The 143,688-nt window shown below is 41.9% G+C and overlaps 7 protein-coding genes across 17 annotated transcripts; 5 read left to right on the top strand and 2 right to left on the bottom strand.

The window, feature by feature from the left end:
- Positions 1 to 84: 84 nt before the first annotated feature.
- On the top strand, positions 85 to 22,301 carry LOC146973364 (gamma-adducin-like). 4 transcript variants are annotated; one of them, XM_085799837.1, is made up of 16 exons: positions 354 to 554; positions 1,374 to 1,528; positions 7,878 to 8,121; positions 9,390 to 9,534; positions 10,246 to 10,397; positions 11,037 to 11,117; positions 12,191 to 12,340; positions 12,641 to 12,784; positions 14,446 to 14,544; positions 15,175 to 15,348; positions 16,954 to 17,214; positions 17,425 to 17,541; positions 17,932 to 18,021; positions 18,782 to 18,905; positions 20,326 to 20,421; positions 20,624 to 22,301. In XM_085799837.1, exons 3-16 carry the CDS (start codon positions 7,921 to 7,923, stop codon positions 20,872 to 20,874), a joined length of 2,085 nt encoding a protein of 694 aa, XP_085655963.1. In that variant the 5' UTR covers positions 354 to 554; positions 1,374 to 1,528; positions 7,878 to 7,920; the 3' UTR covers positions 20,875 to 22,301. The 4 variants fall into 4 exon arrangements, with proteins under 4 accessions (XP_085655962.1, XP_085655963.1, XP_085655961.1 ...); XM_085799836.1 differs by lacking the exon at positions 1,374 to 1,528 and having other exon boundaries at positions 85 to 554; XM_085799835.1 differs by lacking the exon at positions 1,374 to 1,528 and having other exon boundaries at positions 451 to 561; positions 7,891 to 8,121.
- Positions 22,302 to 25,069: 2,768 nt separating this feature from the next.
- LOC146973363 (max-interacting protein 1-like) lies at positions 25,070 to 33,467 on the top strand. Its single transcript, XM_085799830.1, has 6 exons — positions 25,070 to 25,469; positions 26,670 to 26,772; positions 26,915 to 26,944; positions 28,336 to 28,450; positions 31,030 to 31,201; positions 31,381 to 33,467. Exons 1-6 carry the CDS (start codon positions 25,241 to 25,243, stop codon positions 31,542 to 31,544), a joined length of 813 nt encoding a protein of 270 aa, XP_085655956.1. The 5' UTR covers positions 25,070 to 25,240; the 3' UTR covers positions 31,545 to 33,467.
- Positions 33,468 to 33,636: 169 nt separating this feature from the next.
- Positions 33,637 to 37,161, bottom strand: smndc1 (survival motor neuron domain containing 1). Its single transcript, XM_085799831.1, has 6 exons — positions 37,036 to 37,161; positions 36,555 to 36,674; positions 35,766 to 35,908; positions 35,215 to 35,373; positions 34,584 to 34,737; positions 33,637 to 34,406 (listed from the first exon to the last, which is right to left on the bottom strand). Exons 2-6 carry the CDS (start codon positions 36,672 to 36,674, stop codon positions 34,269 to 34,271), a joined length of 714 nt encoding a protein of 237 aa, XP_085655957.1. The 5' UTR covers positions 37,036 to 37,161; the 3' UTR covers positions 33,637 to 34,268.
- Positions 37,162 to 38,365: 1,204 nt separating this feature from the next.
- Positions 38,366 to 40,254, top strand: LOC146973361 (alpha-2A adrenergic receptor-like). Its single transcript, XM_085799827.1, has 2 exons — positions 38,366 to 38,448; positions 38,631 to 40,254. Exon 2 carries the CDS (start codon positions 38,772 to 38,774, stop codon positions 39,981 to 39,983), a length of 1,212 nt encoding a protein of 403 aa, XP_085655953.1. The 5' UTR covers positions 38,366 to 38,448; positions 38,631 to 38,771; the 3' UTR covers positions 39,984 to 40,254.
- Positions 40,255 to 49,760: 9,506 nt separating this feature from the next.
- Positions 49,761 to 52,904, top strand: LOC146973360 (BCL2/adenovirus E1B 19 kDa protein-interacting protein 3-like). Its single transcript, XM_085799829.1, has 6 exons — positions 49,761 to 49,932; positions 50,335 to 50,506; positions 50,606 to 50,666; positions 50,814 to 50,920; positions 51,188 to 51,337; positions 51,969 to 52,904. Exons 1-6 carry the CDS (start codon positions 49,890 to 49,892, stop codon positions 52,009 to 52,011), a joined length of 576 nt encoding a protein of 191 aa, XP_085655955.1. The 5' UTR covers positions 49,761 to 49,889; the 3' UTR covers positions 52,012 to 52,904.
- Positions 52,905 to 53,430: 526 nt separating this feature from the next.
- Positions 53,431 to 57,605, bottom strand: LOC146973359 (serine/threonine-protein phosphatase 2A 55 kDa regulatory subunit B delta isoform). Its single transcript, XM_085799828.1, has 10 exons — positions 57,438 to 57,605; positions 57,150 to 57,224; positions 56,558 to 56,655; positions 56,274 to 56,439; positions 56,040 to 56,152; positions 55,773 to 55,950; positions 55,489 to 55,653; positions 55,102 to 55,271; positions 54,514 to 54,605; positions 53,431 to 54,351 (listed from the first exon to the last, which is right to left on the bottom strand). The coding sequence occupies exons 1-10, from the start codon at positions 57,442 to 57,444 to the stop codon at positions 54,072 to 54,074; spliced, it is 1,344 nt and encodes a 447-aa protein (XP_085655954.1). The 5' UTR covers positions 57,445 to 57,605; the 3' UTR covers positions 53,431 to 54,071.
- Positions 57,606 to 69,972: 12,367 nt separating this feature from the next.
- LOC146973358 (transcription factor COE3) lies at positions 69,973 to 139,112 on the top strand. Of its 8 annotated transcripts, none has more exons than XM_085799843.1 (16): positions 69,973 to 70,703; positions 70,992 to 71,148; positions 71,464 to 71,527; positions 71,832 to 71,887; positions 73,847 to 73,920; positions 75,754 to 75,822; positions 110,319 to 110,400; positions 112,564 to 112,705; positions 117,492 to 117,625; positions 117,769 to 117,895; positions 128,806 to 128,894; positions 133,973 to 134,038; positions 134,276 to 134,447; positions 134,903 to 135,088; positions 135,520 to 135,687; positions 137,008 to 138,896. In XM_085799843.1, exons 1-16 carry the CDS (start codon positions 70,573 to 70,575, stop codon positions 137,037 to 137,039), a joined length of 1,749 nt encoding a protein of 582 aa, XP_085655969.1. In that variant the 5' UTR covers positions 69,973 to 70,572; the 3' UTR covers positions 137,040 to 138,896. The 8 variants fall into 8 exon arrangements, with proteins under 8 accessions (XP_085655969.1, XP_085655973.1, XP_085655971.1 ...); XM_085799847.1 differs by having other exon boundaries at positions 69,974 to 70,703; positions 112,564 to 112,681; positions 117,495 to 117,625; positions 135,520 to 135,609; positions 137,008 to 139,112; XM_085799845.1 differs by having other exon boundaries at positions 69,974 to 70,703; positions 112,564 to 112,681; positions 135,520 to 135,609; positions 137,008 to 139,112.
- The last annotated feature ends 4,576 nt before the right edge of the window (positions 139,113 to 143,688 follow it).

The raw sequence follows: 143,688 nt of genomic DNA, 5'->3' as shown, positions 1-143,688 counted from the left end.
GTGGGAGGAGGTGATAGCAGGCGAGCATTCACTGTGTGCAATGTCCTCCTCAACAGCAAAATTTAGAACATGAAGCACGCTCAATATGCAGAGGAAAAATATGCTGTCGGCGTTTTCCTCCATTTATGATTAGATACTGATTCGCCGGTAATTCGCGCTTAATAAAAGATTAAGTATTGCCTTCACAACGTTTAGTTTAGAGGCACTTTAAATCATATCTATGATATATTTAGTATATATGTGAGGGGTGGAAGCTTGTCCCTCCCATTTTTTTTTTCAGTCCGGTCCAGTCCCATCTGAAAGCTTGGTCTCCAGAACCTCCTCTAACAAGTTTCCCTTGCTTTCCTGTGAGAATAGGCAGCCGCTGTCACAGAGGAGCCGAGGGAGTTCAGGAGATCAGAGGCAAAGCAGCACTTGCCTCTCTTCTGGGAAACCAGATGACCCTCTTCAAAGTGATAATGTAAACAGCTCTCTAGCAACTGGTGGAACCGTGGGGGTTTGAAGTAAAACTGGAAGAATTCTCCTGCAGGATAAGTGTAAAGACGACCAACACTGTAAGTTGTATTCTTTTTACCTCTTTATCCATTGAAGCAGGCTTTTTTGCTAGACCTAAGATCAAAGCAGATAAGTTTTATGGCATGGTGCGATTTCTGATCGGTAGGCTTTGAAGCTTTTGGGTAGTTTGAGTTTATTTTCAATACTCTGATAGCAGATAAAGAATGCGGTCAATGGGAGAGGAACGCTTAGCCATAAGTTTGTGATAGACTTTTGTACATATTATATACTGTGATAAAAATATACAATCCTGAGTGCATTCATCTTAAGAGTTGATTGCATCTTTTTTTTCCCAGTGCTTTCTAGATTTAACAGTGCAGCATTAACATCTTCATTGCAACACCGGCCTGTCTGCAGCTGCACCGTCAACTCCAACTGCAGAGGCTTCAAACAGCTGCTTTCAATTAATGTCACCCTCTAGAAGCATTACTCTGAACAAGCATTTGTTGACTTTAGATGTTGGGCTGGGGGAGCACAGGATTTCATAATATGTGCGCCTGGTGATGTGAGTTATAGACAGCCATAAAAGCAAAAAGGCAGGTCATGACCCAAACCCTTTCACCCGTGCAATAGATTGTTCCTGTTCCAGTTTGCTCTTTTACACAGTTTTCCTTTTATGAATTTTACGTTAGATTGAGTTTTACGATGTCATCGCCTTCTCACTGAATGAGTTTAATAATAAATGGTATTCTTTTACGGTGCTAAACGTGAATATTTCCCAGATAGCTGTAAATGTCAGGTTTTAGCATAAATGTGTGTGGTTTACAGGAAATTTGCAGCTTTACTAAACTGAAAATCACCACCTAATTTTCCCACAGTCTCGGTTTGAACGTGACAACGTATAAGGGATCTGTTAGCCAGACCGCAACCTCAGCCTCGGTTAGAGAGAACCACACACTAACCACTAGATCTCCAACATGGAGGCCATCCAAAGACAACCACAGTAGGGACTACAGCCAGCTTCTCCACTTAGGTAAATAAAGTCTGTCTCCTTCCACACTACTGCAACGTTGGTGCATGTGTGTATGTGTGATTACATGATTATGTGGGTGCCGATGTGATTCTGCACCCAAATGCTGTGAAGGCACCGTTCCAACTGTAACAATGTAAATTGTTTCAGGTTCAAAGTGTGCTGTGTTGTTGCCACCCACCCTGCTGTGGGAGTGCAGCAAGACCATTTTTAGCACGTTGTGGAGTGAAATATTCTGTGTGAAGCCAGAAAAACACTGCCATTGTTTGGTAGCAAAAGTAAAAAGAAAAAAAAGAAAAGAAAAACTCTGCTGTATACGTTCTCTCTCCAGCCTTCCCTGCTAAATTAATGCAAAAGCTTTGTGTGCAAGTTTTGCTTCATGCAAATTTCCTACTTAAATGTACAGTATTCCTGGAAAACTATGGTAGGGAAGTACACTTTCACTACTCTGTGTAATAGATCATTCCCAGTGGGTTGACATTGTGGAGGTTCACATAATGTACTGATCAGTCATTTCAATTGTCCATGCGTCCATCAATTGAGACATTAGGACAGCACTCTAAAGAGAATTGCTGTAACTTATTTATACTGTCTACATGACAGAATGACTGGAGAATATCACAGATAAATAATGGTCCCAAGATAAATGGGTGAACAACATTTACTCTCCGTGTGTTTAGGGTTTCAAATGTAAAACATGGTCTAAAACTCTCCTTAGTCCACGATGACATGCAGATCTTTGAGGGCAGAGAATGTGCAGATGCGTTGATGTGACACTGAGGAAATTATTATAAAATATTCAAATATTTAGATCTGGAAATAAGAATGAAGCTTCCTAGATTATGGCCCTGTCATATTGCTCTCTAAACAGCCGCAATCACTTAGCCTGCACTCAGGGGTAAGGGTCATTGAGTTAATAAATAAGGTGCCCCCAGTGGCCAAAGAATAATTATCAGAAATGGATATCTGGAAGGGGCGTAGGGGGGCTGGCACAACTCTGACATAACTCAAAGATGTCCGCAGTTAGAAGGGAAACATTGGCAATTTCAATCTTCCAGGGAATCAACACAGAGCAGCTCTGGTTTATGAGGAAATACAATGACCCCATACCTTGTGCTGTAATTACAAGAAAGAACAATCACTCAAAGAGGCAGAACCACCCGTGTTATATCTGCTAATGAGGTAATAACTTTCCCTCATTGTGTTTCCATTTCTGCTGGAGTTCTAATTTTACTTTTTCATGGCATGTGCAGATAGCACCCTCTTGTCTGTAATAGTGGACGGTATCTGGCACCCATTCACTCTTCTCCTCCTCATTTTGCTTCACACAAGAGACAGCATAAGCATTGGTTTCCACGGCAACCGCGCTGGTAGAGATCTCACAAGATAAAGTTATCCTCTTTTTTTTTCTCGCCCTTTCAAATTAATCATCATTATAATGAGAATCTTTAGCTCTGGATGTTAAAATTAACATGGATCTAGTTTCTGATAAGAAACAATAGATCTCTGGTGATGATTTTATAGCATGTAGAACAATTCACTGAAAGCTCCATCACAGTCTGCATAATTTTTGTCTTGCAGCATTTTCTGGTGACATTTGTGGTCTCTGAAAATGCAGGCTGAATTTAGACCACGTTGTTCCTCCTGACAGCTTGAAGAGCAGACGGGAGATTCAGAGAAAGAAGCAAACTATTTCTATTCATTCCACAGGCTTTTACAGCTGTAAGAAAGGAATCCATCTGATTTAACAAGGAGATATGAAGCACAATAACATCCACTCACAAAGAACAGTCTGGTTTGATGTAGTATCATCTGTTAGGCTGTGCTGAAATTACTTGTAATAATCTACAAAGAATCTTCAAAGAATTATGGGGGGGGAAATGCTGATTGATGTTTGCATTGAGTTTTCCAAAGCAGCATTTGTTATGTGCTGTAACTGGCTGTGTAAACAGCAATACGATTTAATTTTCTGTAATTTCCCACCAATTAGAACGGACAGATTAAGAAATTACGGAAACAGTAAATACAATTGAATCTAACCATTTTGACACAGGATGATAGGGTCACTATAATGGAGAGTAATGCTGTTGCCACATTTGTGAAAACAGCCATGGCGTCCTTGTGATGACATCAGTTTATCTCTCTACATTTAAAGTTGGGGGTCCAAGTTGAGTTTGAGCTACATTAGGTAAATGAAAAGGAGGATTTTACACCCTCAATTATTTTTTTCTTCATATGTGTATCTCAGAAGTCCCCCGGCTTTATGAAACTGCACAATGTATATTTAATAACATAACTAATGATTCTTTTTAAATAATTAATGAGATGTCGTTAAAAGGGTAAATTATCAAGTGTACATCATGATCTTCCACTGATGCATAATTTCAATATTTATAAATTACAGATTTCTTAAAAAGGGGGTGGATGTTAATTCATTTGCATTTCCCATTCAGAACAGACATTCAGCTGTGTGTGATTTCGGATGAGGTTGAGAATGAAAGGCATTTTTATTCTTCTGTGCTGAACCTGAAATTAAAGCTTTTCCTGAAAATGTCTTCTGGGTATCTCGGCATGTTTGATATCACAGAGGAAGGTAGATGACAGTACATAGACTACAAGACACCTGCCAGAGCTCTATCTTATACCAGTCATGTATGAGTATGAGAGTGTTGTAATATGTCAAAAGTCTGACATAATCTATATGGCACATCTATTGGCTGCTTTCTTTTTGTTTTCTCTTGCCTCTGCAGCTAAGTTTAGAGCCTTTTTAGCACATATATTCAATTTTCATTATTTTTCTACTTAGGCTATATTTCAATTTACAATGAATGTGGGCTTAATCACTATTATTACCACTATACTTACTGCCAGTTTGTAATTTTAATAATAAGACTGCAGCACAATGGATGACCATTCTCTCTAGGTGTTCACTGCTCAGTCTGCTATGTCAAGACCTGACAAAGCTTTTTGCTGTTCAGAGAAACCAGATAAAGCAGCAGCCTCACTGATGTTATAAACCTCTTCAAACCCATCAGCAGCAGAGACAAGACTGGTCAAAGAGTGGCTTCAGGCATTCACATTTTTTCATTATAACATGCTCTAGCTGCCGTAGAGTGCCAGACTTCTTTCTCAGGAGCTCAACCAAAGTTCAGCCACAACATGGTACTGCTCATCATTCTTTCTGCTAATGTCGCTCTCTGCGGGTTTCACACAATGTTTCCTCATTTACCGTGACACATTTACAGCTTTCACCTCTCCTCTGGGCCTTTCTAATGAATGGAAAGTCAGAACTGAATTTGTCTCACTTTGGTTGGCAGTTTTTCTTGAGTTTTGCTTTCTGGGTTGTCTTTTGTATTTCGTTCTTTTATCAGCCTTCATTGTTGATATCAAATGAGAATCTACTTTTTGCTGATGCACTATGGCTGTAGAAATCAGGGACTCGCCACAAGGGGGATTTCAGGAGAGCTGATAAAATAAATGAGAGCTGCCATGTTCTATGCAGGCAGGTCTTCATTATCACCTGACTCTGACTATAAAAAAGCGTTATTTATAATGTCATTATTTTGGCTTTCTGTAACCATAGCACAAAGTTTTCAGTTATTTCATCAACATCAAGGGTTTTTTTTTTAGTTGGTATCCCCCCCACATTCCATTTTTCTATCCTGTATGTTCTTTGATTTATCTAGGGAGCATTTGCGTGTCTGCATTTGAAGATGATTTCCAGTGGAGTAGCTAGTTTGTGACAAGACAAAGGTGTGCTTTTATCTGTGGACATCAATATCCTTAGCAGTAATCTGTATGAATGAAACATCGACTAATAACATCTGACATTTGCTCAATGCTTCCAAGGTAGACTGCCCTCACTGAAAAGTTCAAATAGTCAGCAAGAATGCGGAGGCTGGCGGGTGGGAGGACGTTGTGAATGTGTGTGTGTGTGTGTGTGTGTGTGTGTGGGTGTCCAGACATTTAAGCTTGTTTCGGTGGGAACTCAGCCAAATACAGGGAGTCAGGGTTTGAGGGTTTGAGGGGTCACACTGCTCAGGAGTGAGAAAGTTCTGCTTTTCATTACATCAACCCGCATGTCCACATATCTGCTCTGCCTCCCAGACTCCACTCTGTTTCCTGGAATTGTTATATCATCCAATCGTTCTCTCTCGCACTCCTAAAAATCTCAATATTTGTGTGTGATCAAAGGCGGTAATAACTCCTGGGCTGGCAAAGGGGGGTGCTGAGAAAATTAGAGATTCAAGAGTCGCATTCACTTAATATGGAGTGCATTTGAATATTGCTACAATACTCTCTGGAGAGACTGACCAGCAAGGCAGAAAAGAGTGGAGAGGTGGGCAGAGGGATCCCTTCTCCCTTTAGCGGGATAAATCTGCACAGCTTCGTATTCACTTTAATCTTGATCTTATTTCCCTTTTACTGTAAGAGAACCAATTTAATTCACTTGAAGAAGAGCAGTGTGCAAGTGTGTTTGAAAAAAACCCAGCGTGAGGCTCCATTAGTTGGTGTTATTACTACCACTATCTTATCATTACATGGACACATGTGCAAAATGTTTTCAGAGGGAGCAGAAGCAGCATATTCAGTGATGGTCATTTTACTTTTAAAGTGCAAACCCAAAGGGACAGTGTATATGTTTGGCACATGAAAGTGATCACAGTATGGTAGATTCTGCCCGACACAACATCTGTGTTTCATTGCTTTTCGTGTGCAAACATCCTATGTTATGGAAAACTTTTTTCTTTTTCTTTTTTTTTTGTTGGCGAAGCTCATTTAAATTTTTTTTTTTGAGGGAAGCACTTGCTCTCTGCTTTGAAGAACTCTGTTTTGGTATGACTGGGCCTTATAGCTTTGATAAAAACCTCTACTGAGCCGCTGTGAGAACACAGGAGCCTCAGTTATTCATGAAATGAAGTGGCAGAAGTTAATGAATCACACACACAGAGGGGGAAAGGAAGAGGGGAAGATTAATCAAAAAAAAAAAAATTACAAACTCTGCTTCAAATCCCTATCGAGAACTGCAGAGATCCTTAAACAAGTTCCTTCAGGGGTATTGGGGATGCCACCAGAGATGAAACAATAGCACAGAATAATGGTCGCTGTGACGCATATGGCAAGGCTGCAGTGTGGTTGTAGATGTAGAGAGGAACCTAAAAAAGCTGGACCGGTCCTGAGTGGCCGTTCCTTTGTCCCGCTGAATACATAAGGCCTAGTGGGTGGATAAGTAAAGTCACATGGTCACTTTTCCCTTTTCCCACACAAACACACCCACATCCTCCTCCATGCAGGCTCTCTCCACTCTTCTACTCACTACTCACCCGCAGCGGGCAGTCTGCTGCGTCTGGATACTGTAGCAGCACCAAGCAGCACCAAGCAGCGCCCTGCAAGCTTTTCTTGTTGTGGGTTTTTTTTTATCCTCACAATGTATCCGACTCGGGAATAACAGCGGTCTCCTTAACATTTTCGGACAAATTCGACATCACAACGACCGGAGGCAGTTGATTCCCGAGCTGAACACTTTGTTTCAGGTAATTTACAACTTACAGTAACAGTTTCCCTCGTGGGTTCATTTGTTCGCTTTGTTTTTTCACCCAGCATGCAGAAAGTCTCAAAGTAGCTGTGTCGTCCTCTCGCAGTACTTTTCGCAGTATAAACGGTTTTTAAAGTTGTAATTGGACACCAAGCCTCGAGTGCTCTGGATAATAGACTGCTGCTAAACCAGCAATGAAAGAGTTAGTTCGGTTTGTTGGGTTCAAACTATTTCATTCTGAGGCCTAATGCTCTGTGTCTCATGTATCCCTCCACCCCCACATGCAGGTAACACTGCAGCACCCAAGGTGCTAACTGCTATTCAAACAGGTTCATTTACATGTGGCCTAACATTGTGTACTGTTGACAATGTTTTCTAGCCTCTGGCTGAGTGGCAGAGGAGGAACTGTTGCTGCTCTCACCTCTTCACTTAATAAGCTGGCCTCTGTCCAAATAGAGGAGAAAGAGGCGTGAACTTCTGTGTTAAAACACACACAGGTGAGGGGAAGTAAATGTGAGAGTGGGCGTTTGGTGAGGGGAGATGCTCACATGCATTGTTGTGGTGTAAAGCTGTACTTACTTGTGTGAATTGCATTAAGTCTGTAGCAGCTGTGACTGAATCATTCTTTCTGCATATCAACAGCTCTGCACAAAGCAGCATCAATCACATAACAATGTTCTCCTCTCTTTTGTCTCCATCCCTGTAATTACATGAGTCACCACTGCATCCATACAGTATCTTTTCTGTTTAAACAACACCCGTTGCCTTGACAGCCCAAATGTGAAGTCAGCAGTGACGTTTTGCGCTCCCTTGCAGGTTCCAGAGGAAGAGCGACGAGGGGTGGCCGTGCAGTGTGGACATGAGTCTGGTGGAGGTGAGGCAGACGGCGGGGTCTCTGACCCTGTCCCTGTCCAGCAACGACTCCAAGGAGCGATACTTTGACCGCGTGGATGAGAACGACCCCGAGTACCTACGCAGCAAGAACATGTCGCCGGACTTGAGGCAGGACTTCAATATGATGGAGCAGAAGAAGAGGGTCACCCAGATCTTACAGAGTCCAGTATGTAGCCTGCAGCGCCATATAAGCACCCGCCTACATACAAGCTTTCACAGTGTATGAGTAAGAGGAGCCAGAGAGATATGAAGTACCTTCACTCAGGTTTTTTCCTGTGTATCTATATGCTCAACTGTAGAGATGTGGCTTTAGCTGTGAGTTTACCGTTGCTATTGACTTAGTTTATAAACATCTTCCGCGAGTGCCATGTTAAAGTGCAGCTATGATCAAATGCTTCAGTCATAGATAACCCTCCAAAGTCTGTTACTAATGTTATTACAGATGCAATGTGTTAACCATCTGTTTTTTAAAAAGCTTCTGAGCTCTTGCTTAATCACACTTAATATACTGAGCACAATACATTGATTCAAAGCCCAGCCTTGAAGAATGAATGTCTGTTAATCTAATAAAAGGACATTGACAGAAAATTAACTGGCAACAATTTTGAAAATCAAGTAAAATGTTCTTCTTTATGCAAAGAGGTGTTATGGTCATTTAGACTTCCCTCACTGACGTAACTGGACTTAACAAAATGATGCAGTTGCATCAACACCTCACTCAAAGTTTCAACAAAATCTGAGCATCATGAAGGTAGAGTTTACTGCAGGATCTTTTTTGTTAGATTACATCAGCTTTACCTAAGTGTACCTAATAAACTCACAACTGGTATAGAGCCGACAGATATTACCTCAATATGATATAGACCATAAGGGTGATAAACAGAGCGGGGCAGCCTGGTTAGATCAAGTACAAGGCAGTGCAATAAACACATGCCACAGAAGCGCACGGAAATAAGACGAGCCCACACTCATCTGCGATTGCATAACAGGCCCAACAAGTAGACCTCATCTCATCACCATGGGAACTGTGGTGGGATGAGGCAGAATGCTGGAGCTTAGCTGCAGCGCACAGGAAAATAGCGCTGTTTCAAGATTCACAGGCTACTCTAAATGGCAAAAAATTGATAGTCAGGTTTAAAGCGATCCCCCTGCTTCTAGTGAAAACCCTTTTCACAGACTCACAAAGAGGTCTCTAGTGGTCTGTCGTGATTTGTGTACAGTTGTAATAAAGAGGACCTGAAAGCGCGCTGTGCCCCCTGACACATCCTGACGAGGTATTGGAATGAGGTCAAGGTTAGGTTGTGTATGTGCGAGTTGCTAGGTTAATGGAGCTGTACAAAAGGTGTTTGTTTCCCTCTCACTGCCCTCGTCTTAACTCGGCTCACCTCACGTTACCCTACCACAAAGACTTTCTCTGTTTTTCTTTGTTTACAGGTGTTTAAAGATGAGCTGGAAGGCCTGATCCAGGACCAGATGACGAAAGGCAACACCCCTACAGGTCTCCTGGCTCTGAGACAGATTGCTGACCTGGTGATGGCCAGCACCTTGGGAGGGGCTGGCCCCTTGACTTCACCCATCAGTGCGTTGCGTGTGTGTCAATGTTTGTGTGTGTGAATGTCTCTATCTGTCTCCCTTTGGGCCTGATTGTCATTCAGTGTGTATACTCTGTCTGTGTGCATTATGCAGGCTGAATATCTTCATTGTTAGAGGATTAATTCTCAGATTCTTGTGACACTAAACAACCCTGAAACAGCGGAAAAGGCAAAAAAAAATGTTGTTGACAGCATTCTTCATTGTCAGTGTTTCCATTACGCTGCCCTCATGACCAGTTTTACTAATGAATTACAGCAGATTGCAATGCTAATTATGTTAGCATAACCTCTATGCCTTATTTTTTCTGGGGAGGTCACAGAGCACCCTGAAGCTGAACAGATCAATTTTTAAAAGTCTTGACTATCGGAACTGTAAATGTTTGAGAAATCCCATGGTAGGAAATGGATGTTAAGACTCCAAGACAGCCCCGCTCTTCTTAAAAGCTTAAGTGGCTATAAAAGACAGGGTCCTCCTGTCATTAAATGTCCTTATATGGCATTTTAGTCCAAAATATCCTTCAGTTTCTCATTGGGAGTTCTGAGAAAGGCCTTTTTTTAAGCTTCGGCTGTGGAGACTAGAGTTTCCTGGTATCTTTGGCTTGATATGCTCTGCCAAAAACCATTGTGAACCTCCCTGTAAACATTGAAAAAATGACAAATTTAAAATTTTTGACACACCTATGTATGTCTTGCGGCAGGCTATGGGATGGTGAGCCCAGTCAACGACTTGTACGGCATTGAGACACCGTCCTTTGCTAAAGGGGAGAAGCAAAGTCGCTGCAGGCTGGCCAGCCTCTACAGGCTTGTTGACCTCTTCAGCTGGGCTCGTTTTACAAGCTCCTACATTACTGTGAGTACAACTTCACCATCACGCTCCAGTGCACACCTGCTTATGTATGCAGCACAAGGTTTGTGTATCTTTATGTGAGCCTCGTGCTCTCTGGCACCTGGATGGCTTAAAGGGGAAAACCTCTTTATTTTCAGAAACCATATATTATTTATGGTTTGGAAAAGTAAGATGTGTGAATACGAACATCCCCGCAATAGCAGGAATTCACAGAGAGATATGTGACGAACACCTGGGATGTCAAGATTTAAAGCACAGATTTTCCCCAAAGACAAAGTCTAGAAAGTCAGCTTTATCAACCAGGTGCTGATTTGTTGAGAAGACGCCGTTCCTGTGTAGTTTCAAAGTTTCCTGTACCCTTGGATAGGTGAAATGGGTCTCTCCATACTGACGAGCTTCTAACCCAACTTAAATAACTTTTTTAAGTGTAGAGATTTGGTCTCCTGTGGCGTCAGTGCCCTGACAAGAATTAATGTAGAGGGGAGACACTCTCACTACAAGTATCATATGACTCAAAGATGCTCCTGTACAAGCCTATCAAACATCGACAAGACACTATAGTAACACTGCAGATGTTTTAGGACTGTACTTACTGTAGTATTTGAATGTTTAGACTCTAATAACGTGTTCATTTTTTCTCAGGTTCGTGTCAGTAAAGAGCAGGACCATGTTCTCATTAGTCCACGAGGTCTGTCCTTTGCCGAGGTGACGGCAGCAAATTTGGTAAGTACAATGGCTGTGTGTGTGTGTGTGTGTGTGTGTGTGTGTAGGCGTGTGTGTTGTCTTCTTCCAATTATGCGTCATGAATCATGTCATGAGAGTTTTACTACCTGCAGTTAGCAAAATTTAATTATGTCTTATGCCCCGACAATGTCATTGGAATAAATGAATGAGCTGTAAGTGTTATCCATGAAGAGGTTGTGGAAGTGCAGGAAGACATTTTTCAAATGTAAGCACTACTGAGAGGTAACACAACTAATGTGAAACATTTTTCACAGGTGTTTGGGGTATCAGTGTTATCAAATAAACTCCACCAGTTTTACAGAAGGTACACAATGAAGTCATTGTACCTTCAAGGTACACTGTGGAGTTTTTGGCTTCTAGTTGTGCAACAGAGCAATACTTTTATGTGTGGGTCTCTATTTTGTTTGTGTGACTTACAGTTTAGTTTAGTTTATTCGTTTGCTTGTTTGTTTGTTAGTTGTTGTCTTATGTCTTATTGTAAGTTTGTTTGTTTTTGATATTGTAAGAATGCTGGGTAGCTTAATTTGGTATGTAGGACAGGCATTAATATAAGCATTATGCTTCTGCCTGTGCCTTTTCAGTCACTATTTTGTCGATAACGTTTGCTATTGTGTGATGTGACTGAATAAAGAATTTAAAATCAATCAAACAAAAGACTGTGCACACGCACCCACCCACCACACTCACAAATCATGAAGGTGACATGATACACATCACTGCCAATGGTTTCACAAGAATCCACCAATTGACAGGGGGCAGTAAGAAGAGTTACAGTATATTAAAAAAGATTGAGCAGGGAAACACATTCAACACACACACACAATGTGTTGTTGTAAGAAATTAATGATTGTAAACATCAGTAAACTTTGTTTACTGAGGGACTTCACAGGGTTTAATGAGTCAGTCATTCTATATTAATTACCTAACCAGGTATGAAATTACAATGAGTAGGTCAGTCTACTAAAATGTTTTACTACACAAATGATTACTAGACCGCCAATGGGCATTCATCACGTCTCTAAATCTGCTTTTTGCGTCTCTACTGTCTGCAGGTGAAAGTGAACATAGTCGGTGAGGTGGTGGACCAGGGTTCTACTGATCTGGGTATAGATCATTTTGGATTTGATCCTCATGCTGCCATTTACTCCATGCGCCCAGATGTGAGATGCATCATCCACATACATACCCCCGCTACAGCTGCTGTAAGTACACTCCAGGCAAATATTAAATGAGCTTCAACTTGAGCAAAGGATAAAAGCTGCTGCTAAATGCTTATTTCGCACCACAGGAAGAAAGCTGAATTAAAAGCAGCCCCCTTAGATGCAGACACCCCGTAACGCGCTTTTACCATTTCCTTTGAAGCTTGGCTGTAAAACGCACAGCACATGACGAACATCGCTGTGTTAAGTTTCATTTGTGCCTGACAGCAAAAAATTAAAAAAGTGCCTCTTTTTACACCTCGGTGCGTCACAGTCTCAGTTGCCTTTATCCCCTGTTAACAGGTGTCCTCGATGAAATATGGAATCCTGCCCATATCCCAGGAGGCATTGCTTCTGGGAGACGTGAGCTGCTTTGGTTACCATGGCAGCTTGGATAATAAAGAGGAGAAGGTGGAGTTTCAGAAAGCTCTGGGCCCTACTGCCAAGGTACTGTCAAACCAAGAGACTCCATTAATGACCGGCTTACTTTTAAATGGGATAGAGTGGCTTTCAACAGCTGGATGGAAAAAGGAATCAATTATTATTAGGACTGTACAGTATGGGGGAAAAAACTGTGATTATGAGGACAGATATTGAGATTGTGGTATATTAGTTTAACTTTTCATGATTTTCATTTTCACTTAAAAATAAAATTGATGTTGTGATTTTTGTTGGGTTTTGTACTAAACAAACGTGTCCCTCCCTGTATGTCCTGAGGATATGTTTTGTAGGCCAGGGCGTCTATAGTAACGTAACACTTATGGTGCCAACAATGCACATTATCTATTATCAAAGTAAATTGCAGCTCCTGCCACTGGAGTATTGCACTTGGACATGTTGCTATTTAATTGTGCGGTTCTGCAATGGTAATTATTATATAACGCTGCATGCACTGTTTGCATATGAGGCAATTTGTACCTGTTAGCTCATAGATGTAAATAAATTAATACATGTGCGTACATAAACGCGCTAATGCTTAAACTTCAACTAGCATTTTATCTAAAATTATGATTTTTATTTTCCTCTTTTACCTGTTGATTATTTAACCGCATACAGAAAGTGAAATATTAGTTCTATTGCTGAAATTTAGATGAGATTGATAATTGAGATGAGATTGATAGTCTCTGTCTGCTAAATGTGAAGCCAAACCCAGGAGATGATAAGCTCAGCATTAACAGAGCAGAGACAATTTCATAAGACAGAATGAGACATAATATGTTGGCTAGTGGACTTTCTCGTTTTTATGCTAAGCTTCTCATCTAACTCCCCCAGAATGAGTATTTCCCAAAAATAAGAAGTAAAACTTTATCTTTCTCTCTACATTCATATCAGAAACACCTCTTGATATAACCCAATACAAAAGCACCATTTAATAACCTCAAGAACTACCATAGAGTTGAATCAACACCTCTCTGACAAACAATCAGCAAAAAAAATCCCCATTATCAGCGCCATAAAGAGGATTTATAGATCGAGCCAAAATGCTGTCACCTGTCAACACCATCAAATTTAGCTCTCGATGCTCATATTTTCACCTCAAACCTCAGTTTTTGCGAAATCCCACAGAGGAAGAAGAGCTAAATGAAGAGTACATTTTGTTTCATGTCTTAGATAAAGCACAATTCAAGGTGCAGAGATTGAATTAATGCTACACCTGTACCAAGTGAAGACAAATGTGTTGATAAGGGAACATTTGCTAATTAATGCAGACATGAATAATAAATTCACATTTGCATATACGGATGTGCTGATACCGTGGATTAGATGGATGTGCTCAGTGTGTTGTAGCTGCTTTCACACATGCACTATGAACTTTTCTTGACATCACCTGCAGGAGCTGCATGTGTGAAATCACATGTCCAAATCAGTTGAAGCGGACATTAAATAGGTGTTACCTTGCAACCTCCCTGGTATCAAGTCCATGTAATGTCTAATTGAGCCTATGTCTGACTAGAGCTGCTCACTGTCCGCAGAATTCCCAGCAAGAGCGAACGTGTGCTGAAAGTGTGACAGGTCCAGATATTGTCTGGAGCTCTTCTGAGAAAATGGCTCATGATAGTGATTATGGTGGGCCATAAAGCATTTTAAGTGTTTCTTGTATTTTTCAGGTGATGATCCTGAGGAACCATGGGCTGCTCGCTTTGGGCGAAACAGTAGAAGAGGCTTTTCACTATGTGTACCACTCACAACAAGCCTGTGAAATCCAGGTACAAAAATATTGATTTTTACTTTTGATACCACTTCTGCCTGGTAATGAAAAGTAGCGGCATCATTCAGGTCAAAGCAAATTGTAAACATGCCGACGGCCTTGAAAACACTTTCATACACAATAAGCAAAGTTAATATTTATAAATCACTGCTGTAATTCATCGGGAGAAATGTTTTCCCTTCTTTTTTTTTTTTTTTTTCACAAATGTTTCAGACTTCGCCGCAGTGTCTAAAAAATCAAAGCAAAACTGAGTGGAGCATACAGTATGTTTGAACAAAGCTAAGTCAAATATGTGCTACAGAGGGCCATTCACAGTCGGTGCCAGGTGGAGCCCTGCAGTGTTTGAGACTCTCCTGTTGCTTTATGTCTGGGAGGCAGTCGGGGTGCTTTCTCCATCATCCTCATGTGTCTGGACTGTGTTTGTTTTTGACTCGTATTGACAGCTCAGTTCACATTTACTTGCAGCTCTTTAGAGATTGTATTGTATGATAGAGGAGAGAATATTTAACCCTCTGATGCTTTCAAGAACACGAGGAGAAAATCGTCTCTAGCTTTGAACTGAATAATAATTTGGTTTGTAAGAATTATAGTAGAGTTATTTTGTTGTTGCATGTCTTTTTTTTTATAGGTGAACGCTTTGAGGGGCTCAGGTGGTATGGACAACCTGGTGCTGCTGGACAGGGAGAAGTTTAAACCCCTGACCCAGGGAGTGGCCGCTGCCGGGGTGGTGATGGACAATGAGGTCAAGTGGAAAGTGGGCGAGGCCGAGTACGAGTCCCTCATGAGGATGCTGGACAACCTGGTGAGTGAACCCTGACCTGTGCCTTTTACCCCCGATGCTCTGGGTTTCCCGTTTCAGGCGCTTCCTCAGGAAGCGTCTGATTAGAAAACACAATGAAACTGGATATGTTTTGGGTAATCTAATCTAAAAAATGATTTGTGTAATTGAATCGTACTGTTTCATCATCGCTGTTGCTGTGTGAACATTTTTCACTTTAATTACAGAAACTCTTGTAATTACTGTGAGGACATGTTAAGCTTGTGGATATGTTTTGTGGGTAACAGGCTGTCTGCTGGTCTTGTAACACCCTGACAGTTTCTATGCTGCGCTGCAGTTTAAAACCTGCTATTCTAACCACACTACTAATGACCAGCGCCTGACATGTTCTGTGGAAACAGAGGATGTCAGACTGTGTCTGTTTCAGTGAGCTACTCACTAACAACTGTGGCTGGAGTGGGCTGCAGCTGTGTTAGCTCTGTGATCATAGCCCAGCCACCCTCTCAATCATAGCTTCCAGATGGCGAGGCATGCTGTGGGCAGTTAGAGCGGCATAGACCACACAGTCACTTAGTGTAAGGACTCTAGTGGACTCAATTTGGAAATAGGATTTGGCCTTATCTCAAAGACTGTTGAATACGGTGCTGGATGTGGACAGGAGGCCTGTCCTTCCAAGCCAGAGGGAGGAGTTCAGGTTTTAGTGAATGAAATGACGTCAGAAAGCAAAGCAAAGACGACAAGAGCCCCGGCTGTACAAAAGGTCATAGCTAATAACACTGGATGGAAAAGATGAGGAAAAACATGGGGGATACTTTCTCAGCAGACCTATTAATCAAAAACAGGAGGTGTGTGGATGAGGAAGTGTCCCCTTCTGTCAAAATCTGTCTGTCATCACCACATATTAAACTGAGTGTCTCAAGCTAAAATAAATCTGAATGCTACAGTTACTGTATGAGCCATTCAAGCCGAAATACAAGAGTTTAAGTTTCCTACACGCTCAACACTGACCTGAAAGTTGGAAATAGGGGCCACTCCTTTTACAAATGATAATCCGGTATATAATTATAAATGGACAGCTATGGGCCAGTTAACAAACTGTTGTGATCAAAATTTTGATTTCTTTCGATGGCTTGGTTACATTGTGGCGAGTCAAATCCCAGAGCCGGATTTTTATTTTTTTTCCTGTTTCAAACTTGTCATACTGCCTGCGAGAAAACGCCAATTTTCATTTGATTGTAGTGGTGCACTGCCAGCTTTAAACTACACTCTGCACATACTGCGAGTTCCCATCAGTAGTTTTCTACTTGTCTCTCCCGGCCTTTGATGTATTGTTAACAACACACAACACACTCCTTCAAACCAAAGTTTTATCTTTTTCCCTCTGAAACTGGGCATGTCTGCAAAAATGCTGTTTGTATATACAGCAGTAGTTAAATATTTAAAAGCATTGTGTAAGCGGATCTTGAGTGGCCAGTGCATCTTTTGAATTTTGTATCTTTTATACTTCATATTTCCTATTTAATTGTATACTGGAAGACTGGAGTGAAAGACTAAAAAATCAATTTCTCCTGTAACTGATAACGTGTTCAGTAAGTTTGAATAACGCTCCCTCTCTGTGTGACCTTCTAGGGATACAGAACAGGCTACTCTTACAGAAACCCCATTGTCCGTGAAAAACCCCGTTCCAAGAATGATGTGGAGATCCCTGCCACCGTTTCTGCTCTGCCACCAGAGGACAGCGAGCTGGGCCTGCGTAGCCCCTTCAAGTTTATGGCGCAGAAACAGCAGAGAGAAAGGACCCGATGGCTCAACTCGCCCAACAGCTACTTAAGGGTCAATGTTCCTGAACAGTCACCCAGCGGGGATGTCAGCCCCAGGACGAAAACCATGGTGCGCTAATTTTCATGTCAAGAGAGAATCGACTAATCCAACCTTCTCTGTTTTGGTCTCTATAGGAAATGATGAGCTTGAGAGCTGCCATTCCTTTATATTAGCTTGCCCTCTTGTGGCAGTCTTGATAAATGCATTTATTACATTTTGTCTGAGCTTTTCTACCCAGGTTTGGCCCTTATGAATTACTCTCTTTCTTTTTTTTCTCAGTGGATGAAATCTTCACAGCAAGGCAATTGCATTGGTACCCCAATAAAGATTGAGGACCCCAACCAGTTTGTCCCACTCAACACTGATCCCACAGAGGTTTTGGATAAGAGAAACCGGGTCAGTTGAAAACATCATCATGCTTTTCACACAACAAAAAAAACTTAAGTCACTGCATCTACATTATTGTGATTAGAAATAATCTTTGAACATTGCATTCTGTGATGTATGGCATAGAAACTGGTTCAGAGTCTATAAATTGATGCAGAAAAGAGCAACTGCTGTGCTCCGACAAGAAGGGCAGCAGCTAATGTCTATTTATTACAGTAATCTGTCAGTTTATAGTCAATCAGTTGATGACTTTGCTGAAAGAAAGACTAAAATAGGAAGAAGTGGACATTATAATTTCCCTGAATCTGAGCTGATGTTACCAAATCATGTGTATTATTTAACCATTATAATGTGTGTGTTTCTTCAACTAAATGATGTTTTTTGGATTCATTTGTTCAGATAAAGGAACAGCACAGAGGTGAGCAGATGACATCAGGGCCAAAGTCACAGTTACTAGCAGGCATCGTTGTGGACACCATCCCAGGACCAGTGAGTAAAATAATCATCTGTGTAAAAAAGAAAAAGCCATGGAGACACCAGTGCAGTTTGTGTCACAGATTGTACCACTGTATTCTTTACAGTTTTTTTCAGTTGCCTAAGTGCATTTTCACACTGACAGCTGAAAGAGCACCATTACTGCACCATTTCATGCTGAACAGCGTAATTTGTCCTACAAGAGGACACAGGCACTCAAAACTCTGAAGTCATGTTCATCGACTACAACAAGTCCCATTATTCTTGCTTAAAACAAGATAGTAGAAGGCTCCTTGTTTCAGTGAATGTTGTTCCGACATTTCCTCCAGGCAGGAGCCAAGGACTCTGGCTGGACTACAGCCTAGTGACACAGTTTTCTTTTTATGTTGTAATTATTGAAGCACAATTATTGAATAATATAAAACTACAAAAAGTGAAATAGTGCAACATATGTACAGTATAAGCATCAGACTCAAGAATTAAGTATCAGTTTGTGTGAAATATCCTGAATCCTGCTGCAGTTGGGCGAATTTTGATCACAGCAGCTAAAGAAACTGGATCAATGAATCAACTGAAGATATCTGTACTAGAAGATTTGAGTTCTGTGTGAAAACAGCCAGAGGTACACGTACTGTTGGTGAAAGCAGCCGAGAAAGAGAAGAACTGTTCATGAGATGAATGTATAACCACTCTTCACTGTTATGTCTGAGAAATCACTTGTTTACCGCAAGATACACCACATCGAGTAATATCTCTCTGCTCTCTTCTGTGTCAGGCTTTCATCATTGAGGATGAGGAACACACTCGCTCTCTTCCCCCCAACCCCTTCAATGAACTCACTGAGAAAGAGCTGGAGGAATACAAGAACATGGTGGAGAGAAAGCAGCAGGTCCAAGAAGGTACTGATTGATATTCTCTCTACATTTTCTTCAGGGGTCAAACCATTTCTTCACCATTACAAAGCCTTACAGTGCACCCTTTCTCTTTAGAGGCAGAGAAAACCTCTGCTTTATTTAATCCTTAGTGGGTTTACATGGGCTCAAATCAGACACCATCCCATGTATATTATGAGCGTATGATGTTTTGAAGTTAATCCTTTAGGGTTTCAGAGGTTGTGAAAGAAATGGAGATGGGGAGACAAAGGTAATCTCAGAGGCTAACGGCGATCTTTGACTTCACCAAACAAGGCCGACAAGGGAACAGTGCAGAGCTCATTAAATGCAGATTTCTGGATAATCATTATATCATATTTAACTTGTTCAACTTTTTCACGCGTGGATGCACACATTAGACATTAATGAGTGCAAATATGAGGAGTTGTACTTATTCTCATTATTATTAATTGTCGGTTTTGATGTTAATATTTCAAGGTCGCTATCTTACATGGTGAAGTTTTATATATTCAGCAAGGCTGCTGCAATAACATGAAAACTCAAACTGTCATTAGCCTGTAGTCCAGGCAGGGTCCTTGGTTCCTGCCTGGAGGAAATGTTGGAACTACATTCACAGAAATGAGGAGCTTCCTGCAAAAAAATGCCATCAGGACAAAAATGTCACTCCATGGTTTCACTCTTCTCTGAGTTGTGAAGTCAGCTCACAAGGATGGAGAGAGATGAGCTGCAAAGACATCAGTCTTGTCAAACTACTCATGTCTTGGTTATGACTGTAGACAAGGAGAAATGTGTGTGCGCGATATGCGTGTGTGTAGGAGGAAAACATTTCCTCAGCTGTGATCAGAGTAACACCTTTATTTTTACTGTGACAATAATATGTCACTTTTGGAACACAGCAGGAAAGACAGATTAGTAAAATACAGCAACATTGTTAAACCAGTGTTACCTTTGATTTGATTTGTCACACTGGCAGCATGAGTCGACTGATGGCATGAAAACTCTCAGCCACTATGGGATGACTTGTCATTGTAAAATTTTGTACAGGCCTCCATGTTGACCAAAGGATGAGTTAAGTCCACTGACCTGATCTACTCCCTTTTTGTCCAGCGCCACCATAAGGTGTCTTGTCAACTATTTGATGGATTCCTATGAAATTAGATCCAGACATTCATATCACTTTCTGGGTGAAGTGTAATCACTTTAGTGATCCATTAAACTAGCCCCATCATTAGCTCAAAATGAGCCCAGTACTTTTTTTTGTCTGTCCAAAAATCTGCAAAAATAATTACGTTCTTATCCATCTTTGTGTTTAGTGCTGATTAGATAGGTCATTTTCTTCACCATCTGAGTTTTCTGTTTCCATTATTTGTTGAGAGCACATTACATTAGAATGACTGACCTCTCGTGACTTTTAATTCTTTTACAGAAGATGATGATGCCACTGATGCAGATGAGATGACCACATTTGATGGATCTACCATCTCGCTCTCCCTCTCTCCTTTAATGACGCCAGCTAAGCAAGGTAATTAGTTGTTAGCGCGTACTGAAATCATTGGGCGTTGGAGCTAGTGACTTGTTTGTGTCTGTATTTTACATCCCTTTGGTATCCTCTGTGAAAAACAAGAAATGCCTTTTAATATAACTGAATTTATTATTACAGCCTTGTCTGTGAGATGGCACTTAGCCACATCCCTCATCACTAACTTGGTTTCTACTGTTGACAGACACAATACCCAATGGGAAGGACCACTTGGCAGAGACAGAGGAGGATCTGAGCATTGAGGTATCCAAGCTGAGCGTGAGCACTTCGGAAACAGTGGAAATCTCCATAACAACGAAGGAGAAGACGGGGGATGCTCAGACCCCGGAGAGCCAGACCAAGTCCCCCAAGAAAAAGAAGAAGAAGTTCCGTACACCGTCATTCTTGAAAAAGAGCAAGAAAAAGAAGGATGAGAAGGAAAAAACAGAAGCTTGAGAGCCTTTACTGTTTTGTTGGGAAAACATCTGAATTGCCTTGTTAATTTTCAGCTCGATGAAGGGAACTAAAATAAGAGAAATGACTATTATTTAGTCAGAGAGTCTCCCAGGACAGTGTTGTTTTTCACATCCTGCACATCTTCTATCATTCACAGCTATTATTTCATGTGAGTGCTTTCCCAAGATGTGCCAGCAGAGGGTAATATCTGTGATTTTTTTCCCTGTGAGAATTTGTGACTGACCACTCCTGAGGGTTCTTGGTGAAATGAAATCAAATGAAAAGTGAATGCGACAGTGCATATCTGTGGTTGTTATTGCCCATATTTTTATTGGGTTTAAAAATAGACATCATAGGACGGAAGTTCATAAATACATCAGATTGGGCCTGTTACATATTTCTGTTTTCTTTTTGCACAAGTTCATCAAGAACAATTCTGAAATGTAATAATCACACGAGGAGTGAAACAGTGGCCGGACATATTGAGATTATACAATGTTTAGCCGTATAAGAAGTACGATTTGTATTTGAACATATTCATAGCTATACTATCTTGTAATAATATATGTTGGTTTATATTACAGGTATTACAATATAGTGTTTGATAGGTAAATAAATGATCTTATATTCTTAAACTATCTACTTTACACACTAACTCATACTAAACATGCTGTGATTGATAATACAGTAATAATTCATGTTTTTACATTCATGTCAGTGGTATTGTTCCCATGGTTGCTGCTTTATTGTACTTGTGAGAAGGAATTGACTGTGACTAACAGGAAGAGCTCAGCAGTGTGATGATTCCTGCATATTGATGTTTATGAGTGTCAAAGTTGAACCTTCACAGAACAGACAGGAAGTTGCCACTGGGTTGGATGTTGACGGAGAAAGTGCAGAGCCTGAATCATGAAAAGCCGAATGCGATGTGTGTTTTAACTAATTTTGTTCAGATAGTTGATGGCAATATGCTGTGAAAAGCTTTTCTCTGTAGCCACTGTTAAAAGTTTGAGCTAATGTTTATTAGAGGACCATGTATTTACGTACATCCCAGTCAATAATGTGAACTCTTTGCCTTTGTAAATAGTTTTTGTTATGCTAAACCAAATGTAAACAATGAAATATAGAAATGTGACAGTACAATCTAATAACAAAACTTAACACTTCTTTTATCATGTTTTATCCACCTTAATTAAGCTCCTTATTAACTGAACATGCACAGCGCGTTGTGTTTACAAACAATCTGTGTTACTCATGTAATTTGTGTGCCTAGTGCTTGTGTTTTCTCTGTTGTTTACATTGCTCTTTGTGTCGCCTGGGTTTTTCCACTGTGCTTTACATTACGAGTCACCATGTTTCTAAGTCAGACCTTTAAAATTGCATTCCACCTGATGTAATAAAAGCTGGGATATGTTTCCATAACTGTATCATTGCTCTCTTGCTTATTGAAAGGATATTTGATGTTATCGCCTCTTATATTTACTCAAACGTACCTTTAAATACGAAAGGTTTCTGATGTTGTTGGTGTGTTTGCATTTATTTCACATGCTACGTTTCATTCCGGCATGGTGTGAAACTCTAGCTGATTAGATCTATTTCTAACAGACAAAATAAGATGAAATAAAGCTTTCTAGAAAACTACCCACAGCCTCCCCTTTCTTTACACAAGAAAAGGCAGCGTCTCCTAAAACAATGCACCCTGTTCACTGATAATTGACCATGTGAAGCTGTATAATCAGTCTTCAGCCATGTTATGCATGGGCGTTGTCATGGTAATCCACTGTGAGAGGGGTCTGTGGAGACAAAGAGGGGATTTGGTGTCTCCAACAGGTGTTCATGTTGGGGGAGTGACAGGATCAATACCTTCACCAACCCCATCCTACATCCTACACACACCTCTCCTGTGAGATGACATAAGGCCAGAAGGATGAGGTCAAAGGTAGGGCATCAGATCACATAGACATTTTGAACATATATAACAACATTATATTTTAAAGTAAGACTTCCTGATGGAGATTCAGTTTAAACAATTCATCGTGAAACGCTCAAAATTCTCGAGAATAAATTATTTGTATAATTTGGGAATTGCTTTTCTCCAGTCAGGGGAACAATAAGAGAACTGTATTTTTCTTTATCTCAATTTCTCCTTTGAATGTTTTTCAGTCGTTAACTGAAAAATGAACTGGGCCAGCCGGGATCCAAACTTATTATCTGAACAATCCCTTACGATGTGTGAATGATGAAGCTTAGCGCTGAGCTCTTCTGTGCCCTGACAGTACTAAGGAGAGGACAAAGCAGGTGACACACGTCTGGCCTGCTGGGGTGTCCTTCTGCTGTGACCTCAGGGCAAAGTGCAGCTATTGTTTTAAAACAACAGGGGACGGCTGCTGCATTATGCTTTATCTGAGAGCGCTGTCTTAACAGACCACCTGCATGTGCCAGACGGATAGATAAAAAGAGAGGTAGAGGTAGATAAATGGGTAGATTTTGTATCTGCTGCGTGCGACCACCAGATGGGATGTTTGGTGCATTCTTTTAGAAACACACACACCAGCAATGTGTGACTTTGCCTCCTCTGTGACAGCCGAGCCACTGATGTAATCCTCAGGCTTTTCAGATTACTCCAGTTGGGGTCACATTCTACACCAACCTACAGCGGGTCAGCTTTCTACGCTGTCGCTATCAGTGTGCAGTACACACAGTCACAGTCTGTGCACGAGCTTCACAGCACCACTGAGCCCTTTCCTGGCGAAATACTGTCAGTTTCCATCCCCCACGGATCTATCTGTCCATGTCTGACTTTATTCATTGGACCTTTTTGAGCACAAGAGGTAGCAGTAGATGATGTCTGTGCATTAGCAATGCCCTAGTTACACAAGCTTTAATTAAATGGAAACGGCTACAAACTAAGAGAAAAGCATCCATATTTAAAAAACAGACCTTTATTTGTTCAGATTTTCTAAAGCACATTTGCATCGGTTCATGAATGTAGCCTGTTTTTGCCCCTAAAGTATGCGTCTCTGTTTCAGCGTCCAGATCAGGACTGTCTGTGTGTGTCAGGCCTTGCCAGGCGGCTGAAATAGACTCCATGGGAGGGTGTACTCTCTCACAGGCGTCCGTTACAGGCTTGGCCACATCTGCAGCGGGCCAGCCATCTGCACCCATTGTCTCAGAGGCACAACACAGCCCTGCACGCATGGCTGGCCTCGTAAAGGCAGGCCCTTTCCCCTCTGTCCTCCTTCATCCCTCACAGTGTGGGGGAAAATGACTTCTTAATCCGTCAAAAGGACAACAGAAGTTGACCATCAAGCTAGAAGTAAATTCAATTTCAAGGTTAGTTTTTTTTTTTTTCTCCCCCCAGCGGGACGATGACTTTAAAAGCTAGTAAAGTGTGGTCACTTTCACTATCATGTAAATTATGTTGCCCACTGATATAAAACAACCCCCAAGGGATGGGTGCTGCTCATTTTAAAATGAGTCAGAATATTACCAAATTATCACTTTCATGTGATCTCCATGCACATTTAAGGAAAAAGCAAAAGCGCACAGCATAAAAACAAAGATGAAGCCTTCAAGAAACACAGCAGGGGAAAGACAACATGACTACTTAGACAAATAAGCTTAAACCGCCTCTAAAATCATATGAATGTATTGCAGTCATGCCCAGAGAAAGACTCCTGAAAACTAACTCATTGTTGCATAGAATAGGAAAATTACCTCAAAGTATCACAGACACCCAAATGCAAAGGCAAATTAATTACAGATTATATTAGTGTGATTCTAATATTAGAGCATTACTGCCCGGGAGCCCTTTAATAACACAGAAGCTTCAAGTGATTACATATTTATAACTGAGACCAACCCTGGCAGCTGTCCCTGATATCCAGGTTGCACCATTGATTAGACCTGATGCTGTATATTTACCATGTGCTCCTAATGCTTTTTCACTTTTAAAGTCTATTCACATTCATATTCAGCCAGAACTGTGTGCACATGAAAGGCAGCTCTTATTTTTGTCATAGGTAATTATTCATTTTATGTCAACTCAAATAAAGCAGCATTGTTTCAAAAGAAAGCGGGTGTTATTTCAGAATGTCACTGAACATAAGTGTGTTATTTGTTACTCTCCTGCAGTATTGATAATGAGGATTTATTATGGCACAGTTGACAATGAATGCAATGTGCATGCGTTAGTGGGAGGGATTATCCACCAAGTAGGGCAAGTGGCTGAGGCTAAGGACTGCAATTCCATCCAGCCTGGTTCATTTCAGTCATCCGCTCAGTGCACAGACGGGACAAGGAGTGCAATTTCAGCGCTGCTTCTTTGTCAAAGCCCCCCACAAAAAATACAAAGCCTCAAGTGAAAATGGTAAAGTACGTGCGACAGCACAGCGAGCTGAAACCCGAGGAGGTCCTGTCGGAGTCCGATGCGTCCATGGACCAGCAGGATTTCGGAGAGATGTCCGACTATTCTTTCAGCGACGTTTTATACTCCAAATGTTCCGCAATGGACCAAATCGGCACTTTTATGAAGAACGTACAAGTGCTGCTCGATGCAGCAAATTACATAGAAAATATCGAGAAGAACAACGGAAGTAAGTAAACACGGGCTGTAGGGGATATTACCATGTAATGCGCCGAGCAGACAACAATAGAGGCGAAGGCGACAAAAGACGCGCAGCGGACAGATGAACTGGCCCGTCAGCAGCCAATGATATTTCACCTGCTACTGAAAAACTATTGTCCGATCAAACATAACACTTTCAAATTTCCATCAGTTCATAACAAGTCAGAATTTTTTCCTCATTTTTAAATTCAGGAAGCAAACGCATCGCCAGAAACTGATTTTTATTGCAACAATAGCCTGCAGCTAAATCATCATCTGCCACTAAATCTGGTCTTTAGCAGACCTTGGGAGAGATAAAAGAAATTACAGCATTTCATGTATGAATTATTTTCCAACAGGCTTATATGTACACATCTGTGTTAATACATGTAAAACACTGTGGTTTGAGACTCCAAATGTCTCATTTAATCTTCCATCTCAGTTTATCGCTGCTCCTCTCACGATGGTTCCCTTTAAATATCATGTCCACACACAAAAAAAAATGTCGCATTCACGGTGCTATTAAGTGCATCTGCAAACTGCGATTTAGATTTCATTTCCTCTAAACATTTCCAATTGAAAGCCCAGCTATCATTTTTCAGAGGCAGCAGCTGCTGCTTCCTTGTATGTGTTGTTCACATGGTTTCCACATGGAACAAATTGTAAAGTTTTCATTGGTCGGGAAACATGTTCCCAGCGCCAGAGTCACTGCAAACAGCCAATCACGCGCAGGTTCATGTTAAACGTAGTATGTTACTGGGAAGGAGGGTTCATGGGAATTGTAGGCTTTTTAAGCAACAGTAAGAATACAGTACTTCAGAATAGAAAGGAGTTTTGATATAAATATTCTTACTCATGACCCACTTTCCTGTGGGTAGGCTATACTGACTGTTGTGAACAAGTACAAAATGGCTGACTTACATAAAATACATAATTATATCATACATGTTCATTACATAGTGTATTAATAAGCTCTTAATATTTTTCAGTCACTGTCTGTGTAATATAATATCAAAGTTTTAACATGTAACGCACAATTTGGGGCAAATAAGGTCACATTCATCCTTGCAAATCCAGTCATCCAGGAGGCTTTCTGCATGTAGCACATCTCTAAAAACTATACAGTATATACATATACACACACACACACATTCACACATGTAATCCTCTTAATCCTTTTCATCATCAGAATGTGAGCACGGGTACGCTTCAACATACCCTGCAAGCCAGACCGCACATCAACAGAAACAACGTAAATTCAAAAACAGGAAATTGGACAATATTCACAATAGGTAGGTAAATGATCCTGAAAAGGGGACAATGGTCATTACTAAAACTGTATTAAGTGTATGATATATTATGTTTGCATTAAGTTTCATTTTCCATACTTGCCTAACAGTTGTTGACAGTTGTTTATATCTACAATTTCAACAGGTCAGCACACAATGAACTGGAAAAGAATAGGTGAGTAAAACATGACTGAGTGAGTGCATGTTTATGATAAAAGTGACGATGCAGAAAGGTAGCTCTGATATCAAGGACAAGAAAAAGGAACAAGGTGATGAGAGTGAAATGTGACAGGGGAAGTCACCACAGAGTTCTCCTTCTGTTAACCCTCAACCACCTTTTGTTACATGTATGGTACAAGTTCAAAATGCAGATGGGCCAAAGTCAAATTACAGCAGGAGGACAGAATCCCCACTGTCTTTAAACTACTGCAGCTACACAGAGTTTATCTCAAGCACCAGCGGTCTCAAAATGGAGCTCCCAGCTGATAAACCAAAAGCTTCCTCCATTCTGCCATGTTTGCATATTTTGGTGCTATGCTAAACATGTTGACCATACATTTCACAACGGGATGTGCCGTAGCCCCATAAATGAGCTTATCAGCGCACGACTTCAAAAAGGGCTTCTTTTTTTTTATCAACAATTTGGAAATTCTCCTCCTGTGTACGATAGCAGTGTGCATTTTGCAAGGCAAATAAAAGGGAGGTGTAATGCAGCCCCAGTTGCAGCACTGTTCCTGGAGGACATGCAGACATTTCCCCAGTCAGCAAACGGGAACCGTCTGTTTCCAGACAACAGGGCTCCTTCCTGAGAGATTCTCAGCTGCAAATCTAACAGCAGCTTGCTTCTATAGCTGCAGGATGTGCTAGCCTCTGCTTTGAGGGAGAAACAAATGTCACGACACATTCATCCTAAAATTAAACGTCCAGCCATGTGTGGGAGAATTTCAGTCTAAGTGATGAGAGAAAGAGTATCTTCTCGAGGAAAGCTTTTTTCGTACCGTGTACCTTTTTTAAAAAAAATCATTACAAAATGGTGGCCAGTGCAGGGGGAAGAGATGACATCACAACTTGACCTACATTTTACTCCATTATTTGAAAGGATAGCGAGTGTCCTTTGCAGTTTCTGCATTCATTTAGATCACAGGCCCAGAGGCCTTGGTGGATCAGAAACACAGCGTCGGGCCGACCTCAGCAGCTTTTTAAATCGGGGGCCAGACAGATCCATATGTAATTTCAAAAGGAGTCAGATTGCGTGGCTAACTAGCACTATGGATAAACAAATAAATCAAGTCACTCAATATTTGGACTGTGACATTGCTCCTCACAGATGGTTTGATTGTATCATAATTACAGTTAATCAGGACCAATCAAATAGCTGTTTGCTGTAACTCTTACCATTCTAATCAAAGTGGATTAGGAGGAAGTAACATAATTGGACTAATCAGGATCAGTGCAGAGGACTAGAATACAGTAGTCTGGAAATTCATTTTCAGCTTTGTCATGCATATTTACCCTCTCATGCACGCATATGCCATGACCCTTCTTGATTGTCTCTCCCTCCCCCAGACGAGCACATCTCCGCCTGTGTTTGGAGAGGCTCAAGTCCCTCATCCCTCTGGGACCAGACTGCAGTCGGCACACCACGCTGGGACTGCTCAACAAGGCCAAAGCACATATCAAGGTGTGGTACTCTAGGAAACCCCTGTAACAATGAGAGCACTAACAGAAGCAAATGTGTGCCTATCACAGATACTTAGAATGAAGAGTTTTGTGGCTGATCCCACAAGTAAAAAAAACAGTTGATGATGTGTCGACAGCAGATATGGATCTGCAGCACAACAGAGGATGACTTTGATATACAGGGGAGGGCCCTTTTCATTCCAGTGTGAGACCCAATGTGAATCCATAGTGAACAAAAGCTTCACCAGTCAATAGCTTGATGCTGTTTTCTATTTTAGAACAAAAATTGCATTTAGTCCCCCTGCTGTCACTCATGGTAACAAACAGTGTCTGGTTTTCCGTGCTTTAAAGATGCTTTAGTGTCCCTCAAGTGTGATCTCACAGCAGCTGCACTCTCTACATGGAAAGCTCAATATTTAGTCTGAAATCCATCTGAACCCTGCAATTCTGTACATCTTAAGGTGTGTTCCTTCAACATGTGCTGCCAGATGAAAAGGTATAACTGCTCCTGTTTGATTTGTAATCATACTTGATTCAGTATAAACACCAGGGAGAGGGGAGATTTTCTACCTCACATTTGAACTTTTTTGGTTTGGCTACATGTCTAACTTCAAGATGACGGACACACAAATGAGGCCAGTTTTGTGCTAAATTGTTTCCCAGTTGCCTCACACTAAAAGGTGGTTAAATGAGATATTGACCACATACAGAAACAAAGAAGTTGGGGAGGGGGTTTCCCAGACATTTCTAGACAGTCCATTTTCTCAGAATCATTACATGAACTGCACCTTCAGGCACTTTGGCCCCGGCATTAGGACATTCTGGTTGCTGCTCAGTTATTTCAGTTTTTCTCTTCCTTTGAGCAAATCTCCCCGGAGCTATTGTCAGGGCTGTCCTTCGCAGGATTTTGAACCCATGGCAAGTCTTTGATTAGGTCTTGTGTCTTTCACTCTACAGGAAAATGTGAGAATAGTGCACTGGTCTTGAGGGCACCAGATCTGTCCTAATTGTTGGAGCTGCCTGCCTGAATGGACTGATGAGTGTGTGAACTACATGAGATAAAGGATGGCTCAAATGATTCAGCAATGTTAAAGCATCCAACACTCAACACTGTGGCTCCCCCGGTGGCTACAATCTAAGCCAGACTTCTTTTTTTTTTTTTCTTTTTTTTAATATTCACCTTTCACGGCCCCCGTCTGTGCAGACTCCTGCAGTGGGGAGCAGCTGAGGGATGACTGAGGGCTGCAATATGAAAGCGGTCCTGGCAGCAGTCTGTGGGAGTGTAATCACAGCAGGGGGTAATGGATAAACACCTATGATGTCAACTGTTGACTTTGGACCTGCCTGTTTGAAGTCCAGGAAATGTGGCTTCTGAATGCTGCTGTGTTGTATTTTTAGAACCAGAGGCTGTGTAGTATAGTGTAGAAGGGTGAAGCAGGTGCAGCCAGCATGAAGCTCACAGCTGCAGGAAGTAACAGAAAAAAAAGAAAAACAACACCCTGTATTGTGCTACAGGAAAAGCACAGGAGTGCTACTCTTACTTGTACCAAACTCCATTTATTGCTGTTTCTCTAATAGGAATTGCACAAACATCTTCTCACATTAATCATGGATAGAAGCACTTGGTTCCAAAAAAATCTAAGCTTTAGAATTTATTCTTGTTTACCAACATGGCACGGTGGTGTAAGAGGATAACAGTTGAAATATTTACAAAAAGGCTATTGCTTTGCAAGCAAATTGGTTTTGGTGTTGTTGTCGTCTGGCTCAACGTGTCATTCATGCAAGTTCAAGCAAACAAACATTGTTGTATCAGGGAAATATTTACACATGGGAGACTGAGGAAATGAACCAGAACAGCCATAATCATCATAACAATAATAATGCATTTTATTTAACTGGCACATTTCTGAGCACTAATGATTTTATTTTAAGTCTTCAGCTGGCTCGCATATTAAACGTCAGGAGGACTAAGTCTGCCACTATGGTAGCATAAATGTTTTTTATGACTTGATCAGATGTGATGATTGGCATTAAGTGATTGGATCCTATCTTCCTTTATGATTATATAGTTTCATAGTGCATCTTCAGGACTTTGGTCATTTGATAGAGTGACCTAAAAGACTTTTTCGGTTTCTTTCGGTTTGTGTATGTTGAACTGTACAGTCCTGGTTTCAAAACTACAGCTGGACACCACAAGTAGATCAAAATCAATCTCAAAGTGGGGAAGTTTAATATATTGGAGCAAAAAGGGCAAGAAGCCAGACCGAATGATCTTTACTTTCAATTGCACACTGAAACCACCCCCACCCCCACACATAGACACCAGCTTGCTCACTAGAATCCAACCAGCAACTTACTATTCTTCTGTGTTGAGTAATTCATCAGAAGGCACAGGGGGTGGCAGCAACAACTTCATATTAACATCACAGTCATGCACACCAGATACATTCACCATACTTTGCAGTTAATCATGGGTAGTACCTAGAGGGGTGTCGCACATCCATACACACTGGTCATCATGACTATCATAGGTTTCCACACATCAATGATAAAACTGACTGTTGTTTTTCCTCTTTTCAGAAACTTGAAGAGGTGGACCGGAGGAGTCAGCACCAACTGGATACCTTAGAGAGAGAGCAGAGGCACCTGCAGAGGCAGCTAGCCCAGCTGCAGACTTATGGCGAGAGGGAGAGGGTCCGCACAGACAGCCTGGGCTCACGGATGGACTCGGACCGCTCAGAGTCTGACAGAGGTTAGTATCCAAATCAAGGTCTTTAGCCAAAGGCACACGTAGCATCATGTGCTTGAAAGTCATTTAAATCTATTTGTTTGAAAATCTGACACTTTGTATATATCAAATTAAGACTTACAGTATATAATTCAGAAAATGGATCTGAAATCATGTTAATGTTTTGTTTTCTTTTTGAACAGAGGAAATTGAAGTTGATGTGGAAAGCACTGAGTTCTCCCATGGAGAGATGGACAGCGTAAGCACCAGTGGTGCAAGTGACCTGGATGATCACAGCAGCCGGCAGAGCCTAGCCAGTGATGAGGGATACTCCACATGCAGTCTAAAACTGGCCTTCTCTGCTTGAAGCACCAGCCTATACATCTAGCTACTACAGCTGCAGTCTTACATGGCTTTCACCTCTCCAACTACCAGCCTACAGCTCCATTCTCTTTTGCAATTTAGGTTACCTATCTTAAGAAGAACCAGCCTCTGTCCCACCTTTACCTGACAAATGAAACATCTCCAACTGAGAACCAGCCTTAAGTTCAAACTCAGTCTAAAAGTTTAAAATGGTCTCTTTCCAGAATTCAAGGGGCTCCTCTACATCGACCTGAATCATTTTATACATCAGCCTCAAATCAACATCTCAGTCAATATACAGTTTCCTCACTTTAAAAGTTGACTAAACCAATCAACTGAATCTCCCTTTACCTGTAGCCAGCTTGAATAATCCATACCTGCACTCAATACTGATCCCGTAGAGGACCCATGAAGGGGAAACTCTACATTTAGTCAAGTTGATCTTCTGAAACCAGCAAAAAATACTGACACACAAACACACACACAGACAGACAAAAAAAAACAACAAAAAAACAGTACCAGCTAGAAGCTCACCATTGGGAACGTTTGCTCCATTTGCCTTGTAAAAACATTGCCCTTTTTCTTTGGATACTATATCCAGAAGGCACTTCTTGTCAGTGCACAAGCCAGTGACAAGGGCTACAATGTCTGCATTCCAAAATGTTTATTACACTTCTATAACCTTTGCTTTAGGACCCACAACCATCATTGATCCATGTGGTGTCCCTTCTCTTGACTGAAGCGCAGTCATATCCAAACAGGTGGTGTGTAGTCCACCGATGTTGTTCTAATTTATTTTGCATATGATCATAGTATTTATTTTTGGTATATTTAATTGTACTGTAGCTAGGTCTCGGCCATGCTTGAATGGAAAAAAAAATACAAAAAAACAAAATAAGAAAACTGCTGTTAATATTTTTTCCCCCTTTTTTTATGTTTACAAATTACTTGATGTTATTAATCCCCACTGAAACATATGCAGTGCTACAGGTTTAGTGCATTACTCAGTGGCGTTTTGTTGAAAGGAATCATCTTTCACACTGTGCGCATATTCCATTTCATTTTTATCTAGACAATAATAAGCTATCCCGCACTTGTCCAAGCACAAGGCTCAAGCAATAACACGTCTAGTTTTTACCATATCTTTAATGTTGGCTGTCGTAATGACACACTTTTGTCCGTCCAACACCAAATTACGGTTTGCTAGTTCTCCACTTGCTCCAGTAGTGGTTATCGGTTATTAATAATCAGCAGTAAAAATGATTGTAATTGATTTAAAAAGAAAGAAAAAAAAAGCTATGGTGCATGTGTATTGAATGTAGCCTTTCTAATCATGTTGTAATGTGCTTTGGATTGAAGTCTTATACAAATGTCTGTAGCATGACCAACATAAACACTACAGAGTACTAATTTTGGTTTATACTTAAATGTTTAATACGGTATCTTTTTTGTATTGTAGCAGAAAATGTACAAGTCTATGAAATCTGGAGGCTTCCCACGAATAATTCAATGTATATTTGACAGAGAATTGCACTGCTGACCTGTTCAAATCCATGAAACCAAATAAGATAATATGACCCATCACCATTTCAATACGACCATGTATCTGCATTTTTATGGTCCAAGTCCTAAGTAGATCACCACCAAATTGTGTCTTAACATGGGTATAACTCTTGCACAAAAGTTCCTTGTTACAGGTCTTTTCTCCCCACAACCTGTTTGGGAAACTATAAAATGCACTATGAAAAAGACTTTTGTTAAGGAAGTATGTTGAAGCACACCCCAGAATGTTTTTTCTTGTGCTTAATCAGCCATCCAAGGTGACTTTTTTGCAAAACATGTGCTGCTGGTCCCCTGCTAAATACTTTGTTACAGCTCCTGACAACTGTCCCTGGAATCTTAATAAACCTCTTCTACCCAGACATTACCAATATTGTCTTTTTTGGTGAGCCTACCATTTGCATTTAGGTAATCACGTTGAGTTTCTTGCATTGTAATAATTTCCCAGCATTGATTTTGTGCAACAAAAACACATTTCAAATAGATCTGTGGTTAACATAACCCATACAACATATCAAACAAAAAACTCATAGAACTTCAATGGAAAAATGGGTTGTATTTAAAGTTGCAGCGTGCTGCTCACGACATGGATTTATTAATAAATGATACAAGTCTTTACTGCCACCTACAGGACCCGACAGAACCACAATGAAAAGGTCATGTAAAAACAGCCCAGATGCAGTGGGGGGCAACTCTTAAAAAAACTGAAAAGGTAACAATGTTTATTTCACTGTTATATATACAGAAATTAAAATTTAAATTCAGCCTTCTCAAATCAATGCCATTAATAACGACACATCAAGAACTGGTCGGTATTGAAAATCCAGCCTAAAATGTATACACTAATTCTACAGGTGTATATTTATACACATTTTAGCAAGTGTTTGGCCTCAGTGGAAGCTGAACATACAGCAAACTTTTCGGCTTTTCTAAAACACAACTTCCTGTTTTTGCATCACATGTGACCTTGTTCAAGTGCAGGAAAAAAATGTTTTTGTTGTACCTACATAATATAAAGGAAAACTACATCAATATCTCAAACAATGGTGTGCAAGCAATTCCTTTCAAAGCCTTCTTTACTTGAGAAACGTAACTCATATATAAACACAATGGAAAGCACTGATATAGCTAGTATACAGTGGATTTTTTATGTACAGAATATATTAGGTCATTGGGGCATTAGATGTCTGACATTGTATTTTGACGTGTCATGGTACTGGGTCATAGGCTTGTCTGCAATACCACATGTTCCGACTCCAACCTTTCCATTTACACTTTCTGGGGATGCAAATATGCTCCTTTTCACCTGCAAAAAATAACAGAATCAATTATCAATTGTTACGAATATTTACGTTTCATGATTATTAGTTTTACTACTGTAGCACTACTGTGGGATATATCTAGCAAGAAATAAGGCATCTACAGAGTATGACCATTTGCCTACTCTCAAATAAAACCAGGCCTCTAAAAAAAGAAATCTTACCTGTCCTTTCTTGTTCTTTGAGTAGGCCTTGTTGTTGAACTGTTGCCACTTTGACTTTTGTTCCTCCCTCTCTTGCTCGAGCTCCTTCATCCTCTGGACTTTCTTCTGGGCTTTCTTCTTCTTGTACTCCCTCTGTTCTGCTATTTGCTCTTTCCTGCAAAGAGGAGGAACATCTGCCCTGAACAATCATGTTCATGATGTACAACACCAATCTGAAATCCACAAAATCTATTGCTGTTGAAGAAGCTTATTAAATAAATGCACAACCAAGATATGTCAATTATTAGTACTGCGCTGCCAAATGAGCAACTTTTAGCATCAGAAACTGGTTTTGTGATTAGTTTTAGATAATTTTGATAGTTTAAAAATTGCCAGTGTTTCCCTGCTCAAACATCAAACTGTGGCACCAATCCAAAATCAGCAAATTATTGTAACAAACTGTCACAAAGACTAGATCTACAGTATATGAGACAAACTAAGGTTAACTAAACAAACTGTCCAAGTGTCCAACTGATGAGTGCCATGAGTGCAAACCAAGCTTACTATTACTACCAATAAAGGCTCTGTTTATTGTCATTAAAATATTATCAAGAAGGAGTACATGAAATGAGTGTGAATTTTTTGTACATACTTTGATTTGGGCTTCCCACCGTCGTCATCATTGCGTCTCCCCTCCTCTGCTTCTTTGAGGTTCTGCAGAGGTATCACTTCAGCATTCCCGTATCCGGTGAAGGTAACTGCTGCAGTGCCGTTCTCTCGGTCTATCTCCTCAATCTCGGCCTCATACACCCTGCAAAAAAGTCACGTCTGTAAGCAGGTGAGTATGAGCCAAAGACTCAAGCTCTACTTAAGAAACAAAGTTTAGCATTAATATATATAAATGAGTGGATATCTTGATATATGAACGTAAGATTACTGTGCATGTTCACTCATTTCAGGTAAATGCATTCAGGGATGATATGTACCATATTCAAAGTCAAACAAACCACAGCATCCTGGTGGCATAGTTAGCCAGGGATGCACGTTTACACGTTGAGACTTAATTTGATGTCTCAGAGGCCAAAGATAAACTATTAACATGGATGGACAGAACCCAATCCATAAAACCAATACAAACATTCTACACTTGTATGCATGCGGTTGCGTGTAATGTTGTCATGAGAAGAGACAGGCGACACTCACTGTCCGTCCTGACTCCATGCAGCCATACACCTGTCCCCCACTTTCCAACCATGTTTAAAGGGAACTGTGTCTGAGCCATTTGTAGTTGAAGCACCCTCAGTGGGCTGTGAGGTTAGGAGGTCTTTTGTCAAATCAATGACTTCCTGTAGAAAAAAGAGATAAAGATGTTCATGGGGTCTCCAGGAAACCATTCTTTTATCAATGCTTAGTCGCTTTTAGTGGCTTCTTCAACTGAAATAATTGGTCTTGCCTTATTTCCATAGGAATTTCAGCAATGAGAAATACAGTTCTAATGTAGGACTGCAACTAATAACTTGTACTTCTTTGCTACATTTGGCTTATATTTGTTGTTTAATGGTTGTTATATTTAGGGCCCGGGTGGTGACAATGCCGAGGACGATTGTTATCACTGTTGATTTTACTTTTGTTTAATATTTTCATCATGCTTTAAAAACAAAAAAACTAATTATATACACACACTTATTTATGGAACTCTTGTATAAGCAAATCCTTACTTGAACATTACTTTCCTTTTAATTGGATAGCCCTCCAATTGTAATAAAGGAACATTTGCAAAACATCACAAAATAGTTGAAGACAAGACACAAAAATCATCCTTTCCAAAAGACCAATGTGAATTCTTCAAACATCATTTAATACAACTGACAGTCCAAATTGAACAATACTCAGTGCTGTCAAAAAAACAACCAAAAAACCCCCCATCAAATCACCATACTTCAACTAAAAACAAACATAACAAAGGTTACGGATCCACATAGATGGACAAACCTGTAGGTCTTTCTGGAGTTTGAGAAGGTCTTCATTGTCTGGGTCGGTGGATAAGGCAACTTCAACTTGCTGCAGCTGAGCTTTGTAGCTGCTTAACTGTTTTACCAAATCGTCCGACATCTGTGTGAGAATAAAAAAAGTACACATTTTACAAACTCGGCTGGCTGTGTTAGCACATGCTCGATAGCTGCCTTTGAGTATACATATTCCAATAGTGAGCTATTTTACATTAGCATCACCGTAATTACACAAAATACTGATGTTACCCGTGGTAAACATTCACTGAGTGAATCGGGGGGTTAGTCAAAGTCAACAAGAGAAATGTTGTATGATGTTTAGACATTACCATTAGCTTCAAGCGGCTAACGACGTCCCTCGGCCCTTGTTCTTCGACGTAAATTTAACACACGACAGCTAAGTTAGTGCTAGCTATGGGCGGCCGAGGGGAATCACAAAACAAAGAGAGTGTGTGTAACCTTACCTCCGTATAAATGTTCTTGACCAATAAATACAGCAAGCATTCAAATTTCCAACTCGTTTATTTGCCACAAACGACAAACAGTTCGCTCGTCCAAGTCGGTCCAAGTACACAAATACTCAACCGGAAACTGTGGCCGAGTTTCTCGTACTTTCTCGCGATAACAGGGGTTTTTCGTCTTCTTCATGGGTTTTTGGTGGCAGATAGCACATGTTGCAGTACTGCCACCTGCTGGAGTTAGGTAACGCCTGATAGCGCACAGTTTCTTCACATTTTCTTCCTTCTTTTTTAAATCATCCTATTAAGCATGCAATTTTTAATATCAGCATATTGAAATTTAAGAACAGTTAGTGTCAGTCACTATACATTACTACTACATTACTAAATAAAGTTACACATTGTTCATTTATTGTCACAAAAAAAACCCAACAGCTGATTTTATGTTTGTACCATGAAGCTAAGCTCTCATATTATTTGTCTCTCAAACTACAGGTTCAGGTCGGCTTCATATATGTTATGGCTCTACCACAAATAATGTGGCTGATTGCAAACACAAAACACAAAGATTGTGAAACACAAACCTAATCACAGAATACAGAAGTGTATTGCATTCACTTGAATAAAAAATAATAATATTTTTTTTCTGAGTAATTCATTTTGGTTTTCCTGTGAGAAGCTCAAAATAAAGGTGCTATATCAGACTGTTCTGAGTGAATGTCAGCTTCTAACGAGTAGCATAGAAATACAGCAGAGAAGAATACTCAGAAACAAACTTGCCCAATGACTACATATAATTAAACCAATTAAAATATTGAAAGAAAAAAGGTCAAATGTGAAAGAATGAAAGAAAGACAAATATTTTTCAACAAGCTCACTTTGATTTATTTTACTTTGTAATCAAGAAAGAAAATTTGTCTGGATGAAATTTTTATTCCTACAAACGTACAGCTTCTGCTCTTCTCAGTGACTGATCTCATCTCCCCTCCCTCACCACAGACTCAGATATTATTTAAAGCCATTTTTCTTTTATCTTAACACTGTGTTCAGGAAATAGAAATACAAACCATACAGTGTAATTTTACTCCTCTGTAAACTAACAGACTACAGATATTACTTCTATAAATCAAAAATATTGTAAGTGTTATAATAAGCCAATGGTTTCAGATCTGAGAGCAACAACAAATTGCTTTTAAATCTCCAGCAGCATATGAACCCCGCCCCTTCCCGTTTCTACTGAAGTGGAGCCAGCATCACAGATCCTCAACGTCAGATCAAGCCCATATAAAAGACGTACTCTCCACTTCAGCCACAGCAGATGAAAAGATCTGCCAGAGCCAGCATCATCTATCTACAATGCAAGTCTGTTTTATGAAATGTCTTCCAAGGGACTTAACTGCAATTTTTTAGTCTAAAAAGGTTGGTGGATGAAGAATTACTTTTTAAAGGAATAGATGTATTTTTAAGTTTCTGATGTGGGAAACCGGGACTTAATCAAAGTTCCCTTTATTCACTTCATTATCTTTTATTTTGGTCTTTTAGTATAAAAAATCGTGTATTGTAATTATTCTCTGATGGTGTTTATGTTCCCACTGCTAAAGAGGAAAGAAGCAACAATATTTTCAAGTCAACAAAATGAGGAGACTCAATCTTCTGATGATGTGTTCTTGAATGGATGCAATTAATAGACCGCTGGCAAGCAAAGCACTGTTCAGACATCATCGACACCACAGCTCATCCTGATGGGTTGTTTTATCTTCACCAGAGAAAATGAGACTTTGCCTGCCAGGCACTCTTATACTGTGCAGACCTCTGTGCCTCTAACAATCCTGGTGGGTATCCTCATCCTGCAAACTGTCTTTGGCAATGTCATGGTAGTAATTGCTGTGACCACAAGCCGAGCCCTGAGAGCACCTCAGAACTTGTTTTTAGTTTCTCTGGCATGTGCAGACATCCTGGTAGCCACCTTAGTGATGCCTTTCTCTTTAGCGAATGAGCTGATGGGTTACTGGTACTTTGGTAAAGTGTGGTGTGAGATCTACCTGGCTTTGGATGTGCTCTTCTGCACCTCGTCCATCGTTCACCTATGTGCCATCAGCCTGGACAGGTACTGGTCCGTGACTCAAGCGATTGAGTACAACCTGAGGAGGACACCACGCAGGATTAAATGCACAGTCTTGATAGTTTGGGTACTGGCAGCCATCATTTCATTCCCTCCGCTCATCACAATGAAAAAGAACGAGGGTAACAAGGACAAACCTGAATGTAGAATTAACGAGGAGAAGTGGTACATTATATTCTCCAGTATTGCCTCCTTCTTTGCTCCCTGCATCATTATGATTACAGTGTATGCCAGAATCTACCAGATTGCCAAGAAAAGAACACGAGCCCCGCCGGGCGTAAGGCAAAGAGAGAATGGCAACTTAGAGGAGACAAAGTGTGGTCTGAATCCCATGGAGAGAAAAGACGGAGAAGAGAGGGAGGTGGAAGGGGGGGATGACAGAGAGGTCAATGGTTCCGACATGGACGAAGAACCCTCCTCCTCCGATGGGAATGAAATCATGCTGTGTTCCCTGAAGAAAAAGAGGGGTCTTAGGACACCCAAAGTGGCTCAGGTGAGGCCTGGAGAAACCTCTCCAAAGCCAGAGGTGCAGCCCTGTGTGAGAGTGAGCAAGTGGAAAGGAAGACAGTACAGAGAGAGACGCTTCACATTTGTTTTGGCTGTGGTCATGGGTGTGTTTGTTCTCTGCTGGTTCCCCTTTTTCTTCACATACACACTCATTGCCCTGTGTGATATCTGCTGTGAAGGACTCCCAGAGACACTGTTCAAAATGTTTTTCTGGTTTGGTTACTGCAATAGCTCACTAAATCCTGTAATTTACACTGTATTCAATAATGACTTCAGGAGATCTTTTAAAAAGATCCTTTGCAAAACGAACAGAGGAGGCTTATAAATATTGTTTTAATGCCTGTGCTTCAAAAACAACATTTGTCAGCTCTACATTAAAACTTCCATCAATGTAAACATTACATTAAGATGATATGTCTACTGAATGTTTGAAAAATTGTATCATACCAGTATGCTATTTTTGTGTTTTTACATTTTGTGTAATTCCATGCCCATAAATGTTTGTTTTACAATATTACATCATACAAAAAATATCAAATGTACAATTTGTTTTCCAGCTGATATTTCACTGTGACAACCTGTAAGTTTACACTCTGATTCTGTACAACTGTGATAACATGGTGATATATTTTCAAAATGCCTGTTTGTTTTGTCATCAGCTGTGCTTTGGGTACTTGTGTTATAAAGATTTACAGTAAAGACCTCCTAATAGTGTGGTTTTCAAAAAGCGTAATGTCATTCACTTGAGAAAAAAAAAAGCTCTGTTCTTCTGAGTAACATTTTTTCATTTTTTTTTTTTTGGAGTCAGTTTTTTTTCTGACTTAACGAGATTTCAAAATCCCACGAGAAGCCCCCACCTGAAAGTAAGGTTTAACCGCTGCAGTCAAGCCAGCCTCCACTTTATCATGGATCTATTAGAACCATGATATGTATATGTTCCATTTCAAAAAATGCAGTCCCCGATATTGTTTTGCGTTACATGTTTATACTATGTAAGAGGACTAAAGGCGACCTTCTAAAACAGATTCAAATTACAAGGTGATGTATTTGGATTTTCAAAGGAAAAGCCCACAAATTTTTCTTATTTTCACATTTTCATTCCCTGTAAATTCTGACTGATATTTGAAAGGAGACAACTTGTTATTACAGCACACCACCTCAGAGAATTTTGAAATCAGTCTTTTCAAGCTCTTACTGTGGTATATACATGTAGCACAAAACAAATGCCGGGGCTAGCTTCAATGTATTTTTCGAAGTGGAGGATGGCTTGACCACAGTGGTTAAATGTTACTTGCAGGTGGGAGCTTCTTGTGGGATTTTGAAATCTCTTGAAGTCTGAAAAAAAGGGACTCTGAAAACTGGAAAAATTACCCCAAAAAACAGATCCAGCTTCTGTATGGTTTAAACAGGAAAAGATTATTGCGACATAGTACTTCTCAAGAAAACTGTTAAGTTGAAATGATAATATTGGTAATATGAAGGCAGATGTCCATGTCTCACATTGCAATACATTACACAACACAGGAAATGTCAAAAGTGTACAAAAACAAACATGGCAAATAATTCAATTATGACTAAAAACTAAATAATGTCTCAAGAGATATGAATTGTCAAATGGATGCCTATTCTTTGGAAACTAAGCCTCTCTGCAATTGTCATCAGAGTGACAGAAAAGACAGATTTAGAAAAACAAATAATTATAAATTTTACAATACAATTGTGGATTGAAAAACAAAACCTTTGTACAACAATACAAACAATAGCAAGAGCGCATGACAGCAGATTGTACTCAAAAATATATTCCCACCCTGTAATCTTGTTCTCTCATAACAAGCACAGGAACAAGACAATTATATGAAGGGAAATTATGCCTAGGAGGTAGGGGTGGCACAACAATACTGAGTGCAGTTTAACATGAATTATGGCCCTTCATATCAGGATATCATTAAATCCTCCCCTGGAGTCAAACAGAAATCATGCAGCGATAGAAATATGAGTGACTGCTGCAAATTACACCGTGGGGTTAATAACTACATCCTCCATCTCTTCTCCTTTTTAGCACAATTTTCACAAACGTTTTTACCAACCACCTCTCATGCACAGAGCAAACAGATTCCCATGACTTGATCTCTGGGACTCAAGAGTTTTGAAATTCCTGTGGTACACATGTTTGGTTTCACCATGTCTCTGAGTCTTTAAATACAACATTCAGCATTTACCACAAATGGTAAACTACTGATAGGGTTCCCACGAACAATCTGACAAAACATTAGTATTTGAGGACTTATGTATAAAGGCAAGATTAATCTATTTAACTATAAGACTTTGTTGGTGCACTGATACTAACAGTTGGTATCTGTTCGTTTAAACTGCACGGGAAAAACCCATGGCCCATGTCATAACATTCTATAGTACCGTATGTAGGAAGAGCAAGAGGGATTATTATGGCTGTTGGAACATATTAAGCTACCAAGGTTATATAATATTTACCATCTTAAAATATTTGCAAAAAATGTATATATCCTTTATACAACCGTACATTTTTGTTTTTTTACCAAGGACACCAATATGTCTCAAAAGATTAAACTGCATTGACTGCCCTCTGAATGCATCATCTATTTAAGATGACAAGGTGTTCATCACCATGCTTGGATCTGATACGTTTTTTTAAAGGGACAACGAGGAGTTTATATTTGGTTATAAAAAAAGTCATATTAATGTGGATGAATCTACGTTACCCACACTTGTTAATGGGTCAATTTTGGATAAATATATTGTTTTGTCTTTATTGTTATTTTGTTATTATTATTAGTGGTGGAAATGACGCCCATTTCCTACTTTTGGTTTCGCAGACACTTCCCGGCCGCTGGTCATTGGAATGACGCCGCCACATCGCCGTTTATGGTCGGAACTACGACGGTATCTGATCTGATAAGTGGTGAAATGCCAAACTACTGTATCCATTACAATCCTGAAAGTTCACCAAGACTTGAAGGGGGAAAGCAACTCAGGGAAAAGAGCTGACTTGGCATTTTTTCATTATTAGTATGTTGATCATACACCACAAAAAACACTGATGGCATACAGAGTTAATTAGGTTAATGGATGCTGTCAAATGTGCCAGTGAATTTAGTTTTCAGTGTCCTGCATCTCACTCCATATCAATGAAAATTACAGCTGGTTACAAACTGTAAACAGTCCATTGCTATTCTCAGAGTGTACGCACACACGTCCACTTTCGCTGTCTGCTGAGATAATGATTTATTTCCCCCTCTAAAGGCCACTACAGAGCGTCATGATTTATGCTTGTGACACCACAGCTATTAAAACTATGCTTTATAAGCTGCCTCTGGCAGAAGTTCCCATAGCTTTAACTCCTGAGTCTTCTCCATTTAACTCTAATTTCTTCTGCCTACAACAAAATAAGAGCTTTTTGAAGTTGCTAGTCATGTCTCTCAAAGAGGCTGGTGAACTTAAAGAGTAAAGAGCGCGGTCTGCATCCCAGACATGTGAAGACTGTGGAGGGAGGACTGCACAGACCAGACAAAGGCATCAAGACCATACTAACAAGTTTATATCATATCTTGTGATGAATAGAGTGTTTTTAATTGAATGTTGGGTCATTCATTATGGATTGAGCACAAAGCATCATGCACACTGGGGCATATAATATGTCCTCCCTCTTGAATTGATAAGGATGCAAGATAATGAAATTATCGTCTGAAGGATGTAAGCAGCAGGAAACCCTGTTTAATTTGCCTTGTGTAAAATCACTGATAGTTTCCTTCTCATGATCACCATCACCAATTTACCCAATGAAAAACCTACTTACTTGAACCTATAATTGTCATGTGTTCAATATATTTTATTATTGATGCAATCTGCAAACTACATATTCTGAGAGTGACTGCATGACCAAACATATTGAAACAAAGTAAAAATTTAGATACTGTATTTCCTGAATGACTTCCCAGGCCCAATGTTTTCTGCTTGCTCAGACTGGGCCTATTAGAGTACATTTTCATCCCCAATCCTTGAGAAATGGATTATTGTGATTAGTGTTGGGGATAAAATAAATCAGCTAATAGGGTCTTATATTTTCTTAGCTCATCAAAAAACCCAAACATGCTGTTGGGAAAGGGCTTAAGAAGACCCACGGAGAATAGAGACCCAATGGGAACAGAGACAAAACACATGGATAATGTGGAATTTACTAAACATATTAAATGCAACAATAAATGGAAGTCCATTCTTTGGGACAGCAAATATAGTCTTTACTCGTTTATGCTTTAATATAATCATATTTCATCCTTTTTGTTTCTGGGTGCAACAGAAAAGGACTGTTCAATTATTAATCAAAACATGAGTGTATTTTACAGTGGCTAGTTGAATACACACATTTCATACAGATGATACTGTAGGTCATGCTATATGAATATGCAATTCTACCAAGTAACACCAACACAGAAAAGCTAAAAGTATAGGTATATTGGTTCACAAATGTGTGGGTCACTCATAATCCTCCATCTAAATGTCCCTATAGCAGTTTTATTCAATTAATGTGACTGAGCTATTTATTCTACTTTAGGCAAATTAGATAGAAAGGCTTTTTAGGTTGCACTCTGGTTGTCTGTTTTGTTTGCTCTATTTGATCATATTAATCAAATATTAAACAAATGAGCTTTTACACAATACTGAACTGAAATTTACTGAACCTGTCCAACCTTCTTATAGCAACAAGTGCCCTGAGCCATCATGTTAATATGTTTGAATTAGACAGTCGAAAAGAAGTGGGGCACCTGGGTGAAAGGTTTTAAAGTTGGACTATTATGAATTTCCCCAAAATATCCATTAGAAGAATTGAATGTTTAATAAAAGTAAAAGAAAAAAAAAAAAAAAACATTATATGAAGCATACAGTGTATCTCTTATTACTCATTCGCCTTACACATCATCATCAGAAGCAGATACTCCAGCCATCTGTGAAATCCAAGCAGCACCCACAACAATGCCTTCTAGGCTCTACAGCGAATCCTCATTAGTAACAAATGAAGCTTCTGCTCCAGACACCATAATTCTTACTTAGCCATCTTGTCCTGTCTGTGCTATTGATTGTATCCAATTCCAGTCTGGCCCACTCCTCATGCTTATGCACAACACACCCTCCCCCTGTCCCACCCATATGCTCCTCTATGATGTCAGCTAAACACAGAAACAAAGTTAACACCACTAAACACTACCGATCATGCCTACTATCATTGTGCCTTATCTTTCTTCACCAGCCACCTGTTGTGGACAACCATTCATCCTTCAAAGGGCTGTCAGTTAACACACACCTACACACAGATAACAAAACGTACCGCACTGTAAACTGTGACATCTCTACAGGCCCTCTGCTTCTCCTTTTTACCCTTGTCATCATCTACAGAAAGTGTCAACATTGTCTGTTCTATCCTTTACGGACAGGGCCACAGGCAATAATGCAAACTTTCTCATTACAATTATGGACAATGAAATCATAAGACGCAATACCCAATTATCTGCAGTACATGGAACCAATATGTGATGTATTTACTTTCGTGGGAAAAAGTGTGTCAACAGTTGCAAACCATCTATTGGATATACGGAAAATTGTACATTTCTTAATACTAATAGTCAGAATTAGCCTAATGTCAGATGAGTCTAAATTAATATAACATTTCTAAAATAAACGGAAATCAGTGAAAGACAATCAGTTCAGTCACGTTTCATGGTGTCACCTTTATGAACGATTTTCTTCTCAGTGGGTATTCAACAGATGTTGCCACATTTTTCCAGCAGAGAAGCTGGTGGTAGACTGGCTCTGCTTAGAATCCACTCAAACGCTTTCCCAAATTACACTTATGAAGAGTAGTAGTTATAATTTATCTACAACACTTAAAGACATCTTTTCTCTGGCATATGCACACTATGACGTCTACAACACTTCCATACTTTAATACTGCAATTTGACCTATGGATTTAGATAAGTTTGTTGGGGCAGTTACCTCTTGTCAGCAGCAGCTGTCTCCTGTGACCTTTCTTCCAGGTGACTTGTACGGAAGATTTCCCTTCCCCAAAAATCTGAGACGTAGGAGGTGGATCAGGCATCCTTCCCATTTCTGTAAAGGTAAATAATCATTTTATTAGAATCTTATTGTCAATTTGGTGAAAAATGAATTACTTTAATACAAGCTTGCTATGTTTTGGTGAAAAGTGACCAAGTACATTTACACAAGTATTCTACAACTTTGGTTTATTTCTTATGTCCATTCTCTGCTACTTTATACTACTACCTCACTAGTAGTAGGCCTATTACTTGTGCTATTTACTCCGTTACTCGAATTCCAAGTTACTTTTCATATGTAGATAAACAAATAAATCTTAGTTATTACTGAATCACAGTATCTTTCACAGGTTAACATAGTGTGATAGACGAATCCTGCTGGGGAATTCACAAGCCTGCCCAGTTTTTAGTGCTCATTAATATCATCTCAACCTTTACCAGTTGAATGCACCATTAAATTCATTTAACATCAAATACACAATTTCAAAATGGGCCATTTGCGACATTGGTAGTTTACTTTTAGTTAGTGGACTATACAGTAAGTTACTATTTCCACTGTTGTTTAGGGAGCTCGTTAAGATAGCTTATGTGTGCAAAACAATACTTTAATTATTTCAGTGCAAGGTAACTGAAAATGGACGGGCTGTCCTATTTTGTATAAAAATAATTATACATTTAATTATTATACTAACCCCTCGACCTAGCCCCTATGTGTCTCTTTAGGCTAAGTTACCTAGCTAACAGTTTTTACACCTGAGACTAGACAAGCTAGCTAGCACTGTTTAAACACTTTGGGAAATTCCCGCAGGTGTTTTTGGCAACACTTACCGCCGTTTGGAGCTCATTTCCAGACTCCACTGAAACCAAATAGACTGGAAATCCGCGTATGGCAACCACCATGGATGTATTTGGCATTAAATACACATGATGCTACCTGTGGGCGCTAAAGGCAAACTTCATTCATGGCAGCCGGAAGTGACGCACTTCGAATTCGTTTGTACGACTGTGGTGCGATTCGGGCGGGAACGTGAGCGCCGTGTTTTGAAATATGAAATACCCAGGAGGCCTAATATCTATTAGGAAATGATAAAATAAATAAAAGACTCACCAGAAGAAGTCACCAGTCGCTTCACTAAGATGCCTTTCGTTGAACTTTTGTAAGGTAAGTGTTGCCCATCAAGCTGTGTAGTAGCAGCAGCATTTATTCCTCAGAATAAGCTAGCTCCTGATTTAAAAACAGTAAGTAAACAATGCAAGTAATACGTTACTTTTGGACGCTGGCGGCAGTGTCAGTCATGACTTGCACTACATAGCAATACAGCTGTGTGCTAAATTATATTTGCATTCATGAATAATTTGTATGCAGTTTTATCTATTTATCTTAAACGTGTTTACTTTGTCTTTTACAGTGTTCAACCCATTGTAGTTCTTGAGGCCTACGATGGAGTAATGGAGGAAGTTTCTGGGAAAGGAAATGACAGCTCTCCTGGATGGCACCGATAGACTGACTGCACATCATGTGGGTATGTCTCTAACTAGAATTGCACTTTGAAAATACAGGCCTCCACCAAGGTCATAGACTTCAAAGGAGGAAAAATAAATAAATAAAGGTACACTACAAAGTAGCTAGCAGAGGGGGTTTTGTACAACTGACTAAATCAATTGGATTTTCTTATACCATTTGGGTTTTACTTCATTAATTCCTTCTTGGTTGAGCTGTCGCGAAGCAGGATGTGAATTTCTTCTTCCTGAAAGACTTCTGGTAGCTCTGATAATGGTAGATTATCTATGGTGATCAGTGGCAGACTCCCAGATGCTAATTTCTGGTTTAATTTAATGGGCTTGAGGGAGGAGAGGGGGCTTCCTTCCGTGGGTCTGTACATTTTTCATATCTTAATCTAACTTTAAACTATTGATTTTTATAAATGCAGTTTCCATACAGTCTATGGTATAAACGTATTTGAGCTGTTCTGACAATTTGTCTCTGTTCTCTCTGATTCTTGAGTAAAATGTTGAGTGTCAGCCAGCTGGTTGGTGCTTTTGTGAGTTTATAAATGTGGCAAAGTAAGTGTTTAATCTTTTTGTCATGTAATAACTGTATATATGTATAATCACATTATTTGGTGAACTCTAAATGAAGCTTTTGGTCATACAAGGCCTACATGGCAAATATCTCAGTATGGAGAATGGAACTGTGACATTGTGTAATTCATTCATGGTGGTGCATATACCACCTGGCGAGAGCATTTCTGAAACGAGAGCTAGGGTGTGGATGGGAACACAACATTCATAACACTTAACAACATTACTGCCAATATTGCACGACATGGAAATCTAGACAAGTTACACACACATTATTTGAGATCTAATCTGTGATAAATATTTTATTGCTTACGTTTTCATGAATGTTTATGTAGCTGCTGTGGAACACTAGGTGTGTGCATTATTGATAGAATCAATATCAGTGACATTTTAACATATTAAATTTTTAGTTGCCACATTGAATGTGGCTGAACATCACACCTTCAAGAGGCGTGGTTATTAGAATATACAAACATTGTTTATAAAAAATTATGGAAAAACCTGTCGTTTAATATTTCTATTGTCTGACATCTAGCAGTTTTAGTTACACATGGTATGGTTCTGACTGGAATATTTTACAATTTTGGAGTGGTTATTGACCCTCACAATAAGATATTGCTTTATTAGTCCAACACTGGGGACATTGTTTGTTAATGTGTGCTCTGAATGATCAGTCTGTCTTGCTTACACCTGGATTCTCAGGTATTCCTATGTGGAGTGTGACAAAATGGATATTTTGTCCCTTGCTAGTGGGGCAGCATTCGAAATGAAACTCGTTCCTCATAACTTAATCAGCGTATATTTCCTTCTTATTGCCTGTGTAATTCTTAATCGTGCTATCAGTTCAGAAAAATTGAGAAAACATACTTTGTTTACAGTGACTACACTGTAAACAATAACTTATTGCTCAGAACAGCTTACAGAAAATGAAAATGCTTAACTGGAAAACAAAACCCTGATGCAGCTCCAAAGGGGATTTAATTAATATTGCTTGTTGTTTGCATAAGCTTGTTTTTGGTAAGGAGGGAAACTGCTGATTTATTTTTGTTTACTGGTTATGCCCAAGTAATTTATCCCTGTTCTGAAATGATCTTGGAAGCTCCATATATTGTGTGTGTAAACCATGGTCTTCCAGGAAGGAGAACACACCCCAGAATAATAAGCCCCCTTCAATTGTAGAAATAATTTAATTTCACAAGAATAATGAGTCACACTAATCTCCACGGTAGAAAACATAATTAAATTTGCCAGCCTCAAATTTGGAGTCGCCTCTTCCAGGAGTCAAGGGCAATAAAAACAACGTGTCTTGAATTTCTGAAATACATTTTTAGTCACTTACAGAACTGTTCTCGTGATCAGTATCCTTAATTGTTCTTAAGATCAAGATGAAAGAATTTAAAACAAGACAGCACAAATTTAATTGTAGTATGGTTAGTAATGCTGATCAATGCAGGACAGTGGCATGGACAATGACACTGTAAGTGCAGGTTGGATGCAAATAGCACATGTGGACCACATAACTTTTAATATTGAAATAAATATATTAAAAAATCACATTTAAGTCAAAATATTTGCGCAATGTGCTGTTGTATCGTTAGGTGAAAACTGAGATGTGTGGCCTCTCACATGTTATATTTGTACTCCTTATCTGCCTACTGAAGCATCACTGAGAGAGTGTGGTGTGATGAGCTGTGACTGCCATCTGCAGACAGGCGCGTGGAACTGCTTAAATAAATAAGGTTTAACCAAACAAGCCGACGTGATCAAAATGTCTTTTTGGGGTGTTAACGTTGCGTTTTAACAGGGCCAATATGGGACTTGTGTTTATTTGGGTTGTTAAGGAATCGTGTGTGCGCGCCTTCGAGTGGCTGGCACGCGCTCAGTCAGCCTTGCTGTGCGTGCCCTCCTTTCTGGGCCAATCACGTTGTAGATAAACAGAGCGTTGCGTCATTGTTATTGTGGTAGCTGGATTTCCAGCTGCTTATAGAGATTTCGCCACCATTTCGCCTAGATTTCGCCTCTGAAGCTGCGCAAACGTACGGAGCCGCAAGTTTCCACCAGTACCATGTCGGTTCAAAAGGACATTTCATCTGACGAGAGTCTACAAGGTACAGTATAAACGTTAAAACAAGCTAGTAGCTCACTAGTGTTGATGCTAGTTGTTAGCCGACCATTAAAAAAAACTGCAAGGTGACTAACCTCGTAGTTTAGACAAGCTCCGTGAAAAGCCTGAGATAGAAAACCAGCAAGCTTAAATATTACATTTTTGATCCCTCCACAATATGTGGAGAGACCACAATAAGACAACAGCCCATCGTCCTAGATAGTGAAAGAGGCTTGTTTATTATGCTACAAAATCAGAGTGCCTCGAGGCAAGAGCAGTCCCTCCATGTTTATTGTTCTCCTTCACCCTTAACCTGCCTGGCAGTCCTAGGATATGTAGGCCAGTGATATAACACTTAAAATACCCAACAGGTTTCCCATGTAAAGACTATTGTATTTGGTTTAAGGTTCCTGGGTTGAGCTGCATTTCAGCGGTAATGGCTCTCAAACCACAAGTCACCATGGAAGCCAGGAACAAATCCCCACGTCCAGTCAGGAGTGTGACATGGAGAAAATGCTGCTAGATGCCCAGAATGAGTCGGGCAGAAACAGTTCCAGAGGAAGCTCTCAATGCAACAGGTTAGTAGAGAGAAGGGGAAGGATTTGTTTCTCCTTTTGCATTGTGTAATACAGAAGTGTTGCCTAACTCCTGTGTTGTTGTCCTCCTCCTCACATCAGCCCACTCAGAGCACAGACCCCCCTTCTTCTATGGAGAGGCTCAGAGGGAAACAGCTCACAGGTATGTTTGTAGAACCTCTGACACCTTATAATCAAATGAACACCTTATGAAGTGGTGTTTTATTAAATAGTTTATTTAACATTCTGTAACATAATACTGCTTTGAAATACCTGTAATGACCATGTTGGTGCCGGATGTGTTTTTCAGTCAGATGAAGACTTCCAAGAAACAAGACGGGAAGTGGAGAATCTGATGAAGAAAAATGCTGACTGGATCTGGGACTGGTCTAGTCGTCCTGAGAACAACCCACCAAAGTATGTTACCACTACTAATTAATTAACACTAGTAATAGGGAATGGGGTAGTGATTACAAGGATGGTAGTGAGAACTGTTAAACCCTATGGTGGTAATCATGTGCACATAGGAGCCAAAGTATATTTATTTTATGCCATGATGTATTATGTAATTCATTTAATTTAAAATTATGTCTGTGTTAGCACAGATGTCAGTGTGACATTAAACTGGCACTCATTGAATGTAATGTATTCAACACAATGAAAAATTAATGTGCTCCTCTGTAGGGAGTTCCTGCTGAAGTACCCTAAGCGCTCGACCTCTCTCAGCATCAGGAACACCAGTGTCATGAAGAAGGGAGGCATTCTCTCTGCTGACTTTCTGAAGCTTTTCCTTCCCTCATTAATCATCTCTCACATACTTGCTGTTGGCCTAGGGTAAGCAACATAATTTAATTGCTAACTCTGGCAATATTACAGCAGCTGAAATAATTTAATAGGAACCTCTAGAGGCAATTACAGAACAATCCTCTAAAAAACATATGAAGGCCCAATTGTTGACTACATATTAAATGTACATGTGAAAATATGAATCAGTTTTCCTACTGTTTACAAACATCACTGCTGCAAAAACACCTTTCAGTTGCACCAACATGATGCAAACACACCTTTAATTGCACCTACATAACATGAATAATTTAGTGGTGGTCTCGTGTTAGTCTATTTTTAAAGGCATGTTAATGAATGTTATTGCGATAGATTCCAGGCTTGTGCTTTGCATTTTAATGATGGGACAATTTTTACACTTGTTATGTAAATAGAGGAGAACTGCAAAAAAGCTGAACATTAACATGATGACTATATGACTGTCCCATGATTGAAACAGCACCATGTCTTGTTATCTCAGTGAGGTTACTTTATAAAATAAAAAAAACACTATTGCATGTTGTTTTTTCTTGTGCAAAAGTACTATGATGAAGAGGAAATGTTAAGTCCCTGCTTCAGGGTTTTTTGTTAACATATTTTGCTTGCAGTATCTAATTTTACATATTTGTCTCTTTCCTTTTAGGATATACATTGGGAAGCGTCTAACTTCCCACAACACCTACTAAGTAAAATGGTGTTGCAACACCTTGTCACCTTAATGTGACCATCTTGGCATGCCTTAAAATGGGACCTTTTAAAGATCAAGGGAGATGTGGCCATGTGACATGGTCTAGTTTAATTGGGAGCTTCATGTTGCCCACAACAGCATGGAGACTGAAGGGTCTGTTATTGCTGTTTTCACGGTGTCCACCCCTGAACAGAGCATTGACCAATCCCCTGCTTCTTGCTGTAGTCCCTGTCCTGGCCTGGAGATGATTGTTTTGCTGCTTCCTGCACCTAAAATCTGCATGATAGGGAACTGATAATATATTGTCCACCATTTCCCTTTTCTTTTTGCAGTTATAACTCACTTGAGATTGTAAATTACTTACTGTCAAATTATTTTTGAAAAATCAGTGAATACATTTTGATTCTTTTTTCTTTTAAATGTTTTGTCCAAGGGATCAGTAGCTCAGTGTTTAAGAGACATCATTCATCACTGATTGTTCAATTTGTGCAACTGTATAAAAACATTTAATGGCCTATTAATGTGGTCCATTTTTGTCGCATTTTTCCACAAAAAGCCAGAAACACGCGTGACCCTGTTGAATTTATACTGAAGTTAAAAGGTAGAAATATGTAGCTGATTTTCAAAGGAGAGGACCACATGCAGATGAACACAATTAAAATTTTATTGAACTTTGGTCAAAATAATAAACAAGTGAATACATTGCCACCATGTTAGGAATCAATGGACAAAGACAATGCATTATTATGTGTTTGTTTTAATGTCATCAGTATATGTTTTGTGTAGTCAACTTTCATTTCTGCATTCACAACTACGTAGATAAGATCCACATTTGCAATACGCGGTTCAAATTTGGGTGACATCCCTAATAAATGAATAAGGGCACATGTATGAGGCCTGTCTGACTTTTATTTACTTATTACATGACTCGGAGGCACTCTATCACATAAACTGTATGGTGTGCAATTTTCCTCCTTTGTGTTTTCATAGACAGCCACATATAGCAGCAGTATATGAGGACATAACTCTATAAAATAGGATTTACAAATAATGCACATGAGGTTTGTAAAACATTTGGGGACATATAACTTGTAGCTGTCACTGATAGAAGTAGGTATTAAGGCTGCAGATTCCCTTTATCCTGGGCCCCATCTTGTGCCATGTAGTTTCCAGCCTGCATCCTAAAACATGGTCAAAAACTAGAAATGAATCTCTTGACACAAACACATTATCAGTTGTCTCCAACAGTGGTTCTGAAACTGGTAGCCCCAAATAGTATTTCCATGACAGGTTTGCTTGAGATCTGCTCAAAAAGACAGTGGTGTGACTGAACATTTTTCCACCTCTCTACAACATAAAAACATGCAAAGCAATAAACATGTTTTAATACATACTTCTAAATTTAAAAACACATCTGTAGTTTTAGTTTCTTTTATTATGTGGATGACAAGGTGTACTTGAGTAGATACAGTCAGTGAAATTATGTCACCGTATTGACTGGGGTAAAGTAAGAGGAGGGAGGGGAAGAAAAGAAACAAGTCCACTTTCCAAATTCATGGCCTCTTCCACCAGCAGTTTGGCCTGAATACATGGCCAATGGGGGAATGTTACAGTTAGGCTTATTGGCCATTAATCCGTGCTTCAGAGGGCCCAAAATCTTTGAAATGATGTTACAACTTTGACAAGACGTCATTTTAAGGGCTTCCAAGAGTTCTGTTGTTAAATCATGAAATGAAGGCTTAAAATGTCAACACAAACACCAACGTTCAAGAGTTTGACCTCTAGGGAGTGCCATTCCGTCAATTAGACCCGAATTGGGCTTTCTGGGTCAGGGGGGCATGTTGATTGCCCTGGTGCCAAAGGCAAAATCAACCTAAGCTCAGACTCAAAATAAAACAGGCCTATGGATCAACCTCCTGTGGCAAAAAAAGTAGACACGTGCTTTCGAATTCTTCACCAGGAGGACAACGAGGCTGTTTCTTCTTATACAGATAGACAAGTAGTAGGCTTAACTACACAGGTACGGTAAAAGCCCTATCCTCTGGAGCCCCAAATCTTCTAGTTGATTTTGTCCTGGAAAATGTACAAGTTGTTGGTGGCTGCCACAGCTATCACGTTATCTTTGGGGTGCCAGGCAGTGTGGAGGATCTTCTTGTTGAAGTCCAGGCTGTCCACGCTGATCTCATCCTTCTTCCTCTTGCCGCCAGTGGACACTTTGCGGGGTTTGAGCGTAGCCCGTGGTTTGCTGCTCTCCCGGGACGCCTCCAGTGTGATGTCCCGCCTGGTGTTGCGGTCAAACATTCGAAAGAAGTTGTTGTAGGAGCCGGTCATGATGGCACTGATGGAGAAAGAAAATCAAATTGAGTGTTTGCACAGACTTTTCTCGTAAAGTGTCACCATTGTTTGACATTAAATACAACAACCTTGGAACACTGTTCATAATATTAAAACATGTACCATTTAAAAAATGACAAGGAAAAACAAGGGCAACAGCGCTTACCTGTCACTGCCATTCCAGCAGCACTCAAACTTGTCAAAGATGCAGTCATTTTCATACAAGGAGCAGAGTTTACTGCGAAGGTATTCATGCACCTGAAACAAAACAAAATGACTTAGCCTAGATATTCATTTGTGCTTACATTTCCATCTGTGTGAATATAATTTAGGTGTTTATGCAGCCAACATGAAAATTGGCCTGAATATTGCTAATAATTCATCACATTAACACTGACTTGTGAGCCTAATTTTTGGGGGGGAGTTATGACGAGCATGTATGCCATTCAATGAAGTGATTGTGTCCTTTTATAGCCGTTTTCCCTTTTATTCAATATGAAAATGATATTTGAATGATGTGGACAATAAAGTATGAAATTAGGAAAAAACCTTAAGGTAGCAGGTGAGAGAAACAGCACAAGAACACTGCCAGAATTTAAAACTTCACTCATTTTAGAACAGTTTAGTGCTTCTGTAAGGTTACTTTTAGGCTGTCAATTCACTCAAATCACGTTTGAAACAATATTTATTTTTATTCTCACACAGGGTTCATGTTCGACATATTTTAAGTCACTAGACAAGTATGTTTATGCACCTGATATGTCTCCACTGGCCTGTTCTCCATGTTGAGGTCCCAAACTTTGACGGAGAGGTAGTCACGTGTCATCATGTAGCGTCCGCTGTGACTGAACTTCACGTCCGAGATGGAGGAGATGATCTCAGAGAAAAAGGATCGGCTGCTTGGATCCTCAGGCTCCTCAAAGACTTAAAAGATAGAAGAAAAAAAATCCTCAATTGTTATTTCTAGTAATTCTCAGCATGAACTTTAAAACTACAGTAACGGCAATAAAAAAAATCGGTTTATTTCGTAACCATGATCAAAACCAGAATCAAAAGAGTCTTAATTGACCAATCTAAACAGCAATTCTCACACTCGTTGACTAGTTAATTGACTCATTTCACATACATCAGAGGTACTTACACTTTGAGTGCCTATCGCAGAGTGCTGCTGCTCGCATGTCACACAGGCGGATGGTGCCTTTGCTACTGCTGTACACAAATACATTGCATTGGTGTGGATGGCACTCAGCAGCTGTGATTACTTCTGTCAGTTCCTCCATGTTGGCAGGCTTGATGTCTACAATATCTGGGAACACACTGTTAAAGAACTTGCAGTTTTAAGTTTCATGATGGAAGAGTGCAGAGACAATTGACCTTTAAGCCACACATCCAATATTTGCTGTTTTGTGATAAAGAAAAGGATACTAAAACTTCTGTCTGTGATTTCCAAGTGCCATAGATTTATTCTTAGGTCATCTGCGGAGAGGTACGTTTCATGATCACTATTTACAGAAATGGAATTAATGTGATAGGTGTGCGCATTTGCAAAGATCCTCCGTGGGCTTGCTTCTACCATGAGATCCATTGGCATCAGTACTGGTACCTGAAACACATAACATTTACCTTTATTTAGATAGGATTTATCCAAAAAGACGTAGACTGCCCTGTTTGTGTATGACATAGGTTACATACCCGTAAAGAGGTGATTCTAAAGGGATCTCTGAGTCGTCCATCTTCATCTTTCAGGTTGTAACCTTCTGCTCGTTTATCTCTTTCACTTATTTTCCACAATTTGATAGTTTTATCTGACAAAAACAGATAAAGAAGTTGTAAAATGTGGAGATGGAGAACAATTATCTGATAGAGATCGAGTTAAGTCACACACTTTAAAATAATAATTGAACTAAATAAACACTAAACTCTTACCATTTGTCGAAAGTAGAAAGTGAGCAGCATTTTGTTGGGGTAGCCATCTTATTTTATTAATTTTTTCCTCGATTTCTAAACTTTTCAAATAGTCAAATTCTGGCTCGTGACTCTGAAAAGTGCTATAGACGTTGTACTCCCCGCGAAGGTGTGGACGATTCTTAGACTGGAAAGAAACATTGTAAACAAAAGTCAACACAGTATCACTACAATGCAGCCAGCATGTGCCTTCTGACATTGATGCTCATGAAATACGATGAAGATACTCCTCTGTTGAGTCTTACCTCCTGTTCATGTTGAAATATCACTACTCTTCCTCCTTTATCTCCAGTTGCAAGCAATTCTCCAGAATAGTTGAACTCAACTGTTGAGATTATGTCAGCTGCAAATGGACACACATCAAACAGATTGAGACCTCACAGCTCAGCTTTCACGATTATAGCTCTGATGACAGCTTGAATCATGCTAGCGGTGCAATGACATTTTTCTTGGACGAAGAGTGAGACACTCAGTGAGCCAAACACGCACAACACGTACACCCATTCATGGATGGATGGATGAATGAATGAAAACACGCATGATGTCACTTTGACAATTTATGGACGCAGCACATTGACGTCATGGACACGGTCGCTCCCCTTTTAATAGCTTAGCCACCACCTAGCATATTAGCTAGCTAGCGGCACACGGTTATTTACAGAAGAAAGGCCGTTTGTGCAATTGATCCACGAACAGGGTCGCACCAATTACCAACAGCTGCCCCGATTTAAAACATGTGCGACCATCTAGCTACCGTGCATCACATGTAAAGCCCACAGAGCATCATCATCATCATCAGACCATCTAGCTAGCGCCGAGCTAACATTAGCCACATACCTTCCGCAACATCTTCATCTATCGCTCCTTTCACTTGCGAGAAACACCACTGGAAATCATTTCCTCCTGCAACTCCTGTAGAAAGACACAAGGGAGACAAAAAGGACACGACGTTGGTTCTCTGTCCCAGTCGCGCTTCAAGAGGCGATAAAAAACCTGACAGTGACAGTTTGACAACTAGCACCTTAGCTCGCCAGCGCTAACGTTGGCTAGCTAACTTGCAGATTCAGGCCATCACACACACCAAGTGAGGTGGATCCTTCTCACTCCCTTTCAAAAGTAGCTTACCCGCCATTGCTTCATTTAGCAGCTCTTGCTGTACACAGCTTCCAATACTTAATCAACCAATGCGGCTTGCTCGGGGGAACAGATAGCATCCACAATCAGTGTGAAGACTCGGGTCCGGATCTGTCAAGACCACGGAAATTATCCGTGATTTTTTTTTTCTTCCAAAATGGCGCACAGTACATGGAGAAATGACGTCATGCACACATGCCACATCCTGGCTCCCTCCATCCTCCCGAGCATCATTTTATCAAATCTGCATTCACTCTTTATTTTCAGGGATTTCGACTGTATCTCTATTGCATTTCACATTAAAAGCCTCTCGTCTCGGCCTGTTTAAGGCAATTCAGTTGTCCTCTGATTCGTGGGTGGGACACATGACACATGACACTACACATCAGGTGTAGGTGCCTATTGATAAAAGCGGAAGCACGCAAAGAGGAGCAAGAGATAGCAATGCATGCAACATTTCTCTCTAGTCTCTTGTGTTTATAGCCAAGGTGTGTGTGTCATGGATATAGGGTAGGCCTAATGGATAATGATACATGAACTGATTAAGTTCTTGCAGTAATGAACTTCTATTTACTACTTGCATTATTCACAGTAAAACTTTGTTTTTACTGTTTGCCTGGCTGTTGTTGATGTTAAACATTAAGTGTGTCCTAACTCAAAGAACTGTGACACCCAAGAAGAACCCCAGCTTTGTATTGTATGATCAGTGGGTGACATCTAGTGGAGAAAAGGGTGAACATCCAGTCTTTCTTTTAATGGGTAATGCAGGTGTGTTAGACCTCTGAGGGAAAATAAACTGAATGCACATACTTATGTATTATTGAGGTCTCATTTCACAGAACTGTTGCAGGCCTGTTGTTTGTTTTGCTTGTCCTCTGTGACTTGGTGTGTTACGCCCGATCAATCAAATCCAATCAAAACAAAAACTAAGTCAAAAAGTTTAAATACAACAATCTACGATATTTTCACAGTTTTATAATTCTGTCTGTCTGTCTGTCTGTCTGTCTGTCTGTACGACATGTCCATCTAATATTAATGTTAAATGGAGCATCCAGTCTGTCACCAGCAATGCTAGTTGTTTTGTACTGTTTTCTTTAAATGGTGGGTTCCACATAAGGGAACAAAGTTTTTAATGTTTTGCTTAAAATCTGCTAAAAAGTATGTCATCTATATTTTGTTTTTTTTCAGAATGTGCTCATAATTATTATGTTTTAGCGGTGGTGGCTGATTTTAGTTTATGCTTATTTTTTCTGTGAACAGCACTCCCTGATGGGTGGGAGGCGATGGAGATAACCCATAAGGGCTGATTGTGCAATAAAGTAAGTCACCCCCCAAAAGAAGAAAAAAGTTTCTGATGAAGTGTGAAAATATAGAATATTATAATCACTAGAGATGCTGTATGTGTCCTCTTAGGTGCACCCGTAGACTGACAAGTAAAATGAGGTCCTATGTTTTTACAGCTGCAATTATATTCTAATTTTACTTTTTATCTTTAAAAAGCATGGTGGCCTGAAAGGTGCTCATTAACAGATAATACTTGCTCTTAACCAGATGCTACAGGTCATGTGTCTTTGAAGCTCGCTTGCCTTCTGCACTGACTTCAAATAACTGTGATAATGAGCTCTGGATAACGACTACATAATATTGATGGCACTGTGTCCTTTTTGCCTTTATTTGTTTTCAGCATTTGCACATTGTCCTGCAGGTGGCAAGAGAATGAAATAGGGATGTAACCTGAAAGACCTGGACCAAATCTCACCAAAGTCTTCTCCTCGGTATCTCCCAAGCTCCACATCCCCCTCATCACTCACACAGCGTCCCTTGGGGAGAAGCAGAGCAGAGGCCTGGAGGTGAGGAAGACTATATCTATAGTTATATATATAAAGGTGGACCAACTTGTGCTTGCAGTATTGGTACAAGTTGGCTGGTATACAACTGCTCAAAGAAATTTAGGAGCATAGCAATGTGTGTAGATAAGATTATACATTTCACAGATGTTCTCACACACAGTTGAATAGTGACTGAAATGGACTTACACCCCAATAAGCAGTTTACGCCTTCTTGTATAGCGATCCGGTTTCGTAGTTAAAATTCGCGGTGGATGTTACCCTTGAATTAAAAATGGATCGTTCACCAGTGTTTTGTAAAACCATCATTATTGAAAGAACCAATTGAACCTTTAAAACATCCTTGACTTCATCATGAAAAATCCTGTGCAGTTACAAACAGCATTGAGTGGGTTTACTCTGGTTTTTACTATAGCTTCAACCTCTGACTAAATGGAACAAAATGTATTGCCCTCTGAAGAGGCGGATTAGATATTATTCACTGGAATGCTGTAAGCACAAAATAGACAAAATAGTTTTCATTTTAGAGTGTTAGAGTGGGTATAGACTATTAATAGACCCAACCAGAATTAACAATGTGAAATTGTGCTTTTTAAATTCTAAGAAATTATGGGAAAAGATTTTTTGTTTTTGTTTAAAAAAAATTGTTTAATTTCACTTGCACTCCAAAACATCTCTCTTCAACAAAATTCATTTTTAGAAATAAGAGCAAAGAAAATTTCGGTCTTGACTAATATTGTCCTATTAAAAACAAAAGGAATTGTTTGTGTTCACCATCGCAGTGTGAAGGAGAAACATTTGACTAGAGCCTAATTTGTGATTTAATAAACTGCGCAGCCTAATTATTGTATACATTAGATTTTTACATTTTTACAAGTTCAGTGTTGTGCTTGTGTGTGTGTCTGTGTGTGTGTGTGTGTGAGAGAGAGAGAGAGAGAGAGAGAGGGTGTGTGTATGTATGTATGTGTGTGTGTGTGTGTGTTGCCGTGCCGTAGCTTCATCAGGTATAAGGAGAGGTGTTGACTTTATTCCGAGCCTCCAGTAACACCACTGACTCTGATAGTTCCCCATCCCTGTGGGAATTCATTATAAGACAGCTAGAGGCTGCTTGTGGATGGTTACTGTGCTGCCCGTATGTTAACTTGTCGCTATCGCGCAAGGCAAACATGTGGTGCAGCTGCTTTCTCTGGCTGTGGGCAACCTGGAGAGATTGATTGGTGAGCCTTCTGTTTTATCCAGGATCAGGGCCACATTCAGTAGACATGGTGCCTCCGGAGAAGCAGCCATTTCCCCCAGAAAATATGGCTCATTACCAGCACAGACAAAATGAAGGTATATTGACTTTTTAACATCTTACAACACACCTATTCCTAAGCCGTTTAACAACAAACGTTTGTTATCCTGGAAATCTTTACTTCATTTTATTCTCATGTAACCGAATACAAAAAATGGGCATGATTTCATCACGCTCAAGTTTGTTTTGACAAAGTCAGACACAGCTAAGTACTGATTTTATCTATTCTGTGTTTGAATTTACACACTGAGGCATCCACATAAATACCCATACACATGCAACCCCCCCCCCCTCTCCCCTGAATACACACAAACATACCCTTCCCCCACATTTGGTCCATCAGACAGTTTTTAACACAAACCATTGGGCAGTGGATGTGTCTGCTCTGCTCAGGGGCATAAGCTCTGTCCAGACCCTCAGTCTTACACACACACACTCTCACACACACAAACAGCAAAGACAAACACAATCAATTATTCAAGACTCTTGTTTTGGCTCATGTGTTTTTTTTTTTTTCTTATTATTTTTGTTCTGTTGTTTCTATAGCATCCTCTGGCAAATTAACAGCCAGGAGGCCCGATGAGTGAGATATGAGGCCTGATGATTTGAGGTCTGTGTATGTCTTTGTAATTTAGATGGCTGAGTGTAATTTGCATGCACAGCCTTCAACATTGTCTCATTGTCTGAAGGAGATTATCCTTGAGGCTCTCCACAACTGAGGCTTGTCAGAGACCTGGCTTGGAAGACAAACCTTTGCCTCCTTGTTTGTTCCCCCTTTGAGTGGAAATTTTCTGTATGGCCATACGGTGTGGTTAAACCTCACATTGAAGCACGCAAGACATGAGTGCAAATAGTACTCTGTTCTTTACTTTTTTTCTTATTTCTTTTTCAGTTCTTGCCCTTGGGTAAGACACTATGCTTTCATATATAAGACGCAGTGTATAGCGTACACTCTACATACAGGGACTGTCATCCTTCAGTGTGCAAATCTGTGCACTAGATGGCACTATGGCACTTATTATTCAATGCCAACAGATAATTTCCATTTTGGAGGATAAGTGTGTGCTGCTGACACGAGGGATGATCACAGACGGCTTGTTTTCCCCAAGCTGATGTTGATGGTATCATGGAGAAGTCCATATGCACTTACATTCATTAACTATTTTAACCTTTAAGCACAAAGCAATTGTTTTGACTGCCATAGTTCCACGTGAAATATACATGGAGAAAAAAATGAATTTTTAGTTGCGTGGATCGCCAAAGTTTTCAGCTCGTCTCAGTGAAGACTGGAACTTGACAGATTGAGAGAATTTTTTTTGAAAGCTCAGGCGAACATCAGAAAAAATATACCCTGTCGAATCAATGAAAACAGAAAAGAACCACATAGAGGGGGATATATTAGATGTGAATCCTTGCAGCGATGATGTCCTTGTAACAGATCATATTGTAAATAAGATGGGTTAAATTGCACTTGTAGCTTCCCTTCAAACAGTCGGGGCTATTCTCTTGGGGGGACAAGAGAGTGCTGCAGACTCTTCCTCTAATAACGCTAGACAATGAGATCCCAGCTCATAACATAGGCCTCCACTATATAGAACAAGTATTGGGGGCTTAGCAGCTAATAAAGTGGCAAGTCTTCAAATCCATGTCAGAAGAGCAGAGTGCCACAGGGACCTTTCATAACACTTGTATGTGCAGGTTCAACTGCAGTGTAAAGGTTACACATCCACATTGTACTGATCTAACCTGATGAGTTGCCTTAAGCCTCACAAATTTCAAGGCTGTGTTTCTTATTTAAAGAAGCAGAACTGAATAATTCTCCCACTCTCAAAAAGATGACAGGGGTATGGAATGAATGTTTGAGATGCCTTACAAAATCTACTGTCTGTCCTCGGTGCGTATGACGCATTGACAACTCTTCGGTCTCTTTTTTTTTTGTTCAAGAATTTAATTAAATTCTGATTTAGTTTTATATCTGATAAGCTTGCTTTGCCACAGTTTTTGTAAAGGTAATGTTATTTTTCAAAATGAGCAACAGTTACAAAAAAAAAATCACAATACACATCAATTTTGTTAATTGAATCACACTGCCCTTTGAGTTCACAAAACACAGTCTCAGTAATTAGCCTTGATTGGCTGTCTGTGTTTCATAAATGGTCTCTCCTGCTTTCTCTCTAGTGAACCTGTCCTTCACTTGAGCACAGGCACTCCTCCAGCATTTCCACCCACTTTGTTTGTGAGTCTTTGATCCACAGTATTCCAGTTAAAGTTACACCCATGTGCTGCAAGTTGAAACTTTCAGCATTGTTGCTCAGGGGAACCTTATACCCGTGGCGCCTTCTGCTTTTGTCCTTCCCTTTAGCAACAGAACTCTCCTATGGTCCCAGACAAAAGACTACTCACGACACCATTTTATGATCTCTGTGATGATACCGTTTCCTTCTCCTGCTCGCATGTTACCTCGGTCTGCTCATCCAATCTGAATGTCAAAGAACGTCATTAAGGGCCCTCCCCAGAGACAATTGTTGATTTGACGCTAAGGACGGAGCAGTAAGAGAGGAGACATCCTCTATCCTGAGATGCGTTTTTATCTGCAAAGACTATGACCAATTTAAATCAGGACTTTTTCCTATATGGCTCGCAACACTATAAAAGTGAAAAAAAGTGATGCCACCAAGTTGATAATTGAATCATAAAAACCAAAACTCTAATTTCACTTTTTTTTCCAATTATATTGATGTGCATCAGACTGCACTCGTAATACTCATTGTGTACAGTGGCTGATTGTGTTTGTGCACATGTATACATAATCTGCATATAAATTTGCTTGTGTGTTACCAGAGTTACACATGCATGTTAAGTCTAATTGAGGCAACATTAAAAACCATTTTCTACTATAACAACATAATCTGGTGTAAAACACTTAAAGGCAAGAACAACAAATACTCTATATTAAAGTAGAGTGTAAAGTGCTGCGGTGTCTTGCCTCTCCAGTCTGTCTAATCACTATGTGAGTGAAACATTCATGGTACACTAGATCAGTTCAATATTTAATTTCTCAACAAAGACTACATGATGGAACAGATGCTCAAACTTTGTATGTTTCTCAGGAGAGCAAAACTCACTTTCATGAAAGCTATTGAGTACAGAGATTCTGATTGTGTACAAGCTTTGTGTTGACTTCTCTGGGCTCTTCACCTATGCACTAAACACACAGTCATGGATAAAAAGACGTTCAAACATACTAAGTGTGCATAGTGAGTCAGTGCTCAAACCATGGACTGAATACATCAATTGTTTACATCCAGGGGCACTGAAAACTCATGTGCGGAACCACATTAGTGATGCACCAAGGTTGCCCTTTGCCTCCACGTCACATTTCAAGTGAAAATTTGACTTGGCATGTTTACATAGGATTTCTCCATCTCCCTTTTAAACCCCTATGGGCAAGCTGAAGGTGAGGGGAACTAAGATTATTATCCCCTGTTTCTCTGAGGAGCTTTTCTTTATGCACACCCTCACAGATGTCGACATTTGGTTAGGCGGTGTACATAGAAGCCCCAGATTATCTAACGCTTCAGGAAGTCTGTTAAGCTAAAGTTAGGAGTGGTTACTCTCCTGCACCTTCCTGATTTACCCTTGCGCTGCAAGACCCCTATGCTTCGTCATACTTCATCTGCATGAAAGAGAGCTTACAAGAAATATAATGCTGTCCATTCAAAAGCAAAGGTCTTAGTTGTAATGATGTTCACATAGGCTCCACTTGTGCAGACGTAGACCTAGTCACAGGAAGTGTAACAGATGGTGTACTATATGTCATAATGCTATAAAATCCAACAGGAATTGACAATTGAAATCCCACCCCGGAGTTTGCCTCTTTTAGCTTTGGCATAATCTTCTCAGGATTTCAATTGCAAAGTCAAAGAGAATAGTCTAGCACATGGGGACTAGTTATCTGGGGCAAATGCGGTCTAAGGTTGACAATGCAAAGGCTATGTTTATGTGCATCACACTTGCTATACTGAATGTTTCCCAGAGTGCAAGAACATCCTCCCCTGAATTCTATTCCTCTTCCCACGTCCCAGTGCTGCCGTGGAAAGTAGGCCAAGTGAGCACCAGGGCGTTGCTTTTTTAAGATGATCAGTTTGTCAGTGTGTTTTTGTGTGTGCTCAGGACGGCTATTCATGTGGCTTGACTCTGTAGAACAAAGAGCAGCATTATACAATTTGCAGCACTTCCAATAGCAAGGAAAAGGGAGAGGTTGGAAAATAGGGACAGGACAAGTGTGGATGAAACAAAGACAAAATCTGGCTTGTACTCTAATTCATTTACTTCCTCTTTTCCACCTCTTTGTTGCAGCAAAAAGGTCCCTTGCCAGTAACACTCCTCTGCAGGATCATACTGTACTCTGTAGCTGGCATGGAGTATTTTTAGCTATTGCTGTGCAGCTTTCACCTTGACTCTCTCTGTCTTGACATCATAATTAACATTTCTGTTAATAGTAGCACAGTTCAATATTAATAAGCATCTCCGACTAAAGTCAGAATTCTGTCGGAGAGCGGCTGCACTGCACTGCGCTGCACAGATATGAGACACCTTGCCAATCACGCTCCAATCTGTATCTCCATGATGATGTAAAAGTAAATTAGAGGCGCTGATGCAACATGTTGAAAATATACATTTTAATGTGAGCCACTTGCAGGTGGGGTATAGTCTCACTATAAGTTGGCAATAGCTCCATCACAGGGGTCAACAGGCAAATTAAAGTTCTCCTGAGTGCTGAGGCAAAAGGCTGCTGCCTGTTTGGTCATGCACACGCACATGCGCTCTGAAAGAACCAAGGTTAAAGCTGATTCCTCTCGTTTTGGAGGCCACGTTGCCCGATGCAACATGTGCCCATATCATACTTACTGATGAGATGTTTAAATGACCTTTTAAAGTCAGTTTTTTTTCCCCACACCTTTTTTTCTGAGTCCATTTGGCATTTGGGTGCATGTGTTAGACCTATAAGTTAATATGCTGCGATTTATGGCTGAATAATCAAATTTAGCTCACTTCCATCAGCACCACTGAGAAATGTGAGGCGGTGTGATAACTTTTTTTTTTTTTTTTTTTTTTTAAATAAAGAATTTTAGATAGGCCTACAAAACAGTGATGGACACAATCGAGCCAGGGCTGCATGAGAGCGAAGGTATCCTGGGTATTTGGTCATGTGTATTTTGGTCTAAATTTCCAGGGGATATTTTAGATGTTAATAGCCCTGAAGTGGTCTCGGTTTCTTATTTAATTTCTCTCGCCTTCTTTAAATGTAATTCGCCCACAGACTGCGCCGCGAGGCTCTAAACCGCGCAGAAACTCTCTCATCATTTCCACAGCAGAATGGAAATGCAAATTGTGCGCACGGGCAATGCCCTTGACAGAACTCACCACTGCACACAATTAACATGAGCACTCTGACAGAAGTTAGTGACGAAATGTGAGGTCACACCAGCTGTGTGCCACATACTGTGATGATGTTTGTTTGTGACAAAGCCCACATCAAACGCACCGAAAAGATGCTCAAGTGGATCGAATTTAGTAAAAATAATAATAAAAATAACAACAATGATAAATATCATTTTTTTTAAGTGGCAGTTTAATTTGAAATTATTCTCAACTATGGAAAACAATACACTTTGCTCTCTATAAATATGTAATTTTTTTTGCAATGGAATTTTTAAAATTATTATTATTATTGCGTGGACGCTGCTCAGCAATCTTTTAAGAATGCTCCTGCAAATTTTGTATTATTATATATCAGACTATCGTTTTAGATCATTTAATTTTTCGGGTGGGGGGCTGGGGATGTGCGGGTGTTTGTGTGTGTGTGTATGTGTGTGGGGGGGTGGGGGGTGGGGTGTTAGATAAACCTATGTTGAGATTTAGCTATCTTGTCACTGAGGAACACAGCTGCCTCATATCGACACAATGATCTCAAGTGTAACCAACGAGGGGCGCTGTCCGTCTATCAGCGCAGTAACTGGGGCTTGACACGAATAGCCCCCATGATTGATCTCATCACTCTTGGCCATTTGTGTTTTACCTCTATAATTAAAAATAACGCGTAAAGTGTGCTTTAATGTGATATTTGAATATGTCATATCGAATTCCGCACGTGCATCTATTACGGCCAGACCTTAATAGCTCATGGAGACAAAGTTTTTGCAAGGAGACATTTATTGTAATATAGTGGCATTAATTTAATATAATATATAATAAAATATATCTAATCCATCCCCACAAGTGAGAAAAGTCTCAGGAGTGACACAAGAATGAAATAAAGTTGGTCATGGTAAAATGACAGAGCTACAAGTGACAGAAAAAGAAAAACAATGGGTGTGATTCTTGCAGTAAATTTTCTTTTGTTTTTATTTATTTGTTTATTTTTGTTTGTTTGTTTTTGGCGCACATGTCACATAAACATAAATAATTAATAAATGATAAACAAACAAACAAATAAATAAAATGTTAATTCAAACCACATACTTCAAGTGTTAAAGAAATAAACAATAGAACTGACAATGTTGCAGTAAACACAACAGCCCTAATATGGGATTTGAAACAGTATAAGATTAATATAAAAAAAAGAAAGAAAAAAGTCACTTTAAAACAGCTTTTCTGATAAAAGCCGTAAACTTGCTTGGCTGCTACTAATAAGATTTCTTATTCTTCTGCTTGTTTTTCTTTTTGCCAATCAATCCATTAGGAAACAATGCAGGTGAGCATAATGAAAGTGTTGTCCCAATAAAGTGCATCGATGGACAGCTGGGCAGCGGCCGGCTGATTGACTTTGCCTTGACATCTGGGAGGCCCGCTGGCCCCTGGCACGCGTATAGGCTGATGTCGCCATTTACATGCAAATTTAAGGAGATCATGAGGGCCTCGCCCCGTAAATTCACACAAAAAAGAAGACGTCACCCTCAATACGGAGGAGGCTCGTTCCGTCGAGACGGGAGGTCTTCGAAGTCACAGTGTACATTTTTATTGGGAGCCACGCGTCCCGAGGAGTTTGGTTTTATATCAATGGTCAGGCCCAAATCTTTGGGGGTTCATTCATTGTGGCCACTGAATAGAAGCATGAGATAACAGGCCCCCGTGTCATCAACCGGTCATTTAAACGAGCAGTCAGCCTGGCTCAGTGCGGCCAAGATGCAGAGATCATGTAGGCAAACACTTTGCACTTGTTTCCTGCTTGTCATCCATCACTTACCTCCAGCGTGCTGTTGAGAAACAGCTTCTTTTTTTTTCTTTCTTTTTTTTTGTTTAGGTGAGAAATGATAAAATGTGGCAATAAGATCCTCTAATTCCACGCCCGTGCAAAGTTTTCATGCACGCAGCCACTAAAACCAACGGGGATCAACATTTCCTTTATTTTGATGCTAACATTTCACCTAATGATGGAGAGCGCATTTTCCACGGTGTAAGCCCACCACGCAGATGATCCCACAGAATGAGCTGAGACGGATTCAGGCTCCGCGCCTCAGTGTGTGGAGCAGCTGACTCCCTCTCTCCACGTCCAGATGGCCCCTGCACACAGATTTGCATTCATTTTCCTCTAATATCTTCTGAAATAGCGGGGCAGCTGCATTTGTTGTCAAATACGGTTTAAAACTCCCTTTCAGGACAGCATCGTTACCTACGTGACGGGTGTGGAGATCCATTTTCCCTCTCCAGTCAACAGTATCAGATCTAAGAGGATTTGTCTCAAAGTCTCCTAATTTGATAATCAGATTTAAATCGCCTTGGTGCGTGTAATCAGGGGTTAAGTTCTAATAAGCGACTTGAAACTGTGCAAAAAAAGCTCAGAGAGTTCTGTGCAAAAAAGATATTTGCAATCTCGGTAGAACAGACAAAAAACATTTACAGCATGCGTGTCGGTTTGTTTCATCTATAGAAAAAGAATTAACAAAGAAGCCCCTTTTGAGTTTCTCTTGATATTTTTTCCACAAATTGAAACTTGGATTCCTCTTAAATAATAAAAAAGTTTATTTTATTTTTTAAAGAAAAAAAAATCCACACCCTCATTTTGTGACTGGGCAATTTGGCAATAGATTGTGTAGAGGTGAAAGCAACAGCTTATAATTCACTTATCTTTGGCAGCAGCTATTAACCCTCAGCACCAGCTAGATAGATTGCTCAGGATATAGCACACATCTCTCTTCCTCGCACCCTCCCCTCTCTCCCTCCATCCTCTCCTCCTTTTCACCACTAATGAACCGGATTGCTTGCTTGCTCCTCTCGGACAGAGTCGGACATGTAGGCAGTTGGCTCTTTAAAAATGATTAAGATGTTTCTGATTATTACTGATTTTACAGGACGTGCGTGAAATAAAGAAGACACTGAACCATGGCTTTTTCCTGAAGTTTGTTTAATGTCATGAGACACGGTGGCTCTGCTGCTTTTTTTTTAAAGCCCATAAAAAAAAAGAAAGTCAGAAGGTCCGACTTATCTCCTGTAAATGGCACAGCGATGTGACTGATTGGTTTTGACATCAATAATATGGATGCTGAGACACTATGTCTGATTTTCAAGCCTTGTTTATATCTGATCCCTCTCGAAATAATAAATAAAGACACGAGCTGCTGCGCGACTCGCAGCCAAACAAGTGAAAGTCAATCATCTGTTGTTAAAATTCTCAGTGAGTTGATATAAGTTAATAGATTTATAAACCATGTCTGGTTCTCACAAATCAGCCTTATATTAATTACATTTTAATTACTATTAAAGAACAACCTGCAGCATAAGGGTTAAAAGTTCACAATAAATAAATATATATGTATCTATCAGTAGAAACATGATCTGCTATTATAGAAATATGATTTATGGCCTGTTTATTCAGACAGCTTTTGAGATGCTTCCGATACATTAGTGAATAAACAATCTCGTCAAGCCAATTTGTAATAATAATAACACATTTTATCGAATAAAAATATCAAATACTATTAATTTTAATCCAATATAATAAAACTAATCACGGAAATTGCAATCATCAGGCCAGCTAAAACTAATAAGCAATGAATCCTGCATTTCGAGTTATTATTATGTATTATTTTCTTTTATTATTATTATTTTTTTCCTCATTATGTGTGATGGTTACACCCGGTTGAATTTTCCATATCGTTAAAAAAATCAAACTCACCACATATAGGGCCTAAGCAAGAGGAAAAGTGGAGCGAGTGAGTGTTCTCAGGCTGCTGCACTATAGGGCTGTACCCGTACAGTGGAGCGCCACTGCCTGACAGGAACCGTCAGAGCTCCGTATATGGGCAAAACCCCGCCCCTTCAGCGTCATATTCTGACAGCGCCTCTCCCGTGGGTTTAGAGTTTTGGCTCCCGGGAAAGATTTCAGTCCTCGGGGAAAGAGGGCTTAGTTTTGCATGTTCCCATCCATCCTGCACGACGCGAAAGGGCCCCTTATCCACCTCTCCTGTGTACTAGGAACACCTCCACTGGTGATCAGCCTTTGCCTGTGTTTGTCTTGTGGAGAAGCAGCAGCACCTTTTCAGGAGTGGGTTTTTTATTCAACAAGAAGTCCTGAAGGTTTTGGATGCGGTGCTTCAGGGATGTGGGCACTTTGAGAGCAGCATCACCCACAAACACAAACAACTGCCATCGATTTTTCTGTGAATAGCACAAAAAAAGAAAAAAAATCAGAAAAAGAAAAAACAAAGAGGAACAATAGCAACACAAAAAAATCTTGTCTATTGAACAATTCACTTTTCCAGTCTGTGGATACCGCTCTAACTAAGTACAGCACTTTGAGAATTGTTCACATCGGACGGACTGAAGAGGGAGGCAAGACCTGTGGACCGGGTTTTCCCTCGCAAGTCTGAATCGGCTCTCGCTACTTATCCCGTGAAAAAAAAACAACCCTGAAGGATAACACGCTTGGACGTTTATTTCCCTAATTTCGCAGGAGGCTCTTTTTTCACGCAAATTGTCCTAAATGTTTGGGATTCAGGAAACTATACCGCGGGGTGGGACGACGATGAAGGAGGAACCGCTGGGTGGACTGAACTCGGTCCGCTCCTGGATGCACACAGCTGGGGTGGTGGATGCAAACACAGCCGCCCAAAGGTACGCATGCCAAAAGCATCTGATTTTTCTCACGCATTCCCTCCTCATCATATCGACCCCTCAATCCCCTGAATACTCTGTATCAATTACGGTCTCCCAATAAATGCCCCCCCTTCGGCTTTCCCTTCTTTCATTACATGAGATTACCCATTATTGTGACAAATCAAGAAATCTCCCCCGTACTCGAGCGTGCTTCTGCATCTCCAATGTTTCCATCAGCTTCTCCATCATCTAGTATCCCCGGTGTCCGGTGCTTAACCGAGATGGTCTCTTGTTTTCTCCCCGCAGCGGTGTCGGCTTGGCACGGGCACATTATGAAAAGCAGCCCCCTTCCAACCTCAGAAAATCCAATTTTTTCCATTTCGTCCTGGCGCTGTATGACAGACAGGGTCAGCCCGTGGAGATCGAAAGGACAGCTTTTGTGGACTTTGTGGAGAAAGAAAAAGTAAGCGGTGTATTTTAGAAATACAGGCACCCCCTTGAAACATAATCAGCACATGTATCGAAATTATGTTCTCTGAAATGGCAATGGGTTACTAAGGGGAAGTCACGTGTAATATTGATTTTTTTTTAACTCAATTCCTTGATGACAGAGAGTCGTTTTAACAACCAAAGCTGTTTCTCTTTTCTTTTGCACACTAACTTTAAATATACATATGCACACACATGGGTTGTAACACGCAGGCATGTGCTGTGCTGACAGGCAGTTGTTTTTGTTGTTGATGTTGATGCTGATTTTCACAAACTGTTTCTTCTGCAGGAACCAACCAGTGAAAAAACTAACAATGGGATACATTACAAACTACAGTTATTGTACAGCAATGGTGAGTTCAAGTGTCATTAATATTTTGCAAACACGTGCAAAGATATCAAATATTACTTTGCTTGCCTGCATAAAACCACATACAATACAATAACTACTACTAATAACAGTAATAATAATGCTAATATTAATAATAATAAAATTCATGGCAATAATGATAATAAAAATTATAATAGTAAAAGTTGTCTTATAATTTTATAAATGTTATAAATGTTTTATAAAATATTTTTTCTTTCTTTTTATTTTATTAATTGTCAACAATTCCTCCAAGTTGACCAGTGCTCTTGTGTTTCTCTCCCTCACAGGCGTCAGAACAGAACAGGATCTTTACATACGGTTAATCGATTCCATGACGAAGCAGGTAAGCTGCTGTTACACTTTGTGTGTCCACGCACGGGTGCAACTCTTTGCTGCACGTCCACAGGGCTGCACTTGTGCAAAACCTTAACACGCCGTGCAAAATTGTCACCCCCACCCCCTGAGATAACATGCACGACCCCAAAAAATGCTTGCAAAATATAGTGGTGGCACAAAATAAAATAAAATAACCAGTGTAACAAGAAGAGACAGCCTCCATTTGGACTGTTTATGTTTGGTCGTATCATATTGCAAGACTCCAAAGTCGATTTTACTCTGCTTGAGTTAGGCTTCTTTGTAGGCTCAGTTTGTCCAACATTAAAATTTAAACGCTACGTCTGCTCCATATGATCTTATCAGACTTTTCCTGCACAGAGTCAGAGGTGACGCTACAAAGATATTTTCAAAAATTGCATGACGTATTATATTTATAAATATTGATATTGATATTTTTTTCGCTGGGGTGAATTTCACTCATGTTCCTCACAAAACAGCTGAGTGACTTTTTCACCCAGACCTCAGCGCAGCAAATGTTATTATTACACGTCTTCACGCGCGTTTAAAGCCAACGCAGAGGGTTTGTAAAGTTCATTATAATTATGGGAATAAAATCAGGCGTCCTCACTTGAGCTGTGCAGCTCGTATTTGTGTGTTTGAAGCGGAGGCTTTAGGTAGAACCTCCTGAATAGAGCCGTGAAGCCTGGGCCACTGGTCACAGACAACATTCCTGTGCGAATGATCCGAGTCAATGACGCAGAACAAGCAATTTATGGATTTCTGTTTCTACAGCTGCAAATAGCGACATAAATCAAACCAATATAGATAATCGCCCGGCTCTCAACACACACACAGGCACACACACAAAAAAGGAAAAGAAAGACAGAAAAAAGAAAAATACACACACACATCAGGTCAAGTAGGACAGCTTAAAAAAAAAAGAGTGATGCGACCTGGTTCAGATATGTCACTTTTTCAAAGTCACTCTCTCATATTCGCCTGAAGCCAGCCAAAAAAAAAAAAAAAAAGCCAAAACACGGAATTTATTCATGACAGCAAAACATAAACAAACATCACGCTGCTTATTTATTGTTATTTTATTTTAGTTATTTTGTGAGATAGGCTATAAATATATATAAATATATATATGTTGTAAGTATTTTGTCAATAATGTGATGCTTTCCTTGCGTCTGCTGCACTTGGTGCCGGTTCAGTACGAGGGAGTGAAGAGTCTATCCTTAGAAATGGAAGAAGGAGGGAGGGATCGAGGGAGGGAGAGAAAGAGAAGAGCGGCAGAACTGATAGCTCCACGCCATCTGTTTCAGCCAATGCTCAAAAATTACTCAACCGTACCGCCAGACACCGCTTTTTATCCACAGAAAGATCATTGTTAGCGGCTCAAAATAAACAACAGATTGCCCATTAACACTTTCCCCCAAATATCCCCAGATTATAAGCATATTGATGACACTTCTATTGGATCTCTCCTTATGAAAATCTCTCTGTCTCTCTTTCTCTGTCTGTCTGTCTGAGCCACAGGATATTATGTAGATTAATAAAAAAAAAATACAATTTATTATTATTATCATCTCTACCGTTATAGTTACCATTCATTTAAGAATTGTATTTTTTATTTTTATTGCCACTGAAAATATTGTTGCTGCTATTGTTACTATTGTTCCTGTCTGTTTTTTTTTTTTTTTGTAATTGTTTATTGGTGTGGATGTAATCATGTTTATATAAATTAATATAATTTATCACAGTGTGATTATCTTAACCACAGTGTTGCTCAGCCTTTGCACTCTTCTAATATATTGTGTTGTCCTAACATCATGTGTGTTCCTTGCCCTGATTTATTTCATGAAGTTCAGGAACAGGAGCTATGGTGCTCTAATTATTTGTGAATTAATGTGTTTAAGGGATGACTGTGTTTTCACTTTTATTTCCATCTCATTTCCTTTCAAAGGCCATAATTTATGAGGGCCAAGACAAGAATCCAGAAATGTGCAGAGTTCTTCTTACTCATGAAATTATGTGCAGGTAAGCATTATTATTATTATAATTATTATTATTATCATTTTTTATTATTTTGTTGTTGTTGGAGCTCTGTTGTTGGATTTTGCAGTTGTAGGCAAAAACTGCCCCCACCCCCCACCCCCTTCTCTAAGTTTTTGACACTTATGATGTGATACAGCAATCCAGACTGTCCTGTGGTCTTTCAGCAATCACATACTGTACACACACACACTCACTCACTCACACACATTCACAGAGAGAGAGGGAGAGGGAGAGAGAGCTGCTGTCATTTCTAACTTTGATATGATGTGATTCAACTTTGATATGAATATGAATATGACAGTGAGAATGAACTGACTGTCTTTGGCAGTGAAGGGAAACTGAGTGTGTAATAAACAGTCAGTGACACAGTACATAAGTTATGTTTTTAATTTGTAGTTTATTTAGTTTTATATTTTAAGAATTGTATGTCATCATTTGTGCCTGCCACAGACAATGTGTTTCCTGTTAAGTTATGCACAGACGCTGCATGCTATGTATCAGGGTTTTTTTTTTTTTCTTTTTTTCTTTTTAGCACAGAGTCAGTTCTCGGTTGATCCCACCTGTCAACAATGATCAGCGAGCCTTTTAGCGTCATTTAACCACATAAATCTCCACCTCTCATATTGCGCTGCTATTCAGCGGTGTCATTGATACTAAAAGGAAAAACGCCTTTTGTTGTTATTGTTGAGCTCAGCATGAGCTTTGTGAACATTGAATTCGGATACTGTCGGTTAACCTCTCCTTTGTTGCACCGGTGCATTGTTCAAGTTACTGGTTGAGAGCAAGTGCAGCATGAGAGCTGAGAATGATTTGTCTTTTTCCATGCATAAACTCATCACTCACGCTCAATTTATACATGCATCCATCACTTATTTGTGACACGGTGAATATGCTGGTGCTCTAGAGGTAATATTTTTTTTGTCAAGAGGAAGTGCATTTTGCTGCTGAATGAAGAACTGCTCTAACTGCTGCCTATAATCAGATAAGTAGATACTTGTAATAAGAGCAGTTATAATAAGAATAAGCATTTAATCTCAGCTTATTTTCTTCTGCTTGCAATACACTAGTTTTGAATAATATTTTTTGCCTTAATACTTCGCAGCCACCTCCGCTATAAAACATCTTTATTATTGCTGCGAGAAAGTCATGTAAATCAGACATATTTAAATAGCGTGTGGTTGACTGACAGTAGCTTTGCACACAATCTTTGTTATTCTTTCCGCACCATATGGTATAAATCAATCCCTTTTCACATATGTTTATATGTTTTCGTTTCACATGGAAGCTGGGATGATGTATTTGTTTATTTTTGCAGTTTTGATTCAAGTTCTAATCAAAGAAGCAAAAGGCGGTGAGCTATAGGCTTAGGGAGGAGATGGCTGAAACATGTGGTGGAAGATAGATTAGTGCTTTTGAGGCCATAATTGATAAATGCCCCGCAGAAATATTGGTTGAGGGTGGCACCTTGCATCTCCCTCAGAAATAGCAGCTTGGCAATTAGAGGTAAACAAAAGCTGAAGCTGTGAAAAGTGACTCCCCTGCCTCCTGGCCCAATCCCCACTCCCCTCCCCTCCAACACTAAGCCAAACAACACAACATGTTGTTTTCACCATTTTTATCAGCCATCAGCATCAATGGAATGGATAGATTGGGTGAGGGAAATCTCATGACAATTTTTATTCCTGATATCAAAACCACTCAGAGGCACCTCATAAATGTATGTGCTTTTTTGTGTGCATTCTTTATTTATTTTTATTTATTTAGCAAAGTATTGCTTGTTCTGACACACGCTACACTTGTCTTGTGTTCCTATAGCCGATGCTGTGACAAGAAAAGCTGTGGAAACAGGAACGAGACTCCATCAGACCCCGTGATCATTGACAGGTAGGTCTGTGTGTGTGCGGCTCCTTGTGTGTTTGTGATCGCGAGAAACGAGTGAGTAAATGAATGAGTGAGTGTCTGACTGACTAAATGGATGAGCAGGCACATGGATCAGCTAGTGAACAAATGAGTTCCCTCCCGGTGTGCCAGACGGCCCAGTTGGGCTGACTTGCATCTTATAGCACCACAGTGTGGGAACTGTGGGTGATTCTGTGTGAGTGGCTGAGGGGCGTCTTTCCCAGGTACCTGTGCACTGAGGGGCGGTCACCACCTGGATAGGGTTTGTTCAATCACAGGTGGCTCAATCACTAGAGGATCATGCTGGGAATACACCTAATTAGCTTAGGCAACTTCGCATTTATTTGGCTGGCTTCCTTTCTTTGTTTACGACAGTGATGCTTACACTGTCAATAGTTGTTTTTCATTGACTGTTTCCTTCTCTCAAGTTAGCTGCGAGCTAGATGCCATTAAAGTTTCGTTTTAGAAGGGATAAACATTTTATGTCTGCTGTTTTCTCTTGCACCTTCAGGAAAGTTACATCTGCTGCATTTATATTGCCCTTCATCACTTTCTAAAGAGGGAGAATAAATGGTCTTCTTCCAGGCATTGACATTTCTCTAACACTGTGCAACTATACATCCTGGTTAGTTTGAATATGTTTAGGTAGGTGTGTGTGTGTGTGTGTGTGTCAGTTCATGTGTGTGTGTGTGTGTGTCAGTTCGTGTGTGTGTGGTGGATATAGGGGCAAGGTAGGGGGTTTCATTTGAGCGTCGATCTCAATGTAACTCTCACCACGTAGTAGGGAGAGACAGCAATGCTAATGTTTGACTAGCCGGAATCACTGTTTGCTTAGTGGAGAATGCCTGGTATCTGACAGAGGGGACAACTCTCTTATTAGTAATCAAATAGGGCTGAGCAGTTGTTGCTGCCACTCCACTCCAGCGGCTTCTCATGCATCAGGAAGTAGGAGCTGGCTGCCCTGGGAGCCTGGATGGATTACCAGAGCTACTGCTGTCTGAACTCAAACTCACACAGACACACACACACACGCGGATAAATGCAGATATACACGCACGGACAAGGACGCCAAGCACGCAGACAGACAGACACCCACACACGCACGCATCCACGTCCTCATATGCACGCATGCTGCCTGTGTGTCGTCTGCGCTGTTGCTCTGGTTGAATGTTTATATTCTTTATGACACGGTCACGGTGCATGCACATAAAAAGTACTGATGTGTTTAGGACAATGTAAGGACAGGGCTCTCTTTTTCTTCTTTTTGTTGTTGGTGCTGTGTCTGGTATCAAGCGGATTGCTTAATTTATTAGTCAGGTGCAGGGATGGCGGTGCAAACATTAACATATAACTTGAGACGTCTACTTTGCCTAATTTTCTGCTGCTTTCATGTTTTGCTTTGTGTCGCTCTGCTGCCTTTTACTGCTTAGAGTTTCGCACACTATTGTTCTTCAATCTGCAGGACAAAACATGTAACATAAGTACAATAAGCAAAAATGAATGCACGGAGAATTAAAGTCAAGAAGAGGGGTGGGAAAAAAAAAGAACAGGAAAAAAAGAAGCGGATGGATATTGTAAGCTCAACTGGCTCAGGGAGGGCTCGGATTTTCATTGTGATGAGTCTGAATAGGAGTAGAGTATCCCTTTCCTTGCACAATGAGCGGCTCTGTTGAAACACAAAAGCATATGTTCCTCATTAGACCCTCCCATTGTCTCCATGTCGTAACTATGAGCCCGTCAGCTCACCCTAACAGACCCACACAGGTTCCCAGTGACTGTAGGAGGCTTGCAGAGAGGGGTGCTTGTGAAAGGTTGCAGGGTTTAGCGTGAGTTACGGACATGACCAGGGCACACTGTAGGTTTCCTACGTAAGATTATTTACTGCAATTACTTGACTATTCCCGCTGTGCATGTGGGTAAGCTTTTAGTGAAAGCGTCCATGTTTTACAGCCATTTCTGTTACAGCTGTCATTTTCTCATGCACATCATTACAGGCACCTGTGCTGCGGTCGCTGCTGGCAGAAACTGATTATTTCCAATTGAGTAGAACATAGCTGAGTGACATAAACCTAGAGGAGAGGTTTGATTGTTGAATCAGGCATGTCTCATCTGTCTACAATTACAGTATGAAAACCAGCTAGCACAGCCACATTTCCTAGAGAAACAGTAGCATGGCCGAACCTTAAGAAACAGATTTGGAGTGAATCATTGATGGCGTTCATTCGCTGTAACATTTTCCCAGATGGTAAGAGGGGAAAGCGCACACAGCTAGCTGGCATCTAGCAAGACATTAACTGGCGTTCCCATGGATCTGGCATATCCAACGGAGTTTGGGAAACTTATCATTCCAAATGTGTCCTATTTTCCTGCGGTCAAGCCAGACATCTGTTTACCCTATTTTCTCTCAGAGTTTTGATACAGATTTTCACTCAGATTTTTGAAGAGGAAGGATTCTCTTTAAAAAAAAAAAAAAAGTTGGTTAGATATAGGCCCAACAGCTGTCACAAAGTTTCAGCACTGCTTGGTCTTTAAATATTTCAGCACTTACATTTGATGCCCCTGCATTATTCAGACTCATTTTTGGATGAAGAAAGGCCCTATTTTTGTTGCATTTGGGTGGGTTTATATGTGTTGTGACTCAAATTTCAACATCTTTTGGGAAACTCAGTATATTTTGCGCAATGAAAAAAAAAGGGTATTGTGTTCAACAGTGTGAGCGCACTTTTTTTTTCTTTCCCCGAACATCAAACCAGATTGAAAACGTCAAACTCTGTTGCCGCTTGCATTAAATAAAAGCGGCAGTAATATATTTAATGATTAATTGTAGCAGTGTTGCTATGACCACAGCACTTTGCAGTTTGCTGTAATCATCTCTCTCCTTTATTAATCTAGCAGTGCTACAGATGTCACATTTATAAGTTAATGGTGCCTTAAAGTAAGTGGGGGTGCAGGTTTATTCAGTCAGTAATTTGAGTCTTTAGAATTATAGTGATGAGGTACCAATATCTGATTAGATGGTTTTCCCATTTACAGTGCATGTAGTGTATAGCCAAACATAACTCAATTTGCGATGACTCTCCTGGTCTGGTATCTGTCTTCACTCTCTTGCATATTGACTTTGTCTTCTCTTGTGTGAAAGATTAGATACATTGTTCAGGCTCACACATGGATTTTGTAATAAGACAGCACATGTTGTTGAAAGAGGAGAGAAAATGACTCGGTCTGTGTGTCGGGGGTTCAAAGGTCATATTTTACTCTGAGAAGCCGGGGCAATTTATGCAAGTAGAATTGAGACAGACAGAGAGCGAGAGAGTGTGTTATCGGTGTGTATTCTGCCCATATATGAATTTTGAATTTAATGTATGTTCATACAGTTTAACATCCTGTGTCAATTTACGCTGCCATTCAGAAACGGATTCTGGACCAGAGCTAAACATGTCAGCTCCATTTATTCCAGTGGCCGCGGCACTCCCTTTCACTTCCTGTCACAAAGGTCAAAGAGCAGTGACCTTTGGAGTGCAGCCCAGCCACTGAATAATTCATGACATTGACTTGTATTTCCCCTTATTTTTTCCCCTTGTCTCTTTTTTTTTTTGGTCAGCACACATGGTTGTGCTGTGGGAGGCTTTTATTCATTTAGCTCATTTATAAAGGCCTCCCCGCACCTGTTCGTGTGTTAATGCAATTAAATTTTGGCCTAATGTAAATTTTGCTTAGCTTTCCGTTATGTCCCTCATTAGCGAGCCTGTATTTTCTAAATGACTTTGCGTTATCGTTCATTTGTGGAACACCTACGAGGTCATTTCCCAGAGTGCACTTGACTTGTTGTCAAGTTGTTTACCAGAAACAAAGGGCTGCAGCCTTAGAACGTCTCACATGTGGTTCCCCCGGCCTTCTAAGAAACAAATCGGAAAATTTGTGTGCTCCCATCTGGTTTTTGCAAAACCGTGATTACCTCCAAAAGCTGAACAAATGCCAGTATTTATAAGGTCAGCCCTTTATGTGGAAATGTGATGTAAATGAGAATCAGCGAAAGGGGACATTAAACAAAATTAAATTCATTGTCTCCTTTAATGTCATTTACATTTTTGGCTAAGCCCTGGACTGTCAAAGAGGATTTCTAAAACCATTTTAATTGCACATCAGCATTGGAAAAGAGGGTGTGTTTTCACTGAGCGGCTGTCTTGATAACCTGCACAGAGAAGTCTGTTTATGAAGTACCTAAATGACATGTTTTCACTGCATCTGCAGAGGGGCAATTAAGATGGCACTCAGTAGGTAGTGTTAATCTAGCATTGTGCTCGCACCATCCATAATGAAAATGATGCAGTGGATGGGGTCACTGTTGTTGTGATTGAGAGTTGATTGCTGCAGGTGTTCCTTCTGGATTTTTTGCATTATACCGCTGAGCTTTGGGACCTGCGCTGCAGTGTTTCTCAAGACTTTACAGTGAGTCATTTAAAGCTGTTAAGTTGTACAGGAAATGCTTTTTGTCTACATTTACGCACGCACACACGCACCTTTTATTTGCGGCCCCACAATATATCCACAGTGGTGTTTTATTTATGGCTGTGTTTGGTGTAATTTATGTGACAGATGTGGGTTTTTGACGCCCATGGAGAAATGGGAGAATAAACTGGCCACCCCTGCCTAAGTCGACATGATGTTTGAGTGAAGCCTGTCTCCTCCTGAGCCAGAGTAGGAAGAGCAGGAAGTGTTGAGAGCGAAAGCTGTACTTGGCAGCTCTCCTTTGGCTTGCACTTGCCGAAAAATGAAACCCAGACCCTCTCTGCAGCCTCAGAGCCAGAACCTCCTTCCCAGTGCTCCAACATCCAGGATTGGGTAATACTGTTCACTAAGCAAAACATTACCTCAAATTATTCTCGCCCTGTTTTCTATTCCCTCCTCCCTCATGTCGGTTTTATCGCAGTTTGTAAATGTCAAGACACGTACAAAGACGCACAGTATAAATGATATTTTCCAAATTATGCTCACATGTTTGGGTTCACATGAGTGGCGGCTGAACGTAACGTGGTGCCTGACGTTCCCGAGGGAGACCCACCTCACTAGGGTAGGATTCCCCAGTGGCATCAGCTAATGGCAAGACTTGACAACAGCAGAGAAGCCGGGGGTGTTGTGTTTTACTAGCGCTGAGCAGGGGTGATGACTTTAACATGTGTGCAGAGAAAGACGGAGATGTTTGTGTGGTGTGTACGTGTGCGTCTCGGTGCACGCACGCGTTTGCATGCATGTGTGTGCCGGCGCACTTGTGTGTGTGTGAGTGCTGTGCTAAAGAGAGAGGTGTGCAGTACGAAAGAGTGGCGCGGGCCAACAGAGCGACGGATTCGGCTCCAGCTTGACGGCAGTGAAAGACGAAACATGGTTCCACATGTGTTGAGAAAGAGCAGTCCATCTGTCCATGGAGACAACCCCTCCCCCCTTCACCACCCCCTTCTCTTTCCCTCTTTCCTTCTCTTCCTCTCCTTCTCTCGCTCTCTCCCTCTCCCCCCACCACTCTTTTGCTCCCCTGGTTCACTGCTGACAGAAACAAGGCCAGAGCTGGGGTGATGGGATGAATGCTGGGCCAAGAGCAACACTGGACCTTGTATACACACACAGTTACACACACACACATCCTGAGGAGAAATAAGAAAAGGTTATCATAGATTTTTTTTTTTGGTCTACGTCTTTATATGTTAAAGTTTGCTCTCTTCAGTTGCGTTTGCTGACTTCAGGTTCAGCGTGGCGTTAATGCAGCTGAAACGCTGCTGTGGGGCAATGTAAGTGATTTATTTTGATGTTATGAAAGAAAACAATCTATTAAGATTTGTTCACTTTTCCCTGACACTCGGCTGCAATAAGCCACCACAGTGAAAATCTTACATTATTGAAATTAAATCTGAGGTAAATAAAACATGCCACTCTTTCTCAAATATTTAGCAGCTCTCCTTTATAATTAAACTTGGTGGCTGTTTTGAAGATGTTGTTTGGTTTCTTAAAGCATTAATGACGCAAGAGCTTTGTCAAACAGCTCCTGATTCTGTGAATCACATTTAGGTCACTCAGACCAATGTTTTTTTTAGCCATTTTTTCTTTTGAAAAAGGGTCTCCTTTCTTTCTCTTGGCATGTTCTCACTCCCATTCAATCCTTATTAGGTTTCCCCTAATTGTCAAACAAACTGTTGGGTCAACCTCAGTCGTATCTGGCCGTAAAACAGCACATTAGGCCCTGGTGAGGGATATATGTGGTATTTCATCGGAGACGGAGTAATGCTGGGGTTTTATGGTTAAGTACCAGTTCACGCCCACGCCATTTGTTTCGCATTAGAGTGGAGGTTTTGTAAATCAGATCAATATGTTCGCTGAGATGTGATTCCTTGTCGGGATCTCCCGAGTCGTTCTTTCCTCAAGTATTTTTCTTAGGGGACTGGTTGTCGATGCACACTCTTCCACTCCCCTTCCTTCCCATCCTTCCCTTTTTTCCTCACCTCTGTCAGTCCCTCCCTCCATCTCCACCCTCAATCTATTTCCATTTTCTGAATGTAGCAATTTGTAGTGTGACACGGGCAAGATTAGGATGGGAAGCAGTCTGAAGATTTCATCGGACATGGTCCTGCTCCCGCTGGTGTGAGGTCACAGGACAAAGATGGGGGAATTCAGGGATAGGGTCATCAGTTACCTCGGGGAAACGAGCTGGTCTGCTGGCTGCTCTGTTGGCCCCAGGGGTGCCTGGGATGTATCGGAGGAGAAGCCCCAGAGAAAGAGCCCTGAACCAGTGTCATTTATTAAAAGTGACAAGTTATTTCTAACTATAGCTCTGTTTTTATTGTTTTACAATGCTGTCATTTGGAACAGTGCCCCTCTGTTCAGGAATCACAAACAAGTGATGAATGAACGAGGCGACCTGCTTTTTTAACATATACACATGGCGGATGCACACGTGTGCCGTTAAATTATGTTATGAATTTTGTTGGGGGTTTGCTTGAATTAAACAAATGTGCAAGTTTAATAAAGATCGACTGTACGATAAGCGTAATAAAAATATTTCACCATTCACCAGTTTTCTCCAGGACATTTGTTCAGTAAATTAATAACAGCTTACAGTATGAATCTCAAGCTGACCTCCGCATAATCAGTTCCAGAAGTCCCACAGAACATGACCACGCTGTGGTGCATGTGTGCACAGAGAGTGGAGGCTCAGCGTCTATTTTAGTGGTTGAGCTGGTTTGACTTTTTTTTTTGTTCTGGAGTTTCACTATAAAAAAACACAAGATTCATGCTAATAATGGAGTATTTATTCAATGTTTGACCAGTGCTCTTCAGTGAGGGTCACTAAGGTACTCTGCTCCCCCTCTTTTTTTACTGCCTGCCCCAACTGCGTTAATGATATATGACAGAAATTTCCTTGTGCTGGTTCAGTGGCAAGAAAGGTCCTGGCTAGTCTATATCAATCCATCTGACTTATGTTCCCATGTCTTGAATTACCGCTTGATGGAAACCTGCTGCGGGCTTCTTTTGCCAATTGAAATCAGATCTCCTCCACAGCCTGGTGTGATATTGATCCATATTCAACACCCAGGCTGCCGATCGATCAGTATTGATTTACAATAAAAAACACTCCTCTGCTTGTTCAGCACTGCGATCGATACTTTAAAGCAAAAGGGGGAAAAAAATGTAAAAAGAAGAAAAACAGGATTGTGCTTTTTTTTTTTTTTCTTACCGTGCAGTGACCAGCTGAAATATATATAAAATGTGTGGAGATGCTTCATTTCATTAGAGGAGTGTGAGTTTAAGTGACCAAACCTTGACCACACCGGCAAACCGGCAGCAACGTCTCGTCTGCAGTGAACAATGATCCTCTCCCGCCATGTGAGACAAACCAATAAAAATGGTTTAACGGGATGACACTTCTATAAGGACTCATTTATTGAAGGAGGTGTGTCTGTTTCTGAATTAGTGGCACATCTGCACTGCAAAGGGGAGTGCTAAAACTGTCATATCAAATCTATCTGAAAATTGAAATGGAATGCTAAAAGTGGTGGTTCAAGCCCGAGCACTTTAGCTTGATTTCGGCGTGTTAACACGATGACATGATTTCCTGTGGTTTTGATATTAATTCGTGTCTCATTCTCCATCCCGCCCGCACACACAGATGCCGGGCCCCTGCCTCCCACACGGTCATTATTAGGGCCCGGCACAATCCTGAACATACTGAAACACAATAAGGTGACCAATTCAGGTCCTGTCCAGATCCACTTTTCTCCCTGTCACATCTTAGTCCTAATCTCTCGGACTTCCTCCCCTCTGCCAAGTAACCGTTCCCATCCAGCAGGTCCCACCACTGGCCCGGGCTGCCAACATCTGAAAGTTATTATCCCCAATCTCTGACATCCAGGAGTTTACAGTTATATAATGATGGGGAAAACCACACGTCCCCAGAGGCAGAGAACATTTTTGAGATGCCTCCCCATCTGTTTTGGGGGAGCTGCCCATTTTGGGCCAAACTCAGAATGGCAGGCAGGCAGATTTTTTTTGTAATCTTTTATTTTCTACCACTGGAACAGGCCAGTCTGGGAGTCATTATATGGGGTGATAAAGCAAATCCAATTGGGTCAGGTTCCCCTCCACACAGCGCTGGTGGCACCAGCTCTCCCTGCCTCGCTGCTCGTCCCTGACTGTGTAAGTGGTGGTTGTTTGTTTGTCCTAGAGAGGCTGGGCTGGGGGACTAATGCAAGCCCGGGGGCCAGCCAGGTCGGAGGCGACGGTAAACCCGAGCTGCCTGGTGTAGCAGTGCTCCCTCGCTGCTGGCTTGGCCTTGTTTGGACTGCAGCTCCGGTTTGCTTTCTTAGAGGGAAGCTGAGCCTCCGTAATCATTGAGCCTTTCGCTCGGGTGGGGAGCACCGTCGAGACCAGAGGGAGTGATGACATAGGTCCGCAGAGGCCTGGCCCGGTCCACCCCTGCTGCTCTTAGCATATTTATTTTCTCTTCTCATTGTATGGTTTAAGTCACACCATATTATGTTCGGACCCTATGCACGTGCATAGGCACCCAGATGTGATGAGGTGCATGGCGTAAAGCTGTAAGCTTTGTTTTTACTAATAACGCCGGGGATTAGTGACTTGCTGACCTCAGTGTAATCTTTATTAGTCTGTTAACCATATACTCTAGTTATGAATAACTGATGTGAGAGCAGTGACACAGACATGCAGTTCAGGACAACACTAAGGGGGGGCTATTATTAAATCAGTGTGCAACAGATTATTTTATATAACGTCTAGATAAATGTATGCTTCCGCTAAAGTGTTTCAAAATCTACCAGATTTAGATAATTTAAGACACCCATCCTGCCCCCTGGGCACTACTCAAAAATGTTTTATTCAACATCACCACTCTGTTCTGTTTTGTTACGTTATTGAAATGGGTTGTCGATTCGAATAGAGTCAACCTGGTGGGCCAATCTCATTGTAGCCAGTGGAGAGTGAAAGCCATCTCTGCAGTATAGGCTCACCAGAACACACACAGAGATTGGACGAGGGGGGCAGTGAGAGCGAGAGTGCCTTCTCCAGATGGAGATCCCAGATATGGGGGAAAATGTCCGGGCCATTTTCCAGGGTTTCCATAATGGGAATCTACCCCTTGCTTGCTTATTAAGTTGTGCACACAAGGAGGAGTGAGGAGAGAGATGGAGAAGAGAGGAGATAAGGGCAGGCGAGGCGAGAGATGGACAACCTGCGAGCCGTCACCTCTCTGTTGTAAGTGTCAAGCAGACCCTGTCGGAGAAATCACAGGTCATGTGGATAGATGATTGTCAAAGCACCACATTGATATAAGGGCTTTCCTTTTTTTCTCTTTGAGCCGCGGAGGCGCATGATAAGATTTGTTTTTGTTTTCTGTAGGAGAGGGAGAAAGTATGACATTCAGGTCGGGAAGGTCAGCGCTGGGGGTCACAGGGTCACAGCCTTTTTTGGTACCTGAGTAACCTCACATGGCTGAGCCATTTCTCAGGCTCCCTGAAATGATGGTGGGGTGCGAAGAGGGGGGCGGATGGGTGGCGGGGGTGGGGTGGGGTGGGTTGAAGGGGTAGGCAGGAGAGTGATCTATCAGCGGCAGCCGCAGACATGCAGACAGCATGGCAGCTACTGCAGCTAAACAGAGTGAGACAGATAGGCAGAAGTCTCTCATACGTAACACCAGGAGCTTTAAGAAGACAGTTCTGAGTGTTATGGATGCTTGACATTGACCCTTTAGACAGAGATGGTGAATTTATCAAGGTTGTAGGACAATGGTGTATTTGTTTGTAAATTATTTAGTTCACTGGGTGAAATGCTGCTTTCCTCACATAACACTTGCCACTTTTGTAAGATAAGAACAATCTGTTTCTCTTTTTCCTTTTGTGCTTCTTGTCAGCTGTTTTCTACAAGGCTTAGAATTTAGGTGATCGTATTTTTGAGGACTGTCAGTTCTATCAAGTCAAATCTCCTTTAAAAAGAGACGAGGAAAAAAGCTCTGAAGCTTACATTTTTCTCGAAGAGAAATATTTGTGTACAGATAGGCCTGTCATTCTGTGAAACAACATTCATGATTCTTTTATTGGTGCTCAGCCATCACCCCCTCTCTTCCTCTGTGGAAAAAAAGGGCTAGTCTACAAAGTGGCTTTTTGTCGTTTGAGAGAAGTAAACTTCATCAGGTCGACGGCGAGGTGTGCTTCACATGTCACTCAGTCGAGCTCCCTCCTAATGAAATGCTGCATACAGATTTCTGCCTGCGGGCTCAGGGGGATAAGACCGTGGTAACAGAATGAAACAAACCCCTTCCCATTCCCTTCACTCACACAGACACACAAACACACACACACACATGCAAAAACATACACACACAAACGCACATTGATACAGCCACACACATACACACACACATGCACTCTTGCTGGAGAGCATCCATGTGAGGAGATCCAAATCTGCAATTTATTCAAATATTGATATTTCTACTTGTCAGGAGAAAGGTGCCTTGAAATTTCCTCTGAGTACTCCTGTCAAAAAAATAGCAGGAAATATGTCAGATAATTCATAAATGGAGTTCAGCGCTGCAAAGTCAGTTGGGAACAGCAAAAATATATATGCTTGTCAATGAAGAATAGGAGCAATATTACAGAGCCTGCTGCTCATTCTTCCATCATGTCAAGCAAACAGCTTTTGCAGACCCATAAGTGTATGTTTCTCAGTCTGTGTGTGTATTTGTGTATATGCATGTATATTTGTATATGTCGCTGTGTATGTACATGTGTATGTATATTTATGCATGTGAATGTGTGTATGTGTGTGTGCTTTGGCTATGTTGTGACTCCTACTTAGATGTGTTTGTTATCTTTTTCCATCAAGACACCCCATTTCCCATCCTGGAGCAGCCAATGGGAATGTGTCCTCTTTTTTTTGCAGAGGTCCGTAACCGGACGCTGGCCTCCATGTGGTTTGAATTAGGGCCCCCGAAACTGTGAAGGACGCCTCGAATGACGTGAGGCACTTGCAGACCAAATTCCATTCTGCTGAATGGTGGAGAAAAGAGCTCTCCGGAATCCTCAGAGATTTTTTGGCTCGGGCCCGCCAGCGATTAAAACAGGGCGGAAACCAATAACTCAATGAATCATGGGGCAACGTCCCATGAAATCTCTTACCCCTCTGTCACACCCTCATGCAAACCCAAATCAACTCAAACTGTGCTGATTAGTCTTTTTCCAAAGTGGAAAAAAAAAGAAATCGGACAAAAGTCTTGCTCTTTTCTCCTGTTTATTGAGCAGAACTTTCAACACTTTGAGCAGAAAAAAGCGCTCTCCCCCCCCGCCTCCCTGCTCCGTTATTTACCTCCTTTTTGACAAAGTGTGGGCTCCCTGATGATGCATTGCTTGACCACGTTGTGCCAAGGCAAGACAGAATAGGGCTTCGCATATCTCCTGCGGTCATGTGATGCCATAGTTCATAGCAGTTGATGAGATGTAGTTTGGCACAGCTTGGGACCCATCTGGGAGATGCAGATACGCAGACAGGAGAAGTATTTTACAGCAATGCATCTGCACGCTTGAAGAGCTATTTAGCATATGCTGCTATATGAGAGAATTTGCGTCGCTGTTGCCAGCTGCAGATTAGTCTTCATTTCTCAAAAACCTGACGGAACAGCTGATCCGTCGTCAAAGAGGGCTACAATTGACCGAAATGTGTTTTATGTCACTGCAGCATGTTACTGAATATTTTATCTCATTACTTCTGCATTACGTTGAATTATTTTTGTTAAATAATACAGTGAAAAAAAAACACTGTGTGTTTGCAGTTTTTCTTGTACCACAATAACAATGTCAAGCAGTGCAGTAGTGCCGCTGCCAGCACTGGCTGGTTTGTTTCTGTTAGCTCTAGCCGAAGTCAAAGCCCATGCTGCTGCTCTAACTCAAGTGGCTGATGTGTTAGGCCATCTAGGGCATGGTAGGCGGTTGACAGTCCATGCAGCCTGTCTACCCACAGGACATCTCCACATAGTGTGTCCACAGTGGGGCCAGTGCTGTCATCTGGGCCCACTATGGACCACTGCTCTGCTGACAGTGAGAGGGTAAACGTTTACCACCTCAATCCCCCATTAACTCAGTGAAGGCGCTTCGATCCTCTGTGAAAATAATGATATTGATTGGAGCTTGGCTCTACAAACGAAACGGTTGCAACTAAAAGAGGGATGGGCCCTTGCATTAGAATATGGGATTTTCGAGGATAAAAGAGTGTTTGGATCTTGTTATATTTTTCCTCTCCTCCATCTCCCTCTAGCTTTCCCCCACCTCCTTGTCTCCTCTCTTTCTGCATTTTTATGTGTGTGCATGTAGTGTGAGAGCCGGCGTGTCTCCTAAGATTACCCTCCGCTATCCCCGCAATCAAACAACAAATGACAACATCATTGCTCAGGCCTTTCAAAATACGACACAAAAAGTGTGTTGTAGCTACATTAACTTGCAACAACCCCCTAATAGACCCTTGTGGGTTTTGTATCTCTCCCCCTTCTCGCTCCTCTCTTCTCTCTGCTAGGCTGTCACATATCCACCCCCCTCACAGTGCGAGCCTCCGAGCCTCGGTGGAGATCAGGAGCTCCCTGTCGGAGGTGCTTTGTCACGTAGCCCAGGGAGCGTGGAACTCACCCAGAGCTGTTGAACAAACACAAGCACAGGGGCTGTCAATAGCAGCTCCGCAAACTAATTGCCTGTCAAATGAACCACCCTCGTTAAGCTGCCCTCACACACACACACACTCACACACACACACACACACACCCGTACCCGTGCGTGCGTGCACTGTGACATTCATACGCTCACACACACATGCACACACACCCACACACAGAGCCGATTTGATTCAAAGAGTAGTGATACCTTGTTAGAAGAAAAGACACACGAGTGGCACTTCTCTGTTTGCCGTCTTGTTTCTGCGATCGTTACCGGCGTGTGTAGTGCAGCCACCGTGAGATTGCCTTTTTGTTATTATTAAGGGGAACATAGCATTGTATAGTATAGCTGATGTAATCCAAACACATCCCATGCAGCCTACAGTATATCAGCTGGCGTAATATTTCAGTTTTTAAAACCACTCATTAGATGGTAGCAGAGCTCCATACGCCAAATGTTATTGTTTTTGTGTTTGTTTTGCTTTTTTTTTCTGTAGTCATTAGGCGGTAGCAGTGGAGTGCCCAGCGCCTTGTCTGGGTGCCTGTAACAGTGCTGTCGGATTGACACAGCTGGGGAGAGCAGCTTGAGGCTGCACGCTCAGGAATACACAGGGGTGTTCAAAGCCCCTCTCTGAATCCTGATCAGAGCGCTGCCCCGGCCAACTGATGGCCTATTAAATATACATGCGCAGAGGTCAGAGCTGGAGGTCCCGGCTTCCTCCCAGCCATGTGCACTTAAGCGGAAGGGCTGGGCAACAATAAAACCTCCTCTCGCTCCAGCGAGCTCTCCCCTGACACCCTCACCTCCAGTGTGTACGTCAAGTACAGTGCTCACCTAGCGCTATATTACAACTGCCTTTGTGAAAAGGCCAAATGATGCATTTTTTACATGGTTATTATATATTTATATTCAATAACACCAAGGACCACTCTTGCGTCTGTCTGTCTCCTGTTTTTTTTTTTCTATTGTCACTGATAAATAGCCTTGCTTGACACGAGCGTACATGGAGTTTGAAGTGAGTCCACATCCGTCGTCTTTGTAGTTTGCCAGAGATTGAGACAAGAAGGTAGAGGGGAAGAGCCCCATAATGGCCAGTCATGATTAACATATTCAGAGTGACACTCTCTCCGTGTTCGTTCGTTAAGCCCGGTCTGTCTGACTAATGAAGTGGAGCGGCAGTTTATCAATTAACCCAGCACTGAGCCATTTGTGCTGGGGATAACGCTCGCGCTGGGTGTCACAGTGATCCAGTTTGGTGCCCTTTAACCTTAGCGAGTGTCCAACAAGGCAGGACTATGTGACAATGACAGCAAGACACACAAGTCCACAACTGGAGATCCTCTAAACAGGATTTGTGCCTGCTGTTCACTGGCCAAATGCAGAGAAAAGGGTGTGGATTGATTGGGTAATAGGATCAGGGGGGGAAAAAAAAGATCTCTACAAACTAACATTGGGGGTTTTCAGCATTCTCAGACTTCGCATAGATCATAGCAAACAACTTGGTGCTGTCTCTATTAAAACAAGCCCTCCCCTGCCATTATCTTTCCCCCCACTGCTCCTTCCTCCATTTCACATTGTTTGTGTTCATTAAGACATGGGCGACCTGCCTTATCCACACATCAGACCTAGCTCTCAAGAGTAATTGCGATGGTCTCGCAGAGGATAATGTGGTTTAAACTCAGTATAGCCTGTCTATTAGGAGAGACATGATGGCAACCACAAATAATAAAGAACTATTTATTCCACTCTCTGTGACGCTAACTAGGTAACATATCAAGCCAGCACCACTAAGGGTCTCTCTTACTGTCAGATATGGCACCCTTCATCCATTCCCAATGGCCCCAGCCTCAACATCCCTGCTCTTCATTTTCTACATGAGCTTGGTCATAAATGCACACACACCTCATATATATTTGATAGTTAATATTTAGCCTCGCTAGGGAAGTGCACTTTACATGTGGTAACATACGATTACCTGCAATTCTTATAGCAAAGAAACAAAATCGATATGGATATATAATTCATGACGGAGGGGCTATCAGTTTTTATGGCTCTCTATCCAGGCTCATTAAAGTTTTATCGTAATTGACTGCAAGCAAGAGTTTTTAAGGCATGTTTCTCCCTCACTTTCTACCTTTAATAATTAAGTAAAGTTTAATTGGTTGTATTTTGAATCACCTAGTGGATGATAGGAGTCTCCCAAATTCAGGACCATGAATTATATAGTGATATGTTATGCATTAACCTGTCAGTTTGTTCATTTGTTAAGGCAGAAAAGTATAGCTGTGGCCCCACCCCCAAATCACGTCCAGAAATCGAATAACTGGCCAGGCCCTTCAAAAAATTCCCTTTTATGTCTTTCATTGCCGTGTTAATGTAGTGACATGACGCTGTCACTCACAATGCTCCCATCAACTGGCAGCCCCGAATCGACTCTGCTGATTGGTGGTCAACTTGTTCTCTTGAAGGGAGATTGACAGATGGAAAATTGCACTCTCAGATTTCACCCTTCATTCGTTGCAGTTGTTCTTCCACTCGTCAACTCTCCGCCATGCCTGAGACAGACAGAGGCTTTATCCATTAGCTGTTGGCTTGGCGGGTGGGTGGGCAGATTGAGGCGGGATGGAGGAGGAGATGGGGGTAGGAAGACAATCCTACATTTGAGCACTCTGAGGGAAAATCAATCATGTCATCATAAGTGAGAAGTATGGATGAATTTCATCAGCTGGTTCCTGTCCTGTTCACGCCGCTGGCTTTCTGACTGGCCTGTCCCTCTGATTGGCTTTCTCAATGACCCTTAAATCCGAAAAGGGAGAAGATTTTGAAAACACTTTAATAAGAGAAAGCGGACAGTAGTTTCAGGGTTACTATTTCCCACTTTCCCTGCTGCTACACTGTGGGAAACCTCAAGTGGTTTCTCTTGACAAAGTGGTAATAGATTTACCATATGATTTTGTGCCAAACCAGCATCAGGCAGTTGTGTAAGAAAATGTTTCTCAACTATTTTCCGTCCACTGCAGATATGATGAAGTGTTATAAAGGGCAGCAGCACTCTGCCACTGAAAATTTATTTTATAATTTTCCCCATCATCTCACAAGGTCACCGATGAGCACTAAAAGCATCATAGGTATAGGGTGTGAAGCAATCAAAAATGGATGAAAGTGAAGACATGGAAATCACAGATGAGAAATTGACAGCCGTTTACAGCCTTGTTGTTGATGTGAGTGACAGAGTGAGGGAGAAAGTGAGAGGGAACGGGTGAGGGGGAGAGGAAGGGAAAAAGCAGAGTTAAAGTGGTGATAAATTTAATGGAAAAATCAAATACAAAACAGATTCATTCCTCTAAACTTGATGCTTCAGTCGTTCTTTTCTTGGCCTGTGCTAAGCCTTAGAATAAACTGTCACTCCTTATCGATCGCATCTGAATTGTTACCGAGATTTCTGAAAAGTAGTCTTGACACACACCCCGCGAATAGTAATCTTGGGAGATGAGAACATCCAGACTGAAAAGCTAACACCCCTGACTTAAAATAAAAGAGGCTTTTCTTTTCTCCCCTTTTCAAATCCAAGCTAATACACTTTGGTGAATTACAAATTCAGTGATAAATATGTTGCAGCGAGAGAGGGTGCCCTTGTTGGATTTTGTTGTCTTTGCTAGTAAGTGTGTGAATGGAGTGAGGTGGGGGGGCTTAGCATTTTGTCATGGGGAATGTTTATAAACAGCAACTGAGCATGAAATGTTTGTACACGATTTGTTTGCCATTTGTGATGGAGATGACATGATCAAAAAATCAATTCACTTCACATTTGATTTCCAGCAAGCTGTAAAACGACTGCTGTCGACAGCACCCACAGAAATTCATGTATCATGGTATGGTTCATTATATTCCGATGGTGTATTAATTATGGCTATAGATAGAGAGCTCTGCTGTGAGCGGTAGCCTAGCTGCTGTGTGCCAGGGGGAGCTAGCCTGAGGAGGAAAGCTCTGCTTGTATCCACTCATCCCTCAGCTGACAGACCTGCTCCAGGAGAAAAGGATTTCTCCGGATTGAGTGCCATTTTCTCTTCTTTAACAAGGAAATTAGTGTGTAAAGGAGATCTGTCAGGATAAAGTGCAGCTTGACTGCTGCCGCCCTCCCCTCCTCTCTGTCTTTCTTTCCCGCCCTTCCCTCCTTTCCCTATCCTGTAACCCGCTCTCTTCCTCTCTTTTTGCTTTCTCTCCCTCTATCTGCCTCTCTCCTTCCTCTCTCCTTCTTTCCTTTTCTCCCCCACTCAACGGCTCCCTCAGGGGATCTTCCTTGAGCATTAGCAGAACACATCCAATGTCCCAGCTACATGATTTCATGATATGATTTGTACCGGGGATTTGCAATAATCCGCAAATAAAGTTGAAAGTGAATGACTCTCAATAAGAGACGCAGACAAGCAAAACCAAACCTTTTAAGATTTTCTTTATCTTTAATGGCATGAAAAATGAATTTGTTTTGCATTAGATCACAACAATTTAGCAATAGCCTGAGTATGTTGTTTTGTCGTTGGCTTTTATGATCATGATTAATTCCTGCACAGGAACCTCAGTGATATACATAATGCATCATTCGCTCATTTAAATGTTCGGTTCCTCTGCAGTTGCAGAGAGCTTGGTAGCTCATTACACATTACCCATGTGTGCCTGGGAGTTGGAGTGTGCCAGCTACTCACTTGTAGTCAAAGATACAGTATCTGCTGCTTTAGCAGGATGTCACGGATTGACGACGCGATTAAACCCAGGTGTCAAATCCTCCACTCCGGCTTCATTCGCCTCATGTTGGTCCCTTTATTTTTGTCTCAACGTTAGCGAGAACTAACTTTTTTTACCTCGTGTAGATGGACAGGGATGAGCCCCACTGGCACATTTTAATAAGTCGGCTTCAAAGGTGTAGGGTGAGAAAAAAAAATCAAAACATCCTGGGTTAATTTGAAATGTACTCTGCATCTGTGATGGGAAACAGCCTCGCAGGTAAGTAAGGGAGACAATTAGGGAATATCCGTAAGTGCAGGAGCTGCATACTAAAAAACGCAAATCACTATTTCCCCATCTGGCCCCTACAGTGCCGAGAACTGCAGCTGAGGTCCGATTTCACCCGTCAATCACGGCCGCCTCGCTGTGGGGTGTGTGTCCTGGTGAGAGAGCCTACCCCCAAGTCATTAGCACACACAGTCAAACTGTACTGAGAACTGCCCTGCACCGCTCTGCTCTGCACCACGGTTTAAATATCCCCAGCCTGTGACAGGATCAGTTTAGCGATCTGTAGGATTGATCTCCTCTTTAAAGTTTTGCCTGAGGCGACTCTAATTGGGAACGAGGCTGCCTCCCACTCCCCTCACTCCCTTAACTGTCAGTCTTGGCTTTGTTTACTGAGGACATGCCCAAACCTATTTACTCAATAATGAGGAGACGTGGTGGGGATGCTGCTGATCACATTGAGGCCCCCAGCGGGACTTCTGCATGCTGGGAAGGGCGGGAACATCATTTTAGACTTTTTGAGCTGGTGAAAGTTAGCCTACGCTGTCGCTATAATGTGGAGTGGTGGATATTTTTTCTCCTTGTTTTCTCATATGGCTTTCATTCCTTGATTTGCAGAGCACTTGTCTACATCAGGGAATTTGTTGTTTTTTCTCTGTCATAGCGCAGTTCGCTAAAGTCTAAAATACAACAGCAGTTAAAAGATAAAGCACATAAGTAGGACCATTTTACACTCGTCAAATACCTTCCATATGTTTATGCTGTCTAGGACGGATTACAGCAGATCAAGGTTCCACTCCAAACATGTGAGGGTATCACCACCGCTTTGCCGTGGAGTGGACTATTCATGCCTGGAGTGCTCCGGCCTATCGGGCTATTTCCTTCTCTCTCTTTTGGTGAATTCCTCAGATTCTCCCTCTCATTTAGGTTGTTTTCATTTGCACGGAATGACAAAGCCTTTGGTGTGGATGGCGAGGCTATAGAGTCCATTGATGCCCATTGGGATTATGAATGATGAAGTGGAGAAGCTGCCGCTATCAGAGGGACACAACACTGCTCTTAATAGAAAAGCATTTAGAAAGGCAGCGGGGAGGAGGTGCTGGTGCTGGGGGCTCTCTGACACTCGACTGATAAGAGGCAGCTCTTCAGAGGTGGTAGTGTGTACAATGAAACACGCTGATGGGGATACAATGACACACATGTTGCGTCTGACAGGCTGTGATTTAGACGTGGGGGAGAAAAAAAAAGGAAGAAAAAAAAACAAAAACCTGGACCACACCACGGCGGCGTGAGATTTTCTTGTGAGGCTGCCTGTGCATGTTTCTACTTATTGGTTTGATTTGAGGGAAAATGCATTGTCATTACTCATATTTGGCCTTGACAGATTGAAGAGGGACTCGGAAAAGGGAGAGAGAGAGAAAGAGAGGAGTTAGCAGTGTAGTGGCACGGGAGTGAAAGAGAGATATGCAGAAAGGGAGAGCTGTCAGTTTGAGGAATGAGTCTGATAAGAGGAAGGGACTCGGCAGATGGGCAGAAGAAACCGGCAGCACACTTCTCAATTAAACATGTAAATACCAAAAGCAGGCAGCGATGGAGATGAGGAAGTTAAATAAACACAGCACCGTGCTGTGATTACAAGCTCAAAACACCACCACCTTTGCCACTTTTTTTTGTTTAATTCCTGCAACTCAGAGGAACTCTTTAATCCATCTAAACTTCTGCTTTACCATATTATATATATATAAATATATTTACCTCTTCTTGTCGTTGTTGTTGTTGTTGTTATTATCATCTCCTGTGGCTTAATTGATTCATGCAGAGTCAGATTCTTTGGGAAGTCGCACACCCACCAGGAAATATTGTCATACATCTAATCGAACCATTCATCCATTCACTTTGTCCTTTTGTTGCAATTTCTGTATCATTTTTTTTTCTAAAAAATTGTCCATCATTCTTACATACGTGCCCCCCACCCCCACCCCCACTCTCCCTCCCTGCTGTGAACTACAGGGAGTATCTTAAATACTTCTGTAGGCAGTGTCCCTGACATTAATAACAATGAGCTTGGCATAACCACAGTACATTCTTAGGGAAGATTCACAGTTTGACATTCAGCCCAGATGCTATCGCGGAGCCTAAGTGTTTAAGACCGTGGAGAAGACAGACATCTGTCACTTGTTACCTTTGAAGTGAATAAGAGAGGGACGCAGAAAAACACAGTGGACAAAAGGCCATTCTGACCACAGACCCTCAGTGTTTACAAACGGAAAGAGAGAGTGACAGGAGAAACTCAAGATGAATGGATCACTGCTGTTGATCTCCCCTCCTCATTCCATGTGCTAAGTTATTCTGTGGCTGCTACCCCAGTGGGGGGTGTAGGGAAACAGGAAGTTGAGAGAGGCAGGCAGAGGCAGACAGAACGCCTCAAGGACTCTGGCAGAGCAGAGCACTGCAGCCTGCATGGGAAAAAAAAAACTCCCTTACAACTTACTGTACACTTCTCTAACCTGAGGTACCAAACATTACAAATGTGAACATAATCCACATTTTAATGAGTAGATGATGCTATATTAAGGCAATATTTGCAATAGTGTTGATTTGTCATGTTGAAATAAGACCATCTATTGCATTAGCCTCCATTTGTGCAGTGTAGATGAAGAGTAAGCGTAAAGAAGTGTATTTTGATATAATTATTAGAACAATGGCCGTATTCATTTATCTTCTGTCATGTCTCCTCAGACCTGTTTCTATTTCAGGTTGCACGTCAAGTGAGAGCAGCTATATCTGGCTGGCAATTAAGCTGGTCCTGCCTCCCCTTGATGCTTGATTAGTCCGATTGATGGAGGAGGCCATATGTGGCGGTGTCAAAACTTGGCAGCCAGGCTCCATCCTCTCAAATGAGAGGCAGGCAATAAAGAGGCAGGCTGCCCAGAGTGGGTGCACGTATGCGAGGCCTACAGCGCCATGATTTGGGCTCCCTGATATGTTGCATTTTCTCTGGGGGTCTCCGGGGCACTGACCACTCCAGCCAAGTTCTCGTCGGGGCAGAGGTGGCCACCGGCTAGGGGTGTCACTGTACTGAGCCCTCTGGGGCACAAGCTCCAGGCAAGGCGTGGAGGGGTGGGGGGGGTGGGTGTTGTGTGTGTATGTGTTGGGGGGGGGTGTTGGAGTGGTAGATGGGGGGTTGGGAGGTTTAGAAAGCTGAAAGATATGGCCCCCTTCCCAATCTCGCTCGGAGACAACAAAAAGGGAATGCTTGAGAAGGGGAAGCAGCGGGAGGAGAGCACAAAGACAAAGGCGCGGGCAAGGTCAGTCTAGCTAATGGGCCTGAGCCGTAGGCTGCCTGGGGCTAGGCACACTTCTGTTCTCTCTCACACACTGGGCCTTCAAAGACCCTTCAGTCCACCCCTCTCCTTCTTTCCTCTCTTCCTCCATCTCTTCCATTCCTCTTTTACTCTTTTCCCCACTTTTATTGGTGACGCTTCCTCCCCCCCTTCAAACGGTTCTGCACAGGTGCCTTTAAAAAACACGTTTTTCTCCATTAAACACCTCCCAAACAGTCGCTCGCATCAACAATTGTGATGTTAATGAACAACATTTGTCCAAACACCAATCGCTCCCAAAAATGACGTAGGAGATATTTTTTTCTTTTTTAGAAAAAACTGAGAGGATGCAGAATTCTTCAGGTTTATCTGCCGTCACTGACCATCATTAGGTCCAAGGTGGGTCCCTGGAAGTGCTAAGAGGAGCTGCTGGAAATGAGGAGGAGGTGGAGTGTTGTTGTCAGGTTGGCTGGCTGGCGTTGCTTGGCTCCACTCGAGGGCTCCTTTAATGTGCAGCGGAGTAGAATAAGTGAGTGGCTGTGGGCACCAGCTGAGCTCACTCTCGTCTTCGCCTGGTAGCTGAGGGGTGAGCCGCTGCCACCTGACACTGGGCACACGGCTCAGGGCTCCTCTTGGCAACGTGGCACAGCACACATGTCCCCTCATTTGGATGGAGATTCAGACACAACACACAAAAGCTTCACCCCCCCCACACCCCACCCCTACACACAACCCCCCCTGGTCCTCCTCCTCCTCCTCCTCCCTTTCCTCCCTCTCTCACCCTCTCCGTCTCTCCTCTCCCCCTCCTGTTTTTTTTTCTCCCCTTTTAGTTTTTTGACGGCATCATAATAATCTGGGTATCTTCTTGATCATGCCCCATGTCTTTTTTTTCCCTTTTTTACCTCATCTTCTTGGAGACGAGTTTGAAATTGCCTGCGTCAGGACTTTGCTAATTAAAGTCATACTTTCAAAAATGCCATAATAACTGTTAATTAGCTTGATGCTATTTTCAGCATAATTTGCTAATTAGTGGAAAACCTGTACAGCGTTTCTCTCTAATTACAGTATGGCTCCGCACGGCGCATCTGTGCCTTGACTCCAAATGATACCATTACAAAGTCCCGTATTACGCATTCTCTCAAAACAGTTAATTGCCTCCACAGATAGTGAGATACTTCAGTCAGCTGATTTTTATGGTAATAAATGGACAGGCACAGACACAAACCTCCCTGGTTCATGTTTATGAAATATGAAAAAGGAAAACAACCTCTTTATGAGATGCATGGAGTTAGTTTGGAATATAATCTGGTTGGTTCTGTGATAATTTTGTGTGCTCATGCGTTGAACTGCTGAGACTTTTAATGAAGTTTGAATTTATTCTATGTTACAACCTCGTCCGTGAGTAAGCCATAACACTGTAATTAACGCAAAAGATGCCGACAGTAACGACATCAACCTTATAAAAAGGTAAAGGCAGAGCTCTGATGGATTGCACGTTCTGGGGGTGGGCGCCATGTAAATACAAGTAGCAACATAATGTGGCCGTGCCACAGCTTATTACTGAGAATGTAACCACCTTGTCGCCCCAGCAGTTATTTTCATGTAGTCTAGCAAGGGGAGAGAATTATGGACATGACCACAGGTTGACCCCAATACATGTGTATACGAGACACAAATTATGAGTCATTAAGTGTGGTGAGGAGCGTGATTGGCATGACCTCTGACCTCAGGACGTCAGCTGTGCCCATCCTCCGCTTTGCGCCGCTTTTGACAGCCACCAGTCTGACAGGGCTAGCATCGGCGCTGGCTAATTAATGCACCACTTCAGAGACCCTTTCATTTATGGCTTCTGAAAGGCATTATTAAATTAATTAAACCACCAAGAGTTAGTCATTATGAAATCAGGAGGTTTACATGGATGACAGCGTTTATGAATTAAACATCCCCAAAGTTCCTCGCAGGAGATACCCCGAGCTGCGTGCGGGTACCTAGTGCGACAGATGTTTGCCCCCCCCTTCCTCAAGCTAACCTGTATTGCAAGCGATTTAGGTCTCATTTGGGGGTTTGAAAACTGAAAGCAGGAGAGAAAGAGGTTCAGGATAGCTAATGAGCAGAGAAAGAGAGGGGAAAAGGAGGTCACTAGCTCTGTTCATCTGTAGACAGTACAGATGGTTCTGTTTTATACAGTACAACAATGGCATACATCAATTTGTTGATCGCTAATAGATAGCTATTCTCAGATGAATTGCAGACTGGGATCAGTTGTCTGTGGATTTTAGCTGAGAACTCTACATTTATAGCCTCGGAACATTTAGAAAAGCTGTGTGCTGTTTTTAACTCATCATGTGATGTGAAAACTACAAATGGTTCACAAGATAAATCCCATAAACTTGGGCTTAGCTGGAGAGCAGAGGGCAGAGATGAGTAGCTCACTCAGGAGCCTTGACGATAGACTCCTTTTCATCTGTGGACTGAGATTCACAGATTATCTCAAGAGGCTCTCTATCTCTGTCCTCGTCTCCATTTCTCTTTTTCTGTTTCTCCACCCTCCCTTTCTCGCCCCTCGATTCAGGAAGTTTGCCAGCTACTGTCTTTGTTTACAATGCCAAGGGAAAATGTCAGAGCCGTTGAGAAAAATATCCTTAGAATCATTTTTTTCATCTTCTTAATCTAACAGTTTACTGAACTTGATAAGTGTCCTATCAACATGCTAATCAAATTACTTCGGAACCAAAATTGACAGTTTTCATTAATTATACAAGATTATTCTAATTGCAATTCAAATTTATTCATTCCGAACAGAAGGTATTCAGTAATATTTTACAAAATTTGCATATTAAATGGAGGGAGTTGTGCATTATGCATGGTAATGTATGCACAGTTTCTTATTTTTAACTTCACGGCCATATGTGGTGTCGTTGTAGGAGCAGGTGAAAAGTCTAAGTGTGTTTAATTTGCTTGACAAACATTCGGCTGGAGCTTGTCAAGGGGAGTATTGTGAATGCCAATCTTTATTCCCTCTTTATTGATTACCCCAAACTCTAAACATCTGGAGGTAAATGGCACTGAGAGAGATGAACTGAATCATGGGATTAGTACCTTCAATGACTGAATCACTATCAATTACTTCAATAGCATAATTCAAGTGTACTGCATAAAAGCTACAGTACCTTGGTTTGAGCCAGGATTAATATTGCAATTTAACGTAACAATGGAAGCATGGGAATGATATGGATGGCGTCCAACTTTTTCACATTGATGTCATAAAGCTAATGCCGTTATCTAAATACGAGTGTATTTAATTCCTAATTTAGGCTTTGTTTGTAAAATGAAAAGGCTCAACGCATTAGGCACATGTTTTAAAAGGTAATGGATTCTGTGAGTAAAACAACCTTATTTATTCACTGAGACGCAAAACCCCCAATTTGCTCTTTGTTTTTATTTCCTAGAGCGGGCAGTGAAGTGCAAACAGCTTACTGGGAAGCTGTTTACTACTGTATATGACAAAGGGCGTGCATGCGTGTGCGTGCGTGTATGTGTGTGTTTATGGGGAAGGGGGCGGCTCTTCCAGCTCCACAGGCAAGGTCTTGTGTTGTAATGTAAGCGTAATAATTATCAAACAGCATCGGGGGCTCTGGGTATGGGCTTTAACAGGGGGAGAGCATGTTTGATATGTAGAATCAGCCCATAGTGCATCCACAGAGGGTGACTAAATCGCACGGTTCATGGATCACATTAGTATTGCTCTGCATCCACCCTCACACTATAGGTGATTTCCATTTAGACACACATTTCCACATGAAGATAAATATGACTTGAATCGTAATTTCCCTGAAGTAAATATAATACAAATACAACATAATACAGTGTCAGGCCAGGCAGGCTAATAGATTACTAGCGTGTTTTCCATTTGTATGGTAAGTGGTGAACCTAGGTGGTAGTCTGGCGAGTAACAAATTGAATGTTTAATCCATCTCAGTGCAGATTGAGGGTATCAGAAAGATCGGTAGTCGTATGAGTTCTCCTGTGACTGGTAGTATATTAGATATTTTTACTCTTTAGGGGTTTAAGGAATGTTGTTGGATTAACAAGAGGTGCAAAGTGGTAGATAAATGCAATGTCTTATCTTTTTCTGAAGTTGTCTGTTATTTTTCAAATAGGTGTTTGGCTTTGACGTGCAGCATTTCCAGTCACTCAGAGGTGTTATCTCTGATGTTGGATTACAATAACATTAGCTCTTTCTCAGTTAGGTAGTCATACACTAATTTATGACTTTTAATTATAGAATTTTTTTATTGTATTTTATATTATAATATTGAATTATTAACTCAACTCCCTCTCACCAATTACATATGTGTAAGTCATTACACTCACTTCATTATGTTTTCTCAGGGTGCTCTACCTTATATGTTAGTGCCATCATTGTGGAGGGGCCGTGACAGATATGCAAAAGACACTGTATGCATCCTTAGTGTTTCTAAACATTCTCTAAGCACATATTTAATTCTTTAATAAATGTTTGCTGTGGCATTTTGGAGAAGCAAGATTAGCGTCAACTGCACAGCATCTCATATAAAGTGTGACAAATTGATATTTTTATATAGCTTAATCTGTTTACTATGATGTTTATGCGAGGAATTATTACAAACTAATTAAAGAAATCACTTTGATATAATTAGTCAGATTTCAGGAAGCTCATTAGTAGTAATTTGCATGAAAAATAAGCCCTGTAGTGGTGCTTAGACCCAGCTATTCGATCTGTGTTTTATCTGGTTACACATCAACCCCCATTGTTTGTTGTTTGAGGCTGTCTGAAGTGGCCCACAATATTTTCAGTCATTGCCCTGAGAAGCGGTGGGGTGTCTTTCAACAAATTCCTCCCCTAAAGCAAGTCAACCTGTATGTGGAAGCAGACACACGCCTCTGTGTACATAAGGCAGGAGGAGTGAGCGGCAAAACACTGTCTATTTATCTGTCAGGTTCCTGACAAAGAACTGAGCTGACAAGTAAGGGTTTCCCTCAGCAGAGCAGGGGGGCTTTATTCACCGTACTTACATGCCCAGTCTATGCCCAGAGACTCATGTTATTTGCAAATCACACTCTTTGAAAACTCACAAACGGGGCGAGACATGCCACGCTATGGGTTTGTCAGCTGCCTTCACAACAGCTAGCTATATCGCTAACAGTGTGCACTTCGGTAAGGAAGCAGCTTTCTCTTAGCATTTGCCTTGCTGTCACTTTTTCCAACACATGCGATCTGTGTCTTCATGCTTGGGGTCTTCTCCTCCCTCAGAGGGTTGCCATCTTCCCTTTGGACTGACAAATAAAACGCCTACACTCCCGCTGAAATAAAAAAAAAAGGGAGGAAGAAAAAAAAAAGATTCTCCTGGAATTACATCAGTGTCTGCTGAAGCAGTTCTTTCAGAAACTGATATATATCTATGTTATGTTCTCATAATTAGTTAAAAGCAGTGATATTGATTTAAAATAAGACAGCAATTTTGAATGCTTTTTTTTTCTCAGGATACCCCTGCCTCAGGTAGAGAGGTTCAAAAAGCTAGTAGAAAAAAAAAAAAAAACAGGACCTGTTTATTCTCTATACCCGTTTCCCACCATGGACGAAATCCTTCCCTAAACATCCGGACAGAGAAGCACTTGTGTGGCGCTGATGTCACAGACCTACCTGGCCTCCCTCTCACAAAAGCTAAGGTATCATTAGCTAGGCCCACACAATGGCCATTCAACCAAGCTACAGCGCTCCTCAGGACTAGGGAACAATGTTATTTTTTGTCTCAGAATTATAAAGACAGAGTTTTGCAGGAAACCTGACAGACAAAACCCTTTAGAGGTAAATGCTCCAGGCGGCTTTTGGGTTTAATCTTTTCCCATTAGCATTTTGCCCCCCCCTCCTCTTACCCCTTGCTCACACACAAAGACCATATTTACAGGGTCAAAAGTAAGGGCTCTGAAGTCTCTGGAGACTACTTTTTGTGTAGATCTTAACTATATATTGACAACACTTATTTTTATTTTCTGCTGATGTAGTTCATATCGTCTACTCAATAGTTTATTACCATCTGATGCAGGTATATTTGTTTGTGGATCCAAACGCTTTCTTTTTTTCTCTACCACAGAATAACAAAGCAGAAGGAGTCTACCGCGCTCCCTCACCTTTAACCAAATATTGTGAGGAATCACACATGCAAGCATATTAAAAATTATTAACCCACATGCAGGGGTTTATATAATATAATAGTTATATTGTCAACAATACAACAGCAGTGCTAAAGGTTCATATGTGCTACCTTTGTGTGTGTGTTTGGGTGCACGTGTGCTTATGTGTGTGCACACATTCACTTATGCTTGTGTGTGCATGTGCGTGTGAGTGTGTATGTGTGTGTGACTCCATGTGTGTGATTCATTCCAGGGCAGTTTTAGTCCTTATAAAATATTCATTTTGGTTGTGCAGGGCCCTGTAATTGCCATCTCTCACCCTGAATTATTTATACCTCGCACAGACTGACAAAGCTTTGCCATACGGCCCCAGATGAATCAGAAAGCAGCCATCTCTGCTGCCAACAGCACTGGGCTTTCACACAAATATGGCAGCCACGTCTCTCTGCCTGGCCTCTCTTAATTTGACATTTTCTTTTTCCCCCTGCCTTTGTCCTAGGTGCACAGAAAGGTTACCTGTTAGCTTTAAGCACCGACCCGCTCTCTGTCTTTCTGTCTCTATCCCTCCTGCCTACATGACAGTCCACAGTGGGTGTTTTTTTTTCTTCCTCTTCTGAGAACACGTTAATGTGGCGGCCATGTCAGAGTGGCTGCCTCATGTTTTATGATGACTGACCAGTCCTGACAGCCACTTTAGATGTATGTATTATACATTAGTAATAATATGATGTAGAAATACACTCGCATACGTTTGAGCATGCATGGACAGACAGCAAAACCACTGACTTGCCGACCTACATGTACCACACACACACACACTTGTGTGCACACGCACATGTAAATAAGCCCCCGCTGGCCCGCTGGATCCAGCATGGCAGTCTGTAAACGGTCAGAGCCACCCTGCTGGCCTTCCCTGTACAGCTGCGTTCCTCTGCGTCTTGCCTGGGTCTGATCACTCCAAGGTGCCACGGGAGTGAGACGGCGCTGTATGGCTCTCATTGTAGACTGGCTCTGGGGCCTTTCAGAACCCCACGTCCAACACCCTAAATACTACTATTCACCCAGGCCAGTTACTCCAACATGTGCTTATCTTCCATCTCACTAGTGCAGGGAGGTGCTGACTGGTATTTCCTCAAGGCCCCGAGCTCCATTGCTGACCAGTAATCAAAGCACCATATTTCTCCTCCTGCGCAAAAATAACCTGGAGATGCTTCTCTGCCGTCCAGCTGGTGAGCAGAGTAAATATTCCTGGGAACTGTATTGTTGATGTACGTGATTATTTTTGTAATGTCAGCAACCTCATGATTGACATCGCTGAGACTGTCACAGTCATTATCAGCAATCATCATCACGCGGGTTTTATGGTGCCGGTGATGATTTAATAATATTTATGAACTCCAGTTTGGATGTAGATGATGTTGGCTCTGTAGCAGCAACCCGTGTTTGATTCGTTTTTCTTTTTTTTTTACTACAACAGGGCTGCGCAAGACAAAACAACGCAGAATTATTTATGTTTTGTGTCTTATTATATTGTGTTCAAAGTCCTGGTAAAGAAAAGCCGTATTCAGAGTAAAACAAAGAACAGCGTGCAACAGTACACAGCCTCAGCAGTATCTGGATGTGAGGGGATGGGAGAGGCAGAGAGAAAGCTCGGGGCTAAACATGCAGTATGTGGCGGGCTGGAGCTAAAAGCTGCATAAAGCACACAGCCTTAGTCCACTGTTAGCAAGTGATGGATAGTTAGCAGGAGCTCGGAGTCTTCGTCTAATCTGTTACAGTAAACCTGTGCCAAAGCCTGAAGGGAATCAGTGGGGGCTAGCTAGGAGTGGGTTTGACGTGAAACCATTTGTGAAGACGAGCGATTCTCTTAAGTAAGAAACTAACAGTGTCCAGAGAGAGAGGGAGAGAGAGAGAGAGAGAGAGAGAGAGAGAGAGAGAGGGGGAGAGAGCGAGACAGGAGGTGAGGAGAATGAGTGAGAGTATGAGAGAGAGAGAGAAGGAGGAAGAGATACCATAATGAGTCCTGTAGCCATGGAGTAAATGAAGAGGGATTGACAGAGTGAGGGATCCTCAAGTGAAATAATGTCAATGCCACTCTGCCCATTAGAGAGAAAGGGGGATGGTGGAGGAGAGGGTAAAGAGGGATGAATGGAGGGACACGGCTACATCTTAGGGTGCAGAGGAAGCACATGAATTATTTGTGACACCCATGCAACACACACATACACCACTAACAAAAAAATATGAAATATGAAACAAGAAAATGAACTGACAATAGCAAAAATAAAAAATAAAAATAAAAAACAAAGTATAGGCCTTGGAAATACTCAATAAATTCTCAGAGACATGTAGTTGGGATATTTGATGTCGAACAATAATAATCACAGCGACATCTGCCTTGCTGCTCTCGGAGGAAATAGGCAGAAGTCTGTGAGTGGAAGGGGTTAATCTCCCAAACCCAATAAGGTTGGATAGTGAGGCACTTGTTCCCTGATAAAGAAGTGATAGGATCTGTGGGTCTGGTCCCTTGGCGCTTGTACAGGGGTAGAGCAAATATTGTTAATGTGCTGTGGTTTACTTCAGCTAAGGCGAGAAAAACAGCTCTGCTTGACGAGAGAAGACAGCGGCGAACCAGAATACGACAGAAATGGCCACGCAGCTCTGCTCGGCCTCCCAGGGACTTAACTGGCATATATATCCAAGCCCACTCAGTTGCATAAATAAGTGTTCGGGAAGATTAAGATCTATAAGTGTCTCTATTTCTCGTTTTACCTGCTCCGCCTTGTCACAACAGGGATCTGAATGCAGTTCAGTGGACTGCCTAATAACTGGAGCAGTAGGTAGGGAAGGCAGGAGGCTTGACATTAAGACCCTGGCGTTTTGGAAATCCGATACGCTATTGACCCGTGTACTACTATCTCAGCGTAGAGATCTGGTGTCAGCAGATTGTAGTCTGGTGTTGGGAGCCGTTTCTTACAGGGCTCTTGTAACAGGGGCCCATTGAGTCTGGGAGGCAGCTGGGGCCTGATGGGCTGGAGCTGGGTGGTGATCGATACTCACCGCCCTGCAACGGATGACCTCACTGTCATGGCTGCCGGCTGTGGACACTGCATGCTAGTCATTAGTGCCGGGGCACCAATCAGGAGCTTAGAGTTGTCAATACCTGACTCTTACAGATACTGTGGCCATCTGTCAGTGTATTGTGTAACGGCCTAAACAAATGTAGGGAAGCTCTTTTGTACAATAAGAACAAGGTGTGCTATTAAGGGGAAGAACAGTACTCTCGTGGATGTAATTTAAGAAACCAGCATGTGAAAGTAATTTCAGATAGCACAGACTTAACTTTTAATTTTTTTTTACAAGTCATTAAAAATAATAAAAAACTGAAAATGAATGGATAAAAAAATGAATGAAATTGACAGGAGAGCTTGCCTCCACTGTCGGCGGAGCCTTCTTAATAATACAACATTATCCTTATTTGCCCTCTTCACTCAAATCAAAGGGATGGACATTTATGCATGAGTGACATCAACCCGGCAATTAAGTTGGCCATTTAAATGAGAGAAGGCCTTCCTCACCTCGACTGTTTGTTTTTTTCCCTCTCTCTCTTCTTTTTTTTCTATTCCCCCTCTGTTTGATGATGGGAGAGGGTGAGCTAGAATTAGGGCGATGGGTCTTCCTTTGAGTGTCAGCCTAAAATGATCAGAGTAAAGATAAGAGGGTCTAGCAGCCCTCAAATCAGTCAAAGTGCCAAAGTCGGCCTTTTTCTCCTCAATTACCGGGTCTGTGAAGCCAGGGAGTGGAAGGCGCAGAGCCTGCTGCATTACTAAAGAGACAATCTATTTCCCCTTTGACCAGAGGGAGAGAAATCATTATGGCATGATTAGTAGCTTCGGCAGTGGGCGAGCATGGAGGTACTACAGGAGAATCGTATTAATTGCCTTAGACCAAGGCATGAGCAGGATTGTTTTAACGTTGATTTGTGGACCTGTATGACTAGCTGTCGAGGATAAAAGCTGATGTCAGGTCTTAGTTATACTGGCAGACTTCGGGCATGCAGACAGAAAGAGTTGATGTCAAAATGAGCTTCCTTGGCTGCCCTGGAAGTCTTTCTCTATATGCCTGTCGATGTCTTCCTCTTTGTCTTTCTTCACACTTCATAGTTTTCCTTTACGCCTCCCACTATCCCTCCCTCTACCCCCCCACCCCCCACCCCCCCTTCCCTCAGATGGACTACACCCCACCCCTTCCCGCACTCCCTTTCTCTCTCTCCTCCAACTGATAGCTGCCTTGGCCGATTATTTCATCCAGTGCGGTCCACTGAGAGCCTCCTCTCCCGGCTTTGGAAGAGCTTTAATTAGCCATGTTAATATCCCCTTCATTGGCCTTAATATCACTCAACACCTTCCTCCATCTCAGCGGCCACCAGGGTCCCCCTGTCCTGTCAGAACAGCTGATTATTGAGAAGGATAGCTTTAATCAAACCTAATTGCAGTTCATTCTTTCTCTCTATCCCCCTTTGCCCTCCATTGCCAACATCTAATGGCAGCGACGACTTGATATCCCATTAAAAAACAATTAAACAACCTCCTTTTGTCTCCGTGCGTGCCAAAACACCAGCACAAACTTCTGTAGATATTTAAGAAGTAAAACAGAGAGAGAGGGGCCTTGTCTTAATTGCTCTCCTTTTCACCAAGGACCAATTTGCACTGTGCTCATGGAGAATCTTAACCAACTCAAATGTAATGGATGCTATAGCACTGCCACTGCTGTGGACTATGAAAATTAAGCTTATCTTTTTAGCAGAGAAATTGTGCTTAATTGCCTTCATAACAGTAAACATAAAGGAGCTACTTTATGATAGCGTGGGCACTCAGTTTGTTGTGTTTATTGTTTCTTAACTTTTGCTCTCGCTGTAGTAGAAAGAGCATGTAACAGCATCCGGGAATCCAAGAGAGGAGAGGAGACTAACTCTGAAAGTAATGTGTTTCTTTTATGAAGTCAATGTATTGCCTGGGAAATGTATTCTATCTCTTTCTCTGACATAAATTGTCTACCAACGGGTGATGCATGTGCATGCACGGGCTCAAACACACGCTTACATGTGCATGTGTAGATGTGCACGCACGCACCCATGTGCGCAAACACGCACAAACACATGCACTGGCCTTACCCAATCTGTATGAGAGGCGACAGACAAATAAAAGTCGTATTTCAGGTCTGCTTTCCGCAGATGTCTGCTGCTCTACATTATGACTCTTTGGGGAAATAAAAACAGGGTCAGGGAATTAGAGTACATAATGGTCATTTTGATGATCAGCCAACAGATGCAACCCGAAAACACAGTGAACACAATCAAGCGAAATGCACTAATGACAAGTCAGGTTTTTTATGGCCTCACCACACACCGACAGGCAATCAGCATTCTGGCATGGGTTAAAACGCCTTTTATTGATGTCCAAGCCAAAGCTACTTGGATGTGGAGTGAAAATATTTTCTCACCTCTCCTCTCCCTCCTGGGCCCTCAGTGAAGCACAAGGTATAGGAGTCTATCGAAGAACACTTCTAAATGACCAGTGCATGTGTTAATGTGGCCAGGGTTAGAGGGGTCATTTCAGACTCTGATTTATGGCCTGGCCAGGATCCCACTGGGCGAACGAGAAGTCTTAAGTGTTGTGAAAGCGTCCTCACAGGCCACACAAGCCACTGTATTTAGCTGAATGAAATGGCCATGCAATCTATGGTGCAATCTATGGTAATCCAATGAGCTGCTGTGATTCAGCGAGCCAAGTTAGTATTACAATGGAAACCACAGTATTGCATATAGTAATGCTAGTGCAATGTGATGAAAAATAAATATCACGGCATGGTATTTATAATGAATTGGAGAAAGCAAAGGCACAATCAGTCATGATTCTGTGGGGAGAATTTGCAGAAACAACAAGTCAATTTCATTGTTTATTCTGCGTGGTTGTGTAAGATTTTTACACAATAGGCTACATCTGAGACAGTGTTGTTCTTTTTGGGCCTAGCTGTTCATCTCCCTCTCTTTAATTGTTCCATGTGCATGAGGCCACGTCCTATGTATGGCCCGCAATACGAGGTTGCATCTATAAATTCAGGAGACCCGAGAGCAAAGCGTCAGAGGAAGGCAGCTTACAAACTAACCAAGCCCAGATCTCACTCAGACGTGACATTTGTTCAGAGACGATTAGCCAGGTTGTAATTTGTGGCATAATTGCCTCACCCACCCACAAGTGCATGGGTGTGTGTATGCGTTATGCGTGCGTGTCTGTGTGTGTGTGGCATACGGTGGTCCCAGGAGTGTCCGCCTAATTGCCTGACAGGACTATAAGTTTTGTGGCGCGCTCTCACCTTGTTAGGTCCTTTATCCCTGATGCTCTTCAAACAAGACCTGGTCACAGGTGGGCCTCATTTGCTTCCCTATTGAACAGGAGAACTTTAATTGCACAGGGGGTGTCCTGGGATTAAAGAGGTGGGTGGAATATCAAGTGACTTCCTGTATGTTAGTGGCAGATGGGTGTTGGGAAAGACCCATGAACTCAGGTGAGGGGATGAGATGACAAAGAGACTGATGCTCCTGATTTTGAGGGAATATTAAACACGGTGACTTCCCATGCTGAAATAGTGTAGTGTCACGTTTGTTTCTGACTCGCCGGATGAATGGATCAGACGTGGGAGTGTTTGAGAGATCTTATTTAAATATTCGATCCATAATTAATAGTTTTTTCCGCCTTCTTTTTTTTCCTGTGCTCTCTTTCAGATTCTTCCTAAAGTTCTTTCTCAAGTGCAATCAGAACTGTCTGAAGAATGCAGGGAACCCACGAGACATGCGCAGATTCCAGGTAACTGAAATCCCTTTCAAATGTGCTCTGTCTATTTCTGTCCATCTCTCTTTGTGCAGACACACACTCACACACACACACAGGTGCTCAGATGCACAACTGCACTACACTAACTCATCTCAACGCACGTCCACATATGTATACAATTCTATTATTGGCACTGAAGGAGGCAAAAACCGGGGAAAAAAAGAGAGCGGGGGATTTTGTGTCCTGTGCGCTCTGGACAGAATATTTATTAGGGAGTACCACCTGACACAAATAAGGATATAGGATTTAAGAGTGCCATCAATTGTGTTCCTGACAGCTTTCTGAGCCTCAGCGCAGAGGGGAGGACGATCCGACCACATGTAACAACAGTGTTAACTCAGAATCTGTCTGGCAGCGGAAACGCATACCTTCTTATACACACATATGCGCAAGCACACACACACATGCACATATGGATGCATGCACACACACGCTAGGAGCGCATATATTTGCTTTCTTTATATCCCTCTCTCATTCTTACCCACATATGCATACACTTAAAGTCACACATATGCGATTCTTTATGTAGCCAGTGAAAACCATCTGAAAACCATCATTACTGTGGGCTGACAAAATGCTGCGATTTACATTAAAATGACATGACCGTTGAGCACTTTTACTGCTTCCTTAACCCTCTCGCTTCTAATGTGTCAAGAAGTTGAGCCTTGAAATTATTGACCCCCCCCACCCACCAACGCACCCTCCCAACCCCAACTGATCCATTTATCCAACCATCCATCCATCCTACTCAGACATTTTCACCACAAGCAGCCCACTAGGTCAAGGTGAGCGAGTGAGAGTTTAGTGTGATTTGTCCTATCAGGATAACGACAAACTACAGGAGGGCGTCCGTCGCTGACAGCACTGTTCTGTGATAGACACACAAGCCAGCATCCTCCAGGAGGAAGCCCAGACATGAAACAGACAAGACAGGGTGTCCCCTCCTGATGTCACCACCATCAGACCTCCCCTGCCTCTTCAAATCTTCCCTCAGGGTGAATGTGGACTGATGCATGACAGCCACCAGGGGCTTTCACCTCTCACTCCTATGTGTCAAAAGGAATGCAAGAACTAAGTTGCAGCATCTTTTCTTGTGAAATTAAAATGTTCACGTTAAGTCTAAAACAACAAGAAGCTGGGATTATTATTATTTTATTATGTTTTTTGGATTTGCTGATGATCATCCCTTGTCTTCAGTCCAACAGTTAGTATGTCATTTTTCCCCCAAATATATTTCCCAGATGCTCCAGCATAGGTGTTTCTCTGGCCAAAGTTGTGTATGCTGCATGCCTTCCACTCCACTTATTACCCCCAAAAACCAGCTGGAGGCCAGAGAGGGCCCAATCCATCATCCTCAGCTTGGCCCAGCTCTGAACCTGCTCACAAGAATGGAGCTCTTTCACTTCCCCATCTCTCCCCCCTACCTACACCCCCCATCCCCCCCACCCTTCCCAAACCAACCCAAAAAAAAGAAGAAAAAAAAAAAAACTACCCCCCTAAATTCCACTGCTACACCGAGGTCACTTACCGGCGAAGCAAACCTGAGAGGGGCTCTCTGTTTCCGGCTCAGAAACACTTTGGCCATTCACACGCAGCTCACTGTTTGGAGATGTGGTAGCCAAAAAACAACAACAAAAATAAGCATTATGAAATATGGAGTGTGGCTTGGAATCTGATCCTAGTAAAATGTTTGTTGAGTGATGGGATGGAGTACGGTTCAGTTGGTAATGACTCCAGTAATATTTTAAAAGGGAGGCCTTCCATCCTCAAATAGATGGACAAGCTGATCAATAATTCTGGACTGGGGCTATGATGACAGTTGGTAGAGTGGGTAAACGGAAATGGTATTTTAGTGATTGAAAAGGCAATTAGCTGTACACAAATGCAAGACACTAAAAAACAAAAACAAAATGGCTGAGAAGCACGGGAAACTGTAACGTGATACGTCCAAGGAGAACGACTGCTTCAAGAGGTTTGACAATAGTAATCAATAGCACGCACATGGGATGCATGCACCTGGACTCGACAGAGTTTCTAAAGCGCTCGTGTATCCTCTGTGCTCCAGAACAATTCTCACCTGACTATGCTTTTCACAACTATGCTAAATTTCATGTTTCACCTTTACTCCTGTTGCAGGTTGTCGTATCGACGACCGTCAATGTGGACGGCCATGTCCTGGCTGTCTCTGACAACATGTTCGTACACAACAATTCCAAGCATGGGCGAAGGGCTCGCAGACTCGACCCTTCAGAAGGTACGCCTCCTTATCTGGAGAATGGTAGGCACATTTTTACATCTTATAATTTGCTACGCTCCTTTTTTCTTTTAGTTTCTATCCAGACATCCTTTTTTTTTTACACTTTTTTTTTTTTTTTTTTTAGAAACACACACCTACTGTAGCTGCTTCTAGTTCCTTTAGAACCTTTTGTTCCTCCATCACTTTCACTTTTTTTTTTACTTTTTGAGTTGCTTTTTTGCCTCCTCGCTCATACCTACTGTTATTTCTCCACTGGAAATAGCATGCATTACTAAGTGTATTCATCATTTCGAAATCACCAATGAGGATGATGATGATACTCAGACAAATTCATGATTTAAAAATGTTATACTACTTCCAGTCTCCTAATGCACCTACATTTGTCCTAAAAGCCTATGTGAAACATGATCAAATTGCTTAAGAATTTGGCTGTGAGGTCAATTTCCTGTCATTGGGCTCTGCAGATTTAGCTGTGTGTGTGTGTGAGAGAGAGAGCTGAAACAGGGGGAGGAAGGAGAAAGAGAAAAGGGAAGAAGGGGGGGTGGATGGGTGGGTTGATGGTGTGTGTGTGTGTGTGTGTGTGTGTGTGTGTGTGTGTGTGTGTGTGTGTGTGTGTGTGGAGCACGAAGGGTGGGGGGGTGGCGTATGAGAAAAACAGAACTTACTGTTTTTCCTCCAACTGATTCCATATGATAGACTGATTGCCTGCTCAGCCAAAAGAGAGAGAAAAGAAGGACCACCAAACCATGGGAAATCCAAAAAGTAAAATGCACTAAACATAACCTTGTGACCCTCGTGGCCTCTATGCGCAGATGGGAGCACACACAGCTGAAAGATTGTAAGAAAGAAAAAAAAAAACCCAGAGAGGACTGACTTGGGCCAATTGTGCAAATTGCTTATCTTCAGATTTCAAGAGCCAATTATGGCTGGGCAAACAGTTTATATACACCACTGACTAAAACAAGCTTCTCTACACATTAATGGGCATTAATGGTTCTATCACCAAAAGCAAATGTAATGTTTAATACAACAACGACTAATAAAAAAATTGAAAAAAAAAAAAAAAAAAAGACTAGACAATTAATATATCTCAGTGCTCTCCAGTCCTAGTGGGGGAAAAGCTAATCTATTTGTTTTTGTCTTTATTAATGACTCCTCTACTGGAGAACAAAATCAAATAATTAAAGTCCTGCCCGGAGCACCAAAGTCATTATGTTCGCTGACGTTCTGTTTGTGTGTTTCACGTTTATGACACGATAGGTGTGGATCGCCTAGCAACCAGTTTCTTAATGAGGAGAGCAATTAAAGAGGTTGAGCCCTCGCCTCCATGTTCCCCCACTCCCCAGAGACCCTCTGTGTTTTGTGTGTGTGCGTCTATACATGTATGTGTGTGTGTGTGTGTGCGCTAGTGTTCTTTACAGGTTACCCCAACCCATCCTTTTTTTCCTCTCTTCTCCACACTCTTCAAAGCAGCAGAGTGACGCCCCGTAAAGCAAGAAAAGAAGCTATTGTCAACCGCCCAGTTGAACATGTCTTTGTCTAATAACTTTAATACACCTTGCTTAACCGTGTGTGCTCCCACAAGTTAAGATCTATTTTTTTTCCCTGCCTCCCAGACTCAGCTCCAAAACAAACTAATTTAACATGCATCAGCAACGATCGCTTGCTTTGTTTAAGTCACCTTTAATAAACAGAGATGTGACACTTGAGAAAAGGAGACCCGGTCATAAAATGTAATTCCAGCCTCACCCTCCATAGTGCTCTGACAACCAGCAGGCAGACAGAGAGCGTGCTTTAAATTAGCAACACATTCTTCCTCTGGAGTTCACTGGGCGAGAAGCCTCAGATATGTGGCTGGCTGGCTGACTGACTGACTGACTGTGTGGCTGAAACAGAGAGGCATCCTTCCTCTCAGCTCACATTGCACTTTGCAAACCTAGCACCTCGCATTGATCAAGACGTGCTGCCCCCTATTGGCGCAGAGCTGGGATAGCCCGTGGATGACAGACTGAATCTCACTGTGTGACATTTTTGTTCACTTGTGTGGACTGTCACACAACAAGCATATTATGCATTCAGACACGAATGTGCTTTGTGGCTGCCTGTCACTCAAACATGTATAGATTCAGGCTCAAAGGTGCATAAACATGCTCACAAATAGCCCACTCTTTCACACACACCATCACCCCCCTCACACACGCACACACACACGAACAGAGCACAGCGCAGACACACACATATCTCTCTCTTTTTCTCACTCTCACACATACATGCACGCACGTACACACACACACGTTCCTTAGCTCAGTTCCACCATTATAGAGCCCCAGACAATATAGGAGACTCAGCATAGAGCCTGCAGCGCCTGCCTCATTTGCATGCCAAGTGGCTGTAATGCTGTTAGGGTTTATGCAATAAAGACAAGTGAATCCAGACTGCTGGGCCTAAGAGGAAGAAAAAGAGAGAAAAGAAGGGGGGAAAAAGGAGAGGAGGAAAGGAGAAAGAGAAGGAGAGAGTATGAGAGAGGGAGGTTGAGAGTGAGAGAGAGGCAGAGAGAGAGAGGGAAAGAGAGAGAGAGAGAGTCAAAGGGAACAGATGGCCCAGGGAGAGGTAAAAGGTATAATCCCATCAGCTGCACTATCAACCGACCATCTGGACATCCCACAGCACAATTACAACACATTTCAGCAGGCAGAACAAAGGACGGCTTCGCGGGGCCACATTAGACCTGTTTGAGTGTCACAATACTAGAGCAGGGACCTCCTCTGCTCAGATCTCGGATCAGTTTTGACGTCCTCTACAGCTAACCCTAACTAGAGAGGAAAACGATGAGGAAAGATCACAGATCAGCCGCCTCGGGTCATTTCACGGTATAGCGCATCTTGAAATAAATTCATGCAGCAATTCAACACAATAAAAAAAGAAAAGAAAAAGGAAACAAGTGCTGACATATGAATTCAAATCGCTCGAATTTCCTCTTCTGAAGCCCAAAGTTTGCAAAGACTTAGCGATGCAACACTCAACACCGGCAGGCCGGCTCTTTGCATCCTCATCCGTCCACTCCTCATGATGCCTATCATCTGCTGAGGGGGCATTGTGCGTGTCTGTCATCAGATCGCCTGCGCTGACTGTGTAATCCACTTCGCCACGGTCCCCATTCAGCACATGCTCCCCTCTCTGTCTGTGCATTGAGACATATGCAAATTTTTAGGCAGAAGGGTGGACGGCTTAGGGCCTCAGTCGCTGCCTCTCCATGGGTCCTACTGTGTGTGGGTGGGGGCACTGGGATTTCCGAGGTGGTGCGTCTGTGTTTGTGTGTGTGTGTGTCTGTGTGTGCGCGTGATTGTGGATGCCTGTCGTATGTTTTGAGGCTGCAGCTGCCCCCCAACAGTCACCGTCACCATCAGGCCCTCTTTTTTGCCTGCTCCTCCTCCTCCTCCTCCTGCCCCCCCCTCCTCTCTCTCATCCCCAAAGTCAATTTGTTTACAGTAATTTTGAAGGGTGAATTATTTGCTGTAATCGTCCGCACTGATGAAGGTCAGGCCCTTAGAGGGGGCCCAGCATGCCCATAGAGGGTTGGTCCTCTTTCAGACGCTCCGCTTCGCAATTAAGGAAAGCAAATGTCACTCCTCCAGGCCTCACAAATGAAAATCTGTACGAGGTGATTAGCATGAAGTCAACAGCGCCTGTTAAAGTCAGATTCCCTGTAGTACCAATGTGTGTGTGTGCACTTTATGGGTAGGGAGAGAGAGCAAACATGACCTGAACAGACCCAACAGCAAGGCAAACAAAGGGAGATGTCTTGTCTGAGGTGATTCATACAACAATGGCCGACTGTGATTTACTTACTGGATGGAAAGGATAATAGAGGTTTAGAGCGGAGCTTGTAAAGTAAGAGGGAACTTGCAGAAATAGTTTCTCACATTCTGAGGAGCAGGAAAAACATCCACAATTCATAGTGTATTAAAAGATATTGATGGAAATAGATTAAATTTGATATTGCTATTTTATGGCTAGCTGTCATGCTATTTCTGTTGTAAACACGGTGTTGTGCTGAACACCATATTAAGGTAATGCATCAAATGACAGTGAATGTGAGGCACCAGATCACTCAAATTAGATTATAATAACAACCCAGACTGTTGATGAATGGCAGAGCTACGTAGCAGAAGTCATGCCAGATGAAAAGCATTGTAATAAACAATATGAAATGGATTGAATCGATCACAAAAAGAAAGAAAAAAAAACTCAATCTGAATAATTCATGAGTGCATTTCACATTATGAAACCTGAAACTACACTCAGTGTGTCTGCACTGTACTGCATATGCAGAACAAAGGTAATGAAATAACATGAACCAGCAAAGCTTTAGCTTGTCATTTCCACTTTAACAGCCTGTATTCTTGACTCATTTGAGATGTGTTCAACTTTGAAATTTTACTGTACATGCGAGCGCATGCTTAATCAATTCTGATAGCTACATTTGCCCTGACACATAATTTGCTCCATCAAATCATTTTCCTGGCGAGCCCGGCGTTTAGCCTTTGTGAAGTGGACCATTTGAAGGGTCTGCTTAACTACACCACTCCACCGCGCTGATAAATGATTTTGATTCTCATGCCTTAAAGGACAAATCCATCATTTTTTTTTTTTTTACCAGAGGCAATTTCCATGATATGTCTTTGTGAAAGAGACATGGAGGGCTGAACATGGAGGTGATGCCGTAATGTGTCTATGTAGAAAGAGACATGGGCCCCAGTGCTGAAGTCTAGGTGCTGAATTTGCTCTTCTCTTTGTCTTGGATAAGCAGCCACCCCGTGCATCAAGGCTATCAGCCCCAGTGAGGGATGGACCACCGGAGGAGCCACGGTCATCATCATAGGGGACAACTTCTTCGATGGCCTACAAGTCGTGTTTGGCACCATGCTCGTATGGAGTGAGGTATGACGTCTTTGCTGCTAAAATACACTCTGAATATTAAATATTCAAAAAACTGTCAAAACTTTGCAGCCAGCTCTGATGACGGGACATGCTCTGTATCATATTATTTCAAAGGGGTTAATTGTTTCTTTTCATTTCCTCAGCTGATAACTCCCCACGCCATCCGTGTCCAGACTCCACCTCGGCACATCCCCGGTGTTGTGGAAGTCACGCTGTCCTACAAGTCTAAGCAGTTCTGCAAAGGCGCCCCAGGAAGATTTGTCTATACCGGTGAGTCCAAACCCTCTCTCCCTCTCTTCCTACAGGCTCCTCCAGTGCCCCTGCTCCGTCTGCTTCCTCTTTCTAGATGGAGCCCTCGGCCCCCATGTCCAGGCGCTATTAATGGACTAACCAGGGCCCTGCTTGCTGAATGTTAAATGTGTGAGATCTGCATTGCTAGCGAAAAGGTGTTTTCGTGGAGGGGCTCCTACAAGTGCAACTCGATCCCCCTCTGACCTGCCATCATACGAGGGCGCTGCCAAGCTCTGTTAAACTCAAGCTGTCAGGATAACTCATTCTGCCAGTTTGCTTAATCTGCCCTGTTGTGAGACTGATAATGCTGTCTGCTAATTTGCTGATTTTGTAAGGCAAAATGGGATTTCATGTTTTTTTTTTTACGAAGCAGGTTAGAAAGACAATATCTAGGTTAAGTGCATGAGTGTGCCTGAAGTTATTCTGTGAATTCATAGGAGAGAAAGTGTGCACAGAGTCGACAAGGATGTGTAGGTTGGAGGTAAAGGGTGTATGTGTGTGAGTGTGTGTCTGTCACACTATAAGTAAGGGATCTGATTATCTTGGCTAACAGAAGGAAGTGGTGGTCTTATCTGTCATCATTGGTGAGGAGACAGAGGTTGTGGGGGTCAGAGCCTGTCTGACCTGGAAGCCTCTGTCTGTTCTAACTCTGATGGGCAGAATGAAACGGGGCCGCGTCAAAGCACTCTCACTTCCACCACCCCCCCCCCACCCCACACCCCAGCACCCCCAGGCCTCCACAGCCCTGGCCTTGAGCAGAGCAGAATTGCAAAGTGAGGACTGGCCTCCCCCCTCCGACCCACCTCACACACACACATACGTACACACACACACACACACACACACCCCTCCAAAACCTCCATCCAGACCCCTCCATCCCGGGGCAGCTGTTTCTCATCAAGTCCCCCCCCCTCTTCCACCTCTTCCTCCCTCTCTTGCTCCCCCAAACCTCCACCACTTCAACCCCCAGCCATCCGTCCCCTTCTCCTCCAACCGTGCAGTCTGGCCCAGCTCTCCTGCATTTAACCTCCCTAGCAGGAGCGGAGCAGAGGCCAACAAGGCACCGGGATAATGAAACAGGAGTGTAGTGTGGCTGCGTGAGTATATGTGTGTCTGTTTGTGTGAGCAAGCGAGCAGCGAGGAAATGTGTATGTGTGAGTGTGTGTGTGTGTGCGCTTGTGTGTGTCCGTGCGTACATGTGTTATTGCACAGCCCTGAAAAGGTGTATAAGTTAAGACATTAATGGCTTCTATAGCACCCTGGTGAAAGTGCCAGGTCCCTTAAGAACAGACCCCATTAGTCACAGAGGCTAAGCGGATTGGGATGATTACCATCAGGTTTTACTGGGGAAACGTGTTCCCTTCTTTCTATCTTTGTTGATCCCCCTCCCCATTCTTCCTCTCTGTCTTCCCTGGGTTCCTACTCACTTCCAGTTAGTATAAAGATACAATTACCCCTTGAGGCAATGGTGGTACAATTGATTAGTGCGGTGAATTAAAAGAGAAAGTCACCAATAGACAGGTCCAGCTCCTCTCTGCTGCTCTGCTATTCCCTGTGTGGCTCACCCTGATTGTACAAGGGTTGACGCTTGAGAGAATGAAGCCGTTAAAGAGAGCAGAATGCATAACGCCTGAATGAGGTATCACTGATTCCATATGTACTGTAATTGCCAGGTGAAAGGATGTTAGCTACTTCTCCTAGACGTTAAAGAGGGAGCAGGCTGATGCATTGAGTGCAGGGGAGCGCATCATGTATTTAAGGGTGAAAACAGCTCATTTCAAACCGTAGCATTTCTTTCTGTAATACAGCACTTGAACAAATGGCACTGCACAAGCAAATAGATTTGAAATGACCTGGGGTTACAATAGCAAATTACCTGGGCTGAAAAGGGCATGTAGTGACACAGTGCTGTCTAAAAGGCACAGAGTGTTCCGGTGTCATATTGGAGAGCAACATGTGCATATCAAAGGTCTAGTTATCAAAGCATATGGCTTCAAGCGTGACTTCAGAGCACGGCTTGAGAGGAGTGCCTTTTTAGTCTTTTTTTTTTCATGTTGACTCTTCTTGCACCACCACCCTAATTGTGGAGATTTAACTCGCTCAATTTAAGAAATTATCACAAATTACCAAGAGTCAACACAGAGGAGACTGCAGTCAATTCGAACAGCAGAGGGACACGTCCTCACTCGGGTTAGTACCCTGGAACGGCTCCAAAACTCACAATCCATTCTCAGAAAGAGAGCACCCTGTAGTGTATGTCAAATAATCCTGTTGGCATTGACTATTGAATGTTTAAAACACTAATGAGACAAACAGACATACTATATAAAACTTTAGTAGGCTGTAGTTTACAGACTCCTTCAAGAAGCCTATATCTGTACTTTAATTGCCAGGTTTTAAAAAGCCATGGCATGTTGGTTATTTCTGCGATTTTACAGTCTATACCTTTTACCTTCTAACAAAGTGTTGTCCCCTGGCGGTTGCTTGCTTGTCCTCTGTCTAATCCATGTATTGGTTATCCATTGGTCCGGACAGGACTAGTAGAACCAACTGTCAGCAAGGTTGTAGAAAATCAAAAGGAGAAAGTCCTGGCTGTACCCGAGTCAATACTTTATTATACTTTACACTTTATTAAGTGCTACAAACAGTACATGCTGGTTTGATCAGATATTTTTTAAAGGAAAAGTATCCATTTTCAGCCTCATTTGCAGCATCTTAACCTTTTTACTACATACTTAGAGTACTGTATGAAAGAGTAAATCATAAATAAAAACTTTGACCGTACAATTTATCCAATTTAAGCTCCTAATTGCATCAGAGCTTTTGGTTTTCTATCTTGGCCAAGTTTCCATGCGAGCTCCCCTCCTGGGGCAACGATGCAGGCCGTTGGTAATATGGTTCTGCAAGCAGTCCTAACACACTCAGCCACTATTTATCCTAATCAGTGACATCCACATAACCAGGATTGCTTAAAATGAACCCCTTCCGCGCCCCAGAAAACGCACATTTACCGGGACCCCATTTGTCATGGGTAAATTGAGGGTCAGTAAACTTCGCCTGTATCCTCCAGTGGGGATCCAGGACATGCATCATAACGTTAGGAGAGAATGATTGGCGAAGGCGAGCTGTCACACATTTGTCAGGGGGAAGGGAACATTATTTGCTAATTTCCCAAGCTGGGCACTGACAGGGTGCTTCGTCTTCAGACCTTTGGTGACCAGCATGGCTTCTCAGCTATTAGTACAAGTCAAGTGTTTTTTCTTTCTTTTTTTCTCCTCCTCACTGTAAAGCGGCAGTAATAAGAGCCATTCGTTCGACCTCACAAGATCGCAGCATACTGGGTGAAGGATTTTGGATGGAGCAGATGCCCCATACAGTGAGCTGCTCTTGCCAGGTCTTAGTTGAGGCCAGACAGCCTTGAGGGCTGATGGATCACAAAGTTTCCTCGTCAAGGTGACGCTATCGACTCCACTGCACCAAAATCTGACAAAATGGGTATGAGGCAGTCATTCATCAACATAAGGACAAAGGGGTCATGTGTGCTTCACTCAATACTGGTGGAGATCAAGAAATGTCAGTCCTGCAAGGGATGGAAAGGGAAGATGTTGATAATGCAGAAGTAAAGTCTCTTTTAAATTAAGCTGCAACAACAATTTCTTAATTTATGAATTAAAAGAAACAAAAAACAATTAGTGTTCACCAAAACAAAACCAGCAACCTTTTTGTTCAGCAAACCAGAGATATAAATAGTGATATCTAGTGCTCCAATCCAAAATTAAACCCACTTCCTGTTCCACTCTTAGAAAGAGGAACAAAATGTTATGTAGTCTTGGACCGTCCTCTCTCCCCCCCCAAAAAAGAAAACTCAAATAAACAAACACAGACATCTTTATCGTAGTATATCTGATAGGGCCCTGTGCTATTCAGCCTGTGACTCGGGCCTATCCTTACGTCTCCTCTCCACCCTGCCGTCACTTTGAAGTCCCAGACTCAGAAGCTGATCAGATGGAGATCTTCCTTTTCATTTCCTGTCCTGCAGCGTTGGGTGTGGTACTCCACTGGTTGCTGGTTGGCCATGGGGTGTGGCCTACAGCAAAGATATGCTATAATCAAAGGCATTCAAGGAGGTATGTAAACAGATCAGACAAGGACATGCTAAATACTCTATATAATCATTGTATACTTAAAATCCTTAAATCCTCTACACGCAGCGTTTCAAATTGGAATCAATCTGAATGCGTCTGCAGTTTTCTTTTAATGTTCAACCTGCAGTGTGAGGCAGTACAATGGGAAGGGACGACATAGGCATTTATAAATGTCATCGCCACAGTCAAGTGGGTTGTAACCAGTTGGCACAACAGTTTTAGCATGTGTCAAAGCATGTTATCCACTAGCCATATCCCCATACCTGCCTGTCTCATTACAACTCTGGTATTTAGCACTAGCTCCACAGGAGTGAGGCAGACACTCGTTGCCAAGTTAGATGGGCTTGGTTTGAAGGCCTTGTGAGCTTGTGTGGAGCGCGACAAGGTTCCACGGAGGAAGGTCCTTGTGTCCAATTAGAGGGCTGACGTGACACGTGCTCGCACTCCCCCACTGTCAGGCAGCTTGTCAGGTAGGCTTTGAGAAGCACACTGTGGCATTATTCCACAGCGTGTTATCAGCAAGTGACCTGTGAAATCCATCTCCAGGAAATTGATTGAAATAAGTACTTGCAGTTGGGCATGCATTTTCTCCTATTACATCTCTCTGTGAAATGCATTGTGGGTATCTTTCAAGAGAAAAATGAAAGTATGGGCGTGTGTTTTTCCTCCCAGTAAGGATGGTATTCATTGATTTAGTTTTAATTGGAGACACTTTTTGTCCCACAGTATCGTTAGAGGTGTGTTTTGTAATGGCTCTTAAAATGGATCGTCCTCACCGAGTCACAGCATCAGTCCTCTGCCACAGGAAAGATAGACAGCGGAGGCAGGGAGGGGAGCTCTTGATAGACGAGGATCTTTCCCCTCCTCCTCTTTTCTCTTCCTCCTCTTCTTGCCCCATTTTCAGTATGATCCACACCCAACGGGCTTTAAAAGAATTCCACTCACCACTGCCCCCACCCGCCCACCCCCCTTCCCCACTCCCCCCTCTGCCGCATTTTGATTGAAATTCATCGGCAAGTTTATTGAGAAATGAATGAGGGAGGCAGCACGGTATTGACTTTGAGAGGAAAACACAACTCATCTTGAATGAGGGGGAAAACGCGGCCGTAATTTAGCCGTCATCGATCTGTGCCCCGTCCATGTATTGATCTTCATTTTACAATATTAATTTGCGCTTGCAATCAGCTGTGAAGGGAACCCATTTGATTTCTGTTGGCTGGTAATGTGTGAATGTCCGCCGGCGTCCTTCGAGAAGTGGCACACATACTTTAGATGTCATCTAAGAGGATTGAACAGGTGTCTTTGGCCCTTTCTAATAATACAACCGATATGAAGAGAGTCTGAAATTATGGATCTGCAATCTGTAACATTGCTCCCTTTTAACCGTGTTAATTACATTTTATCTGTTGCAGGAGCAATATCTGCTGGAGACTGTAACTGTCTAGGTTTTTTTCATCTGTATTGGCTCAAAGTTCATGAAATTTCAATGATCATTGATCTGTCTCCATTGATTTATCTTAACTGCAGATCTTTGAAATTTTAATTTCCTGTTCATCTTGAGACTGCTGGAGATGGAATCACTCAGTGATAACTGGCTGCAGTGGATGGAGATGATATGGTCAGTGTTAAAACAGATGAGGTTTGCTTTGCGTGAGTTTGCTGTGGAAATTCCAATTTGGTTTGGTTTGTTTTTTTCCCTCTTTTATGATGGTCTCTACATCTGCATGTGTGTTTTTTTATTCTCTCAACACTGGAACATATCGATACTGTGCAGCAGCAGCATGACTTCTGAGTATCCCACCTCTTTGTATGCACAGTATTCAATTTTAACTCCTGACGGTAACACTGAGAAGATATTCACTCTGTCTGTGTCTCTACAGTAGACTGTGCTGAGCATCAGCCAGACGAGGTCATTATGTGTGCTGATGCTGTTCTGAACTGCATCCATCTAACAGACTGCAGGTGCCTAGAAGGCTTCAGTTAGACTGTTTGATAAGTCACAAATGCAATAACACTTGAATGAACTTCTGCCTGTGCTGTTTATCTGTCTCCCCCTTTCCAACTCCCACTCCACCTCTAATTTGTGTTAAGGGGAAAGAAAAAAAATAACTGCTCAATGGTGTAGGAGGAGTGGAGATAAGCTCGAAGCAGTTAAGTATAATTAGCGAAAGTAATAGCTGGCAAATGGCAACAAGGCTAGGTTTTTATCTCCTGGAAAGATAGAGTTATCGTAATAAGCTGTAATGGCTGGCAGGAATGCTAGTACTCTGTGCAAGCTTCCATTCAGGCTCATAGACTTAACAAGGAACAATTTCCCTTAAATTTACTGCTTTGCTCAAACATTTCCCTATGTTTATACCCCGATACTGTAAGTCAATACATGTGTTCAATCCCCTTCCATATAGACCGAGGGCACACAGTGGTGTATTGCCATGTAAGCACTTCTGGCTGCCAACGTCGGCCATGTTACACTGTTCCTGTAGAGCGGTTACTCATGTCCTATTTCTAGAGAACATGGAGAAGGAGCAGCAGACCACACTCAGATGCCATGTACACGCCATCCACTCTACATTTTAAGTAAAGTGGCTAGACTGAGGCAGCTAAAGGGGCTCTCAGAGAAAATGTGTTAGTGGCATGAAAGGACAGGCAGATTAAGGCGTTAGATCAAAATAAGATTGGGGAAGTGCACATTCCAGGCAGAGGAATTCCACTGAAGCCCTGCCACCGACGCTCGTGCGCATGCGTGATATTCAAAATTGGAAATGATATGGTCACAGCTGCACACCGAGTCATGCATTCCACCTCTTCATATTCGGAAACATGATCGTTGGCTTACCAGAGTGAGAAAATTACTGAAATATTCATAAAATAAATTCTTCCATACCTTGATGAAAAAAGACACTGAATACTTTAGTCACTTTATCTCTGCAGTTTTTTTTATTTTTTATTACGCACACGTGGAAATGATTCTTTGGCTGTTAAAATTCAAACGTGTTTGCCGTCACTTCTGCTGTCTCATTGCTTTTGTTAAATTCTAATCATCTCTGAAATTAAACCATGGAAACAAATCTATGAACAATTATATCCCTGTAAATGTAACACAAGCAGGGAAAGAGATATAAGCCATGTAATTGAACAAAACATGCAACCTGTCTAAATCTGAGGGGAAGATGAGAGAAAATGAAAATTCTATTAGTCCATAATGTTCCCTCTGCCCCCTCCGCCCCCTCCCACCCATGTGCTCTTCATCTCTCCTGCAAAGTATTCAAATGCAAGCCCTGCCTTACCTCCCTGTGTCTCTTTTTCTCTAATTATCCATGAGGTCAGTAAGCAAAATGGGGAAGAAGCCAGGAGATCAATACAAATTATCCCTGAGCAAACCAGTGCTGACAGTTTGAATTGCAGCATATGTTTACCCAAAATCAGGCAATTTATCTTAATATCAGGCGAGTAATGCAGCAGGGGTGAGAGGTCACACAATCTCTCCACCTCATAATTACCCGCCTCTAAAACAGGAAAGTGGTATTGATTGGCCGCGGGCCGGGAAGCGGGCGTGACTGGAACGTGCCAGCGACCCCCCCACCCCCACCACCCTCTACACCTACCCCCCCCTCCCTCTCCCTATCATACCTCCTCCTAGTTTCCCCCCCAACCTTCCCTCCTCCCCCTGGCTAGACTCCCCACCCAGTGCAGGATTTATGGGATGTGTGTGGAGGGTTTCATGTTTCCTTGCAGCGACTGAGAGCCCTTACAGGAGGGGTAATGGGGGTGGAGGGGTGGGGGGTGTACACACACTTCCACACCCTCTCCCCCCCCCTCCCTCACCATATTGTGTTGGAAGGACGAGGAGGGCCAAAGTGATTTTGGCACGCATGGAGTCATGCGAGGGCATGGCAGAGCTCAATCTGCCTGTTATATCTTTAGAGGAGAGTAAAGTTTACGACGGAGTGTGAAGTTGGAACGTAATGACGTGCCAAGGATTAAAAAAGACACGGGGTGAGGAGGTGGGAGTAAAAGAGGAGTAAAAGGTCGCTGTCAATGTGTGTGGTGTAAGAAAAAGTAAGAGGGGTAGTCCCAATGATTCTTGTAAAAGCTCAGCAGATGAAAGAAAATCTTTGCGCGGGAGAAAAAATGTGCAGAGCAACGCGATGAATACACACATAACACATTTATTGTCCAGATTGAATATAAGTGCTCAGTATATATCATCAGCGGCTCTTACAGGATTATTGACATTGTCTGTGTCTGTCTGCACCAGTGTACATGCTATGACTACAAAACTGTCAACTCATCAACTGACAGCACCGTTTAGCGCTAATGCAAGTCTCCATCAGCTGTCAAAAGCATTTGCATGAAATCAATAGCAGATGGCGGTCTGTGTCACCAATTTCATTACGCTGGGGTTGTTACAAAGATCATCTCCATGATAGATGAGACGGCGACATGTCGACATGTGGAGATCATGCCTGACGCTTAGACTCCAACTGCACAGCACTGAGCCACGTTTTAAACCCAGGCTGTCAATAACGTTTTTATTTAGTTTGACATTTTTGATTCCCCATATGAAAGTATTCATCACTGTATATAAACTTTTAAAAGAGCAATGATTTAAACTACACGATACCCTCTAAATCACATTCATAATCATGAGGTCTGCTTTTACAGTAAGGCGTCATTATCATTGGAAAGGCACATCAAACAGAACACCTCGCCCAACCTAGGTCTTGTCCTGTACTGTACGTCTCTCCGGCTGTGTTCCCAGCATGCCTGGCGGGTTGTGTAGGCCCCAGCTGAGGCAGAGGACAGGAGAGCGTGATGTATCACCCTGAGAGAGCCCACTGACAGCCTCTGATGATGGATGGCCTGATTATGGAGTGCTTTTTACACATACACAATTTACATCACACTGAGCAGCGGGGTCTGGCAGGGCTGACATGCACATACACTCTCTCAGCCGGGCACGTGCAGTCACACACACACACACACACACACACACACACATTCACACAAGCCAATATGCATGCTCCTGTGTGTACACATGTACACATGTATGAGACCGCCAGAGTGTATAGATAAGAAAGGGGGTGGAAATAACAAAAGAAAGGGGGCAAATTCCTTGCTACAGCCTTGTCATGTACGATCAATACGGCAGATCAATCCTTTATTAAGGAGAAGATGGCGTTCCCCCACATTCCAAAGCAGGCCCTTGTCGTTTCAGGACGCATGATGACATGTCAAATCAGATTTCCAGCAGTGTATGTTGTTGTGGCGTGGGGTTTATTCAGGTGTGCCCGAGCAGCAGAGGCTGAATACCACTGTATCTGCAAACTAGATCCTTGCTATCGATTAGCACCCTGCATTGTCCATGCTTGAACACACAATTGCTCCGTTTGATCACGGGCGAGCTGGCAATTACTGTATTCAGGTTTTTGTCAGAAGTGGTGTATGTGTACACCTGTGTGTGTGTGTGTGTGTGTACATGACTGCTGTATGTATGCGTGAGTAGATACAGTGTGTGTGTGTGTGTGAGAGCATGCTTGCATGTGTATATAGATGAGAGGGAACAAAAGAAAGAGTAAGAAACATAAATGTTCAGTTTCCTGCCGTGACTGCCTGGCTTGTGCCTCAGTGGCCCTGCCTGCCTGCCTGCCTGCTTGCCTGCGTGTGTCTGTGTGTGTGCGTGTGTGTGTGTATGGGGGGGTGTTCGCTTGCTTTCACATTCTCTGGTGTTCAGCAGGTTCAGCGAGCTGTGCGGTGTTAATGCTGAAATTACATGCTGAGTAATGAGTGATGGGCCAAATTACAGGCTGAACAATGAATAGAGGCAGGCAGCTCTTATTAGTCTCCATAGAAAGCCATTGATTTATGAAGCGCCTTGCTCGGCGGAGTTACTCTCCTGAAAATGATATCTACATTGAGAAGTGATGTTCTCTATTAAGTCGTTCCTTCCCCCTTTTACACTGCTCTCCTACTTTCCTCCCCTCCTCCCCTCCTCCTCTCCTTCTCTCCTCTGCCCTGCCTCCCTCCCTTTGCCTTGTCCTGCCTATGAGTGTACACATGATTGTTTAGAATCAGGCGGAGCTGTAAGGAAGCCTTCAATTACCCATTAGGACTGTCAGACATAAAACGCCCTGCTCTCACCAAAGTCTGGGTTATGATTCATTTACTTTGTGCCTCTGATTCATCGCCCAATATGCCTCATGCCCCAGATTACTATTTGAGGGGTGGGAGAGATTAATGGCTGCATGGGATCTGCTGCCGTATTTCATGGGCCCAGTGTTGCAGTACAGTTGGTGCAGAAGGGTGAAATGACAGCAACCTACACTAGATCAATGTGTGGACAGCCTTTCACAGATTATTAAAGCTCTGTTAGATTAAAAGACCCCCGCTATGTAGTTTGCTGTAGTCAATATTCCCAAGCAGATAAAAAGGGGGAGGGTCCCTTGGAAGGATTCTCAGACTGATGTAGGGCATCATGGCTGTTAATGGAATAACACTTGGTGACACAAGTGTCAGAGGAACCCTTGTCATTTTCCTTGGCTTGCCCCCTGGAGCCGCTGATGATTCATAAAACATCGTCTCGCCCCTGAGGTTTCTTTGAAATTAGGCATTCTGAAATGACTTTTGTACTGTAAACTCTAACAGATTTCTGAATTAGTTTCTTCCTCTCGCTGGCAAAATTAACCCTGAAATGGTTTGATTTTTTTTTTTTTTTTTTTTTAACCTTCCTTTTCTCTCTTTCAGCCCTGAATGAGCCAACCATCGACTATGGTTTCCAGAGGCTGCAGAAGGTCATCCCCAGACACCCCGGCGATCCTGAGAGGTTACCAAAGGTCAGTACGGTGTCTCTGCTGCATTAAAAAAAAAAAGCACACACACACAAACACACGCTGAACAGCAAGAAGACAGAGCTGTCTGGGTTAAAAGACTTTAATACTGTGAATGTGACAAATAAACAAAACGACATTACCATCAACGCAGAGCACTGTGACCCAAAACTGTAACAGCTTTGCTTCACATATGTGGCTTACCCACTAACCAGCGTGGTAATGGTATTGGTTTTGTGTGTGGAGAGAGGCGTAAACTCTCTGTGTGGTAAAATAGCTCAATCAGGCGTTTTCCTCTCCAGTAGTCTGTGGAGATGGTAATCTGGTCAGAAACGACGTCTGCACCCTCATTACCCCACTCATGTTTTCCTTTCATTTTCTGCAGCTCGATTTGGTTTAATCTTTTGTTTACAGAACCCTGTGCCGTAAACCCCCTAGTCTTACTGCAGCTAATAGACAAAGACTGCATGTTATTATGCTTTGGCTTTCTTATTGTTTTCTTTTGAACCTGGGTGAAGGAGTTGAAAGCCTCATCAGTTTTAGACACACTGGTGTGGCACACAAATAGGCTGCCATATTGAAAGACTTGAGCATGAAAACTAAGGTGCACAGGTTTTTTTTTCTTTCTTTATTTCCCTCCCGTGCAGAAACTCTTTGATTCTTTTATTCTTTTCATTCCCTTTGATTCTCTTACTCTTTCCATTTCCTATTGATAAAATCTATCTGTGTGTTTTCACTAATTGCTACCCTGCCAGTAACCATTTTTGTGACTGACGTTCCAGATGTGTCAAGTGTAATAATATGACTGATTAGTACTTTCAAAACCCCCGGCATGTAGTAAAGCGGTGGCCACCTCAGAGTTTTAATAATACTGTAAAACCTTTAAAGACCTTATCTATTAAATCCCAGCATGCAACACAGCAATATCATTAACGTCCAACGGACAATTTAATAAAGAACAGACTGTGTGGTAGCTATAGACATTTGACCAAGGCAATGTGGAGAATTGGAACATCACAGCTAGTCCCTGGTTCAGTATATGAAGTGTTTCAATTAGACTTGGTCCCCGAGGAGGCAGGAAACAACACCCAGACATGAAATGTTACTCTAATTTCAACTGTAAATGTGAGACTAAAAGGTAAAGTACACTTACCTTTAATATCCACATGGCTCTCTCTATCTCCACCTACGTCACTGGTCAGTCTAGGTTGCGCCGTTTCGATGTTATAAAGTCACAGCGTCTTTGCAAAGTCCACATCTTTTGAACAAAGAGAACAACAATGTTAAACACAGCTTTATTACAGAGAAACCTTACTTCTTTCCTTGGATACAAAGCGTCATTGGCTGCGAGACAGATTTTGACACTGAGCCCGAGATTAGTTTCCTGGGTGTGCGTATACTTAATATAGCATGGTCTCCCAGCCTTTGCATGAAACAATCACAGAGTGAGATGAAACCCTGCACTTCCAATAAACAACATAAATATTTGATTTGCTCTCTAATGGACCCAAATATGGGGTTCAGGGGGCATGTAAATGATCCCACCAAGTGATTCGTCATTGTTAAGCTTGCCATCTGAGGGTCAGCACTCGGGGTCAAAAGCACATTCCCAATAAAACAGCCCGCGGCGTGCTGCGGCTGGCATGTACATTTGGAATGAGAACAGAAACGGCATATAGAGAACAACCATTACAGGGTGCAGGTGAGGTAGGGAGACTCTATAAAAAGAAGATAAAGCTGGAGGACGCACGGTGTGCATTAGCGGAAAGGCAAATCGACACCAAGCCCACTCACCGCCTCTATGCCCCCCACCCCTCCCTCCTCCCTTCCCATGACTTCACCCTCCAGTTGATAATATTACTGCGCTATTGATTTCCACCAGCCTTCTCCCTGGGACCAGTAAGACACGTGGTAATTGTAAGGAGACAGAAAGCCAATATGGGAGTGCTCATGGATAGCAAGGGATGCACGCTAATATTGTTGCTACACAGAGAAAAAAAGGGGGGAAGCTGCCTCTGATTGAAGTTTACCTCGTAATTCTAAGACAACATCGTAGATGACAGTCTGACCCTGTGGGAGGAGTGGAGATATAAAAATTCAATGCAAAGTCCAGGGTGAATATGAAAGTAATAAGTGTGAGCAGTCAAGTGATGAGAAAGGAGATTGGTTTGCGGGCATCGCGTTAAGTGAAGAGAGACTTTGGAATTCACCCTCCTTTTTAAGATCTTGTTATAAAACAATTTTCTATTCATAATATAAAAAAGACAATTTATAATACCATTTTGTGCCCTCTGGCAGTAATGGACAAATAGACTGGATATCACATTATATCACACTCAATTTCTCTCTTCTGTAACAAATTAGATTCATTATGAAATTAAAAGTGGAAACTCAATATTGTTTTATTATTAAGCTGATTGCTTTGGATTCTTTTCTTTCCTCCCAAAATGAGCATAAGCCCATTCTTTTCCAATTCTTTGTGTAATCCACAAGGAGAAAATATTACAAATGTGTTCATGTCAAGCAATTACCCATGTATTTAAATGAATCTCTCTTCCTGTGCTCTTTGAAGTACCTTCATCTAATGGCCCTATGCTTCTAAATGCATTCATTACCTCAGGCTAGAGCTAACAGAGTAATTGCCTTACAGTTTTATAATGGCATTAGCACTCCAAGCTACATAACCTAGGCCCTCTTTTATTAACTGTGATAATATAAATACAACACCCATGTTAATCTAGTGCTTGAAGAATCACATTCAGGCTGTTTTAGACCACGTCGTCTTATTGTTAGATATTTTTTATAACACATCATTTGTTATGGCTTCCTCTCTCTTTTCCTTCTCTTTTTCTTTTTCCTTTTTTTTCTTTTGCTCCGCAATAATGTAAAACAGCTTCTAAATCTTAGGTGATCTGTCATCTGAGCAGCCCCATTTAAGCAGTTGTTGAACACGAGACCTTTATGCAAAGCAAGGCAAACAATAGCAGAAATCTGTCACGCATTTGTCACAGAACAACAGAAATCATTTGAGGCCTTTAATTGTTTCAATTTAACATGGTGTGTTCTGATATGTCTCCATGACAAGAAAGCCAATTACACTTATGCTGGAGTAGTATTGAGATTTACATGGAAATGCCCTCAGAACACTATTCCGTGTTAATCGTATTCACAGCGTGAGCTGATACGCATGAAAGCGTCTCGTCAGAAGAAAACAAACTTCTTCCTTGATTGGGTGCAGCACTTCTCATCATCCTCGGATATGACTAGGTTGCCACTTAAGCATAGCCTTGCGAGTGAGCTTGGTTAGTTAAGACACCACGCGGTAAACGACAGATTAAGGATGAGAGGCAATATCGTTTTCTCTCCTTTTTCCAAGCTGTCCTTATGTCACTGCTGCAAAGTACCATATGGACAAGGAGGGAGAGGACGTTTTAAAGAGAATGAAACATGGCTTGCGAACGCGACAGTCTTAATTGCTTTAATTGTTGTTTAAAATTGAGAGCCATGTAGGAGATCTTGAAATATGATAGAATAGATTATTGGTAATTATTAACTGCAGACAAAAAGAAAGAAAACCACTTTATCTCACTCAGCAAGAGAGAGAGAAATCTGTTCTGCCTGATGAGAACACATCAAGACAGCTGGTCCTCTCATTTAGTCTACCTGCCTCACGACAACCATAATTCTTTATTTGTATGCAAACTAGATGCATGCAACGTTGAGCATACACACCAATTTCAGAGGTAAATGCCCATTCTAAGAGCCACCCATCCGGTAACGTGGGGTGGATTAAGCGATATGTTTCTATAAGAGAGCATGGCATACGCTGGAAGTGGCTTCTACAGTGATTCATCTTGATAAATCAAGGACTGTGGTAGATATGCTCCTCAGGATGAAAGGGCCCCATACACACACTCCGAGCACACTACATACGCTGTGCCTTGGAAATGCAGGCCAAGTCTTGGAGGCCGCTGTTTGAAGGCGCGAAGGCTGTGTTTACATTCATTTACGGCAGCTGCCGTCTTAATCCCACACTGCTATTGCCAAGTGATGGAACACTTCAGACAAATTACCAAGGCCCGCAAAAGAAAACATAGCGAATGTGGGAAGAAAACAAGCGCCATCTGAGATGTTTCTGGTGACAGATTTGCATTGCTTTTAACCAGGGTTCTAACAGCACAGTCGACAAATCTCTGCTCTACAGCAGGTGACAACAAGCGAGCATTTTAAAAAACACGCGCAACAGCCATGTCTGCAACTTGCCTTTGTCAGATTAAATGCACTCTAAAAGGAGGAGAGGGTTTTCATAGAGCATATTGCCTTCTGTATTATAGAAAACAAAGAGAGCAGTCTGGTTGCTTGAGAGGGATTTAATTGTAAGTGCTGAATTCAAAGAGCAGATAAAGACACACAAACGGGCCAAACCCCACCTAGCTGAAAGCCCAAAACAGAGTGGGGGGAACGGGATCCGGGGCCAACTCATTTTCAGTGTTAAGAGCCAAAGCAACACAGCTAATCCGCATTGTCAAGCGGGGGCAAGCATGCAGACATGGATAAGACCACATCCTGAGCATCCGTGTCCCCAAGGCACAAGCACCCAGCTCTTGCTGGATGGGAAGTCATTTGTGAAGTCCTTTGCAACAGCCAGTCAAAGAGGTTAATTGAAAAATTCCTTAATGTCATTACAACAGAACTAGATTAACCCAGAGCTAATTCACTTTATTGTTCTGAAGAGAGGGGACTCGGCGCTGAACTCCAGAGCAAACGTGAAGCCCAGAATCAGGGGTGAGGTGTTGTTTTTAAAGGAGTATGCCAGTTTAATTAAGATAGGGAACATTATTCACTGCTCTGCATGGTTGGAAGGAGCAAAGTGGTAGTGCTGTATAAATGCAGCGCCGGTGCCTCTTAAATCAGGGTGGCGTTTATTTCGGCAGCTGAATATGTAAACATTTCTCAGTATCTCCACGACCCTGCTGTGTAATGTTGTTTGTGTGACTGTTTGTTACCGTAAGAACAACTGGGGTCAACTGGAACATAATCCGCTGAGCTCTCTTAACGTTTACTCTTCCTCTGTTCCTCATCAGGAGGTGTTACTGAAGAGGGCGGCCGATCTCGTTGAAGCTCTGTATGGAATGCCCCACAACAATCAGGTCTGTATCCACACAGCCGCTCAAGCGTGCTCATGCCTCTGCTAAATAAGAAACCATTGAAAAATTTACTGATAGTATCACCAAAGGGTATTTTTCACCACTATATCTGGAACCATGTAGGCTACATGCGTTGTGAGTTAACCATATAGCCATGAACCATGCATCAAAGCAAAAAAAAGCTATAAAAAAAAGAAACAATATAAATAACGAAACCTCTGCCTTCTCTTTGCTTCTCAGGAGATCATTCTGAAGAGGGCAGCTGACATCGCCGAGGCCCTGTACAGCGTTCCCCGCAACCACAACCAGATCCCCTCTCTCGCTAACACAGCCTCCCACGGCATGATGGGAGTCAACTCCTTCAGCAGCCAGCTAGCAGTCAATGTGTCTGAGTCACAAGGGAACGACCAAGGTATGTGATTTAGGGTACCGCTCCGTAACTCAGTGGTTCTCAAAAGTGGGGTCCAGGGAGCTGTGGGGTTCCTTGAGGGGATTTCAGAAAGGAGAGGGGGCGGGGGGGGAGTCAGCAGCAAAATGAGAAATAGTTAAATTTCTATTTTTCATCATTAGAATAATAAAAAAAAGTGGGGGTGGGAGGGTGGGGTGGAAATTTGTGTTTGTGCACACCGGCTCTCTGCCCCCATCCTCGCTGACAATACAGGGAGTTAAAGGGTCCAATTAAGAGCCAAATTCTTTTCCTAATAAACTGGCATCTGCAGGATGTGCTGATATAAAAATGTTTGATTGCAGCAGCAAATTTCCATTATCGTCTACAGTAATCAGTGAACATTTCCCTGGTAAACACTGTACAGAAGGGAAGGAATGAATGAATTTCCCCTCTCTCCATCCTCCACCTGTGTTATTCAGTGGGCTACAGCCGGAACACCAGCAGCGTGTCCCCCCGGGGCTACATCTCCAGCAGCACCCCGCAGCAGTCGAGCTACAACACCGTCAGCAACAGCATGAATGGCTACGGCAATGCCGGTATGAACCTGGGAGTGCCAAGCTCCCCTGGGTTCCTCAACGGATCCTCTGCCAACTCCCCATATGGAAGTGAGTAGCTTGCCACTATCACACGCTGTAGTAGCACTAAGCTGCTGTTGATTTAATTCCAGCTCCCACATTCGTTTTCACTTCTATGAATCACTTCTGACAGGGTTATAACATTATTGATGGTGATAATATATTACTATTCATTCACAGAGGCTTGTTTAGTTTTAGTAGTTGCGAGAACACACGTGTAGCTCCAGAGAACGGGAAAAATATTCGTTTTTTTTATGTGTATTTCACCATATGCCACCTGTATTTGTTCAACCGGACAAGATGTTGATGGTAGGGGCCTGTGAGTACTGATCGTGTATCCCCCCTGGCAGAAATACTATCCTCGCCTTACCTTAACTGCCCTCTCCCTCTCGAGCACTACTCACAGCACGTTCTCACTCTCACCCTCCCTCCTCTCTTTTCCTCCCCTATCGTCTCTGCAGTTAAACAAAAGAGCGCCTTCGCCCCTGTGGTCCGACCCCAGGCCTCCCCACCCCCCTCCTGCACCAGCGCCAACGGCAACGGACTGCAAGGTGAGCCCCCCTCACCCCCTCATCCCTTCCCTACGGACTACTGGTCAGATACCGCTGCTCAGGCCTCTGTCCGGTTTGGTGAGGGATTAATCATTACAAATATATGCATTTTGACAGGCCAATTTACACCTTTCAGATCACACTCAAACACGCACACACGCACACACACACACTCACACATACACACTCTGAGCATGTCTTTACACACACACAAACACGCTCCCGCAAGTATAGGACTGCCGGCGTCGTCTCACGTCTGTGCGCACATACATGCAAACATACATCCTTGTTGCCCTTTCATACAAATGATCTGCTCTGATGTCGCAGGAAGAGACCTTCCCAGAATTGTTTTAGTAATTATGTTTATTAGGTTTTGTGCATGTGTCATGACCAACATGATTGCTTTGAAAACAAGCTTAGCCGTAGTGTGTGCCCCAAGATTAATAACATTGGGCTTAATGAAGTGGGAAATTAAAGTTCATCTTGCTACACGTTCATACTTATTAATACATGTTGTGCAGAAATTAATGAGCAATGCCTTGCCATCATCTGCGCTGGCAAACTTAAAAGCATTTCAACCATGACTCTACAAATATACTCAGAGCAATATAATAATATATCATCCCAGCACTTCACTAGTCGCCTAATTGTTAAAACGTGTGAAAATACTGAATATATAAACTCTCGGGGTGAGGTACAGTTGCTAATGATATCCTAAGCAGATGGTCCTGGTAAAATAACGGAAGCTACCTTTGATCTTGCCTAATCTCTCTTGGATAATGACGCAGAGGCACGACTTGGGGAATGTGGAAATGCAGGAACTAATGCGCTGTAGAGTGTTGGGAGAGTTGAGGATAAAGAGATGAGGGGAGGAGTGGAGGCGATAGAAGGAATCTGAGGGGAGTCTGAGGAGTGTCTAGTACTGTAGCATTGTGGCATTGTGGGAAGTGACCGTGTTGTTGCTCTGCCGTCACCACGGCCGGGTCTCCTGGGAGTCTGGGCCACTGTTTGCCATTACCCCAACGCCAGGAGAAATATCACACATAGCAAGACTGGCGTGCTGGGGGCTGAAATGTCAGAGCAGGAGGGAGGTTTTCAAACTCTCCCTGTTAGGAGGACGTGCAGCAGCAGGCTGGTGGACACGGCAAACACTCACAGGCACATACGCAAACAGGGACATTAAGGCATACATTCACGCACTTGTGCACCGTCAGATGGCTCGAATCACGCACGCACACACACACACACACACACACACACACACACGAACATACATATTCACAAGCACACACATGCATGCACAGTAAATTACAATACTTTAGAGATTTTGTCATATTTATATCCATTGCTGTTTTTGCCAAATAAATTAATATCCTTTTCTTTTCTCTCTTTCTCCAGCCATGTCCGGCCTGGTTGTCCCTCCAATGTAAATGCACTTTCATCATCTCAAGCACCAGTCTACACACTACCACTTCAGAGGATCCCCCCCACCCACACCCCTTCCCCCAAACCCACCCACCCACTCCCTCTGCCCCCCTCCCTCCCTCAGCACACTGCAAAACGCTGGTGTAATGTATAGTCAACCGCTTGTTCTGTTTTTAAAGATGAAGAAAAAAAAGAAAAAGAAAGAAATGATTTTTTTTTTTTCTTTTAAAATGACTTTTACCAACCTGCAGAAAAAAAAGGATTTCACAAGGAACAATATTTTTCTTTCTGTGGGGATTTTTTTTCCTCGTTTTGTTTATATTTTTTTTCTCCATTTTATCACCCTTGAAGAGGACACAGGATGATGAAGGGTTTATTTTGTATACCTGTCGGGTTGTGCGTCGGCCTCGGATCTGTCCAATCAACCACACATTCAATACTGGAAGGGACTCTGTGGACTCACCATCTGGTTGTAAAGTAAAAACACTGATGTACAGTACATTTGCCAATGAACTTGTTTGCCTCAGAAATTGTTTTTTCTGTTTCAACTCTCTTTTAATAGATTCACAACAGTTGTGTGTCTTTATAATGTGACTTTTTTGTATTTTTATGTGTGAGAAAAATACACAGGGGCCAAGACAGTTTGAATTTCAACTGGAAAAATATATGAGATATATAATGTAGAAAATTGATCATAAAAGTACAACAAATACGAGTAAAAGGGGCGGGGCTGGGTGGGTAAGGATGTATCATGTTTCATTCCTGCATTTTAACTTAAATTTTGTAATTTATTGTAGCTAGAAATCATCTTCAAAAGTAAAAAAAAAAAAATCCTCTTTGATTCAACAAGCACACTGACGTGTACAAAACACTGCTCTGTTGATGAATATGATGTACTTCCATGTCTAGAGCTTCCTTTTAAGCAAGTGTGTTTTGCCATGTTTTTCAACTTTTTTGCTAGCACTGTATATTAATGCATTCCTAGGCTACTGTGAAGTCTGTTTCTTGTTGATGAGGAGCAGTCTCCCCCCTCTAGCTCCAACTCCCTTATGTGTTTTATATGTGGTTAAAAATTGTAGACTATTGTGATATTGCCAAACTTGTGCTAAATATTTATACATCTGTCTTTTTCATGTTCTTTTAGATCAACAAAAAACATTAAAAAAAACAAAATTAAAATCCATTGAGAATGTAGGAGTATAGTAGTTCATTGTCATATTTCTGTTCAAACACACACTTGCGCTCACTGAGGGAAATTTTGTAACATATCAACTATAAATAATGTATTTATCTCTGAAATTTTGTATATTGCTTTTCATTATGTATGTATTAATCGTCATGCCCTTAATATAGTGATGCAGCACAGATAATTCAGCCAAGAACTGTTGCCTTCATTTGTTTTCTTTTTGTATTTGATGAAATGCAATGTGCATATATTTCATGTGTATCCTCAAAAATTTGTGTTACTCCGTCAAGACTCTCTGTCCATTTTTTAAAGGGGAAGTCAAACTTCATTGTTTATTTTTATATTGATTTTAAATTATCTATACAGACCATTTTGGAGAAAACTTTGTTGGTTGTATTGTCAAATAAATTGTTTGTGACCCATATGATAGTTGTTAAGATCCAATAGAGACTAATGTGCATGAGGGACAACCTTGGAGATAAAAAAAACACTCCATCTGTGGTTGTATTTTTTTCTGTTTTGTAGAATGTATAGAAGTCATTTTTACTCATCACTTATGACTCTGCCACATAGCTTACATGTGTTTACAGGGAAGAAAATTTAAAAATGTCAACATTTGGAATGGAAACAGAAATGAATAAGTGATGTTTTATTAAAATTTTCAGTAAAAACACAATAGCTCCTCAACTGTGGACTTCTTCAGTATAAAGTACAGTTTGGCTGGCAGACAAACTGACAATCAGGACAAAGACATAGAAGAAAAAAGACAGTAGAAACTTCTGAGGACAAACCTGTGATTCGTCTGTAAGTTGTAGTGTTTGCCATGACTTTGCCATAGAGATAATTGTTTGAAAACCTGTGGACAAGTGTACCATCCATAAAAGATGAAAACTGCTCTTTACTCATATTATTTCAGCACAGCTCTCTGACATTGTTGCATATTCCTACTGGTCTCTGTGTCAGCGTATCCTGCATCTGTGGTGCTTCAAAGCTTCATTGTAGTCATTCATAAACAGTTGCGGGCTTTTTATTCAAAGCACCCCAAATGGGGCTCATTCAAATCCCTCATTTTATTGCATTAAGCCACCTAGTTAATAAAGAATCAATACATTGAAAGAGCAAGGTTATCCTTTGTCTATAAGGGCTGGTATCGTTTTGAACCTCTTATAGTTTGAGCGCTGAAAGGGGGGCCACTGTGAAATCTATACTCATCAAGTGGGTCAAACAGAAGGATAGAAGTGTTTGAGGGAAGAATAGTGGTTCTCCTTAAAAACAACTGAGCATCTTATCTGGCATCCTGAGCAGGTCACAAAATGTCAATTTCTCATCAAGGCAACATTGTCCGAAGCCACCCCTGCCTTTAATGCACAATTAAACCACGGCAACCTGAGTGGCAATCAGCATATCACAGCTTATTATGTCAACCAGCATGCACAAGATCTTACGGCAACGGGCGATAGTCCGGGAGCTGCTGATAGCGCAAAGGACAGATACACTCAAAAGACCGATTTAATTTTCAGCTGTGATCGCCCTGTGCTTCAAATCATTCCCTCGATAATCCAACGTGTCTGATAACAATAGCCACACATCTGCTTCCTGACATTGCATTATCTGTTTCAGATACACATACACAGGTTTGGATCTATCGCCTTGCTCTCTGCACTCCCTCGCAAAATCTTGCACAAAACCATGTTTATTTAGTCTTAAATGCCCTATAAATGAAACCAAGGAAACTGTCTGTCATTGCAAAAACCACAACCAACAGAACATAAACAGGCAGTGAGGGGAAAAAAAGGAAATTTCTGAGGGCGAAAGTAAAGAAAAAAAGAAAAAAAAACTACAAGTTTGCTCAGTTGTTGCCAGTTTTATGAGCTCCGAAGCCTGGCAGGCAGGCTGGAGGTACAGTATATTGTCTCAGCAAGTTTCTCTGTACCCAGCGATCAGCCACTGGCTCTGCCACACCACTCAATCATCGTGAGAGCCTCTTTATTGGAGAACTCTAATGGCCACCCTCCACCATGATCTTAATGTGTGCATTAAATATTTATAAATCCTGGGTCAATAATGCCCCATAACCAGAGCCTGACAGACCCCCACCATACCATGTGGCTGCCTCCCTCTCAAACACAGGCAAAGGTCAAGGGGTCACGCAATCAAAAGAGAGCGAGCTCGCCACATCCATATGTTGCCACTCTTATCAAGACTTTCCTCGGTACTGGTTATCTGTCAAAGGAAAGAAATATTGAAAGCAATATCGATCTTAACTAGCCTTGTGTTGCCGAGGGCCACGCTTCAAACATCTGCTCGTGCATTGTTATATTTCAAAAAAAAAAAAACCTCCTCTCAATAATATAAGCCTGAGTGTTAATATTGAACATCTCTGAGCCAGAGCATGACTAATATCCACCTTATTAACAAACATCACCACAGATGTGTTGTTTGTTTTTTAAGTTGACATACATGTAATAAATATTTCTTCATTAGTGCGGTGTTAATTGTGCAGCCTGGCATCTACACGCGTGACTCAGTAGCTTTTTTTTTTCCTTCTTCTTCTTAACGTGACCATGTCCGGGGCTGCGCTCCTGTGCTGTTCAGGTGAAAGATTGTGCTCCGGTGATAGCGTGCACAAAAGAGCGGCCGGACAATGAGCCAGTCAATGGAGAGCTCCAGTTGAAAGAGCCACAATGGCCGTGCATGCTGGGAATTGGGCTGGATGATATAAAGGAATGAAACCTTCATTGAGGCCATGGAGGACAAGCATTCAGAAAAGAGGTTTTGTTTGCTCTTTATCAATCTGCCGTTTCCCATGAGAAAAAACAATTCAAACTGACCTTAAAAAGAGAATATTACCTTACGTATCCACTCCCTATGTAACTCTTATTGAGGGGGCTTATACATTCACTTTTATTGGATGTTTATGTGATAATACCTTTGTGCCAACATGTGTGCAATATCGAGACAGGCCATAAACTTAAAAAGGTGGACAGTCGTTTATCTTCTGTGCTGGATGGGCAGTGCTGAGAAGTACTTTTTAAGGATTTTCTCTTGGACAGACAGGATTTGTGTAACTGCTGAGTGATGTGTTTTGTGCAGGAGAAGAAGGGAAGGAAAAAAAAGCAGCTGCAACTCTCCAGAAGTTTATACACGAGAAGGATCCTGCTGCTGTGACTCATAAAAACTGCACTTGCAACCAGAGATCGTAACTTTTGAGATCACAATGAATCAAAATAGGGACTCTGACCTTTTTTGAACAATTTCACATTTGAATCAAAACAGGGAATCTGACCCTTTTCTCTCACTTTTTCTTTTCTTTCTTTCTTTTTTTTTTTTTTTAAATAGTCCCACATTAGCACTGTCTCCTGTCTGTGAATTGGTACATCAGATAAGACACTGCTCCCCTGCTACTGTACACTGGGAGTCAGCTTTGCAAGGAAAACTCTAGATCCTTGCAAAGATTTCCACTTCACTCACTGCAGTCGAGAAGGATGAGCAAAGTATCCCAGTGCTTCAAAATCCATTAAACTTGTATTTGGGTGTCATTTGATACTTCATCAATGTTTCAGTGCATTTCAAACCCACAAACTCAGGATTTACCCCCGGTAGAAATACAGTATTCACCATATTTTCCTTCTATGAACTTCACTTAGTCCAAAAATTACACTGTAAAGATTGCCTGGTCAGGGAGTGTTAGGCTACAGTGATAAAATAATATCACTTGAACTGTATTTTCTGCCACAGTCTCCACCACATAGAGCTCCTTTCATAGCACCCCTCTGTAGTGCTTTGTCCAGTAGTTCTGGATATGATATCATCTATTAATAATGTATTGGCAATGGATTACATAAAAAGGGAGCAGAAATAACATCCAATATTCATGCCCCCTGAGCTTGACTGTGTCCAATCCGTTTGGCCCATAAAACCTTAGCCCCATTTCCATATCCGCTGTGGGTCACGACAGGTCTGCCGCACAAAGGCTCACAGAACAGCTCAACTCAGGAAAAGGGCAGTAAAAATCGGGTGGATTTCTGAACCCTTATGAAACAGCCCCCCTTCGGAAAAAAAAGTGAAAAAGCCCTTTTCCGATTTCAGCGCCTGTGAAAAACCTGGTACTGTATTTCCCTCTTTAATTGTGCCACTTGAGAAATTGACGTGCCTCTGAAACATGGCATGAATCTCACAGTTATTGCAGTCCCCTTGGCAGGGAATGTTGATACAACATCTGCATGCTATAGAAAGTAATGGAAGTAGCAGAGGTGGCAGCTGCAACTCTACAGGAAGTGTGCCATTTTCAGGCAGTGCTGCTGTGAGAACCACTAACTGCCAGCCTGGTCTTGCAGGCAGCTCTGATTGCCAGGACACTATGACAAACACGCAGGGGCTGGGAGTGTTGCATCCTGGGGGATGACAGCTTCTGTTTGATTGTCAATAAGGCTCATTAGCAGAAAAAATGGAGAATGTGAAAAGAGATTAAATAGCTTGAGACAGGGTCCCCCTCATGTTTCATTACAGAGGATTTATCAGAGCCTTTATTTCATCAATTCCACCAAAAAGGAAAAAAAAAAAACATTTATTGCCTCCCCACCTTAAAAAAAAAGAAAGAAAAAAAGTGAAGACTGCGGCTAATTTCCCCCAAAAATCTACACATTCCATCAAAACAGGAATCAACAAATGCTAATGGAGCCCTTTCAACATCATGCACACCTTACATAAACCTCTCTGCTGCTCCTCGGAGCGACTCTCATCTTAAGAACAGTGGCGGATGTTTCCCTCCATCTTAGGGAGGAACGGCCAACAAAGCAGCGTGTAAGGGCCTTTCCCTGAAGAGTCCTTGTCACGCCGCGCCAAACCTCTGTGATTATCGTTGTTTTTGCAGAGAGTGTCCATGCCTGCCAATACCGCTGTTCCATAAATGAATTTGGCCCCTCGTCAACGAATTACCTAACACGCAGAACTGTGTATGTGTCACATCCAATTCCAACTCACCGGCTTTGCTGGTGTGTGTCAGCTGGAGGACTTAATCATCAATCGTCAATCATAATAAGCGAAGCACATTGATAGGGCTCCTTTTTCTTTTTCTTTTTTTTTCTCCTACACAGTTAAATAAAGTGTAAAGGGAGAAGTTAAGACTGACCTTGTTAAATTGGGACCACAATTTATATTCCTAATTTAGTGTATGGATTAATTAGTGTTGGCAAGTGTGTGTATCAGTTTCCATGTGGTGGAGCGTTGGAGATATATTCACTTGATCAAATCATTGCTCGCCTTCATAAGGAAACTCTGGAGTGATATCTGTCAGTCCAATCTTGATGTTTTTGCTCAGAACAGGCTTTGCATATTTTTAGCTGCACACTTTTAATTAGTGCTTAATTGGAGGGTTTATAGAGAGGACTCTTCCAACGTTAGTCGCTAATCAATAACCCCCATCTCTCATCATACAAAATTAATCACTATGACCTGTTATCAGGCTT

This window comes from Trachurus japonicus, chromosome 15 (genome assembly GCF_045865225.1).
Source record: "Trachurus japonicus isolate A0001 chromosome 15, Traja_1.0".
NCBI lineage: Eukaryota > Metazoa > Chordata > Actinopteri > Carangiformes > Carangidae > Trachurus > Trachurus japonicus.
Note: the sequence above shows the minus strand (reverse complement) of the source record. Positions and strands in the feature narration are given on the sequence as shown.

What these genes read in the sequence shown, in the direction of transcription:
- LOC146973364 (XM_085799836.1), top strand. Translation starts at nt 7,921, where the DNA reads ATGAGTCTGGTGGAGGTGAGGCAGACGGCGGGGTCTCTGACCCTGTCC. An exon ending in CCCCTTGACTTCACCCATCA is followed by an intron (nt 9,535 to 10,245) that starts GTGCGTTGCGTG and finishes GTCTTGCGGCAG; the next exon opens with GCTATGGGATGGTGAGCCCA. An exon ending in AAAGCAGCAGGTCCAAGAAG is followed by an intron (nt 18,906 to 20,325) that starts GTACTGATTGAT and finishes ATTCTTTTACAG; the next exon opens with AAGATGATGATGCCACTGAT.
- LOC146973363 (XM_085799830.1), top strand. Translation starts at nt 25,241, where the DNA reads ATGGTAAAGTACGTGCGACAGCACAGCGAGCTGAAACCCGAGGAGGTC. An exon ending in AATGAACTGGAAAAGAATAG is followed by an intron (nt 26,945 to 28,335) that starts GTGAGTAAAACA and finishes TCCCTCCCCCAG; the next exon opens with ACGAGCACATCTCCGCCTGT. An exon ending in CCGCTCAGAGTCTGACAGAG is followed by an intron (nt 31,202 to 31,380) that starts GTTAGTATCCAA and finishes CTTTTTGAACAG; the next exon opens with AGGAAATTGAAGTTGATGTG.
- smndc1 (XM_085799831.1), bottom strand. Translation starts at nt 36,674, where the DNA reads ATGTCGGACGATTTGGTAAAACAGTTAAGCAGCTACAAAGCTCAGCTG. An exon ending in GCATGGAGTCAGGACGGACA is followed by an intron (nt 35,374 to 35,765) that starts GTGAGTGTCGCC and finishes ACTTTTTTGCAG; the next exon opens with GGTGTATGAGGCCGAGATTG. An exon ending in GGTGGGAAGCCCAAATCAAA is followed by an intron (nt 34,738 to 35,214) that starts GTATGTACAAAA and finishes TCCTCTTTGCAG; the next exon opens with GAAAGAGCAAATAGCAGAAC.
- LOC146973361 (XM_085799827.1), top strand. Translation starts at nt 38,772, where the DNA reads ATGGGTTGTTTTATCTTCACCAGAGAAAATGAGACTTTGCCTGCCAGG.
- LOC146973360 (XM_085799829.1), top strand. Translation starts at nt 49,890, where the DNA reads ATGTCGGTTCAAAAGGACATTTCATCTGACGAGAGTCTACAAG. An exon ending in GGAAGCTCTCAATGCAACAG is followed by an intron (nt 50,507 to 50,605) that starts GTTAGTAGAGAG and finishes TCCTCACATCAG; the next exon opens with CCCACTCAGAGCACAGACCC. An exon ending in CAGAGGGAAACAGCTCACAG is followed by an intron (nt 50,667 to 50,813) that starts GTATGTTTGTAG and finishes TGTGTTTTTCAG; the next exon opens with TCAGATGAAGACTTCCAAGA.
- LOC146973359 (XM_085799828.1), bottom strand. An exon ending in AATCACAGACAGAAGTTTTA is followed by an intron (nt 55,654 to 55,772) that starts GTATCCTTTTCT and finishes GTGTGTTCCCAG; the next exon opens with ATATTGTAGACATCAAGCCT. An exon ending in GGCCAGTGGAGACATATCAG is followed by an intron (nt 54,606 to 55,101) that starts GTGCATAAACAT and finishes GTTTTGTTTCAG; the next exon opens with GTGCATGAATACCTTCGCAG.
- LOC146973358 (XM_085799843.1), top strand. Translation starts at nt 70,573, where the DNA reads ATGTTTGGGATTCAGGAAACTATACCGCGGGGTGGGACGACGATGAAG. An exon ending in GAGACATGCGCAGATTCCAG is followed by an intron (nt 110,401 to 112,563) that starts GTAACTGAAATC and finishes CTCCTGTTGCAG; the next exon opens with GTTGTCGTATCGACGACCGT. An exon ending in GTCACAAGGGAACGACCAAG is followed by an intron (nt 134,448 to 134,902) that starts GTATGTGATTTA and finishes TGTGTTATTCAG; the next exon opens with TGGGCTACAGCCGGAACACC.